Raw genomic sequence first — 144,179 nt, forward strand, 5'->3', positions numbered from 1 at the left:
ATTTATTTCATCTTGTTGTCCATATCTAACAACATATTCCCCGACTTTGGTCTTTTGAATCTGTTACTTGTTCTCAGGTAACGTGTTTTTGCTGAGCGCAAAGGTAAGTTAATAATTAATGTAACCACAAACAATCTGTATATTGACTGATTGCTTGACTTTATTTCCTATAATGTATAAACTTATTGTACGGTATACTTTTATAAGGGCCATTATTGATTATTAAAACTGGTATTCAGCAAAAGAGAGGGTATGTTTCATATTTTCAATGAAAAAGCTCAAAGACTCACAACGCTGCAACAAGACATCTTGCATATAAGAATCCAATGAGCTATCTCACATCTTTCCCTTAAAGACCCAACTCAGACCAAACAGCCATAAATTCAAGACAACAAAGCTTCACAAAGACCCTTGCCTGGTAGTGAGTTTGAGGTGTGAACCGTGAAGCCGAAACTAAATCAACATATACAAGTGAAATTGTGAAATATTACAGTGAAACTGAGACAATTTTACCAATCACACAGAGACATTTAAAATGATACCAAACATGAATATAGAGCTACAAGATACACCACATTAAAAACTTAGACATTTTGTTTGGAATTTAAGGGAGCTGCTCTTGTGGAGAAAGTAAGTAAAGGTCAGGAAGGGGGGCTCAGGATGATTTAAATAAAACAGCTGTTTTCCTGATCTTCTACTCCGATCAGAAAGTTTATTGTTTTAGCACCTGACACTTCTCGTGGTCTTGCCTCGTCGAATCTTCACCACAGTTCTCAGGGTTTGATAATATGGAGCGCTAAAATTGTTAAAAAGTGTAGAATCTACAATAACTTACTGGTGGCTGTTTGCCAGTAACTAACTGTAAGTCAATTACAGCAAAAGTACTGTATTTACATTTACAGTAACCTTTTTTTCATGTATTTACAGTATTGTGTATATTTACTGTAAAATATATAGTAATTTTTGCAATACAACTTTTAAATACAGTAACATACCGCATAACTGTCCTATAGTACAATACAGTTCATATTACTGTTAAATACTGAGTAATTTACAAAAATTGTTAACAATGTTGATAAAAATACATGAACAAATAAACACCAACTTGCTTTTCTGGTTTGTAGTACCTTATTAGTTACACCTTAATTAGCTTGTTCAGGTTTGTTTGATTTATGTTTGGAGTGAAATTCTGCAAGACTGTATAGCTTACATTTGTACATTTACACCTACGCATTTAGCAGATGCTTTTATCCAAAGAGACTTACGCCCGTGAACACACACCTGGAGCAGTGGGCTGCCAGGGGAGCAGTTGGGGGTTCAGTACCTTGCTCAAGGACTCATTGAAGGTGGAAGAGAATGCTGCTTATTCACTCCCACCACCTACCTACTGCTGGAACAGGGATTCGAACCTGCAACCTTTCGATCACAAGAGCAGTTCATTAAACGTTAGCCTACAGGTACCTATGGGTAGCTCTCAAGACCAAATTTAACCACCCCTGCCCTTTCCATTATTGATATTACTGTAGGTTTTTTTTATTTTTTTATGTTTTGCTTTGACTGTGTTCTTCAATTTTACCCCTCCATTTTGACTATGACAAGTTCAGCTTACTGTAATTTAGTAGTTAGTGTATTAGTACTGTATATTTTGTTTGGTTAAAATTAAAGGGGTCATGAACTGCTGTATATTTTCTTTTTCTTTGAAGGGGACCTAATATGCAAAAGTCACCTTTAGAAAGGGTTTAACCACAGTTGTGTGTCAACAGTATGTGAATATAGCCAGCCTTTAATGGCAAAAATTTATTTATTATATTTATTAGGTAACACTTTATTTTGATGGTTCATTTGAGTATTAGTAATGTAATGTAATGTAATGTAATGTAATGTGTATTTATATAGCGCATTTATTGTGTATGGCCATACACCCAAAGCGCTTCTTAATCATGAGGGGGGGGTCTCTCCACACCACCACCAGTGTGCAGCATCCACTTGGATGATGCGACGGCTGCCACAGGACAACGACGCCAGTGCGCTCACCACACACCAGCTATTGGTGGAGAGAAGAGACAGTGATAGAGCCATCTCGGTGGAAGGGGATGATTGGGAGGCCATGATCGTAAGGGCCGATAGAGGGACTTTGGCCAGGACACCGGGGTTACACCCCTGCTCTTTCGCGAGAAGTGCCATGGGATTTTTAATGACCACAGAGAGTCAGGACTTCAGTTTAACGTCTCATCCGAAAGACGGCGCCCACTGACAGTGTAGTGTCCCCTTCACTTTTACTGGGGCATTAGGACTCACACAGACCACAGGTTGAGCGCTCCCTGCTGGCCTCACTAACACCACTTCCAACAGCAACCAAGTGTTCCCTAGTGGTCTCCCATCCAGGTACTGACCAGGCTCAGCCCTGCTTAGCTTCAGTGAGTAACCGGTCTTGGGGTGCAGGGTGACATGGCTTTGGCATGACTGACTGACTGACTGCTTAATATCTGCTGATACTGTTCCTTCAACAGACATTTAACTGACAATAAGAGACTTTGCAAGTACATGTGAACTTACACTAACCCAAACCTCAACCCCAACCTAACAGTCTACTTATAGTCTAATGAGAATTAGTTGGCATGCAGATGCAGTGTAACTAAAATGTAACAAACAGACCATCAAAGTAAAGTGTGACCTTTTTTTTATAATCACAAGTCAATAAAACAGTCAGAAGAAACAATTTGATTGATTAAGAGGATTATAAATGTGGAGTTATTGACCTTATTCTTTAATGCGGAAGTGCACTCATTTTTGCAATTGTTTTAGAACTTCCGATTCAGACTACTTGCTCCACAAACAAGTGTTTGCATGATTATACAGACAAAGCAGAATCATCCACAGTAATAAGATGTCAGTTTACAACATTAATCAGCAGAACGAGCTATTTTTAACATCTAAAAATGAATGGAAATAAATAAGACCAGACCAGAAGACCAGAAGTCTCGAGCCAAAAAGATTCAAATATTTGTATGTATTTCACAGAGTTAACATTAATCCTGTTTTGAATCTGCTACTATGCTGATGCGCTGGCATTTGTAGGGTTTTGAAAAAAGCACAATGTGATTTGAATTTAAAGTGATAGTAATTAAAATGGCACAATTTGCATCAAAGCCTAAAAGGGGCAGTTTTAAAGAGATAAAATAAATAAATAATATTTGTTGGGTATTTTGTGCTGAAACCTCATATACACACTTGGAATGATAGGTCCCCTTTAATGTTATTAAGATTTGTTAATTAAAAACAAACTTCATACAAGCATATGCTACTGTTTGCTCTGTTTTGATTCCATCAAAGAACAAACCGTTTAATTATATGTCTCAGTGTTATTCAGTGAGTACATTTACATGGACATCAATAATCCATTTTTAATACGATTATACAATACTCTAATTAGGGATCTACCATGTAAACAGTGATTTTTGAATATTTTAATTTGATTAAGGTCATAATGGAACTAAACAGAAAAGAAGTTAAGACATGTGGAGTATGCTGATTTTACTGCTATTATTGAAGATCAATAAAGACATGTAAACACGGCAATCAAACTATTACTGTCATGTAGGACTTTTGCCACATTTTGTGACAAGATATTCCATACACACACGGCTGTTTGACACTATTCTCTGCTTAAGTGAAGCACCACAGAAACCTGCATCACAAATTGCGGATGTTTTTCCCCATACGGCGTGCAGTATCAAATTCCATTAAAACAACACCCTTCCAGCAGTTCATACTCACATTCAATACCTCATTTGCCATGGAGGGGGCATGCATGAAATGTTTGTGAATGAAAGTGAAAGTGTCAAACTGCAGCTAAAGTCGACCAATTAAAAATGAAAGTCCCAAAATAACATGAAACTCTGGAAAAAAACGGGGATAGAGTGGTGACGCAATGACGTTAGTTGAATTATGTGATGTCTTTATAAACAAATTTCGGGAGGAGCATGATCAGTCTTTGGCGAGGCTAATTCATCACAGACAATCATTCTATTATCCAATCAGCTCAAGACCAAACCCCTATAAATAGCCAAACGCATCATACCTCAGTTTTCCCTCAACTTCAGCATCCCTCCACCACCTCGACTCCACACATTATTAAACCCGATACCTACTTAAATCTCATCTCAGACCCTATCTCGATAAGAGGAATAACAAAAGTTAGGGTCTCTTTCTGAGCTCAGAGCCCTCTCCCCGAACAGCAAACCAAATACAAAGAGTCTATTCAGCCAAATATCTGTGAGTGCGAACTCGTGAAGTGCTATAACATGTAAAACGGGATCATGAAAGAAACATTCAAAAAGCAACTCGCGTAAACCCCTTCAACATATTATTGTCTTATTCAGATTAAGGCAAAGGATTCGATTACTGATGTCCATGTGATCGTAGTCAGTGTTATCTATAGTGTTAGTTATTGAAAACTGAATGATCAACCTATTTAGTGTTCTTCTTTGAATTATAATCAGAAGGATGTGCTAAAGGTATTTAATCAGAAATATTGTGTCGAAGCAAGCCCTATATAGTTTTGTCAAGGTGAAAAATTGAATAGCCATACAAGGAGTGTTAAAATAAAAACAAATTGTCTGTTAATTTAAAAAAGAAGCACATTTTTTAGGCTCAGTGGTTCTGGATGCTCCCTCATCTGAGGGTTCATGAAATCCAGTGGGCTAATTAGCACCTACAGTATGTGCCATCTGTAGTATAAAAATAGACTATGTGTGCTAAATTGGGCACCTCACATCATTTTTTTTTTTTTTTTTTTTTTTTTTTTTTTTGGAATCTGCTTAACAAAACAAAAAAAGTCTAAATATCCTAATTCAATTTTATTTGCAAATAGGCTAAAAGATTATTTTACTGACATAATGCAAGATGGCTGGAAGAAAAGAAGTCTTGGTTGTTTTTGAGACATATGGGCCACAGATCTGATTTGTAGTCTAGACTGTCCCCTCGTGTCCTCCCATGTTCTTGAGTCAGAGCGAGAGCGAGAGCCACAGACAGAGATAGAAAGGGGCTGATGGAGACGTTTGGAAATTTGGGGCAGAAATGCAATGCTGCGCTGTGTCATTTATCTGTGAAGTGATTCTCAGAGAGCTGTGGCTTTCTATAGTGTCGCAGGGCTCAGGTAACTTCATCCCAAAGACTGGACTATATTCCATGGATCAGTTTGCTAGGTTTCTTTCTTTCACATCTCATTTTTTTCTCTTCGCATGCTCAAATGGGAATATCTTATGACAAGCGTAATTCTGAGTAGCAGCAGCTCTTGTTATCTTGAGTTGTAAGGCTGTGTCACCAGAGGACTGGCTTTTTTTCTCTTTTTCTTTTTTTTTGGAGAAGTGTTCTTTGATTCTAGTCACCATCTGGTATGCCTTCATAGCCTGGGGACACGACTGATAAAAGGCACCATCCCAGATGAAAGTTTCATGGGCTACTGTACCTGTATGGCTGAGACGGAGAAAGAAAGAGAGAAGAGTCCGAAGAATGATCCATGCCCTGAGGTAAAGATTTGAATGATTTATTTTGCCAGTCTATTTAGTGGGCCGGAGAAGCCTTGTGGATTTCTTCAAGGGCTTTGTTGTGTTATTGTATGTCCTTTGCTGATGAAATTGTATTTGAAGGAAACCCACATGTTCAGGACTAGATAACTTCTGTTCTTCAACACAGAAAATGCTATTGATTTGAAAAACAAAGTAGAACTCGCCCAACTCCACCACAGGTTTTCTTTCTCTTTTGTTTTAGTTCAAAGCTACACATCGGTTACTAGCAGTTACTTGTGGAAGAACTTTGTTTAGTATTCAGTGCGGGGGAATCTGATGGCTCGAGGTGCTCGACAAGTAAACCACCATACCAGTACAAATCTCACTAACAACTGCAAAACTCCCCCAAACACTGTACCACAGAATATGTGTTTCATGCTGGTAGGTACAGTAGCTTATATGGCACCATTTTTGGTCTCGAGGATCTCACAAGCTCAGGGCTCTCTCCCATGTCAAACACGCTTCAAAATCAATCATCATTGCTAAGGGTGAACTCTTGAATGTAAGGTTTAACTCTTTCTAAAGATAATAGTTGAACTAAAATATGTCATTATTATACCATTACTAATATATAACCAATAAAATGTTCATTCATTAATTTTTCTTCGGCTTAGTCCCTTATTTATCAAGGATTGCCACAGCGGAATGAACCGCCAACTATTCCAGATTTTGTTTTACACAGTGGATGCCCTTCATAAATTCATTCATTCATTCATTCATTTTCTTTTCGGCTTGGTCTCTTTATTAATCTGGGGTCTCCACAGCGGAATGAACTGCGAACTTATCCAGCATATGTTTTTTATGCTGTGGATGCCCTTCCAACTGCAACCCATCCCTGGAAAACATCCATTCACACTCATTCACATTCATTCATTCACATGTCTTTGGACAGTCCAAATACATGCGGTACAGGTTAATTGGGTAGGCTAAATTTTCCAAAGTGTATGAGTGTGTATGGATGTTTCCCAGTGATGGGTTGCAGCTGGAAGGGCATCGACTGCGCAAAACGTATGCTAGATAAGTTGGCAGTTCATTCCGCTGTGGCGACCCCAGATTAATAAAGGGACTAAGCCGAAAATAAAATAAATGAATGGATAAAAAAAATAATTCTGCAAAATTTTGCAAACAATTTATATGGGTTGAATTTAAACATTCACTCATTTTCTTTTCAGCTTAGTCTCTTTATTAATCAGGGGTCACCACAATGGAATGAACCACCACTTTATCCAGAAAATGTTTTACACAGCAGATGCCCTTCCATTACTGGAAAACACCCATATACACTCTTTTTCACACATACACTATGGCAAATTCAATTCACAACACTATTTATTCAATTTACCTATACTGCATGTCTTTAGATTTGTGGGGGAAAACGGAGCACCCAGAGGAAACCCACGTCAACAAGAGGAAAGCATGCAAACTTCATAGAGAAATGCCAACTGACCCAGCCGTGGCATTACCCACTGTGCCACCGTGCCACCTGAATTTAAACAAACAAATTTGTTTGTTTACAAAATTGTTTACAACCACTTAGCTTAAAAAAATCTTTGAATTTTTTTTCAGTGATATGCAATAATAAGTAAATGCTAAGTAGTTAGGGCCCTACATTTTAACCATGTTTTTTTTATTTTATTTTTTTTATTACTGATTATTACTTTATTATTATTATTATTATCAAATATATAAATATGTAAAATTATTAAACTATTTAAATAGTTATTACTTTTTTTAGCATTTTAGCATTGCAAGCTTTGTGTATTTGTGTGAATATATGCTTTATTCTTTATTTACAGCTATGACATTAACAATTACTGATTCACAATTTACATGGTTTCATACTAAAATATTTACAATAATGATTTTCAGTCGAGCAAAACAAAATATATATATATATATATATATATATATATATATATATATATATATATATATATATATATATATATATATTATATTATTAAATTAATTCATATTCAACAAAAAAAATAAACATAAAACCTCAAAAAAATGAAATAAACCTCTTTCTTTGTGAGTAAAATAAAGAACATCAAATATACAGATACTTTCATCCTTACTGTCTCTGAATTCTTTAATACCATATAGGTTTGTTTTTTTAATTTGCCTTTCACTTGAATAATTGTGTTAAATATTATTTTTTTTAACTATATCAGGAAGTTAAAGCTAAACATAATGTTTTGAACAGTCCTATCTCACAGCAATTTATATCTTTTTTTTAATTTAGTGTCTCATTTGTTTGAATTTGTACAATGTCATACATACAGTACAATTCCGATGATTTGCTCCAACCCAATGATAGCTGCACTCAAAAAATAATTTTTGCTGCTTGTTTAATGTACTTATTTAAAATGAGTTGAAAACACAATTCTTAAATTTTAGTAGGACAGCATAATTTGTTCTGTGTTCAATCCACTTTAATTTGAAAAAAATATTAAGAAAACTTAACTTGATTTGTGTTGGGACAACATGAAATAGTTGTGTGGAGCTTAGAGTTTTTTACAGTTTGGATTCAGGGATGGGTTTGGTGCCATGCCTGCTTTTAAAAATTGTACGTTTTCATATTAGTGAACTTGTATGGGTGGCATGGTGGCTCAGTAGGTAGCACTGTTGCCTTACAGCAAGAAGGTCACTGGTTCGAGTCCCGGCTAGTGTTTGTGCTCTCCTTGTGTTAGCGTATGTTTCCACTGGGGGTTTCCCCCACAGTCCAAAGACATTTGCTATAGGTGAATTGAATAAGCAAAATTGACCATGATGTGTGGGAGTGCATGGATGTTTCCCAGTACTAGGTTGTAGCTGGAAGGGCATCCGCTGTGTGAAACATATGCTGGAATAGTTAGTGGTTCATTCTGCTGTGGCGACCCCTGATTAATAAAGGGAATTAGCTGAAGGAAAATGAATGAAGAAATTAATGAACTCGTATAAGTTCATGCGAATTCGCCAATGAACTGATAAATGTAAAACATGTACACTTCCTCGTGAGATCAAGCTGGCTCATATACATACAGTAAAAGAAGCAATTAAGCATTAGAAATCCTAAGATAAAAACATCTCTCTATGTTAAGATCAAAAAACACAATTTTCCCTGTATAAAAAACAGACTAGAATAATTTAAAAAGATGACCAGAGAGCTGTTCCCATGTGTGAAACATCAGTTTCACAGCCCACTTGTTCAGTAATACACTGGCTACCCATTTGAATAGAAAGGGGTTTGTGAAGTCTATTACTTTTCAAATCAAACAGAACAAATCAAGTATTGGAATAAAGAGATAGAATGTTTGCTTTTTTCTTTAAAGTTGCTTTAATTTCACAAGAGTCTCTAAGGAAAGCAAGACGAGCATTATTGCAATAGAGAGCCTGCTGACTGTAGACAAAAGCTACAGTAAATACTGCTTTCTTTGCTTCTTTTCTTGTCATTTCATTTAGTTCATTTCATCTTCATGCTCCAGTAGAGAGGTCACCAATGCTTAAATTCAGAAGAACTGATTGGACAGAACAATCAAAAAAAGTACAACTAACCGCTTCAGTTTGGTTCAACATAATTTGGATGTGGTTATTGTAAAGTCACAAAGAAATTTACTGTAACTTTCTCTGATTAGGATTAGATGCCAAAATTGCAACATTTCAGTTAACATCAAACACTGTTATGTTCTATACCGTAAATTCAATTAAATTCAGCCAACCCAATGAGATTAAGTATAATACAAACACCAAAACCTTACATTTGAACTTTACTATACACATTATCAAATATAGTTAAATCTAAAAATAACATTTGTTTTTAGTTTTATTTTTCAGAAATCCACCAAACGCAAGATGGAGAAAAATTCTGAAATGAGCAACTTCAAAATCAGACTTCAAAATGTCCTGAAGTTCATTACACAATGTAGGCAGTGAATATGCAAAACACTCTGGTTCAGCAAAATGAACAGAAAGGCCCTCTAGGGTCCACAGTGTGTTAGATCCAGCAATCCATGAGGATAAGATTACAGCAATAAGCCCTGCGCTTAAAATTCTGCACTGGTTTATTTAAAAAAAAACATTTTGAAATTCTTTTTAGGTTTTAATCAAGCTGCTAAATATTTGCACTGTTTTGATGAACCACAACGGATTGGCATTCCTCTTCCACCTCAGCGCAACTTTACCCTAAACTTTTTTGAGAAGGATGTACTTCGCCTTTGTATGAATTATAGATGAAGTGTTTGGTTCTTTTGATTTGCTGCATCGCTCAGTGCTAATATGCTGAACGTGGCTGCTGTTTTCATGCTGTTCAGGGCTGCTGTAAACCTGAAGTAGACACTTCAATACCAGTATATTTTAGGTTGGGCTTTGATTTCGGGACATTTTAATAATTATAAGTAACTTTGCATTTACTACAGATACCATGGTTAAACTGTTACTAGTCTAGTGTACCAGAAATTCTGTAGTACCATAATTATATGTCAAATGGTGTGCTATTATACTGTTTAGTTACTAATAGGTACCTTTAAGATATTATAATGGACCCTTTAGGCACAAATGTGTACCTTTTTGAAAAGACACCACCAGTGACAGCTTATGTTTCTGAGAGTGTGGCTAATTTGGTTACATTGTTTTCCACAATAACTATGGTAGGGCGAGGCAGTGGCGCAGTAGGTAGTGCTGTCGCCTTACAGCAAGAAGGTCGCTGGGTCGCTGGTTCGAACCTCGGCTCAGTTGGTGTTTCTGTGTGGAGTTTGCATGTTCTCCCTGCCTTTGCGTGGGTTTCCTTTGGGTGCTCCGGTTTCCCCCACAGTCCAAAGACATACGGTACAGGTGAATTGGGTAGGCTTAATTGTCTGTAGTGTATGAGTGTGTGTGTGGATGTTTCCCAGAGATGGGTTGCGGCTGGAGGGGCATCCGCTGCGTAAAAACTTGCTGGATAAGTTGGCGGTTCATTCCACTGTGGCGACCCCGGATTAATAAAGGGACTAAGCCGACAAGAAAATGAATGAATAACTATGGTGTTTTGGTTTTATTTGGATGATGGTTAACCATGGTTAATTTTCATAAAAGATTGGTTGCAGACTGTGCTTTTGAAGTGTTGCCAATCACACTTAAGCATCTTTGGGCTTGTTGTTTTGTTCATAAATCATTTAATGGAGTTAATGATGGTAATGGATAGTTAGCTATGGATAGTACAGTTGACATATACACTTATAAGGATCTTTGGGCTTGTTGTTTAGGCTTTGTTCATAAATCACTTAATGTGGATAATAATGGTAATGATAGTAAGCAATGGATAGTTAATGGATAGCAAGTAATACATTATTTTGCTATTACATTTGGTAAACTAGGATCTTGTTTGCTATATATATGGTCAGGGTCATGCGTCAAGTTTCGCAGGTTTCTGCGGTGCAAAGTTCAACCCTGGTGAACTCTGACCTGCGAAATCACATCACTTGACTGCATGAGATCAATCGAGGATCAAAACATGACATCTCTGGACAGAACATTAATACTTGGAGCAATCGCTCGCTTTTAATAATGTCTAACAAGCTTGTTTAATCCCGCCCCTTTTCGCTGCTCCGCACGACAGAATTTCGCATGCTCAAACTCTAATGTGACCGCTTTCAATGTGACCATTTCAACGTTGTCATGTCATTGGCCCATGAATATTTCCTGCTTGTTATCAAACTATTTCATAACTGGAATAACACACACCTGGCCATAGAACATCTTAGAAGCCAATTGTCCAATAACTTTTGGAAAATTTTATACAAAAGCACGCACATCCCTCTTAACTGGGTGCTCAGCCAAAAAACGCATAAGGTGCAAGTTATATACTCATCAAAGGTGGCAACACCAAAGCTCCAAATATACAAATTTTATAAATTAAAAAAGCTGACACAAAACGTGTAACATTTCTAGCCACTCTTCATCAGAAAGTATTCATCACAATCAGGTGCTTCTTTTTGTACACTTCTGGATCACATGATATCCATATATGTCCACATAGACATACATACATTTGTATACATACATACACAATCATTCATATACACATATACATATATACATATGAATACATACATACATACACACTCATTCATAAATTTAGCTTAGATATTTCAACTGATAATCCAAAAACATAAAAAATAAACCATAATATTACATCACAAATTTTAATAAAGAACAGAATGAACCAGGATACACCAAACTATACAACAAAATATAGCCAAAAAACCTTAAAGTTTTTTTGGTTATATTTTATTGTATAGTCTGGTGTATCCTGATACATTCTTAAAGGTTTTTTGCATATATACAGAGCATTTGAATCTCTCTCTCTCTCTCTCTCTCTCTCGCTTTTTTAATATTAAAAGGACTAATAAAATCTCGCATTAATGTAGAGTATGGGTTTTACAAAATGGTAAATGATGTGGCAAAGTTTAATTACAAATGGGGTATAAATCAGTGTATCTGTCATGCTGACTCTGAAAATGTTCTAAATATTTATTTGTAAGTATCATGTAATTGTACATTCTTAAAGGTTTTTTGCATATATACATAGCATTTGAATCTCTCTCTCTCTCTCTCTCTCTCTCTCTCTCTCTCTCTCTCTCTCTCTCATGTATTTTGGGGAACCAGAAAAATATTAAGCAAACAGTCTACCCACACTCAGATGGATTGCAGTTGACAAGTAGCTAAGGCAAAATAGTCAATTTAATGTCTAAAGAGGAACACCATCATGCAAAGTGATTTCCTCAGCTATTGAAAAATCAATCACTCTTCATCATCATTAGAGAACAGAGTTACCTTTTTTTCTAAACGCCAAAAATGGCTAACATGTTAATTTTACATAATCATGAGCGCTCATCTGACGAGTTAATAGCTCATTATAAGAGGAGACGTATAAAGGGAAGAGGGTTTCATTCGCCACTGAAAAAGTCAGCCAAGTCTAGTAGGGAATATAATTAATTTCAGACTTATCCACTTCAACCAACTTCAGCTTAGCATGGGTCATAGCTAATTTCCAAAGTAATTCCTACGAGGCATCACATCAGAAGTTTTGTTTCAAAAGAAAAAAGAAACAAAGCTGAAACTCTTTACTCAGCATATATGATTTTAAGTTAAATGAGCGCAGTACTAGAGTTCTCAGGATTTTGCCGTCGATTGAGACCTCTCTCTTTTACCCAGGTGATTATTTTTAATGTCAGGGCCAGTGGCCAATCTTTCATTGCACTATTACTGTAAGTGAAATGCCTATGCCAGTGCTGCAGTATTACTTTTATGTGGCATATTTTCCATGCCAATTTTTATGTTACTTATAAACTGATGTGATTATGATAAATGAATTAGAGAATATATAGATTGGATTTTTTTCTTCTTATTTTAGAGGTGAATAGTATACTTTAACAACAGATTAATGCAAAAAGAAATTGTATTGATGGAACTGAATCAGTATTAAAGGGGCCTATCATGCAAAATCAACTTTTGGAAACTGTTTGGACAGAAATGTGTACAATATTGTGTACACAACCATATTAGAATGACATAAACACAACAACCTTTTTAAATAATTTTAAAAAAAATATTCTAAAACTAAATCTGGATAAAAAAATTAAAAAAACAAGTGCATGTTTAATAAAAGAAAAGACAGCAAAATTGCTAATCACAGCTGCATGTTAGTAGACAACTATAAACGAGGATGCTTCAATCACACAACAGGAGTTTGGAATTTAAGATGTTAAATGTCCTTTTTTTTGTACAATAGCTATAATATGTGTCAATACAGCAGCATATAGTTACCTGCTTTCTTGGGAGTAGAAGGATAAAAACTGTGCAATGTGTTAAGCGTTATAGTGTGCATGTGTGTGCAGTGAATTTGTAAGGGCATTTGTGTGTGGCTCATTTATTGTTGCAGAAAGGCTGAATAAACTTCACAACAAATACATCATATAACCATTCGCAAACTTCCTGGTTTAGTCTTAGGCCCTGTTTACACTAACATATTTTTGTTTTAAAATGGCATTTTAGAATTAAAAAATTATCCACGTCCACACTTGTGTTTTATCAGGTGTTTCTGAAAAAATCTCCGTCCACACTACATTGCTAAAAACACAAATCATGTGACCACACAAACTCTGCCATGTGCTGCAGCATATGCGCAGGTCTGAGTTCCAGGCAGTCAGCACGTGCTTTGAGCACACATCCCCAGGTGAGAGCAGCGCATGTCAGACAGTTCATCAAAGATATACCACTGTATCTAATCTCACTATGGTTGTTAAACGTGATATTTAATTCATCTTGTCTCTATCTAACAACTTTTTGGTATTTTGAATTTATTACTTATTATTTTCTCAGGGTAATGTGTTTTGGCTGAGTGCAAAGATAAGTTAATATGATAATTAATGCAACCACATACACTGATTCTGCATATTTGACTGATTGAATGCCTTCGTTTCCTATATTGTGTAAACTTATTGTACATTATATTTTTATAATGGCTAATATTGATTATGAAAACTAATATTCAGCAAAAAAAAATAGGGTAGGTTTTTGTTTTTAATGAAAATGAAAGGAGCCAGTAATGTTATAGGCTCCGCTTTGTAATAAATATGCATCCAGTGAAGATGACAGTCAAATAAATATGCGGCTACATGATGCGCCAGCAATTTTGGTGTCTGTTAAATTTTTAATATCAAAATGAAAATAGGCAGTTCCTACTATTTTTTTTTTTTTTTTAAGATATTGAAACATTGTAGCCAGGGTGATGTGAATGACGTTATAAAGTACACTGTTCCCTTTGTAGATTTACCTGACATGTCTCTGGAGTTTGTTTTCCATATCAAACTTGTGAAGTCTGAACTTTAGGAAAGGGTGCAAGAATGAACTTTGTGCATGTAATATTGAGGAAAAAAAAAAACAATCAGAAAGGCAAATGTCTTCAGCCCTCCCTCCATTTTCATATGTCTCAGTTTTCCCCCATCCACACTGAGACGGAGCTGCAGCATTTTAAAACAAAAACGACCTTTTCGACATTTTCAAAAAGCTCAGTTTTCAAAGCTCGAAAACTCCAGCGTAGTGGGATTGGAAGGCGTAATCGTAGCAAAACCTATGCGTTTTAAATCGAAAACATATAGTGTAAACTGGGCTTTACTGTTTTGTGACTGTGGCTCTCTGCTTCAGCAGTGTTTGACTTGATGTCTGTGTCTGTTATTGTGTGTGACGCTGAAGAAGCTGTCATTCCCAAACTTTATGTTGTGAAAACCAGCTCATTTGCATTTAAAGGCACAGGCTGAAGAAAAAGCTACAATTTCCACTGACCTAAAAAGGAGCTGGACTCTGCAAGTGACATCACTGAGGCTTGGGATAGATGTAGGCATTAACAAAATAACTGATTGGGGCTGCCCACTCCTGTTCCTGGATACTTTCTTTCCTGCAGAGTTCAGCTCCAACTCTTATCAAACACTACAGCTGCGTCCCAAATCGCATACTTATGCACTATTTTACGCCATTTTGTAGTATAAATAGTGTAAGTAGTGTGTTCACATTGAAAACTCTCAAAATAATAAGTGCACTTTACTTTACCCGGATGATGCACTCATTCAGACGCTAAAATGAAGTGTGGAATGATGGACACTTCACGCACTCAACGACCGCAGGTTTGGTCACGTAGCGGAAAGGGCGGAGCTATCGGACGCACATGTTGAATAACTTTATTTATTTTGGATGGTGAAAGCAAAATTCTCCTACGAGAGTGATTATAGCGCCTCCGGATGGTAAATACGGCAATACTCACGGCAGGTATTACTTGATAATTCAGTCGTTAATTTCACTGATTTGGCAACAGTCAAACGTCATCAGGGAAACGGTTTGAATTTCCGCTTAGTAAAAAAACATTAGTGTGCCATTTGGGACAACACTACATACATATACTATCCTGTTGAGTGTGTAAGTGCATAAGTACATAGTGCATGAGTGCATAGTGTATAGTGTGCCATTTCGGACGCAGCTTACTAAACCAAATAGGATCTGAAGGATCACCTGGTAATTAAAGACAGGTGTGTTTAATCAAAGTTGTAGCTGAACGCTGCAGGAGGGCAGATCTCCAGAAACAGGACTGAGCACCCCTGGTGTGGACATTAATAAAACACAACAGGTTACTGTAAGGGGTTGGTTTGGGGTTGTGGCAGGTGTAGACATTAATAAAGCACAGTAAGTTGGACTCTGTGTCCTAGTGAGGGAAAGCTGGAGCTCCATCTCTGCCTGTGTGTCTCTGCACTGAGCACCCTCTTAAAATTGACATTTTCAACACAGTTTTAATAAATTATCTGATGAGTATTTTAAACTGAAATTTCGGAGACACATTCTGGAGACACCAAATACTTATTTTACATCTTGTAAAACAACAAAAGAACTTAAACAAAAGAGGGGCAAAATAGGAGTCCTTTAAACTCAAAGAGGTGTTATAGTTTGATGTTTGTTCATTTATTTAAGTCAATGAGCACACTAGAATTAAATCCACATGGGTAACACTTTATTTTGATGGTCCATGTGAGTATTAGTAGACTGTATGCTTAATATATATTGATACTGCTCCTACAACAGACATGTAACTGAGTTACTTACACTAACCCTAACCCCAACCCTAACCTTACGGTCTACTTATAATCCAATGAGAATTAGTTGGCATGTAAATGCAATGTAGCATAAATTCAACAAACGCACCATCAACATAAAGTGTGACCATTACATTTCAAATAATTAAATTGATAAATTTATCTTATTAGGGAAAATATATACTTTAAATTGAATTATGTCCTTACACATATTATAATATAATGAAACATCAAATTTAATTCCTTGTCCTTTTTTGGATTATAAACTTGCTGTTGGTGGAATAAGGAATTGCACAATTTTACTAAACTAGACAGTCTGAGGCATAATCTGTTGAATTCTTTCAGCTTCACTAAAGAGTCCGAAACATTGCTTCAGGTGATAAATCACTGCTAGCGTTAATAAGAGCATGCAGAGAAAGCTAAGCAAGCATGAGAGCTATATACAGTAGAAGGCATCAAAGCAATTATTCCTCATGGTTAAATTATACTCTTTAACAAAAACATTTTAGTTTTAATTGATTTTTTTATATATAATATTATACAATTGTCCACATTATTTGTCTGAAGCCCAGTTTTGTAATAGTTATAATAGGATTTATAATGGTTTTAATGAAAAAAATCTATTGGTCACAATGGTTCTCTACTGGTATTTAAATCCCTTCTTTTTGTAGTTATGTTAAAACTTTTACATTCTATTTAGATATGTCCCAAAGCAATCTAGAAACTATTAAAATGTACTGGTCTTAATGGTGAATAGTAATGTTTTAATTAAATTTGTAATAGAAATCATTAGAAGTTTTGTGATAAATGCATTCATGATTAAAACGATTTAATTTTTCACTATGCTTACAGCAAGGTGCAGTCAAATTGGAAGGTTTGACAAGAGAATAAATTCAAATGTTGGCTTGAGCAAGTTTGAAGTAGTTTTAGAAAGCTTGACATTTAAAGATTTCCAATTTGTAGCAGTGTGAAATTTCAAGCTGGTTTACAACTTGAAAGTTGCAAGATTTTGAAGGTCTTACAGTCTATCAGAGAACAGAATTAGCACATTACTCGCACATTTTAATAAGCTGCTAACATAATTTAGCATATCAGTTGCATACCTGATTCCATATGTACAGTGCATCATCTGGGGCGACACGGTGGCGCAGAAGGTAGCGCTGTCGCCTCACAGCAAGAAGGTCACTGGTTTGAGCCCCGGCTGGGTCAGTTGGGTGCTCCCGTTTCTCCCATAGTGCTGTAGGTAAATTGGGTAACCTAAATTGTCTGTAGTGTGAGTGTGTGTGTCCTGGTCCTCCAGGTTGAGGGTTGAGTGTTGTGTTAAGAACTCACTTCATAAAAACTAGATGTTACGAAAACCAATAGGGTGCGGCCAAATATCAACTTCAAACAGCCCTGGAAGTTAGCAAGTTTACATCTGAAGTTTGTTTGGATATTATTAGAGTGTTTGCTCATCCGATATATGTCTATGAAACACCTAACGGATAAGAGAACTTGTACACTAACCGATGGTATAAAGACCAAATATACCTGTCATACTGTATGTGTACTATCCTACCTAGAATGTTCAATCACTTTGCTACCACATTGTTACCATTTACTGTGCACAATATGCTAATAGAAAGTTGCTAGCATGTTTAGCATCACGTTTTTGCAAAGTTGCTATTATGTTATTAATGTCAATCACATACAAGATTTCGTTTTACAGTAGTGACAGTGAAAATCTGAAACGAACTTAACATTGCTCACTCACAAATTCCTACTGGTTTGGGTTAGTTATGACTCATTATTTGACCTGCTCATTATTCGGTCTTTCCAGCTCCTGGCCAAAATGGCACAGCGTCGTTAAGCATTAGATGAAGTCCTATCATTTGCCACACTTCATTCTGGAGAAAGGTTTCTCTTATATAACCCTAAGAATTATTACACTAATGGTAATTTTATGGAGTCCGATTCAGAATAAAACTAAATACTTCATCCTTTAATGGTCTCTTCCTCTGATTCCAATTTTATGCATTCGTTTAGAGGGGAAAAAGGCGCTCTTCACAAAGTTAATCTTTAAGTTGTATCTTTCAATGATATGTTTTGGTATCATAATTCAGTGCTAGCTGCCACATCTCTGCTCACTGTATGGTCTTTATTATATGGATATTCTACATTGAGGTATAAGTCATTTAATATTAAAGTGAGACAGGAAAAAAACAATAGCGGTGGGACAGCAGGATTAAAAATTTAAAGCTATAGCCATAGCTCCTTTTTTTTTTTTTTCTTTTGTCTTCTTGAAGTCTGTCCAAGAAAGCTGACAGGTTTCTGGATGCAGGCTTGCTGATGCTGAGCTGCAGATGTGTGAGGTGTAGTGTAAAAATCCCAAGAATTAATGGTACAAGAATGCTGGAGAGTTTACTACCAAACACGCAACTGCTGAAAAACAGGACAGGTTTTAGAACAAATTTTACAATCTATCCACCCATAACTGCTTGTCCACATCTGACCAACTGCATTGCACCATATAAGAAATTAAAATCACAACACAGTGTACCCGCTGTAGCATTTTCTCACCCCATACAATTTTATCAGAAAATAAATTCATGCGTCCTGTCAACCTCTGCATAAACTGCTGAGCTTCAGAAAATGGATTCAAAGAAAGCAAAATAACTCAGCGTTTTGAATATGAAGGTGTTATCAATTTAAAGCACAATCTTATTGATAAATTTCATTTGAGCTTTCTTTATGCGGCATAGTCTTTTCCCTTACTTTAGGTATTAGAGAGCCCATCTCCCACCTCCACAAAAAAAAAGGTTATTTGCAAAGCAGATGAACCATAGTAGTCGAGGCAGCATTTTTCCCCACAGTCTTCACTGGCAGCAGAACCAGCAAAAACATCCTACCTATAGCTAGCCCTGTCTATGAAATATTATCAGCAAATGAAAAAGCAACAGGAGCATAAGAGGTGATGAGGTTTGCTGTAAACCGACAGTCACCCACTGGTTTCACTGGGTGCGAATGCTGGGATGGAAAACTATTTAACTCAATCCTCAAGAAAACATTGCTACAAACACACTACTCAGTTGTTTGTTTTAATAGAAGCTGTGTTATTAACTGAAGAAAATGGAAAAACACCAGGGTAGGTTGTAAACTAAATTGCAAAAACTACTAGGAAAAAAAACTATAAGAATTATATTTTTACGAAAAGAAAAGTTTGACAAACAATGAAGATGTTATGATCACCAACGATGTAGCCGTTATTAATTGCTGGACGAAACTCCCTGTCATTCTACTGAACTACATCACTCCCTGCATTCACACACCTGGTCCAGGTCAACCTCTGATTACACACACAGCCAAAGCTCGTCATGACTGATTATTGGGACTATATATACTACACACGCTCACTCATCTAAGACTGAGTCTTGTTTCCAGAGTGTACATTTTAAAATGTTTACTTGTCATGCCTTACCGTGTTTTTGACCCTGTGTTTCTTTACTGTTTGCATTGTTTTGCCATCTTCCTTGATCTCTTTGCCTGTTTTAACGACTACTCTTTTGGATTACCTGTATGCTTCAGTTTGCTCCTTTATTTACCTGTCTGATTCATCTTAATTAAACAACATAGGCTCATTCTAAAAATATAGCCCTGTATATGTTTCTGGAGATTGGAAATTGGAAGTATGTATGGCTGCATTTTGTTTTTAAAATCAACGTTACGGGGCGAAATGACGCCGTTCCTTTTCGCGGTTTCCAGCTGACTGCTTACCATCAAATGGACAGCTTTCCCGCTGTAACCGGATTGTCCTGTTAGCTCACCATGTACGTTGGTGGAATTGAGACACAGTGAGGAGTTGACCACGATGGCGGGGTTCCAGTCCGGTGAAGAACAATTCCAGAAAGTAGGTAAGACAAAAACAGAAGACAAAAAAATTAAATAAACAAGTAAATACCTGGGTGAGAATGTGGTAAAATTCAGACCAGGGCTTTTCTTTTTCTGGATTGCTTTTGAAAATTGTTAGTTAGGTTTAGGTAAGTGGGTGGGCGGGTCAATCAATACAGTTGATTGGGGTTAAGAAGGGAGGAGGGTGGGTCAGTCGATTAGTCAGTCAGTCAACAGTGGCCTCTGGTGAGTTTACACGAACTCAACAGGCGCGAATGGCACTCGTGAGAGAAATTTGAGATCCCGGAAAGCAAACACAGCGGCCTCTGGTGGATTCGCAAAAACAAAAACTGCAAAAAAATAAATAAATTTGCTATTGGGAAGTAATTGGTGATCTCCGGAAATGTATATAGAGGTTTTCAGAATGAGCCTGGATTGTAATTAACATTCAAGTCATCATTACAGAAGACTCAGCCCTGGATGAGTGATTGTGTGTAGTATATATAGTCCTAATAATCAGTCATGATGATGAGCTTCAGCTGTCTGTGTGTACCCAGAGGGTGACCTGGGCCTGGTGTGTGAGTGTGGTGCATGATGTTATATGTAGTTTTAAAATGAGAAATAAGTTAAATGGTTTAAAGTTGGAAGAAATCTGCTATGTACATGTACAGTATAGTACAGGTGTCATTAAGTTTTGAAAAAAGCTGTTTATGATGATCTTTGATTCATCATGTGGCCTTTTTCCTCACTACCTGTACAAAACAGATTATAATCCTTCTTTTGTTGATGTATTATCATTGTGTTATTGATTTTATTATTATTTTTTTTTATGTAAATCCTAAATCTGTAAACATAAAATCTGCTACCAATCAGTTCAATGTAGTGCAGAGAGAACAGTTGTCAGATATGCCGTGCCGGCAGCTAGCTCTCTGCAACTCTCACATGGTCGCCCACTGAAGCTAAGCAGGGCTGCGCCTGGTCAGTACCTGGATGGGAGACCACATGGGAAAGCTAGGTTGCTGCCGGAAGTGGTGTTAGTGAGGCCAGCAGGGGGCGCCCAACCTGCGGTCTGTGTGGGTCCTAATGCCCCAGACGGGGACGCTATACTGCTCAGTGAGCGCCGTCTTTTGGATAAGACGTTAAACCGAGGTCCCGACTCTCTGTGGTCGTTAAAAAATCCCAGGATGTCCTTCGAAAAGAGTAGGGGTTTAACCCCGGCATCCAGGCCAAATCTGCCCACTGGCCTTTGTCCATCATGGCCTCCTAACCATCCCCATATTCCAATTGGCTTCATCGCTGTCTCCTCTCCACCAATCAGCTGGTGTGTGGTGTGCGGTCTGGCGCAAAATGGCTGCCGTCGCGCCATCCAGGTGGATGCTGCACACTGGTGGTGGATGAGGAGATTCCCCCCATTGTGTCTAAAGCGCTTTGAGTGCCCAGAAAAGCGCTATATAAATGTAAGGAATTATTATTATTAATTATTATTATATCTGGTGGTAAGTCTTCAGGTGCCTTTCTGCTTTTTTCCCCTTACCAATAGACCCAAACCCTTTAACAGCATTCTTTGGGATTTTGCCAGAATTTGTAAAGTCATTACACATTGATGGTGTAGACTTTCCGATCAGATGTAGGCCAAATTGGATTTGGAAGTCAGCAGCTATAACAGCACTGGCCATTTTTTGTTGTTGTTGGTGGTGGTGGTGTTGTTTCAGATGCTCTCATTTAAAAGCTTTCAGTTCACCCTAAAACAGGATTAAAATGCATGTTTGTAACATAAATTACATTTTAAAACATTAGTAGAATTACCATAGTTTTAAATATACTGTTTACCTGGTACACTTTCAGAAATAAAGGTATGCAAGCTGTCACTGGGGTGGTACCTTTTTTAACATTTTTAGGTACTAATTTATACTTTTGAGGTACCAATATGGACCCTTTACAAATTCGTACCTTTTGAAAAGGTACCACCCCAGTGAGAGTTCATGTACCTTTATTTCTGAGAGTGTATGGTATAATTCTTATTTTGTTTACAATATAGTTTGGTGGTTTCCTTTATACATTGTTGACTTGTCAGCTAACTCAATAAATCATTAACGTATTAAGTTGCAACTGTAGTCAACAAAATGTTGAGTTTCAACAGAATGATCATCAAAAAAAAAAACATTACCTTTATTTTTCATCATTGATTTTGTTCTGTGTATTTGAGTTTGCTGTAAGCTGATGCGTTAAATCTCTTTATAGTTTAACATCAGCGTTGGGTTGCATCATGGAAAAAGAAAATATGCCATTGGGATTTTACAACATACCTGGATGAAAAAGTTACCCCTTCTACTGAAAACTTAAAGAGATCGTTCATCCAAAAACTGAAATTTCACTTACTATTTTCTCACCCTCAAGTTTCCAGCTTTAAAATCTCGTATTTTCTGTTTAGCAAAAGAAAGAAATTTAAGCAAGTTTGGAACAAGAGCAGGAGTAAACGATGGCCAAATTTTCAGCTATCATTTTAAAGCACAACAGTAGACAAAACCCAACAACAGCAAAAGGTTATTCAACCTTATTCAATCTCGCAGGGTCATATTGTATAAACCTACAGCGTGTGCTGCATATGCAACTGTGTTTTCTGTGTTGTAAAAGTTTGGAGTGGCGGTATAGTGGTTTTTCTATTTACATTAATTGCAGTGACAGTCACCCCCAGTTAGCTATGGCTGAGTGCTTTACTCTAAGCCATAATGGTGATAAAGAGAGTGCTATCAGTAACTCTCCTTTCATTAGATCACAGAATAGTGGATTAGGGTGAACAGTATATTGCACTGATTAAACTGAAGGCTGATGTACAGACCATAGCACAATAAAATACAGCTTTTAGTGTATGGTGAGGTATATGATGGACTTTTGCTGTATTTGTAATAGAGTAATAAAAACAATGTCAAAAGTAGTTGTATTGAAGCAATGGTTAATAAAAATATCATCTCATTATGTATTCTCCATGATGGGGATTTAAACATTTATGAGTTTCTGTCTTCTCATGAAAACACTCAAGAAGATATTTTGAAGAATGCTAGTTGCATAAGACCCATTGACTTCCATAGTAGGAAAAGAAAATACAAAGTCAAATGGTTCCTGTCGGCCTGGTGGTGCAGTGGACAGCGATGTCATCTCACAGCAAGAAGGTCGCTAGTTAAAGGGTTTCTGTGCTATAGGTGAACTGTCTACGCTAAATTGTCTGTAATGTATGGGTAAATGAGAGTGTATGGGTGTTTTCCATGTGATGGGTTTCAGCTGGAAGGGCGTTCGCTGCGTAGAACATGTGCTGGATAAGTTGGCGCTTCATTCCGCAGTAGCAACCCCTGATTAATAAAGGGACTAAGCCGAAAAGAAAATGAATGAATAAATGAATGAATGAATGAATGAATAAATAAATTAATTAATTAATTAATTAATTAATTGGTCCCAGCAACCAGCATTTTCCAAACTTATTGTGTATTCAACTGAAGAAAGACACTCAAATAAGTTTTGAACAAGTGAAAGGTAAATGATTTGGGTGAACTATCCCTTTAAATTAAGTTTGGTTTTTTAAACAATGCAAAATTCTTTTGCTGTAAATTTGCTGATCTAAATGATTGAGCATTGGGACATGCTGATATGCTGACTCTGCTAGACTCTTTCAGACGAGGGTGATGTCAGCCTTACTAATCAATCAGTCGATCAGTCATCTGGACCAGTGGATTACTATAAATGAACCACTTGGTCAAAGTTAAACCAGGATTTTCCACAATGGTGATATAAGCATGGTTTAGCACTACTACAACTAGGCTATTACAACATATTTGGAGAGCATCCATGCTCTATGACTGCTGCAGTATATCTCATATTAGCATAAAAATAATTTTCATAATATATCACAACAATACAAAGCGTTCTAGATCATTCTTAAGAGCATTTGCCTTTGCCATTGAATCTGTCATCAATGTAAAAATACTAAACACTGGTCATTTTCATGATGTCAGGTAAATTAAAGTGTTAAAAAAAAATTACAATAGCTTACAGCTTCATCAAAACACATCCCTTTAATCCATTATGTAATTTCTTTCAATGTCTTGGATTTTATAAGCACTTCATTCTGAATTATTATGAATTCAGTTATAAAAACAATTTCAGTGTTTTTCACAAATAAATGGACCCTCTTTGTACATCCGATGCAAATCTCTTCCTTATAGAAAGCAATTTCCAACCGCTAGGCTACACAGAACTGATTAGGAAAGATTAGTTTTTTGTTGCCAGGTAGTGTTTCAGGAGGAAAATTGCATCTAAGCAACCTTTTATTCCAGCCTTTAGCCTCGTTCTACTCAGTCACAAAGGTTAGGCTGCAAGGTGACATAGTGGGTAGCACAATCGCCTCACAGCAAGAAGGTTGCTGGTTCGAACCCCGGCTGGGTCAGTTGGCATTTCCGTGCAGAGTTTGCATGTTCTCTCTGTGTTGGCATGGGTTTCCTCCGGGTGCTCCGGTTTACCCCACAAGTCTAAACACATGCGGTACAGGTGAACTGGGTAACCTAAATTGTCCGTAGTGTTTGTGTGTGAGAGAGTGTATGGATGTTTCCCAGTGTTGGGCTGCGGCTGGAAGGGCATCCGCTGCGTAAATAACATGCTGGATAAGTTGGCGGTTCATTCCACTGTGGCCACCACGGATTAATAAAGGGACTAGGCCGAAAAGAAAACGAATGAATGAATGATAATAATAATGATTATTATTATTGTTATTATCATCATTATAAATTCTGAATTAATCAGCATACAGTAGTAGGCTACCTTGTCCAAAAAGATGACATAAAGACAAAAAAGACTAAATCTGCTATTTTTAAAGACAGGAAAGAAAGAATAAAAAAAATCACTACAATGCTTTCCACACGTGTAAAATTTTGAGATGTACTGTTATCCTGGTGATGGTTGGCAGAAAACAGGAATATCGAGAGGGCGATGCATGCCGGTAGGTGGCAATCCCACATCAATTTGTGCCAAAAGAGGGAGCGAGGGAGAATGGGAGAGAGTCCATACTTATTAATACAGCCAAGATTAAATAAAGCTTTCACTCTGTTCTTTGCCTTGTTTTTACTTTAGTAAGACTGCGCGCGCGCGCACGGTGATGCGCATCATTCAGCAACAGATGCGTTTCAAACGCGCAGTGTCAGGTGTAATACAGCATCCGTCAGTCGCTGCAAATATTCCCTTCTCCTCAGCCACATTTTCACAGACGGAGCCTCTTTTAGTGTGCTTACACTTTCTATTTACATTTTCTGACGAAACACAGAGCTGCCCGGCGCAACAGCGATTTGTAAGCACAACGAAGAAGCAGAAAACTGCAGCGCCAAACAAACGTCGCTGTAAATGAGCCCAGACGGTGGTGAGCTGAGATTCACCAAGGGAACGAGTTAAGTTAAATACGCTAACATTAAACGCCAGAAGACACCTTAGCAACAACAATTAAAACCTTATAATTGGTTGTTGAGGCTCAAGTATTCAGTCGAGGCGACGGTTCAACTTTGAGGAGGCTCTGCAGTGGACATCGCTCACGAGTAATGATCAAGGCGAGAGGAAGCAGACTCAAGGTGATGCTGCTGTAACACATTCAACAGCATTCGGCGGAGTCAGCACGTTATGGCACATCTATGGACTGCGGTGCTGGATGTGGGCAAGATTTGAAGAGCACGGCGGTTTATGGCAGTGCCTTTTAAGGGCGCATCTCGATCAGTGAAGCCTACCAAGTACTACTAACTCTCCTGGATTTTACCCAAAGGGAGGCTGATGAAAACCCATGTGGTTTAGACATTTCCTTCCCGGATGTGGATCTTAGACTTTTGTGCGTCCATCAAAATATATCAGCGGTGTTAGATTTATTCTTTTTTTTTTTCTTACAGATTTTGTAAAAGATTTGTTCTCTTCCAGCCCCCCTCCCCCTTTTTTTGCACCTGCTTTGCTTTGTCAAAGCTCACCGAGCGCTTTAGAGCGCGCTGCTCTTACTTGCATCTCCGTACATCGTGCATGGATTCTACATGAACTGGGTTTTGTAAGGGCTGCAGTGATGCTCCCATTTACTGATTTCGCCTCACAGCATGCGTTTCCTGACAGAAATGGGTAAGGAACCGTAGCCTAATCTAACCGTTCTGTGCAAATCTGTTTCAAAGCGAATCTATTTTCTCAGCAAGTTAGCGCTGAATTGATGCATTTGATGTATATGTTTTTAAATATCTATCTATCTATCTATCTATCTATCTATCTATCTATCTATCTATCTATCTATCTATCTATCTATCTATCTATCTATCTATCTATCTATCTATCTCTGCCTGCTTGCCTGTCTGTGCTGCAGAGGGATATTTGCATTATTTCTATAGCTGTGGTGTGGTAGATTGTCGTTTATTTATTCAGCTGTCTTTTTGCTTTCCCTGCTGCTCTACTTACCATTACTTTTGCTAGAATATGGCGTTGGGTCATTCATATTCTGTTCACATGTGCATTGCTATGCTCTAAAGAGACAAGGGGAAAGAGGCAGTGTATCCATGATGGTCGACACAACTGTTTCTCATTGCTTCTAATAGACCCCGGTGACTTTTAAAGCTTCCTGAATACTGCACAAGGAAAGGTTATTAGTTAACACATTGCATCATAACTCGTTTTATAATTAATTTGCGATTAGGAAAAGAACTCCCGGTGGCTTGGGAAGGCTGGCAGTTCACCCGGGTGCTAATCTGCATTTAACATTCAACCCTCACAAGATTTCAGAAGTTCCCTAGGTAGAGAGGTGCTGTAATGGACACTATAAGAAGTCTGATTCATTGGAAAAGCTTCTGAGCCATGTATTGGTTTTTGAGGGAGCTTACGTAATTTATGATGGATGATTCATGGGTTCGTGGGCTGTTGCTTCACCAGTGGTGGTTGAGGATTGAGGAGCTGTCTTTTTTGGGAAGGTGCTGAAAACCAGTCCTGTTTATGGCTGAAAAAACATCATGAATGCTATAAAAATAGATTTAGTGGGTATCAGTAGCAATAAACTGTGTAATTATGATATTCTAAGTGAAACAAATGATCTACTATAAATCTACACTCTTAAAATGCATAGTTGTTTTAAACCCAATTTTGGGACAAATCCAAAAGCTGGGTTAAAATTTAAGGTCACGCTTTATTTCGATGGCCCGTTTGTTGAATTTAAGTTACATTGCATCTGCATGCCAACTAATTCTCATTAGACTATAAGTAGACTATTAGGTTGGGGTTAAGGGTTAGGGTTACTGTAAGTTGACATGTACTTGCAAACTTTCTTATAGTCAGTTAAATGTCTATTGAAGGAGCAGCATCAACAGATATTAAGCAGACAGTCTACTAATACTCAAATGGACCATCAAATTAAAGTGTTACCAAATTTAATTCCAAAAAAAAAAAATGTTACTGTTCATATTTGACACAAAGTTGAGTTAAAACAGAGTTTCTAGTGTGTACATTTGTGACAAAAATCACAGATCATTTTGGTCAATAAAATTAGAAAGGACACTGCAGTAAAGTTCCAACTTAAAATAACTTGGTGTTGTTGTTTTGTTGACCAAAACTAATTTAGTAATTATGTAAAATATAAACTTTTTTTAAAATTTACTATTAGGTTTTTAACCTAAAACATGGGTTTATTATATTTTCAAACAACCCAGTATTTTTATAGCAAAGTATTAGCTAATATTGTAGTATAATGTAGTTGTGTTCAGTCAAAGTAGTCGTCAATAAAAGGGCTAATACATGTTTTATGTTTTAATGGATGCCTTCAATACACATTTTCCTCCAAGCACTGCTTGGCTTAAGTTCTTAAGAAGAAAGAATTACAATAATAACAAAACAGCAATAATATTTGACAAGCTAATGCCTGTAGATATAATAAAGATTCTCTGCGTTAGATACATATACTAGATGGATTTAACTTGCCTTTCACTGCAAATAATCCATGACAGATGTTCTGAGCATTTTCAGTCCACTGTGGACCATAATCATCTTAGCCAGCTTAAATGAAAGCATCAAATAGCTCAATTACAGTGTTTTAGAGAAAATGAATTCTCTAAAATTAAAAGTGTGATTAAAATCAAACATCCATTGGGGTCACTGTTTGAAAAAAAAAATCATATTAATTTGCAGTTTGCAATAATGGAGTAAGACCAGTAAAATATCGCCATGAACAAACCTTCCTTTTGAGAAACCTTACTCTTTTCTAAGACCGTGACTTGAAATTAATTCTTAGGCTGGACATTCTTAATCCCCAAGCTCTGTTTTGATTGATGATACATCACAAGTAGTTCAAAGAAACAAGGTTCAGTGTGTAATGCAGGCACTGGTGTGCTGTCATGAGGATGAGTGTTAATGTATTGAATGTGTGTGCTGAGCCAAAAAAATGCCAGATACCATTCAGTTCCCCCAAGGCACGAAGATGCCTGTAAACGAGAGCATTTAGCCAATATCACACCCATTAACCTCAGTAATCTCTGCCATTTAGAGAAAAATGAAGCAGTTGAAATGCTTCTGCTCAACCTGATGCTTCATAAAGACCATCTCTAATGTGGGTCAGGCTGTGCAAAATTAAAAAGTTTAATGACATAGACTGAAGGGATCGTGCGGACTTGCTTCTTCTAAAACTGCAGAAGTTGCTAAAACGAGAAGGATTGTGCTCCAGCACATTTGCAAATGCAATTTATTCTCTTATTGCCTCAGTGTTAATGCAGTGAGGCGAATGAATGACCGCACTGCTGGTGTACTGTTCTCGGGTCAGAGGAAGTGCTGTTAGACAAGACATAATCCAGCCAGCAGCGTGTGCCAAACACACAGCCACACTGGCGTTCTCTTTAAAAATGGTGTTTTATTAATCGTGCGGCGTTCCTGTTGCTTTGTCCCAGCTGAATTTCAAGTAACAATAGTACAATGATGGAATTTTAAGTGGGATAATGTCGTACATCCTCTTTAGCTAAAATGTTTGACCTTTGGACCATTACTGTAGAATCGATAGCTCTTGTTAGATGCGTTCATGCTTGTGTCAACCATGGCTAAATCTACAAGAACAAACGTCTCATTCCCATTTTGTGGTTACTGATCATATGTGCTTTGTCTTTTAAAAACAAAATCTGTACACCATCATAAATTAAGAAAAGCATCAAATATTCAGAAAAAAAACACTTTTAATAATATGCAGATAGCATTTTAACCCTAATTTTAGCAACTTAGCTTCATATGGTGCTATTTATTTTATATGAAATTAGGATTTTTATCTATGACTTGTGAGACTTGTTGGACATTTTCATTAAAAAGTGGTGTCACACAAAGGGTGATACTTAACAATTTTAAAGTGGTTCCAAAAAAAGAGACTTAACTGGTGCACATTATGGGCATCGAAGTTCAGTCAAATGGTCTTGAATGGAGTCTTTTAACTAATTCAAGTTTTTTTGTTGAATTGGCAATTTAAAATTTGCATTTACTTTACCACAGAACATGGCTTTCAGTAACAAAAAGGCATGGGCGTAAGTCCCGAGGGATGTATATTGATTTATTATTTATTTATTTTAAATCTATTGTGAAAATATAAGTATGTATACTTAAAATAGTTGTGTAAGTAGAACAAAAACAAATGCAAAAATGCATTTCGAAACAACTGTGTTCCCCCTCCCCTTCCTCACAGTGCTTTGGCCAACTGCCTGCTTTCCTAGTAAAGTCTGGTCCGGATACATGGCCGGCCGGAAGTGCCATATGCACATTAATATAGCAGCATATTTTATGACACTTTATAACAATAATTAATAAACGTCTTTCGGATGAGACGTTAAACTGAGATCCTGACTCTCTGTGGTCATTAAAAATCCCATGGCACTTCTTGTAAAGAGTAGGGGTGTATCCCTGGTGTCCTGGCCAGATTCCCTCTCCGCCCTTATCCATCATGGCCTCCCAATCATCCCCATCTACTGAATTGGCTTTATCACTGTCTCTCCACTCCACCTAGAGCTGGTGTGTGGTGAGCACTCTGGCGCTGTTGTCCTGTGGCTGCCGTCGCATAATCCAAGTGAATGCTGCACACTGGTGGTGTGGAGAGACACCCCCCCCCCCCCCCCCCCCAAAGATTGAGAAGCACTTTGGGTGTGTGGCCATACATGATAAATGTGCTATATAAATACCCACATTATGCTACATGAAATAAAGTGTATCTTTTATGTAGTAATAATATAATAATAATAATATAATAATAATATCTTTTATGTAGATCATGCAGACTCCTTCATAAATTAGTTGTGGCAAAAATGTTGATTACCGATGTCATAAATCTGCTATATTAGCAATTAAAATATCACTCATCTAGTTAACGTTAGCTTGTTTACAATAGCTTGTTGAGTATTGCACTGGAACTAAACACGCCAAAGCCATTTCCCATCCATTATTTTATTTCTGACAACTGGCATAATGTTAACTTAGCATTAATGGCCACAGTTACCATATTGTTCAGCATTTACCAAAAGTCCACTGTGCTAAAAAAAAAAAATAAATAAATAAAATAACCCCTCTGTATTTTTTGTATAATAAAATCTTCTGTTTTTAAAAGTCAATTGAAGCTGCATTTGTTTTTGTTTTTCATATTGTGACGCAGTTCCTAGAGAAGCAGAATATTAAATGAGCAAACAGTAGGCATGGTTTGTTTTATTTACCATTGGCTAAATGGATGTAGTGAAGTAGGCATTTCATTCAGAAAGACCAGGAAAAGGGGTTTTAGAAGAGTTATTACAACCTAACAGATGATGCTCACCATTCCTGTTTTTTGTCAAAACTGTGGTTAAATATGTTAGCTACGATCAATACCTCAAAATCCCATAATCTGAGAATAAAACTAAAAAACAATCAGGAACTGCATTTTCAGATTTCAATTAAAGATTAAAGGGGCAAACTATTTATTTTTCTTAAGGACATGCACGGATAAATTGTTTACTACAAAACTAGCAATGTGAGCTAACAAAACCATATGGTTAGTTTGGATTCTTAAGGGACTTTAATTAGGGTCATAATTTTAAATAAAATGTTAAAAACTTTTTGGAATTCCTTGTTTTTATTGTATATGACAAGCATGTCAAATCAAGCGAAACATTAATGAGAAAAGACCCATCTCTCACCAGCTTTCTTTGCTGTCTCTGACTGACCAACTGACCCACAGATCCCTTCCCTAAACAATAATAATGATAGAAGCGAAGTTTTTCACTGTGGGGACATATCGTTTAGTAAAATGTTACTTTATTATTTGTGTCCCCTTTAAAATTGCTCAAGAGAAATGTTATATTTATTGTCCTCTCCTACCAGTAAATTAAATTACACCTATGCAAACAGGTATCAAGTTCCTATGTTTTTAAAAATATATGGATGAAAAAAAAAGATTGTCATTTAGTAAAATAACCACTTGTAAAAAGACTTTACAGTTTATATATATATATATATATATATATATATATATATATATATATATTAGGGCAATGTGGGGGCGAAGTAGGTAGCCATTCGGTAGGCCATTCGCTGCAAACAAAAAAAAAAAAACGTGCTGGATAAGTTGGTGGTTCATTCCACTGTGGCGACCCTAGATTAATAAAAGGACTAAGCCGAAAAGGAAATAAATTAATATAGTTTTTTAACCCATAAGCATAATTTATTGAACTATGCCTGAGACAGTCACAATATAGGACAGTATAACTTTTTAAAAAATCTACACACACCCTTACAGCTGCTTTCTATAACAAGAGGTGCATGAAAGACAAAATAAATGTTTAACCATTTACTGGATTTTTAAATGATGTTAATACTACTTTTGTGCTGAAAAAATGAAATAATAGGCATCACGATGAGGCAGTGGGTAGCGTGATCAGCTCACGATCGTCAGTTGGCATTTCTGTGTGAAGTTTGCATGTTCTCCCCATATTCACGTGGGTTTCTTCCGGGTGCTCCAGTTTCCCCCACAGTCCATACACATGTGGTACAGGTGAATTAAATAAACTAAATTAGCTGTAGTGTATGTGTGTGAATGCAAGAGTGGGTGTTTCCCAGTGTTGGCATCCGCTGCGTAAAACATATGCTGGATATGTTGGCAGTTCATTCTGCTGTGGCAACCCCAGACTAATAATGGAACTAAGGCAAAACGAAAATGAATGAATGAATAAATAAAACAATCACTGTTGTAGAAATATTGCAAACAAGACTAAGGCACAAGCTTGTAAAGCTTTGCTTATCCTGTAACTTTTAACAATCCTCGTATCTGATCTAGTGCCCAGGAAGACTGAGCTGCGAAAAACCCTCTGGTTTTATGTGTTTTATTCAGGCTTTATGTTTATGTTTAATAAGGTCTCTTGTGGCAGATTCTTGCTGATGATAATTCTGGAATCACCAAGGGCTGTTGCTGGGTCATGTGGCCTCTGTGAACGCCTGTTCACATTACTCTTCTGCGAATTTGTACTGGAGCGAAGATACCGTGGTTTATTACCTGCAGTATGTTGGTTGTCACAGTAGATCTCCCTTAACAATTTAGACCGCGCCGAGGTGAATGTGCTCCTGGAATGGCCTAACCTGGTTTCCTTGCTCATTGCCTACTTGCCTGCAGAGCAATATTGGGGTCACGGGTTCAAATCCCTCTCGGAGCCATAGCAAAATTCATCAAGCGTGAACATAATGAGCTACCCTGCATAGTGACACAAGCTAACAATTAGATCCATCCAAAACAGCTTCATTTATAGACCCGCGGAGCTGTGTGAACTGATATTGATGTTTTTAGCTTGAACACATTTGAGATTCTTTACCGTCTGTGACGGTGCAATGAATCAGTTGTTGATGTGGATATCAGTCAGTGATTTATAATTAGTCTGCCTGTGGCCATCGCAACGTGAAAGCGAATTACGTAAGCAAAAGATAGGTCTTGGGGAACAGGATGCAGCCCAAATGGCTTCAGATGAATGATGGAACGAACAAGCTGCACTGGTTTTAGTTCTGCAGCAGATGTCTAATGCCATACGCGGATGAAAAAAGGAGACATTTGGTGCACTGGAGAGAAGCCAGGGTGTTGCATGGGAATGGAGAGGTTAGGGTTTGTGCGCATCAACTCATATGGAGATATGTGCATTGAGCAGCTTATTAAGCAAACCTCTCATTTCAATGAAAATTGACTCTCGTGCCCTCAGGCCTCGCTAACTGTAATAAATGTCTATGCATTCGAAATACTCAGCCTTCAGTCGTAGAGATTGTGCCGTCACACAATAGTGACAGCCTCCGTGTGTTGGTTGTTAATTCAGAAATCCTATGTCAACACTATATCCTACAGACGAGCCAAATGGCATAAATTGTACTGTTGAGTGAGATTAGTCATTGGAGACAGAGAGGGAGGTGTTCTCAGCTCAGCTCAGCTTATAAATATCACGTTGCCTTGATTGCACTGTATGTTTGTCATCACCGCCGTGAAAGGCGCAGTACAAATCTGGGTTGCTCATTATATCGGAACCCCTTTTTCAAACAGCCACCCTCCCCTCCCCCTAGAGGTTGTCTTCTCCCACTCTCAGCATATTTCGGATATGGGAGAGGAACTTGAAGGCAGTTGGCTTTTTCAAGCCTCTCAGATCTGTTGGCCTGGATTCACAAACAGAAGTGTGTCAAAGAGATCCATGTCTTTGAGGCTGATAAATCACAGACTTCCTAGAGTACACAGTGTTGTGACAGGGTCCGGGGTCGAAACTGTTCCACAATAAAAACATTTGCCAACCAACATACTTTCCTAATATGATGGCAGTGGCAGATATAGATCAAAACAGCTTGGCATCTCAGCAGACACTTCATTGAGCCAGTGTCTGTTGAGAAATGAGTGCCGTAAAAAAATTAAATAAAAGCATTCTGTGTCAGTGTGACACATTTGATTTAGGTGATAATATTGCCATTTCAGCATCCTATAAATTTGCCCGAAGGATTATAAATCTTTAAACTTCAAAGCCTTTAAATTGTGTTTTAAAAGGTTCAAACTATTTTTTTGGCAAATGAAAATGATTTTAGTTTTATTTCATTTTCATGGGCTCAATACCCAGTGGAGGTTTTTCTCTCCTCAAAATACAAAGATCTCTGAATCATTAGTTTCATGTCTGCACTGTAAAACCCAACAGTCAATTTTATCAAATCAAATGAGTGTAGTTAACTCAAAATACTCATTTGAAAAGAGTTTTGAACTCAATGTTGGTTTTCTCAAACAGTTTGAGTTTCAAAGTACTCGGTTGGTTTGAGTTCTCTTCTTTTATTAGGATTTACTTTATTGCTCAAATTGTTTCGTTTACTCAAATGTATTAAGTTCACAGTACTCATTAGGATTAGTTTTTGAACTTAAATGGTTTGTAGCTATCAGTTTCCTCAAATGGTTTGGGTTACCTTAACTTATTGGGTTTTACAGTGTGCCAGATTCATTTATTTTCATATTTAAGAATGGGAAATCTCACTCACTTTCCATCGACTTAGTATTTGCTTTATAATTCTTCCTGAGAGATACTAAGCCCTGAGAGTGCATTAACACGTGAATCCTTTTTTGCTGGGAAACACCCCCCACACATTTTTTCATTCATACACAAACTCATACACTACAGGCAATTTAGTTTCACCTGTACTGCATGTCTTCGAACTGTGTGGAAAAACCAAAGCACAGGAAGAACATGCAAAATACACGCAGAAATTCCTCCTGGATTCCAAATATTTCCAAAATTAAATACACACATCAAAAAGCAAATAAAAACACTAAATATTTAGACCAGTAAGGCGCAGTGGGTAGCAATGTCGCCTCACAGCAAGAAGGTCACTGGTTCGAGCCCTCGCTGGGTCAGTTGGTATTTTTGTGTGAAGTTTGCAAGTTCTCCCTGGGTTTGCATGGGTTTCCTCCAGGTGCTCCAGTTTCCCCCACAGTCCAAAGACTTGCACTATAGGTAAATTGAGTAAGCTAAATTGGCTGTAGTGTGTGTGTGCGCATGTGAGAATGAAAGGTGTTTCCCAGTACTGGGCTGCGGCTGAAAGGGCATCTGCTGTGTAATAACATATGCTGGATAAGTAGGCGGTATTTGGGCTTACCGATGGCCGGTAGCATCACAATGCTGAGCCAGCATCGCGATCCTCCACCCCGTCTCCTTCAAAGCAGCAACCCACTCACAAAAAATTCACACTTAGGCCGTTTACACTTGTACGTCTTAGTTTTAAAATGAAAATTAAAACCTCAGAAACTGTTGGTTGGTTCCTGTTGGTTGTGCACCTTTTTACCAACCAAGTTTGTCAACGCCATTATAACAACACAGATCTCTCTGCCTATTCATGCCAGAGTCCCGTGGAAAAAATGATTGACATGCTAAATTGTGTATAACTTATCTTTATTTATTTAGGATTTGGTTATGGGTTATAAAGCAAAGACGATGCGGGTCAGTTAGTTGAAACAGTAGGCTACAAATAATTAATTCTTTATGAATTAATGAATAATTCCTAAATAATTCACCGCCGCCACCTACAATGACGATACTATCGTCCATTGCAATGTTTCACATTAGACATCGTACGATGCCAAATTGGTCGACTTCACCCAACCCTAGTTGGTGGTTCATTCCGCTGTGATGACTCCTGATTAATAAAAAGACTAAGCCAAAAAGAAAATAAATTAATTAATTTAGACAAGTATGGCCCTGGCCAATTTACTGACATACTTGTTTAAGAGCATCAATGAATTGATTTAGGGGAGTTACTGCGTTTTGCTAACAAGCAATAGATTATAATTGCAGCTTAGACTATGTTAAGGCTATTGAGCTGAACTATAATTGAGAATGTAGTTAGTTTGTAGTCATTTGGTAGATTTTAAAGGTGTGCCTTTATTGTTTTGTCTTTTAATGAAAGCAGCTTAAGATCTAGCATCTTATTTGGACGAGGATCCATTTTATAATTGTTCTTCTAAAATACTGCAAGAGCATCCTTGCATCAGAATCTACTTTATCCCAAGCTGCTCTAATGTGCAGTTTCTGTCACTAACTGTACAAATATTCCAGTTGTTTTATAAAAATTGGAAAATGGAAAGAATGGAGGTAATGTGCCGGGTCTCCTCCTAGAGCCACTCAGGGCCTTGAAACACACTGGATTTATGTGTGCCGGCATGCTTGCAGCTGAGTGCTTCAATTGGCCAGGCTTCATGCAGAGTCAATACTAATGACGGAGGAGACTACACGGCCACAGTCAGATTATAGCTTGGAGGCCCTCAGCTGCTTCTATTGTCATCTCAAGCAGGGAAAGTAATGGTTACCACTGTTTGCCTCCCCTGGTCTCTTTTGCATTGTCTGTGTTGTGCAGTCATTAAGGTTAATGACTAGGCGGATATATTTGTTTTGAGCAGTGAAAAGCATAGCTCACGGGAACATGTAGGTGTGCTGAATGAGTGTGTTTTCACACCGCGTTCCTCCACCAGAAGCTATTGCACGTCCCCTTCACTCGGGTTGCTGCTCGAATGCGCATGCAGCAGAAGCTCGCATTGTAATTCATGTTTTTTGTATGTGACAGCAGCGTGTCGGTGATGGATACCTCAGCAGAGGCGGCGCCTCAGACACATCTCATTCCCGTAAATGGATGCTGAGTGTCCAGCCGGATAATCCCCCTGCTGACAGAGGTGCAAACAAATGAGGGCGTTCCATACGTCGCTAAATTAATCAAGTAGATTGTCATCATCCAGCAGCCCATCTCATTTGAAGCCTTAAATACAGGCTTGGCTTCATCCACCACCAGTCAATAGAAGAAGAGATGTTTTCAGAGAGGAACAGTAGAAGGTGTGATAATGACAGTGGTTAGCGTTTCGCTAACGGAGCCTTCATCAATATTGAGCATGGTGGTTGATGAGTAAAACAGTCTCCCTTGTATTAATCGACCACGAGGGACCACTTAACTGAGCAAAACTGCCCACTTCCACACACTAAGGCATGTCAGTGCATTAGAGGAGCAAAGGCTCTTTGAGTGGATTGGCTGTGTAATGCAATCTGTATGCATGGGATGAGCACCATGCTAGCTGTGGCTCCTTCATTTATGCCCAACCAGGAGGGTCAGGCCGGTGCTGCCTTTTTCCTCAGTCTTTTTGTTTGCTCTATTTTTTGCCTTCTTGCATTCACCAAGTTTAATTTAAGCAGATGCACCAAGTTCTCATGGCAACACTGTATCTAGCAGATTCGCTGTGTCTGTATAGTGACACACATCAACATCGATTGATTCCTTTGAATGCAGCTAAAACTCAGATGCACATTCAGGCAACCTATGAATCTAATGCCAGTAATGATTTTTTTTTTTTTTAGAGTAGAATCGTCTGCTAAATTGATTTCTTTTGATTTCTTTTATTTTGTATTTTAATTACTACGCATGGAAACTTAGCTAATGAATAATGAATGTGGTTCTGCACTGTATGTGCTCTGCCTTTTAATGCACCACTATCACTCTTTCCCTCAGTCTCCTGACTCTCTATTCGGCTTTATCTTCATCTGTCTCTTGAGCTCAGTTTAAGAGGAAGACAGAATGGATATGTCACATTAGCTTCCCGGAAAAATGTGGATTTAGGAGATATTGAAAGGATAGTGAAGTAAGGCTAATGACTCTTTTTGACTAACATAGGGTGTGTTCACACTTGGCAGGTTTGGTTCGATTAAAACAGACTCTGTTCATCCAACCCTGGGGTGCACCAAACAAGGGCTTCCAAAAGAAACCCTTGTGTGACTGAAACATGAATGCAACATACATGAACCAAAAGCATCTAAACGAAGCAAACCCAGGATTATATATCATTAGTTGCAACCATCATATGCAACGTAATATTGTTTTCATACAGGACTACTGTATCTTTTTACTAATATTTGTAATATTAAGGGTGAAGCAGTGGGTAGCGATGTCGCCTTACAGCAAGAAGGTGGCTTGTTCATGCCTCGGCAAGGTTAGTTGTCATTTCTATGTGGAGTTTGCATGTCCCCCCTGTGTTGGCATGGGTTTTCTCCGGGTGCTCTGGTTTCCCCCACAGTCCAAACCAACACATGCTCATTCTGAAAACGAAGTCCGATGGACGTTTTTGGAGACTCCGAATTATGTAACTGGAGGTGCGTATGGCTGCATTTTATTTATTTAAGTGAAAGCTACGGGGCGGTATGTTGCCGTTCCTTTTCGCGCTTACCAGCTGACCACTTACCTTAGTGTGGAGGGGTTTCCCGCTGCAACCAGTTTGTCCAGTTGGCTCGTCATGTACGCCGGCTGACTTAAGACGCAGAGAGGAGATGACCATGACGTTGACAACCACGTTTGAGTCCGGGGAAGAGCAGTTCCAGTGAGAATGTGATAAAATCCTAAAACATGGTAAAAATCAGACGAGGGCTTTCCTTTTTCTGGAATTGCTGGTTGGGTTTAGGGAGGTAAGCGGGTTGGTGGGTTAATCGATAAAATTGGCTGGGTTTAGGGAAGGAGGAGGGTGGGTCAGTCAATTGGCTGGTCGCCCAGTCTGCCATTCAGTCAGTCAGACGTTCGGTTGACATCAGCCTCTGCTGGGTTTACGCAAGAACATTGTGGGCGCGAAACGCACACGCGAGAGAAATTTGAGATGCGAAAGAGCACACACAGAGACCTCTCGTGGATTTTCAAAAACAAAAACTGCACAAATATGTACCCCCGGGACGTATTTCACTGTCTCCAGAAACGTCCACGTGACTACGGTTTCAGAATGAGCCTGGGTTGGTCCAAACACATGCGCTATATGCTTGTGAATGAGAGTGTATGGTTGTTTTCTCAGTTATGAGTTGCAGCTGGAAGGGCATCTGCTGTGCAGAACATTTGCTGTTGGCAGTTCATTCCGCTGTGGCGACCCCTGTGTAATAAAGGGACTAAGCCGAAAAGAAGATTAATGAACAAATGGAGTATTTAGCTTTTTGTTTCTCTGTAATTTTTTACAAGCTGTATTGTGTAAAGCACTATAGATTTGAAGGTGACTTGACTTAACTTGACAAGTGTGAACACATTCTTAGATTCATTAGGAAGTGTCACTCTAGGGAACTTTATGCTCCACTACTGAAACATCACACTTGTATTTCAAATCTATCACCTTTGAAAAAATTAGGCTTGATATAATTGGAGTAATGCCCATGGAACGCACTCATGCTCATCAAGGCCACATTTAAGTGATTAAAATACAGTCAAAACTGTAATATTGGTAAATGCTACATTGTACATTTAACCCCTCTAACACGTAGTAAAAGTGGTAACACGCTACTTTTAAAAATAAGTATTATTATTTGAGTTACTTTAACAAAAAATGTAATGAGAGTTACTTTTTACCTTGCTGAATTGGCTTTTTAAAAAATATGTTTCTGAATAAAAATGACCTTAGTCAGGTTGAATCGTTATTATAGTTTTATATATATATATATATATATATATATATATATATATATATATATATATATATATATATATATATATAACGATATTGGTTATATTCGAGTCAGGGGGGGTATCCAGATTCTTGTTATTTTGAACTCATCGAAGCAAAGAAGTGGATTGTTGTAAAGTATAGATTATGTGTAAGTAAAAATCTTGTCAACTGCAAGAAATACCACATTGAATAAATAATAATAAAAAAATAAAACGGATGCAAATCACTACACCTGCACTCTACCTCCAGCTTAACAACAAATGATTGACATCAGTTCATGTTCTCTAGGTAAAACGGTTATTTCGACTAAACAAAAAAAATGGTTACTGATTTTATTATTGAGGAGATGCAGCCACTGCCCACTGTAAAAAGGTTTTGTAATATAGTAAGATTTTTTTTCTCTATTTGGAAACGATTTACACATTTGGTAAGGCCACGTGAAGAATATATATAGCTCAAAGATTTATTTTGATTTGGGAAATTTTTATCGTCTTACTGTTCCTTTTGTTACTAAACATTTTAAAGGTTTAAAATCTATATTAAGAATACATTAAAGCCTTAATATGCATTATTTCATGTTAATACTTTTCATGCTTTCATTAATCTGTATATACAGCCTGAATAGCTCTGGGCTCAGAAAGTTCTCAAAATATAATTTTATCCTACATTTCTTAAAGGTAAATGAAGGTGTAGGTTATATACTGTAGGTGGTTGTTAAATGCAGAACTTCTCTATGAAAAAGTTAAAAAAAAAAAAAAACACCTTCAAGTTCTGAATGAGATCAAAGTTCAAACCTCAGCCAAGTAAGGAAAAGTAATGCAAAAGTAACTGAAAAATAATGTAACTCTAATATTTTATTTATGTTGGTTTTGGAGGGGGAGTAACTCAATATTGTAATGCAGTACTTTCAAAAGTAACTTTCCCCAACACTGATCATGACAAAGCAGATTTTTTTATTACTTATTTACTCCAGTCTTCTTCAGTGACATTTTTTTTAAAGTTATCAATCAAAAATGCTTGATTTTCTGCTCAAGAATCTTATCTACTATCAAAAGTTAAAAACAGTTTAAAAAACAGCATTAATTTGAAAAAATAACATTTTTCAGTCTTAATTGTCACTGTTCATCAATGCAATGCATCCTTGAAAAATATAATTTATTTCCTTGACAAAAAAAGTTAAATTATATTCTGTTTTGTACATATAATAACATTTGTATTTCTTTTGCAGAACACAAAATAAGATATTTTGAAAGTCTGTGCCATCTAAATCAACACTGGGCTGCAAAAACTTTTGTTGTATAAAGCAAAATAGGCCCTAAAAATATAAGTTCTATCAGTTATCTTTCATTGAATAAGGTCAGATAACCAATTGGGTTTAAAAATGAGTAAGATGACAGCATTTTTATTTTGAAAAACCCTTCTTCCCCCACAACTTTCAAATCTTGCACTCTTTTAAAGATTCAGAAGTTGCATCCTCAAGAAACGTTACAGCAGATTTGTTTAAATGTAACTAGAGTGACATTTCACTTATGAGACGCACTAGACAGCGGTAGTGAACATGTTGAAGCTCAGTCCTAATGACAGCTAAGTTTTTGGGACTCTCAAGGTCTTTGCACCTGCTCTCATCTCCTCAGAGTCAGGAAAGGGAGAAAGGGATGAACCACTTATCGAAACATACCGACTACAGGGATAAAAAATCAGGCATTTTAGGTAAAAGAGACTATTTTTATAGTCTAGCATGCATATTAACTGGTTTTCGTGTGATTTCAGCTATAACATTTATGGTAGCAGTGTTGTGAGATTTTATACCTGATTAGCAGTTTTTCGAGATTTTAGTCTTTTACCAGTCGAGTACAAAACTGCTCATGATAAATACTTTTTGTTGTTTAATCAATAATGTCCCAGAAGTATTTGTGGTTAATGATATTGTTGTCCTATCAAGCCAGTTAAGCCAGTTTACAAAGAGGGATTAAGACATTTTGTAAATGATTTTTGACCACTATGAAGCACCATACAATACTTTTTAGTACTCTAATTTGCATGCATTGTACATTTACAGCGTTTACAATACAATTATGTACAATTATATATTAACAAAGTAACCAAGTCAAATGCAGTTGCAGATTCAACTCACTGAGGGTGTTTCTGATATTAGTGTGTAAGTGTGTTGCTTTGACATTTTATGTTTCACGCATTGTTATCATTAAATATCACATCAACTGTATACCAGAATCAGAAAGAGCTTTATTGCCAGGTATGTTCACACATACGAGGACTTTGTTTTCATGACAGAAGCTTCTTCAGTGCAGCAGATTTACAGTGACAGGACAAAAAACAGATAATATATATATCTTTTAAAATTAAAAGTAAATAGTGAATGCAAATATACAAATTGACAAGTGTAAGTACAGGTGTATTACTATACACAAAGTTATATGGAGATGTCACTCCCGAAACACAGCAATCTGTACATGGATGTATTCTTCTAGCAGCATGAAAAACAAAGCTTATTCAAATTCAGAATGAATTACATACAGCAACGTTTACAAATTGAGCTTCCTTTATAATAAGAGCCCATTTCAGTTCATCACAACCTCACAAACTTCTGATACAATCTAACCATTAATGAATCTTCATCAGAATTCATAAGTTTTATTACCAAGGGGCCATGCAGACACAATTACTGTCCAAATAGGGCTTTAGCCAAAAAATAACACATGATTAGGTTTGATTATGAAAATATGCAAAACCATTGACAAAGAATGTTTATTGCTAAAAGTCAGCAGCCGTTTAAAGACTTTTTGCTCTGTATGAATAAACTTTTCCAGTTAACTATTGGAAAAAGTACATTTGGCAAAGTTAAATGAATAGTTCACCCATAATAATAATTTTGTTTTGTCATTATTTACACTCCCTTGTTGGAAAGCAGGAAACCTGTTTCCATTAACTTACATAGTATTTGTTTTTTCCGACTATATTGTCACCTTAGAATTATAACGTTCTATCTGCCATTTTTGTCAAAATTAAGGTATTGACATATTCTTATTAAATGACAACCTATTTACATTTTGGGATTTTTTTATTATAGGAAGTTGTTTACATTTTAAGACTTTTTATTTAAAAACAAATGTTACACACATATTGTTTGCTATGGAATGCAAAAACTTTGAAGCTCAATATCTCAAAATCATTCACTACGCAGATAGAATCTTATAATTCCAAGGTGACGAAATATCAGTTGTTAGTGGTTTCCAACATTGTTCAAAATATGTCCTTCTTTGTTTAAAAAATAAATAAATAAAAATTTAAACTGGTTTGGAACAATTCAACAGTGAGTAAATGATGGCAGAATATACATTTTGGTGAAAACTGCCCCTTTAGGGCCCTACCATACACCCGGCGCAAGGTGCGACTCGATTGTTGTTTGCTAGTTTCAGCTTGGTGCAAGAGTCGTTTTGATGTTTTCCGCCACGCTGTTTAAATAGCAAATGCATTTGCGCTCATATGTGCGCCCATATGTGTTCTAGTCTAAAAAAAGAAGGCGTCCTGAGGCACATTGCTAGCGCGTTGCCATTTTGAGGAACTATAATAGATTTTTCTATAGACCAGAACAAAACTGTTCTATTGTCCAGCGCAGAACGCGCTAGTTGTGCGCCTCGCTTACACACTGCTTAATACAGACAGGATGCAGAGCAATACGCAAATATCTTTACATATGAAAACAAATTTAAATATTAGGGACATATGTTAAGGATGTTAAGAATGTTAAGAATGTTAAGGACATAAATATAAAGGATTAAAGTATTACAAAACATATTGTTTTCTAGCCTACATAAATTTAAAAAAACAAACTTTCATGCCTTCATCTCGGGGGGCTTTTTTAGTTTATTCATAACAATTTACTTTTGCATAATGTTATTATTATTAGCAGTATTATTTATTATATGCATATTTATATTTGTTTTATTGAAAACAAGCTTAGATTTGCCCACCTGTCAGGTTTCAGACTATATGGGGCACGGCATGTGTATTTGGATATAACTCAGGTTTTTGAACACACTTCGTTGTTATTGTTCATTTATTTGCTGGAAATTAGAACTGAATTAAAAAATAGTTTTGAAACAAATCATTTATAGGATAATTGATTTCTTGTCACGTTAGCGTGATCAAAACAGGAACAAAAACGGGGAAAAAAGGGTGTGGATCCAAGTGCAGATTTTAATATTAATTAGTGCAGCAACAGTGAACAAAAATACAAAATCCAAAGAGCAAAGTAACAAAATAACAAACAAATAACAAAACAAGAAACTAAGACAGATTAAACATGACTAGACTTTAACAAGATACAAAAGCGAGATCAAGAACAACATACCAGAGATGACAAGATAGACAAACGACACCATGACAAACAGAGATGGAATGGTTGTATAAATAGTCCAGGAAATCAACGGTAAACAGACACAGCTGTGATGGCAGATCAGTATACATGGACCGGATGTAATGCGCGTGGTATGTATGGACTTGTAGTTTTTTTGGGCGCTGTAGTTTCTACTCAGTGTTCGTTGAACTACAGGTGGTCACTGACAGTCATGACATGTCTGTGCGTACAAGGTTTCCCTATCCACGAGAGCGAAAGTGAAAGTAGATATTGAGAGGCCTTATCTGTCATTCTTGCGCGGTAGATGCTCTGTTTAACTGTTTTCTTACTAGTAAAACACTCAGTTTTTCCATTTACAAAGTTGTCATGTAAATAGCAAATGGCGCGACGCAACTGGCTCTTAAATGGAATGGGAGATGAGACTCTGTTTGGTTTATTCTCAAAACACACCTAAAACTCATTAAGAAAATAAACTCAACCCTTTTAGACCACCCGCAAAAAGCGGATTTTGCAATCCTTATATTAGCAAAAGTGGATTCTGACATGCCCTGAAAGCGTTTGTGCCCTGCACTTTATGCATAGTTCGTCAAAATAGAGCCCTTAAACTGAAAGGATTATTTCTCTTAGCCCTCCTGTTAGATTTTTTCATTCATATGAATCATCAATATTTACAAATTATTACAAAACCCACAACACAACAGAACCACAACTAGGGTTGTGTTATATTGGAATTCGTACCAATTGCGGCTTTAAAACGCCTGTATCTGTACTGTAGTTACATGCAGTAAATAGCGGTGAGTTCGATGTCCGGATGATCTGTATGGCCAATCACAGTCATTTCTGTTGAGCATGTGAACACAAGAGTAAATCAGCTCTGTTTAAGAACGTGCTCAACAGTGCTCAAATGTTAGTGGAAAATATATGTTTTTTTTAAATTCCAGTATCGATTGGTACCAAACTCCATTATCGTGACAACCCTAACCACAACTCGATCACAGCATCCTCCATCTTCCAGTTGTCAATTTTCTTCACAATCTTCATATTGCAGTTCAGATCGTGTGAATGCAACCATGGAAAATTACCAACAGGGAATTATTATTTCTCAGGGACTGGCTTTATTTACATGACTGTATTTATTCAAGTAAATACCTGGCACCAAAGGTGTGGATTTTAGATTGTGGATTTATTTGAAAACTTTTTTTAAATTCATTCATGCAGGGTTTGCTAATCTCCCAATGATGGTTGGGTTTAGGGGTTGGGTTTGGGGACACAACTCCTTTTAGAAATAATTATATAGTCTCTTTTCTTGCAATATGTAAACTAGTTCCATTTCAAGGTGAGATCAAGCTGATATGAAATGCATATCATTTTAATAGGAAAAGTATTTGTTTTCTAGTAGATGGCAGTAATGCTGACCATAAATTAATTATCCTTCGGTTATGCTCTTATTTATTAATGGAAGCCACAGCAGAAAGAACAGCCAACTATTCCAGCATATGTTTTACATAGTGGATGACCTGCCAACTGCAACCCAGTACTGGGAAACACCCATACACTCTCACATTCACACACAGTCACACACGCACTCATACATTAAGGCCAATTTTGTTTACCCAGTTCACTTATAGCACATGTCTTTGGACTGTGGGGGAAACCAGAGCACCTGGAGGAAACCCAAACATGGGGAGAACATGCAAACTCACACAAAAACACTAACTGACGCAACCGGGACTCGAACCAGAGACTTTCTTGCTGTGAGGCAACAGTGCTAACCACTGAGCCACCATGCCACCATCTAACCATACACACCTCTACTATATACTACTCTATGTACACTACAAACAGGCTGTAGTCATAGCAAAACATTAAAATAACTTGCTTTGTCTGACGGAGCAATGCCACAATAAGACATTGTAAATATTCTGAGTTGTTTCAACCAAAATTAGTTTGGGTTACTCTTGGGTTAAAAATGTAATTAAAAAAGCATCACCCTGCTGGTTTTGAATACATTTGACCCAAATTTTAAAGTATATCGTGATAAGTCTATATAACAGTCGTGACATGCCTAAAAGCAAGGCACTGAATATGTATCAAGTGTAGGAGAAGGACTCCAGGTGTTTACATAAGTTACTGTGCCATGCAGCATTGTAATACACATTCCTTTTGATGCGAGATGAAAACAGTCATGCTGTATACTCTTGACGCTATCTCTCTCTCATTGCCAGAGAGATGCTTTATGGACTGGCTGTGCAATAGATTTAGCAGCAAACTATGACAAGCACTTCGAAGGCGAATTGAACTTGGTTGATCTCAGCCATTATTAAAACCCCCATTTGGAAGACACAGGCCATAAAAAACTGTAAACAACTGTATCAATTTGCTTTCACAATTGTTCAGTAGTAACTGTAGAGGCTCTAATGCAAAGCTATGAATTATTCCTAAGCAGGCTGTCTGCGTGAGAGAAAGAGAGACAGCAATGAGCAGAGAGACAGACAGAGAGAGACGGAGTGAGCGTAAGCTCTGACTCACAACTGCTGTGCAACAGTCTGGACACAATGTGGGGTCCAGTCGTTGAATTAAAATCACAGCAACTTGAAAGAGGAAAGTCTGCATTCACTGCAGCAAAACATGGCACGGTTCTCTGAAAAACCTTAATACATACTGTGTTTTGCTCCACCCGCCCCCTTGTTCTTAAAGCATACAAGCATCAAACAGGGGCCACAGCAGAGCAGAGCGGATCATACATTTTAGCCCTGGCTTTAGATGTCTTTGAATTTTTTTTTTTTTTTGGCTTGTCTTTTTAGTTGGGTGATTAATAATTAATCGTTTTTATTTTAGCCGTTACAAAAGAAAGTCAAAGGCACATTTTTGCATATCATGATCTGAAACTGGCTAGTTTATATCTATACTGAATGTTGGGTTGATTTTTGTGTAACCCACTGCTAGGTTGAGTTTCACTTGGTGTGTATTAGTGCTGGCTGAACACTTTGAGGTTTTAAAATGTAATTTTTCTATAATTAAAGATTTTAACTGATGAATTCAGCCGTGTGTAGGGATATGTCTGTGACAATGGAGTGTCAGTATAAAAGAAACTGTGCATGTTTGCCCATTATAGGTCTGAGATGCATGGGCATTCAGAATTTTCTTATACTCAATATTTAGTGATAGCAATATAATTAATATAATATAATATAATATAATATAATATAATATAATATAATATAATATAATATAATATAATATAATATAATCTTTTCCTTCACTATTACAAGTGTCATTTTCAGTTACCATGGCAACGATTTGCACTTCCACACTGAACGTTTCATGTGTAAAACGTACCTGTACACATGTAAGGCAGCAAGACTGGGGGGAAAAAGCTTTTACATGAATCCATGCATCCACTATGTGAATTGTATGATAGCATACAACTGTTATAGTAAGCTTACTAAATAGTAAGCTTGGAGGTCCATTTCTAATCCTAAACTTAACCATTATATAAACAAACCTACACCATCTCATGGCAGTTTGTATGATGGCAGTTCTGACTTTATAAAATCAGCTTAAGTCATTGATACATCAATTCTATGTTTTTGTGTGAATGAAATTATACAATTTCATCCAAATTAGCCTATACATAAGCGTTATTGTGCAGATTGTACAAATGAGATTGCACTTATTCAATTGAATTAACCACCAACTCAGCAAAATGTTGTTCCCTTATTATTAATCATATATATTCTGGAAATATATTCCAGCCTTTGTCATTAACAACATAAAGGGACCTATCATACACCCGGCGCAAGGAGGTGTGTTAAGGCGCATTGTTGGTGTCTTGCTATTTTGAGAAACTGAAAGAGACTGCGCAAATGAAAGCTGGTCTAAAGTCCAGCGCAATGCACAACAGTTATGCACCTATACAGGTCTAAACACTTACACATTGCTTAATACACACAGGGTGAACAGCAACACACAAATATATTTACATATGAAAACAATTAAAAGATTTGAATGTTACAAAAATTATCATTTACTAAATAAATATAAAAAACACAGCCTCCATGCCTTCTTCACCCCAGGGGGCTTTTTCAGTTTATTCATGACAATTTGTATTTTGTTGTTATTATTATTAAAAGTATTATTTACTATATGCATATTTATATTTGTTTTCATAAAAACAAGCTAATATTTGTCCATCTGTCAGGTTTTGGAGACGTATATCACCATATGGGGCATAAAAATAGGACGCGAGTTTTGATATAACTTCATAAAAACACTTCATTATTATTGTTCATTTATTTATTTCCTGGAAATTAGAGCTGAATCTTTGCACTTAAAAAAACTAAATTAAATATGTAGGCTGATGGATGTCTTCAGTGGAGTAAGTTTCCACCATTTCCTCCTCTACGAAAGTAAAGGAGTGAAGTAAAGAGTTAAAGTAAAATAAAGAGAAAGTAAAGTGGCCGAATGGAGGAGGCTTATTCTTTATCCTTGCGCTGCAGATAATCTGTTTAACTGTTTTCTCACTAGTGAAGCATTCAGTTTTTACACAAGGTCTGCCATATAAATAGCAAATGTGCCATGGCACGATCCAACTGACTCTTAAATGGAATTAACGATGAGAGTCTGATTGGTAGAATGCACGTTATGCTCAAAACACACCAATAACTCATTGAAACAATAAGCACAACCCTGTTAGACCATGCACTAGGGCGCAGACCGTATATTACATCTTTAAAATAGAAAAAGTGGATTCGGTCATGCTCTTAATGCTTTTGCACCCTGCGCTTTAGACTTTGCACCTAGATCATTAAAATTGAGCCCCTAGTGAATTAAACATTACATTACACAGTGTTTTCTCAAACTTATGAAGGAGATAACTGTAAAAATAAAACAAATAATTTCTGTCAAAATAGAACATTAGATATAAAAAATAAAAATAAAAACATTATAAGAACACAGTTTTGTAAATATAAAACGATGTACAGGCATGCTATCAATAAGTAACCATGATCTGATTAGGAGTATTTTGAATATTATATAATATAATTACAAGTGTTTATTTATTTTGCTTATTTGATTACATAATGTAGATCAGTGGTTCCCAAAGTGGGGGTAGGAGTAGGTAATGAGAAGGGGTGGCTAGGTGATTTCTAAAAATCTATAAATTGTATTAAACAATTAAAATGACCTTATTTTATTCATAACTCATAAAAGAGAAAAAATAGATAATAGTTACTATTGAAAAACAAAATGCAAGTATAAATATCAGTCTTTCACTTTTTTGGGATTACATTAGATACATGACACAGCATCAGTTATTGATTTTACAACACCACTTGCCAACACCATTTTGGGACTCTTGTACATTCAAGTACAGATTATGACTGAACAAGGAGGGTAATCTCAGAGTGGTGGAATCCAAAATTAAACCAACAATGAGCTTGATGTGCTCCAACCTGCGAGGCACTATTCATCTCATGAGGTGAGGGTAATGTTGAAATTAAACTAATGAATCAATTACTCTAAAAATTGGTTGATATATATATTGTGAATTCATTGTCATGTTTAAGAAACCAGTCTGTGATGATTCGCGCTTTATGACATTGTGCGTTATCCTGCTGGTAGCCATCAAAAGATCTGTACAATGTGGTCATAAAGGGATGGACATGGTCAGCAACAGTACTCAGGTAGGCTGTGGCGTAGACACAGTGCTCAATTGGTACTAATGGGCCCAAAGTGTGCGAAGAAAATATCCGCACACCATTACACCGCCACCAACAGCCTGAGCCATTGATACAAGGCAGGATGGATCCATGCTTTCATGTTTTTTACGCCAAATTCTGACCCTATCATCCAAATGTGGCAGCAGAAATTGAAACTCATCAGACAATCAGGCAATGTTTTTCCAATCTTCTATTGTCCAATTTTGGTCAGCCTGTGTAAACTGTAGCCTCAGTTTCCTGTTCTTAGCTGACAGGAGTGGCACCCAGTTTAGTCTTCTGCTGCTGTAGCCTATCTGCCTCAAAGTTGGACGTGTTGTACGTTCAGAGATGCTCTTTTGCAGACCTCAGTTTTAACGAGTGGTTATTTGAGTTACTGTTGCCTTTCTATCAGTGGGAACCAGTCTGGCCATTTTCCTCTGACCTCTGGCATCAACAAGGCATTTGCGCCCACAGAACTGCTGCTCACTGGATATTTTCTCTTTTTCAGACCATTCTCTGTAAGCCCTATAGAGGGCTGTGCGTGAAAATCCCAGTAGATCAGCAGTTTCTGAAAGTCACTTAAATCTTCACTTAAATGACTTCAAAGTCACTTAAATCACCTTTGTTCCCCATTCTGATGCTCGGTTTAAACTGCAGCAGATCGTCTTGACCATGTCTACATGACCAAACGCATTGTGTCGTATGATTGGCTAATTAGAAATGTGCCTTATTGAGCAGTGCCTATTAAAGTGGCCGGTGAGTGTACATATGTCAATATGCTCATGTTTATATGCATGTAGGCCTATTTGTGGGTGGGTGACATTGTGCACAACGTTTTGTATATTCATAACCACCTCTGAGGATAGTGGGTCGCGAGTCACTGGCATTGTATTCAGGGGGTCTTGGCATGAAACGTTTGAGAACTTCTGATCTACAGTAGATTACATGTAACCAGTTACTACCCAGTACTAGGTTAAGCTAGTGGTACTAAAAGTCTATCTTTTTTCTTTTCTTTTTTGTTTACATAATCCTTATTTTATTTTAAAAATATTTAAAAAACTTTAATTAGTGAAAAAAAGTATGTTTTTCAATGTCTTTATATTGGCTTAATAAATACTAAAAGCGTAGAAGATTGCTTTTTTGCTTTTTTTTTAAATAGCATTCATACTTGAACTGTCTGACCTCCTCATAAAGAGCATCTTGAGCTATAGATAACTTAATCCATTAGTGACCTAGAATTGTGTGAAATCATTGAAATTTTAGTAATTTTTAACTTTTTCCAGTGCAAAAATCTTTTAGGTTTAAATAAAGACACATACACACACACACGCATATATAGAGTATAGGTGATTCTCATTGTACAGCATATTTAGTGTTCACAGGCACATTGTGAGGTTTAGAATACTGTAGGTGCTCTTGCTGAAAGGTGACTCTTGATTTTACATTTCATATTTCATGAGGTACAGTCCCTGTGATTCTGGATTCGTTTATATTGCATCGAGGGGTCAGTGCAGTGCGCTTTTAAAGATTGCTGTCTGCTGTGTTTTAGCACGGTCAGCACTCTGCCTCCCTGATTTTCAATTTGAACACTGAAGTAAACTGAAGGGCCGCGAGCAGCAGCGATCGCTCTACTTGCACAGTCTGGAAGAAGAGCTCTGTCACTACAGATATCACAAGTGCTTTGAATTAACAGCGGGGGGAAACAAAGCGGGTGTAAGTGTAACTAATTTCCCCTCAACCTTTCTCTGCGCTTTTATACATTGTTTTAACTTTTTGGGTTGGTACACAGAGAAAGGCAAGCTGTGAATGGTTCACTAAGAAAAAAAATGTTCAAAACGCACTGAGAATATGCAAGATCCCCGTCCCTCCAGCTGTGTATTTCCAGCACTCCTGCCAAGACTCTCTTTGTCTTGTAATTGTATTCTTACTCAACAACTTAGCCCATTACAATATGGATTTTCTCCCAGGGATGTGGTTGAAGAGCCACATACAAGTCGCTCAAACACTTCCTCTCTGAAAGATTATCTGCTAGGGTCTATTGTGATGAAGATGACTAATGTCATTATATGAGCAAATCTGATCAAAGTCCTGATGTTTCCCACATAGTGTGCTCAGAATAGCTAGATAGAGATTTTCGGAGCGACATCAATTTGTGGAGAGCTGCTTTCTGTAACTGTGTTAACTGGCGCAACAGTGCTATACGTGCTTCGGCTTCATTTTTTATAATGCCGTTACGTTTTGAGTGCATGAAAATGATCGAGCTGGAGATTTAGCTCTTCCCTAACCAGCGTTGTTTTTTTCTCTAACCTGCTGCAGAGCTGTGGGATGCGGTTTTGGCAGAAATCCTGACAGTTTAAAAGTGCAACAATATTTTTGCTAACAAGGCCCTCACGACGTCAGAAAACACGGGGGTGCACATCCCACAGGCCATGAATTACCCCCACAGATCCCTGCCTCTGCTTCAATTTTGCACTCACATGCTTAATACAGCACTGCATCTGTTCTCCTGCAAATCCAAATAGCTTTTGGTAGGACGGTACATGCCATATCTCATGGTTAAAATATTTCGGTCAATATTTAATGCCATCGCAGGACCATAAAACTGACTATCGGCATGAGGTCCTTTAATGATTTAGCAACCGGCCATAAATATGGACAGTGGATTTGATTTAAGTCAATATCTGTAACTCATCTATAACTCTGAGTTTCCCTGTAATGTTGCACGGTCGAGTGTTTTTCATTAGAAGATCTGAGTTCTCTTTTGCTGTGAATATAAATAGGTGACTAAATTAACTGCGGAAGGTCATAATTTCCCTAGTGAGAGTTGCTAACATGCTTACAAGTAATGATTGCAATTTCATTTTCTTGATTTAATAGGCCAGAGGAAAAACAATTAAATTGCGAGCGATTCTCCGTGTGTTTGTGGCTGTGTTTATTTCTGTAGATTCCAAACTCTTGAAAGTTGCTCTCAGCTGAAGGCCCGAGGGAATCTGGACTGAGCTAATAGCAATTCTGTGGTAGTTCCTTTAACAAGTTCATCAGGCTGGTACTATTACTAGTGATATTAAAAGACTAATGGAATGAGCAAATATCAGTAGTAATTACATTAACATATTATTAGGAGCTTGATAATTGTAGATCAGTGTAAGCAAAATGCTTTAAAGGATTAGCTCATCCCAATCTAAAATGTTCTTTGCAGAAAAAAGAGAAAATTGTCTGTGTAAGGGCTGTGATTAATGACCAGGCCATAGAAATCTCTTTTCTGGGTGATTCGACTTGAACTGTCATCAGATCTGGACTTTGAAGCCTGGGGGTTTATGAGTTTATGTTTGGACGCTGTTTACATCACAAATGACCTCAAAGTCGAAGTTTTGAAGTAACATTAAATCATCATTATAAAACAATGAATCAGAGGAAATTCTCTTTCAGTTAAAGATGAAACTGAAATAACATTAAGCCATAATGCCAGAGATTAAAGGGCTTTTTTTACAGACCTTTTAAGGGGCAGGTGCACACTGAACTGAAAAAAAGGATCTCCTCTGTTAATTGATCACTGAATATTGACACATAAATAGCAGAAAATAATAGTCTCGAAAGCTTTTGATTTATTTTCTATAAATTCTATCAATAATACATAGATTTACACACTGTAAACCTCAATTTCATTAATAATAAAGAGAATTAAAGCTGCAAGCAGCGATGATAGGGACCTCGCACCCGGGCTCACCGCCGCCCGGTGTTCTCAGGATGACAGAGAACAGCGAACAATATTAATTTAAGCCAATATATATTTAAAAAACCTGAGAAAATCACAGATTTATGCCAAACTTCCTCCTGTCAGCAGGTTGCGCTTGGACTGTGTGTCAATATTGGCATGTAGATGTATTTAGGAGATACATTTTATCAACCATGTAATTTTTCAGGCAGATCGAACATTGCTTGCCTGAGTTATAAGTAACTTCCTATTGTCAGCAGGTGGCGCTATGACTGTGACTTGATATTGGCTTGTAGATGTCTTCAGGAGAGGATTTTATTCAACCATGTGAATTTTCAGGCAGGTCAGACATTGTGTGGCTGAGTTATCAGCCAAACTTCTGGTTGCCAGCAGGTGGCGCTATGAATGACTCAATATTGTTATGTGGATGTGTTCAGAAGAGGACTTTTATCAACCATGTGAAGCTTCAGGCAGATCGGACATTGTGTGGTTGAGTTATAAGGACTTCCTGGTCAATAGCGAAGCGTTGAGGTTTGTCATGCCACCACGGACACACCCCTCTGCGAAAACTCTAAAGCTTCGCATTTTAACATCGCCAAGGCCTTTAGATGACAAAACCAAATTTTGGTGTTGATCGGATAAAATCCCTAGGAGGAGTTCGTTAAAATACAACGTCTGGAAATGGCAAAAACGCCACTTTTTTTCAGCAGGAAGTTAAAAATATCCGACTTCCTGTTGAGTTTGAGATATGGCACCAAGAGACTTTTTCGTATGTTTTGGCATGTTTGAGGTGTGTGCCAATTTTCGTGCATGTGCGTGATTCGTATATCAGGGGCTCATCCAATTAATTTTTTTAGGTGGCGCTGTCGAGTTGATTTGCCACGCCCACTTCAATATTGTTATGTGGATGTGTTCAGGAGAAGACTTTTACCAACCATGTGAAGTTTCAGGCTGATCAGACATTGTGGGGTTGAGTTATGAAGCCTTCCTGGTCAATGGCGAAGCATTGAGGTTTGTCATGCTGCCATGGACACGCCCCTCTCCGAAAACTCTAGATCTTCACAATATATCATCACTAGAGCTTTTAGATAACACTACCCAATTTTGGTGCTGATACGATAAAATTTGTGGGAGGAGTTTGTTACTCTGTAAAACATGTCATTTCCTGTGGCCAGCAGGTGGCGCTGTAACTGTATCTGGATATTGGCATGTAAACGTGTTCAGGTCAGGACTGTTATTAAACGTGTGAATTTTGAGGCAGATCGGATAATGCATGTCTGAGTTATAACGACTTCCTGTTTTGTGGCGAATCGTCAAACTTTGCGAGGCCGCCACGGACACGCCCATCGACGAAAACTCTAAAGCTTCGCAATTTAACATCGCCAAGGCTTTAAGATGACAAAACCCAATTTTGGTGTCGATCGGATAAAATCCCTAGGAGGAGTTCGTTAAAATACAACGCCTGGAAATGGCAAAAACGCCACTTTTTCGCCGCGGGAAATCAAAAATATCCGACTTCCTGTTGGGTTTGAGATATGGCTCCAAGAGACTTTTTTGTATGTTTTGGCATGTTTGAGGTGTGTGCCAATTTTCGTGCATGTGCGTGATTCGTAGATCGGGGGCTCGTCCGTTTAATTTTTCTAGGTGGCGCTGTCGAGTCATTTTGCCACACCCACTTCCGAGACCCATAATAAACGTAAATTTTCGCCACTTCTGAGGCGTGTGCAAAGTTCTGTGAGTTTTCGGGCATGTTTAGCCCCTCAAAATCGCGATTCATTCCGGAAAAGAATAATAATAATTAAAGCTGCAAGCAGCGATGATAGGGACCTCGCACCCGGGCTCACCGCCGCCCGGTGGCCTCAGGATGACAGAGAACAGCGAACAATAATAATTTAAGCCAATATATATTTAAAAAACCTGAGAAAAATCACAGATTTATGCCAAACTTCCTCCTGTCAGCAAGTTGCGCTTAGACTGTGTGTCAATATTGGCATGTAGATGTCTTTAGGAGATAAATTTTTTTTCACCATGTAATTTTTCAGGCAGATCGAACATTGTTTGGCTGAGTTATAAGTAACTTCCTATTGCCAGCAGGTGGCGCTATGACTGTGACTCATTATTGGCTTGTAGATGTCTTCAGGAGCGGATTTTAATAAACCATGTGAATTTTCAGGCAGGTCAAACATTGTGTGGCTGAGTTATAAGCCAAACTTCCGGTTGCCAGCAGGTGGCGCTATGACTGACTCAATATTGTTATGTGGATGTGTTTAGGAGAGGACTTTTATCAACCATGTGTAGTTTCAGGCAGATCGGACATTGTGTGATTGAGTTATAAGGAATTCCTGGTCAATGGCAAAGCGTTGAGGTTTGTCATGCCGCCACGGACACGCCCCTCTCCGAAAACTCTAGATCTTCGCAATTTAACATCGCCAAGGCCTTTAGATGACAAAACCAAATTTTGGTGTTGATCGGATAAAATCCCTAGGAGGAGTTCGTTAAAATACAACGCCTGGAAATGGCAAAAACGCCACTTTTTCGCCGCAGGAAGTTAAAAATATCTGACTTCCTGTTGGGTTTGAGATATGGCTCCAAGAGACTTTTTCGTATGTTTTGGCATGTTTGAGGTGTGTGCCAATTTTCGTGCATGTGTGTGATACGTATATCAGAGGCTCGTCCGATTAATTTTGGTAGGTGGTGCTGTCGAGTCTATTTGCCACGCCCACTTCAATATTGTTATGTGGATGTGTTCAGGAGAAGACTTTTAACAACCATGTGAAGTTTCAGGCAGATCGGACATTGTGTGGTTGAGTTATAAAGCCTTCCTGGTCAATGGCGAAGCGTTGAGGTTTGTCATGCCGCCACGGACACGCCCCTCTCCGAAAACTCTAGATCTTCACAATATATCATCGCTAGAGCTTTTAGATAACACTACCCAATTTTGGTGCTGATGCGATAAAATTTGTGGGAGGAGTTTGTTACTCTGTAAAACATGTCATTTCCTGTGGCCAGCAGGTGGCGCTGTAACTGTATCTGGATATTGGCATGTAAACGTGTTCAGGTCAGGACTGTTATCAAACGTGTGAATTTTGAGGCAGATCGGATAATGCATGCCTGAGTTATAACGACTTCCTGTTTTGTGGCGAATTGTCAAATTTTGCGAAGCCGCCACGGACACACCCATTGACGAAAACTCTAAAGCTTCGCAATTTAACATCGCCAAGGCCTTTAGATGACAAAAGCCAATTTTGGTGTCGATCGGATAAAATCCCTAGGAGGAGTTCGTTAAAGTACAACGCCTGGAAATGGCAAAAACGCCACTTTTTCGCCGCAGGAAGTCAAAAATATCCGACTTCCTGTTGGGTTTGAGATATGGCTCCAAGAGACTTTTTCGTATGTTTTGCCATGTTTGAGGTGTGTGCCAATTTTCGTGCATGTGCGTGATTCGTAGATCGGGGGCTCGTCCGTTTAATTTTTCTAGGTGGCGCTGTCGAGTCATTTTGCCACACCCACTTCCGAGACCCATAATAAACGTAAATTTTCGCCACTTCTGAGGCGTGTGCAAAGTTGCGTGAGTTTTCGGGCATGTTTAGCCCCTCTAAATCGCGATTCATTGGAGAGAAGAATAATAATAATAATAATAATAATAATAATTAAAGCTGCAAGCAGCGATGATAGGGACCTCGCACCCGGGCTCACCGCCGTCCGGTGACCACAGGATGACAGAGAACAGCGAACAGTAATAATTTAAGCCGATATATTAAAAAAAATCTGAGAAAATCACAGATTTATGCCAAATTTCCTCCTGTCAGCAGGTGGCGCTATAACTGTGACTCATGATTGGCATGTAGATGTCTTCAGGAGAGGCAACTTATCAACCATGTGAAGTTTTAGGCAGATCGGACATTGTTTGGCTGAGTTATAAGCCAAACTGCCTTTTGTCAGCAGGTGGCGCTATGACAGACTCAATGTTGTTATGTAGATGTGTTCAGGAGAGGACTTTTATCAACCTTGTGAAGTTTCAGCCAGATCAGACTTTGTGTGGTTGAGTTATACTGCAAACTACCATCTGCCAGCAGGTGGCACTATAACTGTGACTTAAGATTGGCATGTAGATGCCTTCAGTAATGGAATTTAATCAACCATGTGAAGTTTCAGGCAGATCAGACATTGTGTGGTTGAGTTATAATAACTTCCTGATCCATGGCGAAGCGTTGAGGTTTGTCATGCCGCCACGGACACGCCCCTCTGCAAAAACTCTAGATCTTGACAATATATCATCACTAGAGCTTTAAGATGACACCACTCTTTTTTTGGTGCTGATACAGGAAAGTTTGTGGAAGGAATTTGTTACAGTGTCAAACATGTCATTTCCTGTGCCCAGCAGGTGGCGCTATAACTGTAACTGGATATCGGCACGTAAACCTGTTCAGGTCAGGACTGTTATTAAATGTGTGAATTTTGAGGCAGATCGAATATTGCATGCCTGAGTTATAACGACTTCCTGTTTTGTGGCGAATCATCATTGTTTGTGAGCCCGCCACGGACACGCCCATCAATGAAAACTCTAAAGCTTCGCAATTTAACATCACCAAGGCTTTAAGATGACAAAAGCCAATTTTGGTGTCAATCAGATAAAATCCCTAGGAGGAGTTCATTAAAATACAACGCCTGAAAATGGCAAAAACGCCACTTTTTCGCCACAGGAAGTTAAAAATATCCGACTTCCTGTTGGGTTTGAGATATGGCTCCAAGAGACTTTTTCGTATGTTTTGGCGTGTTTGAGGTGTGTGCCAATTTTCGTGCATGTGCGTGATTCGTAGATCAGGGGCTTGTCCGTTTAATTTTTATAGGTGGCGCTGTCGAGTCATTTTGCCACGCCCACTTCAATATTGTTATGAGTATGTGTTCAGGAGAGGAATTTTATCAACCATGTGAAGTTTCAGGCTGATCGGACTTTGTGTGGTTGAGTTATGAGGACTTCCTGTTCCATGGCGAAGCGTTGAAGTTTGTCATGCCGCCACGGACACGCCCCTTTGCAAAAACTCTAGATCTTCACAATATATGATCGCTAGAGCTTTCAGATAACACCGCTCAAATTTGGTGCTGATACGAAAAAATTTGTGGGAGGAGTTTGTTACACTCTAAAACATGTCATTTCCTGTGGCCAGCAGGTGGCGCTATAACTGTATCTGGATATTGCCATGTAAACGTGTTCAGGTCTGGACTGTTATTAAACGTGTGAATTTTGAGGCAGATCGGATAATGCATGCCTGAGTTATAACAACTTCCTGTTTTGTGGCGAATTGTCAAAGTTTGCGAGGCCGCCAAGGACACGCCCATCGACGAAAACTCTAAAGCTTCGCAATTTAACATCGCCAAGGCCTTTAGATGACAAAACCCAGTTTTGGTGTCGATCGGATAAAATCCCTAGGAGGAGTTCGTTAAAATACAACGCCTGGAAATGGCAAAAACGCCACTTTTTCGCAGCAGGAAGTCAAAAATATCCGACTTCCTGTTGGGTTTGAGATATGGCTCCAAGAGACTTTTTCGTATGTTTTGGCATGTTTGAGGTGTGTGCCAATTTCCGTGCATGTGCGTCATTCGTGGATCGGGGGCTCGTCCGTTTAATTTTTCTAGGTGGCGCTGTCGAGTCATTTTGCCACGCCCATTTCCGAAACCCCTAAAACCCAGCCATTTACACCGCGTTTGGTGTGTGTGCAAATTTTCGTGAGTTTTCGGGCATGTTTAGACCCTCAAAAGTGCCCCGGTTGGGGGCGGAATAATAATAATAATTAAAGCTGCAAGCAGCGATGATAGGGACCTCGCACCCGGGCTCACCGCCACCCGGCTGAGTTATAAGCCTATCTACCTTCTGCCAGCAGGTGGCGTTATGACTGACTCATTACTGTTTTGGGGATATGTTCAGAAGAGGACTTTTATGAGCCATGTGAAGTTTCAGGCTGATCTGACTTTGTGTGGTTGAGATATAAGGACTTCCTGTTCCACGGCGAAGTGTTGAGGTTTGTCATGCCGCCACGGACACGCCCCTCTGCAAAAACTCTAGATCTTGACAATATATCATCACTTAAGCTTTCAGATAACAACCCACCAAACTTGGTGCTGATACAAAAAAAAATAGTGGGAGGAGTTTATTACTCTGTAAATCATGACATTTCCTGTGGCCAGCAGGTGGCGCTATAACTGTATCTGGATATTGGCATGTAAACGTGTTCTGGTCTGGACTCTTATTAAACATGTGAATTTTGAGGCAGATCGGATAATGCATGCCTAAGTTATAATGACTTCCGGTTTTGTGGCGAATCGTCAAAGTTTGCGGGGCCGCCATGGACACGCCCATCGACAAAAACTATAAAGCTCCGCAATTTAACATCGCCAAGGCCTTTAGATGACAAAACCCAATTTTGGTGTCGATAGCATAAAATCCCTAGGAGGAGTTCGTTAAGATACAACGCCTGGAAATTGCAAAAATGCCACTTATTTGCAGCAGGAAGTTAAAAATATCCGACTTCCTGTTAGGTTTGAGATATGGCTCCAAGAGACTTTTTCGTATGTTTTGGCGTGTTTGAGGTGTGTGCCAATTTTTGTGCATGTGCGTGATTCGTAGATCAGGGGCTCGTCCGTTTAATTTTTCTAGGTGGCGCTGTCGAGTCATTTTGCCACGCCCACTTCAATATTGTTATGTGGATGTGTTCAAGAGATGACGTATATCAACCATATGAAGTTTCAGGCTGATCAGACTTTGTGTGGTTGAGTTATGAGGACTTCCCGTTCCTTGGCGAAGCGTTGAGGTTTGTCATGCCGCCACGGACACGCCCCTCTGCAAAAACTCTAGATCTTTACAATATATCACCGATAGAGCTTTCAGATGACACCACTCAATTTTGGTGCTGATACCATAAAATTTGTGGGAGGAGTTTGTTACAGTGTAAAACATGTCATTTCCTGTGGCCAGTAGGTGGCGCTATTTCTGTATCTGGATATTGGCATGTAAACGTGTTCAGGTCAGGACTCTTATCAAACGTGTGAATTTTGAGGCAGATCGGGTAATGCATGCCTGAGTTATAACGACTTCCTGTTTTGTGGCGAATCGTCAAAGTTTGCGAGGCCGCCACGGACACGCCCATCGACGAAAACTCTAAAGCTTCGCAATTTAACATCGCCATGGCCTTTAGATGACAAAACCCAATTTTGGTGTCGATCGGATAAAATCCCTAGGAGGAGTTCGTTAAAATACAACGCCTGGAAATGGCAAAAACGCCACTTTTTCGCCGCAGGAAGTCAAAAATATCCGACTTCCTGTTGGGTTTGAGATATGGCTCCAAGAGACTTTTTCGTATGTTTTGGCGTGTTTGAGGTGTGTGCCAATTTTCGTGCATGTGTGTGATTCGTGGATCGGGGGCTCGTCCGTTTAATTTTTCTAGGTGGCGCTGTGGAGTCATTTTGCCACGCCCACTTCCGAGACCCATATCAACCTGCTATTTACACCGGGTTTGGTGTGTGTGCAAATTTTCATGAGTTTTCGGGCATGTTTAGACCCTCAAAAGTGCCCCGATAGGGGGCGGAATAATAATAATAATAATAATAATAATAATAATAATAAAAAACGGAGCAATTCCAATAGGGCCTACGCACCGTTTCGGTGCTCGGTCCCTAATAATAATAATAATAATAATAAAAAACGGAGCAATTCCAATAGGGCCTACGCACCGTTTCGGTGCTCGGTCCCTAATTAAAGCTGCAAGCAGCGATGATAGGGACCTCGCACCCGGGCTCACCGCCGCCCGGTGGCCTCAGTATGACAGAGAACAGCGAACAGTAATAATTTAAGCCAATATATAAAAAAAATCTGAGAAAATCACAGATTTATGGCAAACTTCCTCCTGTCAGCAGGTGGCGCTATAACTTTGACTCATGATTGGCATGTAGATGTCTTCGGGAGAGGAAACTTATCAACCATGTGAAGTTTTAGGCTGATCGGACATTGTTTGGCTGAGTTATAAGGACTTCCTGTTCCATGGCGAAGCGTTGAGGTTTGTCATACCGCCACGGACACACCCCTCTGCGAAAACTCTAGATCTTCACAATATATCATCGCTAGAGCTTTGAGATAACACCACCCAATTTTGGTGCTGATACGAAAAAATTTGTGGGAGGAGTTTATTACTCCGTAAATCATGTCTTTCCTGTGGCCAGCAGGTGGCGCTATAACTATATCTAGATATTGGCATGTAAACGTTTTCAGGTCAGGACGCTTATCAAGCGTGTGAATTTTGAGGCAGATCTGATAATGCATGCCTGAGTTATAACGACTTCCTGTTTTGTGGCGAATCATCAAAGTTTGCGAGGGCGCCACGGACACGCCCATCGACGAAAACTCTAAAGCTTCGCAATTTAACATCGCCAAGGCCTTTAGATGACAAAACCCAATTTTGGTGTCGATCGGATAAAATCCCTAGGAGGAGTTTGTTAAAATACAACGCCTGGAAATGGCAAAAAAGACACTTTTTCGCCGCAGGAAGTTAAAAATATCAGACTTCCTGTTTAGTTTGAGATATGGCTCCAAGAGACTTTTTCGTATATTTTGGCATGTTTGAGGTGTGTGCCAATTTTCGTGCATGTGCGTGATTCATAGATTAGGGGCTCGTCCGATTAATTTTTGTAGGTGGCGCTGTTGAGTCAATTTGCCACGCCCACTTCAATATTGTCATGTGGATGTGTTCAGGTGAGGACTTTTATCAACCATGTGAAGTTTCAGGCAGATCGGACATTGTGTGGTTAAGTTATAAGGACTTCCTGTTCCATGGCGAAGCGTTGAGGTTTGTCATGGCGCCACGGACACGCCCCTTTCCGAAAACTCTAGATCTTCACAATATATCATTGCTAGAGCTTTCAGATAACACAACCCAAATTTGGTGCTGATACGAAAAAATTTGTGGGAGGAGTTTATAACTCTGTAAATCATGTCATTTCCTGTGGCCAGCAGGTGGCGCTATAACTGTATCTGGATATTGGCATGTAAACGTGTTCAGGTCAGGACTCTTATCAAGCGTGTGAATTTTGAGGCAGATCGGATAATGCATGCCCGAGTTATAACGACTTCCTGTTTTGTGGCGAATTGTCAAAGTTTGCGAGGCCGCCACGGACACGCCCATCGACGAAAACTCTAAAGCTTCGCAATTTAACATCGCCAAGGCCTTTAGATGACAAAACCCAATTTTGGTGTCAATCGGATAAAATCCCTGGGAGGAGTTCGTTAAAATACAACGCTTGGAAATGGCAAAAACGCCACTTTTTCGCCGCAGGAAGTCAAAAATATCCGACTTCCTGTTGGGTTTGAGATATGACTCCAAGAGACTTTTTCGTATGTTTTGGCGTGTTTGAGGTGTGTGCCAATTTTCGTGCATGTGTGTGATTCGTGGATCGGGGGCTCGTCCGTTGAATTTTTCTAGGTGGCGCTGTCGAGTCGTTTTGCCACGCCCACTTCCGAGACCCATATCAACCTGCTATTTACACCGGGTTTGGTGTGTGTGCAAATTTTCATGAGTTTTCGGGCATGTTTAGACACTCAAAAGTGCCCCGATAGGGGGCGGAATAATAATAATAATAATAATTAAAGCTGCAAGCAGCGATGATAGGGACCTCGCACCCGGGCTCACCGCCGCCCGGTGACCTTACGATGACAGAGAACAGCGAACAATAATAATATAAGCCGATATATATATAAAAAACCTAAGAAAAATACAGATACTTCCTCCTGTCAGCAGGTGGCGCTATACCTGTGACTCAAGATTGGCATGTAGATGTCTTCAGGAGAGGAATTTAATCAACCATGTGAAGTTTCAGGCACATGGGACATTTTGTGGCTGAGTTATAAGCCAAACTACCTTTTGCCAGCAGGTGGCGTTATGACTGACTCAATATTGTTATGTGGATGTGTTCAGGAGTGGACTTTTTTCAACCATGTGAAGTTTCAGGCAGATCAGAGATTGTGTGGAGATTGTGTTATAAGACAATTTACATTCTGCCAGCAGGTGGCGCTATTAAAAACTCAATATTATTATGTAGATGTGCTCAGGAGAGGACTTTCATCAACCATGTGACATTTTAGACAGATCGGACATTGTGTGGCCGAGTTACAAGCCAAACTACCTTTTGCCAGCAGATGGCGCTATTACTGACTCAATATTGTTATGTAGATGTGTTCAGGAGAGGACTTTTATCAATCATGTGAAGTTTCAGGCAGATCAGACATTGTGTGGTTGAGTTATAAGGACTTCCTGTTCCATGGCGAAGCGTTGAGGTTTGTCATGCCGCCACGGACACACCCCTTTGCAAAAACTCTAGATCTTCACAATATATCATCGCTAGAGCTTTCAGATGACACCACTCAAATTTGGTGCTGATACGATAAAATTTGTGAAAGGAGTTTGTTACATTGTAAAACATGTCATTTCCTGTGGCCAGCAGGTGGCGCTATAACTGTATCTGGATATTGGCATGTAAACGTGTTCAGGTCAGGACTCTTATCAAACGTGTGAATTTTGAGGCAGATCGGATAATGCACGCCTGAGTTATAGTGACTTCCTGTTTTGTGGCGAATCGTCAAAGTTTGCGAGGCCGCCACGGACACGCCCATCGACGAAAACTCTAAAGCTTCGCAATTTAACATCGCCAAGGCCTTTAGATGACAAAACCCAATTTTGGTGTCGATCGGATAAAATCCCTAGGAGGAGTTCGTTAAAATACAACGCCTGGAAATGGCAAAAACGCCACTTTTTCGCTGCAGGAAGTTAAAAATATCCGACTTCCTGTTGGGTTTGAGATATGGCTCCTTGAGACTTTTTCGTATGTTTTGGCATGTTTGAGGTGTGTGCCAATTTTCATTCATGTGCGTGATTCGTGGATCGGGGGCTCGTCGATTTAATTTTTCTAGGTGGCGCTGTCGAGTCATTTTGCCACGCCCACATCCGAAGCCCATAACAAACGTAAATTTTCGCCACTTCTGAGGCGTGTGCAAAGTTTCGTGAGTTTTCGGGCATGTTTAGCCCCTCAAAACTGCGATTCATTCCGCGGAAGAAGTCGGAAGAATAATAATAATAAACGGAGCAATTCCAATAGGGCCTTGCACCGTTCGGTGCTCGGTCCCTAATAATAATAATAATAATTAAAGCTGCAAGCAGCGATGATAGGGACCTCGCACCCGGGCTCACCGCCGCCCGGTGACCTTACGATGACAGAGAACAGCGAACAATAATAATATAAGCCGATATATATATATAAAAACCTAAGAAAAATACAGATTTATGCCAAACTTCCTCCTGTCAGCAGGTGGCGCTATACCTGTGACTCAAGATTGGCATGTAGATGTCTTCAGGAGAGGAATTTAATCAACCATGTAAAGTTTCAGGCACATGGGACATTTTGTGGCTGAGTTATAAGCCAAACTACCTTTTGCCAGCAGGTGGCGCTATGACTGACTCTATATTGTTATGTGGATGTGTTCAGGAGTGGACTTTTATCAAACATGTGAAGTTTCAGGCAGATCAGAGATTGTGTGGAGAATGTGTTATAAGACAAACTACATTCTGCCAGCAGGTGGCGCTATGAAAGACTCAATATTATTATGTAGATGTGCTCAGGAGAGGACTTTTATCAACCATGTGACATTTTAGACAGATCGGACATTGTGTGGCCGAGTTACAAGCCAAACTACCTTCTGCCAGCAGATGGCGCTATTACTGACTCAATATTGTTATGTAGATGTGTTCAGGAGAGGACTTTTATCAATCATGTGAAGTTTTAGGCAGATCAGACATTGTGTGGTTCAGTTATAATAACTTCCTGTTCCATGGCGAAGCGTTGAGAATTGTCATGCCACCACAGACACGCCCCTCTGCGAAAACTCTAGATCTCCACAATATATCATCGCTAGAGCTTTCAGATGACACCACTTTATTTTGGTGCTGATACGGGAAAGTTTGTGGTAGGAGTTTGTTATAGTGTCAAACATGTCATTTCCTGTGGCCAGCAGGTGGCGCTATAACTGTAACTGGATATCGGCACGTAAACCTGTTCAGGTCAGGACTGTTATTAAATGTGTGAATTTTGAGGCAGATCTGATAATGCATGCCTGAGTTATAACGACTTCCTGTTTTGTGGCGAATCATCAACGTTTGCGAGGCTGCCACGGACACGCCCATCGACAAAAACTCTAAAGCTTCGCAATTTAACATCGCCAAGGCCTTTAGATGATAAAACCCAATTTTGGTGTCGATCGGATAAAATCCCTAGGAGGAGTTCGTTAAAATACAACGCCTGGAAATGGCAAAAAAGCCACTTTTTCGCCGCAGGAAGTTAATAATATCTAACTTCCTGTTAGGTTTGAGATATGGCTCCAAGAGACTTTTTCGTATGTTTTGGCATGTTTAAGGTGTGTGCCAATTTTCGTGCATGTGCGTGATTCGTAGCTCGGGGGCTCGTCCGTTTAATTTTTCTAGGTGGCGCTGTCGAGTCATTTTGCCACGCCCACTTCAATATTGTTATGTGGATGTGTTCAAGAGATGACGTTTATCAACCATGTGAAGTTTCAGGCAGATCGGACATTGTGTGGTTGAGTTATAAGGACTTCCTGTTCCATGGCGAAGCGTTGAGGTTTGTCATACCGCCACGGACACGCCCCTCTGCGAAAACTCTAGATCTTCACAATATATCATCGCTAGAGCTTTCAGATAACACCACCCAATTTTGGTGCTGATACGAAAAAATTTGTGAAAGGAGTTTATTACTCCGTAAATCATGTCATTTCCTGTGGCCAGCAGGTGGCGCTATAACTATATCTGGATATTGGCATGTAAACGTGTTCAGGTCAGGACTCTTATTAAACGTGTGAATTTTGAGGCAGATCGGGTGATGCATGCCTGAGTTATAACGACTTCCTGTTTTGTGGCGAATCATCAAAGTTTGCGAGGCCGCCATGGACACGCCCATCGATGAAAACTCTAAAGCTTCGCAATTTAACATCGCCAAGGCCTTTAGATGACAAAACCCAATTTTGGTGTCGATCGGATAAAATCCCTAGGAGGAGTTCGTTAAAATACAACGCCTGGAAATGGCAAAAACGCCACTTTTTCGCTGCAGGAAGTTAAAAATATCCGACTTCCTGTTGGGTTTGAGATATGGCTCCAAGAGACTTTTTCGTATGGTTTGGCATGTTTGAGGTGTGTGCCAATTTTCGTGCATGTGCGTGATTCGTGGATCGGGGGCTCCTCTGTTTAATTTTTCTAGGTGGCGCTGTCGAGTCATTTTGCCACGCCCACTTCCGAAGCCCATAATAAACGTAAATTTTTGCCACTTCTGAGGCGTGTGCAAAGTTGCGTGAGTTTTCGGGCATGTTTAGCCCCTCAAAACCGCGATTCATTCCGCAGGAGAATAATAATAATAATAATAATAATAATAATAATTAAAGCTGCAAGCAGCGATGATAGGGACCTCGCACCCGGGCTCACCGCCGCCCGTTGGCCTCAGGATGACAGAGAACAGCGAACAATATTAATTTAAGCCGATTTATATAAAGAACCTGAGAAAATCACTCATTCATGCCAAACTTTCTCTTGTCAGCAGGTGGCGTTATGACTCTGACTCAAGATTTGCATGTAGATGCCTTCAGTAGAGGAATCTTATCAACCATGTGAATTTTCAGCCAGATCGGACATTGTTTGGCTGAGTTATATGTAATTTCCTGTTGCCAGCAGGTGGCGCTATAACTGTGACTCGATATTGGCATGTAAATGTCTTCAGGAGAGGATTTTAATCAACCATGTAAATTTTCAGGCTGGTCAGACTTTGTGTGGCTGAGTTATAAGCCAAACTATCTTCTGCCAGCAGGTGGCGCTATGACTGACTCAATATTGCAATGTAGATGTCTTCAGGAGAGGAATTTAATCAACCATGTGAAGTTTCAGGCAGATCAGAGATCGTGTGGCTGAGTTATAAGCCAAAAGACCTTCTACCAGCAGGTGGCGCTATGACAGACTCAATATAATTATGTAGATGTGCTTAGGAGAGGACTTTCATCAACCATGTGAAGTTTCACGCAGATCGGACATTGTGTGGTTGAGTTACAAGCCAAACTACCTTCTGCCAGCAGGTGGCGCTATGACAGGCTCAATATTGTTATGTGGATGTGTTCAGGTTAGGAATATGATGAACCTTGTGAATTTTCAGGCAGATCAGACATTGTGTGGTTGAGTTATAAGCATTTCCTGTTCCATGGCGAAGCGTTGAGGTTTGTCATGCCGCCACGGACACGCCCCTCTGCAAAAACTCTAGATCTTCACAATATATCATCACTAGAACTTTCAGATGACACCACTCTATTTTGGTGCTGATATAATAAAGTTTGTGGAAGGAGTATATTACAATGTAAAACATGTCATTTCCTGTGGCCAGCAGGTGGCGCTATAACTCTATCTGGATATCAGTATATAAACGTATTCAGGTCAGGACTGTTATCAAATGTGTGAATTTTGAGGAAGATCGGATAATGCATGCCTGAGTTATAACGACTTCCTGTTTTGTGGCGAATCATCAAAGTTTGCGAGGCCGCCACGGACACGCCCATCGACAAAAACTCTAAAGCTTTGCAATTTAACATTGCCAAGGCCTTTAGATGATAAAACCCAATTTTGGTGTCGATCGGATAAAATCCCTAGGAGGAGTTTGTTAAAATACAACGCCTGGAAATGGCAAAAATGCCACTTTTTCGCCGCAGGAAGTTAATAATATCTGACTTCCTGTTAGGTTTGAGATATGGCTCCAAGAGACTTTTTCGTATGTTTTGCCATGTTTAAGGTGTGTGCCAATTTTCGTGCATGTGCGTGATTCATAGCTTGGGGGCTCGTCCGTTTAATTTTTCTAGGTGGCGCTGTCGAGTCATTTTGCCACGCCCACTTCAATATTGCTATGTGGATGTGTTCAGGAGAGGACTTTTATCAACCATGTGAAGTTTCAGGCAGATCGGACATTGTGTGGTTGAGTTATAAGGACTTCCTGTTCCATGGCGAAGCGTTGAGGTTTGTAATACCGCCACAGACACGCCCCTCTGCGAAAACTCTAGATCTTCACAATATATCATCGCTAGAGCTTTCAAACAACACCACCCAATTTTGGTGCTGATACGAAAAAATTTGTGGGAGGAGTTTATTACTCCGTAAATCATGTCATTTCCTGTGGCCAGCAGGTGGCGCTATAACTATATCTGGATATTGGCATGTAAACGTGTTCAGGTCAGGACGCTTATCAAGCGTGTGAATTTTGAGGCAGATCTGATAATGCATGCCTGAGTTATAACGACTTCCTGTTTTGTGGCGAATCGTCAAAGTTTGCGAGGGCGCCACGGACACGCCTATCGACAAAAACTCTAAAGCTTCGCAATTTAACATCGCCAAGGCCTTTAGATGACAAAACCCAATTTTGGTGTCGATCGGATAAAATCCCTAGGAGGAGTTCGTTAAAATACAATGCCTGGAAATGGCAAAAACGCCACTTTTTCGCCGCAGGAAGTTAAAAATATCCGACTTCCTGTTGGGTTTGAGATATAGCTCCAAGAGACTTTTTCGTATGGTTTGGCATGTTTGAGGTGTGTGCCAATTTTCGTGCATGTGCGTGATTCGTGTATCGGGGGCTCGTCCGTTTAATTTTTCTTGGTGGCGCTGTCGAGTCATTTTGCCACGCCCACTTCCGAGACCCATATCAACCTGCTATTTACACCGCGTTTGGTGTGTGTGCAAATTTTCATGAGTTTTCGGGCATGTTTAGACCCTCAAAAGTGCCCCGATAGGGGGCGGAATAATAATAATAATAATAATAAAAAACGGAGCAATTCCAATAGGGCCTACGCACCGTTTCGGTGCTCGGTCCCTAATAAAAAACGGAGCAATTCCAATAGGGCCTACGCACCGTTTCGGTGCTCGGTCCCTAATAATAATAATAAACGGAGCAATTCCAATAGGGCCTTGCACCGTTCGGTGCTCGGTCCCTAATAAAAAGGGCATGTACTGTTTTTATTATTAGTAGTTGTAGCAAAGAGCATAGAATCACCAAGAGGCGACACTCTAGTGCAATATGGGAAACAGCCACTAGATGGCGTGGTGGCCCTTTTGGATTGAAAACTCAGAAAGAACAATAGCTTATTATAAGTCTGTAAAATAAACTATTAAAAGTGCTAATGATTGTGATAGGAAGTGTTCTATTGTCGTCTTTCAGGTTGTATCTCAGCCTTAATGCACTTTTTAAATGAATAAATAAAAAACAAAGCGTCTGCTTGCCATCGCAACAGCAATAAGATCCAATGGACAGCTGATCGCTTTCCCTCCAAAATGGCGGAATCTGGGACTGTTGCTGGGCGCTGCTGTTGCAATGGAACGTTCTATTGAGTGTCGCCTCTTGGTCATTCTAAGCTCTTTGGTAGTAGTAGTAGTAGTAGTAGAAGTAGTAGTGGTAGTATTGTTGTTGTTGTATACTCTTGTCTGAAGTTTATTTTTTTCAAAAACATCTAAATCAAAGACACTACCTGACAAAAGACTTCTTGTCGATCCCAGTTGTAAGAGCAACAAATAATAACTTTACTTTTAGTTGATCATTTGGAAAACTGACATTTTTCCAATTAATCATTAGTTGAACTGCACCCCAATCATCACAAATACTACAGAAGACAAATTGGAACCTGCATGGACCCAAGATCCTCACAGAAATCAGTAAAAAAATCATGGTTTGGGGTTGCATTCAGTTTTGTGGCGTGCGAGAGATCTGCAGAGTGGATGGCAACATCACCAGCCTGAGGTATCAAGACATTTATGATGCCCATTACATTACAAACCACAGGAGAGGGCAAGTTCTTCAGCAGGATAGTGCTCATTGTCATACTTCAGTCTCAAAATCAAAGTTCCTGAAAGCAAAAGGCCAAGGTGCTCCCGGATTGGCCAGCCCAGCCACCAGAAATAAACATTTTTGAGCATGTCTGGGGTAAGATGAGGAAAGAGGTACTGAAAATATTTCACAAAGATAAACTCTGGGAATCCTGCAGAAACATTGTCTTTGCCATTCCAGATGACTTTGTAAATAAGTTACTTGAGTCATTGCAGAGATGTATGGATGCAGTCCTCCAAGCTTAAGGGAGGCAAGACTTTTGTCTACACAGAGTCGGACCTTACTGTCCTAATTAAATAATTAAAAATCAAGGCATGATCATATTTTATTTTGGTAAAATAAGCGTAATCTTGAGGTCTTTGCCTTTCATAAAAGCCACTTCTGATACCAGATGATCAACTAGACGTCAAGTTTTTATTTGTTGTTCCTAAAACTTGGATAGGCGACAAAACATTTGTCAGGTAGTGTAGATCATATTGTGCTACCAGTGTCATTTTGATGTGGAGCAGTGTGTGATGTGAGGCCATAATATTGCCCAAAAGCACCAAACCCCAGAGTGTACAAACATTAGAGTGTTGGCAGCACAGTGTGATGTTTTATCACCAAATTCCGAGAGGAGCATTCTCAGATCTTTTTGACAAGACCTATTCATTATTGACATTATTCATTCATTTTCTTTTCGGCTTAGTCCCTTTATTAATCCGGGGTTGCCACAGCGGAATTAACCGCCAACTTATGTTTTACGCAGCGGATGCCCTTCCAGCTGCAACCCATCTCTTGGAAACATCCATACACACTCATTCACACATACGGACAATTTAGCCTACTCAGTGCACCTATGCCACATGTCTTCGGACTGTGAGGGGAAACCGGAGCACCCAGAGGAAACCCACACGAACACGGGGAGAACATGCAAACTCCACACAGAAACGCCAACTGACCCAGCCGAGGCTCGAACCAGTGACCTTCTTGCTGTGAGGCGACAGCACTGCCTACTGCGCCACCACGTCGCTTCATTGTTGACAAAAATTCTACAATCCAATCAGTATAAGACCAAACCCCTAAAAATAGTCAAGCTTGTCTTACCATCATGTTTCTCTCAACTTTAAGTGTCTCAATGCCATCCCAACGTCACACATTCAAACCCAATCTGAGGTCAGACTAGACATTGCCTTTGGACCCCTTTCCCTCTCTCTCTGTCTTGCTCTCTCCTAGTTAGGGTGTTGAACTCAGAGTCCACTCCCTGGACAGAACGCCAAATACACATATTCCATTCAGTCAACTATCTGTAAGTGTGAACTTGTGAAATGATGGATAGCATGATTTATCACAACACTGGCCTCAAAACCAGGGTGGAAAAAAAGCATATAACTTATTGATTTTGATGTTTCTGAAAGTAAAAATCATACGATCGTTATAAGTGGACCTTATTTAACAGCTCATGACCGCTTAAAAAAGGCAGCATCACATTACATTTTCATCAACAGGTTACAAAGTTTGTATTCTCTACATGAGTATGAATACATTTGAAATCTCATTTTATAAAAAATGGAATGCTTGTCTTTGCACAAAGCTACCTTATTGGCTGTGGTGACTTACTTAGATGTCAAATGCTAGCTCATGCTTATGCTGCCTGTCCAGTCTCAGACCTCAAATGCTTAAAATATCAGACTTTATACACACACTAGTGTTTCTTACACAAAAGCAGTAATGTAGAGCATAGTCAGTCAGGAAAGGGGCGGAGTTATGAGATTGTTTGACTGACAGTTGGATCTAATTGGCTTTAGTCACATGCTCTTTTTTAGTACCTCTCATTGGCTAATTGTGTAAAACAGACAGACAGGCATAAAGGGTAAATAATAACATTGATTTTTTGAAGTAGAAATAAAGAATCCAAAAAAGGCTTTTTGGAGTTGCAAGGGCATATACTCTGCACAGGATGAGCTTTACCTTTACACATGCCTGACAGTATTTTTACATTTATTGTGACATCTGTGTCTTCATTTGCCAGATTATTAGATTACATTTTGTTTAAAAAAAAAAAAAAAAAGACATTGTACTTTTACTGATTAGATGACCCTGAGGAAGGCTTTCAAGGTGAAACACATTAGAATTATCTAATAAATCTTTTTTTTACAAGTTGTACATGAATCCCCCCTTTTTTTACATCTTTGTATAGTTTGTTTCAATGCACCTTGTGAGTTGGTAAAATTTCAGCAAATTCTACCATAGTAGTTTTACCTTTTAAATTAAATCAGTGTTGATGAATCTATATTTGAATGAAACATATTGCTTAATGCAGCTCGGATGTGGCATGAATGTAATTACAAAGTAATTATAAATGCATGGATTTTGTTTAGAAATTGCTGTTTTTTAATGTAGAATAATTAAATGATTCTAAAAGTTATTCATAAAAATTGCCTGGTTTTAAATCTGAAACTAAAAGTCAAAATGAATTACTTGAATTTTTCTTTTAACCAATTCTTTCAAAAAGCGGAATAACTTACTCATCTCATTCACTGAAATGTTATGATTCTTTGAGAAACAAAACACTTTGTTGCTTGTAGATGCAGCAGTTCTGCTGTTTGTTCTGTCTGCAGAAAACAAACAGTGTGTTGTGTCTGAAAGACAAAACATGTTTATGAGCTGTTGTATAAAATCAGCGTCAGATTTGTAATTAGGGAAAACAGTGAAAACTTTGGAAAAGTATGATTTTGTCACTCTATGATAATGGTCATACGTACATGCTAGAAATACAGAAAAAAAAACATTATATAGTCCTTTTTATTGTTTTGATAACTTTTTCAAATTGTGTAACTTAGTGTAAAATTATTGTTCTCTGTAAAGAATGTGAGCATGAATATTTTTACATGTGTGCTCTTTTGGAGGGAAGAAAACATAACTAAAACTGTATAATGAAAAATAAATGCAAGAAAATATACTGTATGTGCGTGTCCTTCTAGAATAATAAAAAAGATAAATACCAGATTAGGGCGACACAGAAAAGTCGCTATTTTGAGTTTTGGCTGGGTCAGTTGGAATTTCTGTGTGGAGTTTGCATGTTCTCCCTGTTTTGGTGTGGGTTTCCTCTGGGTGCTCCGGTTTCCCCCACAGTCCAAACACATAGACGCTATAGGTGTATTGAATAGGCTAAAATGGCTGTGTAGGCTAGTGTCTGTGTGTGAATGAGTGTGTGGATGTTTCCCAGTATTGGGTTGCTGCTGGAAGGGCATTCGCTGTGTAAAACATATGCTGGATAAATTGGCGGTTCATTCTGCTTCGATGACCCTGATAAATAAAGGGACTAAAGGCTGATTTATACTTCTGCATCAAGCACACGCGTATGCTATGGGGCAGCCTACATGTGGCGCGCACCTCTCAAAAACATAACTTCATGTCGCAACGATGCGGAGCGCAAGCTCTGTGATTAGTCGGCTTGGTAGCGCTGATGAGTGTAGGCGGAGGTGAGAGATGCACGAGTCCGATGCAGCGAGTGTTTACAATTGTGGAGTCCTGTGAAGGAGCTCTGGATCGAGACTATTGTTTTGTGTTTACCTTATGATTAAAGTTGTTGCACATCTGCCGATTGCAGCCTCAAAATGAACGAGTTTGAGCCACTTGTACATCAAGGTAGCATTCAGAAACAAAACAAAACACCAGGAACATAAACACCTACTGTCAGCTAGTGTTTCGGAAGTGTTATTGCGGACCAACAGAAACAGCGCGCTGAGCTATAAATGCACAGCTACGCGCATTGCTTGCGCAGTGGGTCACGCCGGTCACTCGACACAAAAGTATAAACCAGGCTTAAGCCGAAGGCAAATGAATGAATAACATACCAGATTGTGGCAACTGATTGTAGCCTTAAAGTTGGAGGCTCTGGCTGGTCTTGGCTGATCTTATTATAGCTTTCTAGCATTACAGTGGAAATGTGGCTAATGCTGTAGAACATGCACACTCCACACTGAAATGCCAACTGACCCAGCCAAGGCTCGAACCAGCAACCTTCTTGCTGTGAGGCGACAGCACTACCATCTGTGCCACCGCATCGCCTAAAATAAAACATAAAAGATAAAATAAAAAACAATGTAAACTGTCTGAACCTTTTGTTTGCCCATAGGCTGTAGCATACTCAATCCGATTGGTCGATCCAGGGTGAACTTTTGCATCTTTTATTCAACATCTAAATGCTGTCAATGCCATTATACAGACAATCGCAAAGAAAAGATTATGAAATGTAAGGATATTAAGGGCCAGATTTACAAACAGCTTGCACCAGCACAAGTCTCTTTGGCATTAAAACAGTACTGTCTGTATTTACTAAACCCATGCAGTGAACACTACCTCTGAAAAAGCATGGACAAAGCTACGTTGGTGCCTGATCTTGTTGAACATAAGGGAGGGTAGTATTTAAATGAATTAGCGATTTACTAATGTTTACACACCTCAAATTACAGGTATTTTTTATTGCTTGTAGCCTAAATTAATTGGTGATCCCAGAGGAAGACATCTTCTGAACATATTGTTTTCCAAGTTTCATTGGAAGTGTCCAAGTGTCATTATCCAAGTGTCATTATTCATTTGCTTCGGGAATTAAAAGTCAACTAGTGTGAGTCATGTAATACCAGTTCAACCAACATTTCTTTCAATTCCAATAGTATCTGGATGCAGCCTTGATGAAGCAAGCTGAGACTGCATATCTATGTAATGTAATGTCAGATACAATGTACTTAATAAAGCTAGTGATATCACTGTTAGGGGTGGGGTTAGATAAGCTTATTAAAAACCATTGGGTGCATCTCAGATTGCACCAAGTCTGCATCCAGACCCCTATCCATATTACAGCTCTTTTTATAGATTCCTGCACAATAACAGCCTAATCAAAGGTAACTAAACTTGCCATAGAACTAATTTACCAAGCATTCACATTGGTTATCTATTAACATCCAGTGAGAGGAGTCAGGAAATGTAAATCTTGTGGACTATCTTACATAAAAACAGTTGGATATGGCTTACTGTAAGTGAATGTAAAAAGGTGTGTCTTTGACTTTGCATGTAAACATTTTTGGTCATTGTTTTGTGGTTGTTTATATTTAGAATGAATGAATATGCCTAAATAAATAAATGAATATCAATTTTTTTAGCACCCTTAGCGCCAGACACCCCACCCATTCCCCTTTCCTCTTACTTAAATAGAGAAAAACATATATTGTGCTATACAATAAACAAAAATAAAAATTTACATTAAATGAGTAGCTCTAGGCGAGGCAGTGGCGCAGTAGGTAGTGCTGTTGCCTCACAGCAAGAAGGTCGCTGGTTCAAACCTCGGCTCAGTTGGCGTTTCTGTGTGGAGTTTGCATGTTCTCCCTGCCTTCGCGTGGGTTTCCTCCGGGTGCTCCGGTTTCCCTCACAGTCCAAAGACGTGGTACAGGTGAATTGGGTAGGGTAAATTGTCCATAGTGTATGAGTGTTTGTGTGAATGTGTGTGTGGATGTTTCCCAGAGATGGGTTGTGGCTGGAAGGGCATCCGCTGCGTAAAAACTTGCTGGATAAGTTGGCGGTTCATTCCGCTGTGGTGACCCCAGATTAATAAAGGGACTAAGCCGACAAGAAAATGAATTAATGAATGAATGAATGAGTAGCTCTAACTTAAAACAAGAAATATAATGCCAACTGGGTCAGAAAAAAATAACTCAAAAGGAAAACTAAATTTCTGTTGATTTTATTTTTTTTGATCAAAGCATAGTCTCCTTTACATTTCCATGAAATTTTCTCTCTCTCTCTCTCTCTCTCTCTTTTTTTTTATATAAACCTTAAATATAAAGACTTACTGTCTTATGCCATTTTGCTTCTCTGCTGAATCTCTCTCAGTTTAAAATGTTCCAGCTATACTAGAAAACAAGACAAATATGCATTGGTTATTAAATGAGAACATTGGATGTTGTCGTGTACAGCATTGGAATAGCACCAGGGTGTGTAAATAATGACTGAGTTTAACATTTTTTGCTTGAACTATCTTGAAAGGGATCCCTACTGCTAGCATCGAATTGGCTTTAGACATTTTTGGTTGAAACATTAGATCAATGGACAAGATCTCCCTGCTGCCTGATCCACCCACACAGCCAGAGAAGAGCGAGGGGGGGGGGGTGATTACGTTCATTTCATCTGATTATTCATCAGTGTCATTATGATAATGGAGGCAGCATAAGTTATTTTGGCACAATCCAGTGATTGTGGTGATTATACCTGGCCATAGACGCTTCTCTCTAAATGACAAAACAGACTAAGACTCCTACTAGATGCGCAGAGGAAGTTGAAGAGCTGAGGAAGATCTATGTGGGAGTAATTTGCGTTACTCCCTCATTTTGTATCTATTTTCTCTGCCTAAACTGCTTCAGAAACCCTTCTTAGAGGCAAGCAAGGTATTGATTTTTTTTACTTGTTTAAACACACCAGTTAGACAGGGCTTCGATCATTTGAAAGATGTCTATTGCTCTCTTTTTAATAGCTTGAATGCTAAATTGAATTGTATTATGCACATTATTGTTTAATGCAGTGAAGGATTTTGTGTTTATTTCCTTGAGCGAGAGCACTGCAATAATTTTAATGCATGTGAAATTAATTGCAGAGAGATCGTATTTGCGAAATGACTTTGAAATCCCACTCTTTCAGAATGAAACGTCACTTTTTACCCATTGTTTAATGTTATTGTCTACTCAAGGTGAACATGACATGTACTTATAGAGCACTTCAGTCTCTTTGTAAATTTAAATGGAGGGCTTCCATTTGTAAAGCCTCCTCCTTGGCTTCAACACAGTCTCCCCATTTAAGTAAAGACCTTGGCTGGCGTCCCATAAGCAAAATCCGTTCTGTAAGCCATTGTTTCCAGGTCCTGAGGAGCCAAGACAATGTCTCCTGAGAACTCACTTTACTGTGTTGTTTGGTTTGTCCTTTTATGCTTCTAGGGCAAATAAGCTAGGGCACATTCCATATTGTTTTGTGTTGTAATATTTAGATTTAGTTAATTACTTAAAGAATTTAGGTTGCCTCTATAACCTAAAGATAAAAATGCATAAGGGGAGTTGTGTATGCGCTGTTTACTTGACATACCAGCTGTAAATACTTAATGTACATTTTATGTTCAATTGAAGTCCTATTGGCCCACCTGTAGTATTTTTTATTCTTTTACAAATATTTACCAAATTTTGTTTAACAGAACAAGGAATTTTTCAAAGTATTTGCTATAATATTTTTTTCTTCTAGAGAAAGTCTCAAAGGTGCAGTATGTAAGTTTGACACCCAGTGGTTGATCTAGGTATTGCACACCTAGTTCAAAACACACACAAGCGTAGGTTGCCCGACTGACGGCAGTGTGTCTGACTGTTGAGCCTAAAGACTGATTTAAGTTGTGTTCTAAATAAAAGCAACGGCACGTGATAGAAGAAATATTTTCCATATTAAAAGAAGTTTTTGTCCTAACCAACACCTGAAAATTATATTTTAGAAACAGATACTATTTCTTGTAACTGAACAACAGAAAACTGACAATTAACCTCAGGTACACCTCATGTGCTTTATTTAGTGTTAAATGATTATAATGTGAGTTTGAATGCCATTTTACATGCCATTTATTGCCACACTAATGAAAGCAGCAGCAGATAGTTCAACTCAGATCTTGAAAATAAAATAAAACATTTGAAATTGAACTTTAGAACTGTGATTCAGCATCTTAATAATGTGAACGCAGTTTAATATTATTAATTAGTTTATAAACCTTACCATTTCGTTGGAGTGCAGTAAGTGTACTATTCTGTGCTTCTGAATGGCTGCATTTAAGTTTCTGTTGTGTTTCGCCTTGTGCAAACAGCCAAATTGCTTATCACTGCAAATCTCATCACATGGCGTGTTGTTAGGACACAGGGTCACAATGTGACATGCTTACCTAATGTTTGCGTTTATAATAATTATATTATTTGCTAATTAATAATTACCTCATGTGGAACTTTGAGGGTGCTTCCACACCTAGACTTTTATTTCAGAACCTGGTGTGTTTCCACAGTTAGCGCGGTTCGTTTGGCATATGTGAATCCAGCAATCAAGCTCGGATCCGTGCCAAAACAACCGAGATCACCCAAATGAGGTGGTTTCGGCTCGATTGAAACGAACTCTGGAGCAGATCAATTGTAGTAAGAAAGCAATACAATCCGAACCAGGCTATATCACAGTGTATTATGGATATGTAATAGGCAAACATGGCTATATGATGAGAGAATTATGAGTAGGGTGGGATGTTATTCCTACCGGTAAATGTGTGTGTCATGTTAAATACGAAAGTGAAAGCATGCTGAACTATTTACAAGAGCTGTTTATCCATTAGGTCAATTGGCCAAACTTCAGTCTTGGTTTATCTGTTATTTCTCTACAATGTAAAGCCTATAATGCATAAGCCAACTGCTATGTAAAGTCTTACCTCTGAATTGCATTTGGTAATGTTGTCTGTGGATGTCACCATTCAAATAAAGTGCAGCTTTTTGCTTATTGCTCTATGTCCTAAATTAAAATAAGGACGCTTGACAGCTGAGCAGGACTCACAAAATAAACTGTGAAACTCTAACCCATTCACTCTCACGTGTTTCAGCTCTTTTGGTCCGTTTAAAAACTTTGACGTGGGAAAGTGAACCACACCAACAATGTGCAACAATGTAACAATTTTAATCCCTGTTTTAGAACAAGAGAATTGATACACAGGTGTGAAAGCACCCTGATTCTGCGTCTTATTTAGGAGACTTCTACTGTCCTCCGTAGGCTGCATTTCAGTCATGTACGCACACTTTGAGAGCCTTCCTGACTAAAGTAATGAAATACACCATTTTCCACCAATATAATTGAAATGTAATTGGCTAAACTGGCAGGGTGGGTTAAATGATCAAAACAATGACAGGTGTTGCAGCACATTGCGCACATTTTTAATGCAGAATATTTGACTTCAGCATTTGTTTTTCAGATAAGCAAGAATATTCACTTAGCATGTTTCTGTAATATCAACATATTATGATATTTTTATGCTTTAGAGGAGTCAAAAACTTACAGCACTTTAATTATTTTAATTAGGCTAGAATGAAAGCATTTTTTATGGTCAAATGTTTTCAGGTCAACATTATTATCCCCTTTAACAGTTGGGTTTTTTTTTTCCTTGATTGTGCACAGAATAAACCATCCTTATAAAATGACTTGCCTAATTACCCTAAAATTTGCCTTTTTAACCCAATTAACTTAGTTAGGCCTTTAAATAAATACTAGTATCATGAAAAATATTATTTACTGCCATCATGACAAATATAAAATAAATCAATTATTAAAAATGTGTTATCAAAACTATTATGTTCAGAAATGTCTTGAAAAAAATCTTAGCGTTAAACAGAAACTGGGGAAAAAATATTCAGAGGGTCAATAATGCAGAAGGACTAATAATTCTGACTTCAGCTGTATACGTTATGAGCTGCGCATTTGTTTACAGTCTGAGGTGTTCACTGCTTTGTAGCCACAACGCAGCCATGACTTGACTGCATTTGGATGTGTATTCTTCCATAACACTGAATCGATTGTTGTCCTTGTGGAGACCCTTGGTGTCCTAAATGTAGGAAACAGAGATTTACTGAGAAAACAAACAGGGGAGCACAGAGTGTACCGAAGGACTGCATCCAAGGAGAAGCTATAAGATTCTCTGAATATTAATTGCCTGATTTACCACCAAATACATAACCCTGCTAGAAAAGTAAGTTAATCATTCAGATCATTTTTGCGGTGTATTTATTTTTTAAACTAAGGATAAATAACATAAAAAAGTAATGAGGAAGAGTGGACGTATATTCTGCAAGTGGTATAATGGCTTTAATCAGAGGAAAGACCTTCATCGTATGCAAATAAACATCTTTTTTCCGATGTTTTGAGGCCAAACAAACCACATCTAAACCGTTTTTTAAAATGACTTAAAGGGATAGTTCACCCAAAATAAAAAATTTCCATGATTTACTCTCTACCCTTAAGGTACCTGGGGTATTTGTGAGTTTCTTCTTTTAATTAAATCCAATCCAGTTATTTTAAAAATTATGTTGGGCTTTGCCAATGCTACAATGGCAATAGTTGACTGATTTTTATCAGCAGTATAAAAGTAGTCCAATAAAGCACATCCATCCATATAAAATGCGCCTCATGTGGCTCTGGGGGTAAATAAAGATATCCTTTAGAGAATCCACATGTTTTTGTTGGAAAAATACCCGCATATACAACTTAATAAACGTTTTGTGTAATGACCAATGAATGGTGTCTGTCATCTTCATTTTATTCTTTTTGAGGTGCGTTTTTTTATGTATAAGAGGCATGGAAAAGACAATGAACAGCATTTGCTGTGACTAAATCATTCTATAATTTTCATTTTTGGGAGAACTAAAGCTTCAGTGGCAATTTCACAGAATTGACTCTTGTGATCAAAAATGACTTCAAAAGGAAAAGACTGGAGAACGTCCAGTTGGCGAAGCTTACTTGCTCTCATTGCCTATTATGCAACCTTACCTCTAACAACCTATACAACCATATCAGCAGGGGTGTAGAAATTATTATATATATATATATATATATATATATATATATATATATATATATATATATATATATATATATATATATATATATATATATATATATATATATATATATATAAAAAAGGACTGATACAGAGAGACAATTGCACTCAACTGACCTTAAGCATGAGTACCTTTACTTTTAAATATGCCAGCCTAGGTGATTCTGTTGAATTTAACCTGCCTTTAAGATCTGGGGAGTATTTTCGAAAATAATTGTTGACCAACTTAACTTCCAAGTTACAACATTACAAACATAGTTCGTTGAATTGGTGTTTTCATCGTTCTAACGAACATTTGCAAACAGCGTTGCAAACTTGTATACCTCTACCTCTAGAGCTGTAGTTAGAAGTATAGTTCCTGGCTGTGTTTTATTTCTTTTGAACGCTCCAAGATTTAAACTCAGAATAATTAAAACAAACAATAAAATAATCTCTCTTAATTTGCTTTCAAAGTATTTATGCACTTAATTTTTAGCAATCTTCATCTTGACAATTGCGCTCCCTTCGCAGTGCACTTTGAAAACATTTATGCCATTTTAAATGCAGCCATGGCAAAAGTCATGACAAAAGCTATAAGTGACCTATTATTTAAATGCGGAATTTACAGTTCGTCTCCAAAGCTTGTGAAAACAAAATATATAGCATACGTTTATGGTTTCAGTTCATAATACATTATTTATTGAGAAATGTGTCAGTACTGTATATGACATGGGCCTGTTGGTTAGAACATTTCTGCAATGGCTTTACTTTGTCAAGTTGTAAAAGTAAAAATAAATAAACAATATCCTACATAAAAATAATACTAATAATTATAATAATAATAGCAATAATAATAAATTACCTCTAATAATAATAATTGTTGTTATAAAAATATGTATTTGTCTTTCCTTAATAAATAACCTACTGTAAATTACAACCATTAGCCTAACCTGATTTATATGATTTATACATGAAATTATAATACGTGTTATTAAGTGGTTATAGAATAAAATATGGAATATTCTCTATGACATTTGTAAAGGGCACATATACTGGTCCTATATGTGCATTTACATATATTTCAATTAATATGGAAAACGAGTGGATGTTTTTACCAAAACTAATATTAGATTTTTTTAAAAATATATATGTGCATGTAAAACAATAATTTGCACAAAAAAAGTTATGGGGTTCTTCTCTAAAGAAGTAGTTACTCCACTGTGTTTAGAGCGCCATTATAGACGTTTTAAATTATAACTAACATGGTTCAAACGATGGATCTGCGACAAAGCAGCTTCGGTTTTGGAAAACACTCATCACTACATCGTTCTTTTCCCAAACGATGCATCGTACTAAGGTAGTTCAACCACCAGTTAAACACACTCCTGTTTTGTTTAAAATCAATTATCTTCACTGCTTGATAAAGATACAATATGACGTGGGTCTGATAGCAGACAAGAAGCACTGTATTAAATTTCATAGTTATGTGCTATGTCTTTACAAAATGAACATTTATTTTACCACAGTTTTCACATTAGGTTTTCTGTGCTTTTCTTACACTTCAACAGCTATATGAATGCTTAAGTCTATTTAACTGACTATATTTTGATTAAATTACATTATCCATGCTGAAAATCGAACCTTATGACTTTGAGAATAGTCACATCAGTGTTTCAAGAGTTCACACTTAGACATTGCTTGACAGCTGTAAGCAGGTTTGGCATGCTGTCCCGGGAGAGAACCCTGAGCTCGGAGATAGTTGAGCCCAGGGCTCCCGCCAGGTCCATAGAGCATGTGAAGGGAGTACGAGATCAGGTGGTTCTCGAGAGCTCCCCTTTTTGTAAAGGAGAAAAGGAGGAGAAAGGGGTGGATGGGGGGTTTCTTCGGAAAACGAAGATAAGGGAGTAATGTCTAGCTAGGCTACTTATAGTGGGTTAGGATAGATCTGATTGGCTAACTAATGAGTGTAGATAGGTGGCCAGCTGCTGTCAATTATATCACGTGCTCCTCTCGAAATTAGTTTAAAAACTTCACTTCAGCGAAAGTGTAACGATGGCTAAAAAACACTTCTGTAAAAATAGCCCATTGAAAATGCAAGTATATCTGGTCAAAAGTACTTAAAAGTGTGTAAAGGGAAAATAGTACAGCTTTAAATGATGACTTAAAATGTTCAAATAACCTATCAAAATAATTTTGTGATGCAAAGTGATATACAAAAAAAAAAAAAAAACATTAAATACACTGTTTGTTTAAAAGGATTAAACAAAACAGACAAAAAAAAAACATCTCTCTGCCTTCAGAGTTAGTGATACACATTCCAGAAACATTCCACACACAAAACCAGAACATATGTTGAATTAATGATGAGGAATGACATTGAATTAAACCAATACTGACTTTTAAAGAGCCTTTTCTCAAGTCTTTCTTTTCAACTCCTCGTCCGCAATAATTAATATTTCGCTTAATCAAATTCTTTATTCGGGGAATTTATTTCAGTTTATTACAGTTGGTTTCTCAGCATCTACTAATAGGTAATTATTTGGAATTAAGTAGATTAATTATTGGAAAAGGAACTGTTGCCCTAACCATTACTCAACATATAATTATGCACTCCTGGTAAGAAGACTACCGAATGTTGGTTTTAAATTAATTAACATTCATTTCTTTGTTTATTTAGCTTGTAACTGTAATGTGGATTTTGTGTGCAAAATCAAGCAGTGTGTGTTCTATGTTCATATCAAGCATGCATGCATGGATGTATATCATTATGTGTATAATATGGAAGTAAATGAAAGGCAAAAATATTTGTTTTAAGGCCTAAATAAATTTGCTGTGAAAATATTAATATGCATATAGTATTTTGCTTCCCTTTTATCAGATAACTAATATGTGATTGATAAAATGGCATTATGTTACAACAATGCAGTAATAATGTTTAATCCCAATCAGCTCAAATGTGATAAAATGAGTATCTTGAATATCCCTAGTGCAGAGTTTGTTAAAGATGTTTGATATTTATGGGTAAAGAATATAGAGGCTCTAAAATCTGTCAGAAGCAGTAACATAATTATACGTTTTTCTTCTTTTTCATTGAACAAAAAGTAATTTGCAATAGTAAGGGTGGAAATTAGGCCCAAAATTTGGTTTAAACTCTAAAAATGTGCGGCCAGCCTTAGAAAGCACATTCTTATTTAACATTAGGTTTAATATTAAAGTTATCATATTACAGAAAAAGTTCTGATGCACTTTTTGATGGCAGATGAGCTTAGAATGAAGAACTCATGTGGAATATGATCATATTTGAGCAGTGGGTGTCTGTTTGAGATGTAACAAAAAAGCTGAGAAACCCTTATTTTCAAAGCTGAATTGAGAGAGTTAGGTTTTATTTTTCTTTAAACCTTATTGCTGTTGTGTTATCTTTACGCTTTTTTGTTTTTCATCATGTGTTAATGAAGTTTCTGCAGAACACCAAAGCAATTAATTGAATTGACATAGGAGACCTTAAAGAATATTCTGGCTTTGCAAAGAGTACTGAAGAAAAAATTCTATCTAAATGCATTAGATGAACAATTTACTTTCAAAGATCATGAACTCCAGCAAAGAGCAAGGACAAGCCTTGCATGTGTGTTTGAATAATTGTTAAATTGCTGTTGATTATTAAAATGCTGTCATTGATTAAGTGATTGAGTATCTGAAAAGAGCTCAATTCCTAAGTAATTGCCAACACTTTATATATTGAAAACTTTGTATTTCATTTTATAAAGATTTTTTATTCATATTGATTTCTTAATGATATTCTTTCCGCTGAATATTTGTCAGTTAATACCAGTATATAATGAGATTTTTCACAATCACACACACTGAAAAAAAAATCTGTTAAATTAAGAGGTAGAAAAAATGGCGACTGTTGTTGGCAGTATTTTACCATACAATACACACTGTAAAAAAAAATGTCTAATAGATATGGTAAGCTACCATATTTCCTTCATCTATAGTGTTAAGGTGCAGTATGTGACACCCAGTGATTGAACTAGGTATTGCACACTTGGTTTAAAACAAAGGCAAGCACAGGTTGCCAGATTGCCATCTTTAGAACTTTGACTGCATACAGTGATACAGCATGTGCATTTAATAATGTTAAAGAATAATGTGTATTAATCAATTATAAACCTTACCATTTCCACGGTTACAATGTAATCTGCTCATCTAATGTTTATGTTCGTAATATTCATATTATTTGCTAATTAATAACCATCTCATGTGGAACTCTGAATCTGCGTCTCATTTTGGAATCTGCTACTGTCCACCAGAGGTTGCATAGACGCACATATTGAGGGCCTTCCTGACTGAATGAATGAAAAACGCTGTTTTGTAGTAGTACTAGTATTGGGCGAGTTAAATGACCAAAACAAAGACAGATGTTCCAGCACGTAACGCTCATTTTCAAAAGCAGAATATCTAACTTTAGCATTGTTTTTTTCAGATAAACAAGAATGCTCACTTAGCATGTTTCTTAAATATCTGCAAACATACTATGGTATTTTTATGATCTAGAAGAGTCAAAAACTTACATATAGGAACTTTAATACACCAATGATTTGAAGTACTAAAACCTACACATCAGATGCTTTGTCAAAAAGGCCAAAACACAACCATAAGCATATGGTGATGAGAAAGCCCCATGATGAACCAATGTTCATCGCAATTAACATACATATATCTAGAAGGCACTCTGTGTTATTCACACAACTACAAAGCACCATCATAGTAACATAAATTGAAAGTAATGGTATAAACATCTGATGTCAACATTAGATGTAACATACTGTAAAACTATGACAGCAAATCTATGCCGGTGATGTTTATATAAAACTAATTACTAATGTACATAACTGATGAGGAAAAAATTTAATTTTGATAGAATTTTGAGCTGATAGGGTTATTTTCGTTGGTTATTTTACTATAGTAATGGCATTGTTAAAGGTTCAAGTAACTCTCAAACTGTTTTTTTTTTTTTTTTTTAAGATTTTAACAGATTTATGTTATGGATATTTTAGATTTTTAATTTTTGTATATATTTTTGTTTTAATATTTGTTTAAACATGATTATAATGATATAATGAAACATAAACTGTGGTTCTGCGTATAAATTATATGAAATTGTTAATAACCTATCATATACAGTTGAAGTCGAAATTATAAGCCCCCTTTGAGTTTTTATTTTTATTTTTTATTTTTCCCTAATTATGTTTAACAGAGCAAGGACATTTTCACAGGATGTCTAGAGATGAGTTCTTAAAACTATTATGTTTAGAAATGTGTTGAAAAAATCTTTCTGTCAAACAAAAATTGGGGAAAGACATAAACAAGGGGGCTAATAATTGAGGGGGGCTAATAATTCTGACTTTAACTGTATGTAATAGACCACTAAATTATTGTTTATTTCTTTGCATTGACAGTTGTTTCCCCCCTCTTTTTCCCCGGCTCTGACGGCCATGCCCACTCCACCCTTTGCTCGTATTTTTAAATTCTGAGATAGACTTGAAGTGTCATGAAGTGTCATCCTGAGAAAGTCAATTGATCAAATTATATATTAAGGAAACTTACTGTTTACCAGGTTACAGACTTTAACAGTAGCATTTTTACTGTTTTAATTATTATTATTATTTTTACCATTTAATTCACGGCCATGTTTTACAGTGCAGATATAGAGACTGGTTTGAAATCAAGTGCATAATAGTTTGTAAATTTCTTACACATGTATAATTAAACATGCAAGATGCCTTATGGTTTGCTCATTTGCAATTTATGTGGCAAAATGGTTTTTAAAGTCATTCTCGTGTCTCCAATATTTGATGCAGGCCTGTTGCTAATAACTCAATCAATACCCGAGAGATCAGTGAGCTTCCTCTGTAAATTCCTTGGTTATTTTTGGTAATGAAAAAGAGGCTCCTGCCAGGACATGCCCTGATTACCTCACGCATGCCATTAAATGTGCGTCCATTGGAAGTTCTCTCAGCTTCGCACAGTAAGGTGTCAATTATGCTGCTGCTAACTAACATTCATTGCCTACCGGTGAGATTAGCGTCTCACTGTGACTAAATCAATCACGGCCCTCAGTTTTAACAGTTTCATAAGCTGATCAGCCACACAGATGCACAGCGAGAACATCTGAGACATTTTACAGCAAAATAGAGCGTCCCTCACAAGACAGACAGATTATTCAAAATAAAATCATTACTTTTACTCTGTAAAGAAGGTGGTGTATAAAAGACAGAAATATTTGGAGTTGAAGATCACTAATACACTCAAAAAATGATTGCTGCTGCTTATTCAAACTACTTTAAAAATTAGCTGAAACAACAAGTCTTGAAACTTGTTTTACGACAACTTAATTGTTTTATGTTCAATCCATTTAAATTAAATGAGTTACAGTGTACATGGTAAAAAAGATGGGTTTCAAACTATCCCTTGATATTGTCTCAACACAAATCGATTATTCATTCATTCATTTATTTTCTTTTCAGCTTAGTCCCTTTATTAATCCGGGGTTGCCACAGTGGAATGAACCGCCAACTTATTTAGCACATGTTTTTTTTATGCAGCGGATACCCTTCTATCTGCAACCCATCTCTGGGAAAAATCCATACACACCCATTCACACTCATACACTACGGACAATTTAGCTCCAATTCACCTGTACCGCGTGTCTTTGAACTGTGGTGGAAACTGGAGCACCCAGAAGAAACCCATGAACGCAGAAAGAACATGCGAACTCTACAAAGAAACGCTACCCGACCCAACCGAGGCTCGAACCAGCGACCTTCTTGCTGTGCCACCGCATCGTCCCAAATCAATTAAGTTAACGTAATAGTTTTTACTTATTTAAGCAGATTGCACAAAACAATAAGTTTACCTAAATATTGTTGATTCATCTCATTTTAAATAAGTAATTTGAGAAAGCAGCAAAAAATTATTATTTTTTTGAGTGTAGAATATATATAATGGACATACCAGTTTTTATTCAGATATTTTTTTAACAACAGACTTTAAGCCAAGAACTGACAAAATCTCAAGTTTGTGTTGATTCAATTGTCCCGATTCAATTAGATCCTTATTAACAAGCTCTTAATTTGATTTAATTCAATTCCTTATCTGGCTCAGTGAATATAGATTTAACACAAATATTGATATAACTATTGATATTTCTAAACATGAATAATAAATGCTTAATTTCAGATGCATGTGTACATTAAAATAGAACCCATGGACATCTCTATTTCAGATAAATATAAAAGACACAAAATATAGCAGAATTTCTCAGTCAAAGCCGATGGCTAGGCCCACACTGAATCTGCGTGTGCAGAAATTCCGCAGATTTTTAGCCCATCATTGAGTCTGTTTATTTAGTTGTGTGTAAATATGTGTACATTTATATTTATTTATTTATCTTATTAATCACAGTAATATTATTGACTAATATGAAAATGTTTATATGATTTATTAACAATACAGTTTGTAAAGTAATGTTTTCTGTCTTTTAGTAGATGTATAATATGAGACACTTGCTTTATTTACCAAATAAATGGATACATTAAATAAAAGTTCTAAGTTTAATATTTGTTATTTAACATGTTAAGTTGGTCACACTTTATTTTGATGGTCCGTTTGATAAATTAGGTTACATTGCATCAACATGCCAACTAATTCTCATTAGATTATAAGTAGACTGTTACGGATGGGGTTAGGGTTAGGGTTAGTGTAAGTTGACATGTACTTGCAAAGTTTTTTTATAGTCAGTTAAATCAATGTCTGTTGAATGTATTTATCAGCAGACTACTAATATTCAAATGGACCATCAAAATAAAGTGTTAAGTTTTACGTTTCGATACACCCAAAATAATTCCACATAAATCCGCAGATTATTCAATATTCTGCACAGAAATAGCATATTCTGTCTACCCTTACCAATGGCATCCATATAACATTCAATAAGTTCAACATATATTAATGAGGCTGTGAAACACAATGAACAAGAGCAGACAACCATTTTATTTTTTATTCTTTTGCTATTTGACCAATATTAAAGTCCTAAACTGTGTATTATTAGGCTGCTGTTGTTAGCTCCAAATTGCTTTTACTTTGGATATGACATGCATTTGGAATAAAACACTAGAAGAGTCATGAACTACAGTAATTCATTACTTTTTGTTGTAAGGCAGTAGTGTAAGGCATTACTAGGCCCACACGGAATCTCTGCAGATTTTTAGCCCATTATCGAGTCTATTTATTTACTTGTGTAAATGTATCTTTATTGAAATAATTAAATTAATTTCAGTAAAATTATTGACTAATATGAAAATTTTCATTTGATTTGTGTACAACACAGTTTGTAAAGTATTTTTTTCTGTCTTTTATGTGAGAGACTTGCTTTGTTTACCAAATAAGTGCATCTAATTGGGATTGCATTGTAAACATTGATTAAAGGTTAAAAAGGTTTTTTTTTTTTTTTCATTTATTAAGTTTTTAGTTATAATACTCCTAAAATCATTCCGCATAGAGCTGCAAATTTTTTCCAAAATTCCTCGCTGAAACAGCAAAAAATTTCCACAGATTCTGTCTGGCCCTAGGCATTACTAATCAATGTTTTGTAAAATTTTACACTGTACATGTTCAGTAATACTTGCATTATGACACACTTTTCACCCAAAATTAAATATTGTAAAACAAAAAAAATCACAAGATATTAAACACAATATGATTTGAGTTTTTGTCATTAGAAGGCGCATATTAAAAACAGTCAAAGGCGTAGTGTTATGATGCCATGAATGAGTGCGGGAAATGTAGTCTTCACATCTGACAGGACTCAAGCAGAAATCATGTTCATGGATGAGCCAGTTTCTTAACTAGTAGGTCATGACCTAAATGTGAATTGACTAAATGAGTGGGTCATATAGAGTTCTTATGATGATTTTTAAAGTCATGATTGTGTGAAAGCAGCAAAGAGTGAGTGGTTTCAGTGGTAGTGTGAAGGCAATGCACATCTAATGCTCCAGCACATAAATTCCCACCGCTTTCACAATTAAGTGTCAGTGTAAACTGTGAGTCTGCTTGCAAGATAAAAATACAAATATATACTGTGTGTGAAATTCTGTGCCTGACATGAAAATCTTGCTTGACATGTTCATAATAGCAATAACACAGGCACAATTTTGTTATGTGTTATGAATTAATATGTCTCTCATTAAAAGAAAATAAACTTTTCCAAGCAGTGGGCTGTTATACTCTTAAAATAAGCATGCACAAAACATATTGTACATCACTTCATTACAAATAAAGGGGGGAAATATGACCAGCATTCAAACTATTTTTAAACAACTGTCGTGGCTCTTGATACTTTACTATTATCTTATTGTATGATCAAAAACTGTTTTGGTGGTGCTATTTACAGTGTTAGATAACAGAAAAGAAAAGAAAAAGAAAATTGGGTTATTGATTACTCACCCTTATGTTGTTTCAAACTTACGTTAGTACAAAAGTATTCTTGTAGATTTAAATATTTCTTAACCACGCCCCTCCAACTGTCAGAAATGGTGTGCAGGGGGAGTCTATGTGCAGGAATTCCCATCTTTCTAAATAAGATTCCTACTTTACTACATTCAACAAACATTAATTGATGGGGTGACTTTTTATCTTTGGGTTAGCTCTACCCTTTAATAACATAATAAAAAAAAAATTGGGTGGACCCTTTATTGTTTATTCATAGATAGGCAAGGCAAGTTTATTTATATAGCACATTTCATACACAGTGGCAATTCAAAGTGCTTTACATAAACAAGAATAAAAGAAACAAGTAAAATAAAAATAAAAACAAATAATAAAAATGCGTAAAAACAAAACAAAACATAAAAACAGGTAAAATGTGATATAAAAGAATGAAGAAGAAGAGAAAAACATGATAGTGCAATCTGTCGGACGCAGCACAGTGCTCATTCAGTAAAGGCACAGCTAAACAGATGTGTTTTCAGTCTTGATTTGAATGTGCCTAATGTTGGAGCACATCTGATCATTTCTGGAAGCTGATTCCAGCAGCGAGGGGCATAGAGGCTAAAAGCCGATTCACCCTGCTTTGACTGAACTCTTGGAACTTCTAGTTTATATGATCCTAAAGATCTGAGTGATCTGTTAGGTTTGTATTCAGTGAGCATATCTCTGATGTATTTAGGTCCTAGGCCATTTAGTGATTTATAGACCAGTAATAATACTTTAAAATCTATTCTGAATGTATAGATTTTCAGATACTGAAAAGGATGGATGGATGGATGGATGGATGGATGGATGGATGGATGGATGGATGGATGGATGGGTGGGTGGGTGGTTCGATGTTTTAAAATGTGGCCAATTGGTAAATATCAGATTTCCGTAGTCCTAAACTGACCTGTCCCACATAAGCAAAAGAACAGCTATACAGTGTAAACTTTCTGATTGTGCACACATTGTGTATAATGATTCTGCAGACAACCACAGTATATTTTCTGAAGTATAAATAGTTTTTTTGCTAGTACCGATGCTTCACAGGCTCATTCTGAAATTGCAACCCTATATACATTACTGGAGATCGCATATTATGTAGCCAGAGGTACGTATAACTGCATTTAATCTTTAAAATGGATGACTTTCCTGTTGTTACAGTACCAGTTTGTCCAGTAGGTGGACTTGAGAAACAGTTAGGGTTTGACTGGGTTTAAGTCCGGAGAAAAACGGTTTCAGAAAGCTGGTAAGACAAAAACAGAAAGCCAAAAAATAAAATAAACAAGTAAATAACAAGGTGAGAATGTGGTAAATTCTGAAAATCGGTCAGTCAGTCGATCAGTCAGTCATTCAGTCAGTCAACAGCGGCCTCTGGTGGATTTACGTGAGAAGAGCAGGTGCAAATGGCACTCGTGAGAAAAATTTGAGACCTCTAAAAGCATACACAGCTACTTTTGGTGGATTCGTGAAAACAAAAACTGCTTAAAAAATCTATACAGCGGTACATTTTTTAGAATGAGCCTGGGTTGTAATAATGTGAATCTCGAAGTCTGAAACCTTAAATTAGTGTTATGTGATTGAAAAAATGATACTGTAAGTAATCAAACAAGTGCAGATTTAATACCACATATGAAAGTGGCACACTTGGTATAAAAAATACTAGATGCCATGGACTTTCTGTTCACTCTGGGAAACAAAAACATATCAGAGGCAGTGTGAAATAACTCTAAATAACACTATTCTAGTGGTTTTGTTTGTTTTTTTTATACTTTAATAAATAAATCTTATGTATTGTGCCATCAAGTTTTCTTCTGCAGTAACTCAAAAGGAAAACAGCATCATGTAACACTACATTTCCAAGACAGTAATATTGTAAGATTCAATTGCGTATAACTTTTTTGTTTTTGCAAAAAGTCATGAACGTGAAGTGATTTCAGCTCTCGCATACTTTGATATCTCTTTCTGCGCAATGCTTTGGGTGTATCTGCCACAGAAAACCACTTGTCAGTTTATTTAAACCATTTTTAAAAGTCATTAAACGATTTTGCTTCTTCTTTGTGTTCATCCATGTAATGTACTCTAATGTAAATGAGCAACACTTTGCTGTTGATATATGGCCCAGCCAACCGCTCATCCCCTGATGTGCTCTCGAAAAACCCTTAGAAAATCCCTGGAATACATAATGTAGAAATTAATTTACTCATAGCCTTTAAGAATTGATTTCAAGATGTTTTTTTAAACAAAAAATAATATAATTTTTGCCAGTACTCCATCTAATACAATAGTTATATCAACCAACATTCACATCATGCATTGAGGTTTTTGTATTATTGAAGTCATGCAACTTAAACCAACCACGCTTGATGCCATACTAATCACAAAGCTCTCTATCTCATACTTTATTTACTTTTCAACTGTGCTAAAGACATTCTAAGAGTAAAGTCACGTAATTATGAGCTTGCTCTTGTAAATGAAAGCATCTCTGTAACACTTTGAACTAACAGTACTTGAATAATCGTGTAATAATACCTGAATAAACACTTGGTTCAACATGGACTAATGATTAGAAAAGGCAGGAACTAATCATGAACTGAACAAGAGAGAAACTTGAGTATTATCAAGGTCTAATGGAATCATACATAAATAACGGCCAATTTATCTACTTCTTCTCCATGTTGGATAGTTCATGCATTAATTAACTTGTGGGGAGAAAATAAAACATGCGTGAGAATAAATAAGAAGAACTATGACTTTGACTTTAACATGGATGATTTAAAACTGTTATATAAATGTTTATTTTTCCATGTGCAGTTATGTGACATACTGTGTAGTGACAGGATGATACAAGTGTGGTGTCTTACGTGCATTAAACTATTCAAATGTAGTCTCATTCATGTTGAGATTTTAGTAGTTGATTTAAAATGTTTAGTTATAGCTACTTTCCATGACTTTCCATCAATGGAATGCTTATTAGTATCCCACAATACCATGATGCTGACATTTTAATCTAATAAATATTCCTTATTTTGTAATTGTAAATTATCATTAAAGACAAGTTTGCATCTGTATACACTGTAAAAAACTGCTGGGTTCCACACAATCAATAAGTGTTGGGACATTCATTCATTCATTTTCCTTCGGCTTAGTCTCTGATTTATCAGAGGTCGCCACAGCGGAATGAACCGCCAACTATTCCAGCATATGTGTAACGCAGCGGATGCCCTTCCAGTCTTAACCCAGTACTGGGAAACACCTGTAATACACTCTCACATTCACACATGCACTTATACAATATGGCCAATTTTGTTCACCCAATTCACCTATACCTACACAAACTCGTAACTCCTCACAGAAATGCCAACTGGTACAGCTGGAACTTGAACCAGTGACCTTTCTGCTGTGAGATGACAGTGCTAACCACTGAGCCACCATTCGGCCTGTGTTGAGACATGAAAGAACTTATTACTTAATTATTACTTATTAACTTATTATTAATAAGTTAACAGGTAAATAAGTATTAGTTAATGTATTAGGGTATTTTTTTTTTCAAAATTTAAGTGTATTGAACATAAACAATTAAGTTGTCCCACCAAAATCGAAAATTGTGTTGTTTCAGTTTATTTTAAATAAAAAGTTTGAACAAACAGCAAACATAAATTTTTCATGATTGTTCATGTATTTTTCAATTGTATATTTTAGCTTTGATTAGCATTAGCATAGACAGCTTCTTTCACATTAAAACGTATCATAATATATTACTAGTATGTTTAGACTTTCTTTTGTGTCCATTTATTGTGAAAAAAAAAACATGATTTTAAGATTTAATTTTTGTGGTGGTGTATATGTGTGCTTAGTGCATGTTTATTTGAGGGGTTTGCTTTAATTCAATTTTTACACAACTACACACTACCTCACTTACCTATTTTTGCATATGTATTTATATATTGCTTGTTTGCACCGTAGGCTGAGAATACTGTAATTTCATCTGTGCTGTATATCTAGAATAATCAGCATATTTGACAATAAAACTGACTTGACTTTTAATCGGATCATCCAAAATCTAATGACTTTTTTTTTTAGTAGAAGAGTAAAGAACTTTTTTCCTGATACCTTGATATTCTTGACACATTAGAAGCATCTAAACCAGACCCCTTAGTTTTTCACGATTTTTACCGATAAAAATGATTGATTTAGTGATAATTTCCAGAAATTTGCTGAAAATTTTCTCATAAAAAAACTAAATATATATATATATTTATATATATATATATATATATATATATATATATATATATATATATATATATATATATATATATATATATATATATATATATATATATATATATATATATATATATATATACATATATATATATATATATATATATATATATATATATATACATACATATATATATATATATATATATATATATATATATATATATATATATATATATATATATATAAACATCTAACAAACGTGCAATGGAACTATATATATATATATATATATATATATATATATATATATATATATATATATAGTTCCATTGCACGTTTGTTAGATGTTTGCTCCCACTTTCTTTTGTAGTCTGAAGCACGTCATATGCACAAAATGTCCAATTCCCCCATGTTATTCACTCAACTTGCACTACAGTATGTGTAATCGCATCTTTGCATGTAAATCTCCAGCGCTTCATCGTTTTCGTCTTCTTACTGCACAGGCTACGAAACAATTCCTTTCATGTAATTAATTCCATGTAATGTTTGGATTGTGAGGACACAGGTGAGACGTCATTTTTCAAGAGACACTCAAATAGATCTCATGCGATGTGTCTATAAGTCATGTAAAATAATTAATTGAAACCTGATATAAATATAATTTGATTATATGGTCTGGAATTTGATATTTTATGAGACTGTTTGCGGTTATTTTGCGTTCAAATTTAGAATTTTGCAGGATCGCAAAAATGTGAGACTTTTTGTTGATTTTGCGTTGGATTCAGTGATCGCAAAATTACAAAAAAAAAAAAACTAGGGGGTCTGCTGCAGGCAAATTTGAATTAATAGCAGAGTATCATGGTACTACATTGAGGTGAAGTGAAAAGATTTATAATATTATTACTTTTAATCCACAGTGTCAAAACACAGTCCTGGGCACATTAACAACTCACTCTTCACTACATTTTTTGTGCATAAATCACAACATGAAGGCACTGAAGGAAAAATAAATAGCCAAAACTAGGTGATAACAGTTAGTATCAGGGCTGAACAAAAGTATATCCTTTGAGCATTGACATCACAATGTGTGTATCCACAATAGTCACATCTGAAAATGCGATTGTTTATTAAAGATAAAAACTTAAATGCATTTTTAAAAATTATTTATGTAATGATGACCATGTTGTTTTACATTTCATTTGTACTTAATTACTGAGAGATAACTGATAGATACTGGCAGATTTATTTTTGCTCCTTCGTATTTTTATATGCTTGTAATTTATTATATCTGTGCATAGAAATAGATTTAATTATCCCAGTTGGTCTAAATAAATGAAATCGCCTGAAATAGACTCATTCGAATCATCTGTTGTTATTATATTAATTTTGCTATGTATATTGCAGCAAAACAAAAGATAACGCCTTTATTTGAATGGTCCATTTGAGTATTAGTAGACTGTCTGCTTAATATGCTCCTTCAACAGACATTTAACTGACTATAAAAAAAACTTTGCAAGTACATGTCATCTTACACTACCCCTAAACAAACCTAACAGTCTACTTATAGTCTAATGAGAATTAGTTGGCATGTAGATGCAATGTAATATAAATTCAACAAATGGACCATCAAAATAAAGGGTGACCAAACAAAATATCGCAACGACAGATCTTTCCAATACCATGGAGCCCTAGATAGTATTTGTTTAACAGCAATGATACAAAAATAACGCTGAACTAATAGTGTGTGATTCAGTGATCGATTCTGCAGATTTCATATTAACCATGAAATTATTTACATTTAATTAAAACTCAACTTTGTTAAAAACTCTTTAAAAACTTCTTTAATAATTAATTAATGCATGGACTTGAATATTAATACAGAGCGCAAGCATGCACTAATATGTAGTAAAGGTTACTTCATATGTACAGTAACTCCATTTGCAGACGCAGCTAAGTTTAGCTCTTCATTAATCATATTTTTTTCCTGCCTTCACTAATTATCTCTATTAGTACATGGTTATTCATGTACCCTCGTTTTAAATTATCACAAGCAATTTTATGAGACACTGAAAGTTTGAAAGTGAGTTTGTAAATGATCTAGGTATCCAGATTTTCTCTCTCCTTATTTTCCTGTCATTATTTATAAGAATACTGATTATAGCAAACTATTTGCAAACAGCGCAGGTAATAAGACATTTTATTTTCCATAAGAACACTTCAGCAGGTAATGAGAGCTCTAGCAATGGCACTTTTCTTGAGAGCTTTGACAATTCGGTTTCCGTGTATCTTCATAGCATGTGCAAGCATATGGCGCCAAATATACAAGCCAAACACACGTCCTTATCTCCCAGATATGCCCTGCAACGGACCTGTCTGCAGCTTAATCCATCCCTCTGACAGCTTGCTGTGACAGGATTTCCATATATCTCATTTTAGTGCATCACATAAAAGAGCGGTTTTGAGACTTTCACACTCATGGCACTTAATAATATCATAATAAATACAAATATAATATTTTAAGCATTAGAATAAGAGTTTTCCACTGGAATTGTTTAACTTTTTTAATATAAAAATATGTTAGAATAATAAAGCAACTTTATCATTCTCTATTCAAATTAATGGTATTAATTCCCCTGTTAATTGCAAGATGTCTCGATTAAGCCAAGAAAGCAGGGACAGAAAATTAGGTTTTGCCGAAGAGATATACTTGACTAAGCTCTGTTAGATATAGTGCTACAAATATAGTGCTTTCAATCACTTGTTCCTATGAATTGTTGTTTGTGCTTCATTGTGCAGGCTCATTACACAGCATTAAATAGCAGTAATGAGGCTCAATTCATCAGTCAAATTGTAAAAGTATATTTTGCATGTAAATTGCCTAAACAGCAATACTTGTTTTTGTTCGGCATCATCAGAAATGTACGCCCAGCCCCATTTGACGGAAGGATTTGTTACTTTTTGTTATGATAAATTGCAGAAGATCAGCAGAATTTGATGTTCTGTTTGACTGCCATCATGCAACGCTGACACTTCAACATGACATATTTTGCTAACAGATGTATTTTTCTCTTCTTTTTTTTCAGACTGCCTGTAAATGTTTGGGGAGAGAAAATCAGCAGGCATTAAATTATGAATGTTGAACAAGATGACCTCTTTCCATCAGCGCCAGATGTTGAGAGGTCCTAGATGGAAAGGGGCTTGGTTTGACCCCCTGTTTCTCCTGCTTTTAGCCCTGCAGTTGCTTGTTGTCGCTGGACTGGTGCGAGCCCAAACCTGTCCATCCGTATGTTCCTGCAGTAATCAGTTTAGCAAGGTCATCTGCACACGCAGAGGGCTAAAAGATGTCCCCGATGGCGTTTCCACTAACACACGGTATCTAAACCTCCAGGACAATCAAATCCAGGTCATCAAAGTGGACAGTTTCAAGCATCTACGGCACCTTGAGATCCTGCAGCTTAGCAGAAACCACATCCGCAACATTGAGATTGGCGCCTTCAATGGGCTGACCAGCCTTAACACACTGGAGCTATTTGACAATCGTCTTACGACCATCCCCAATGGCGCCTTTGAGTACCTATCTAAACTAAAAGAGCTGTGGCTTAGGAATAACCCTATCGAGAGCATACCGTCTGATGCCTTCAGTCGCTTGCCCTCCCTTCGCCGGCTGGACTTGGGGGAGCTAAAGCGTCTCTCCTACATCTCAAGTGGAGCATTTCAGGGCTTGAGTAACCTTCGCTACCTAAATCTGGGCATGTGTAACCTCAAAGAGGTCCCAAACATACAGCCCTTGATTCGCCTGGATGAGCTGGAGATGTCCGGAAACCAACTCACCGTCATCCAGCCCAGCTCTTTTAAGGGTCTTGTTCATCTCCAGAAGCTGTGGATGATGCACGCCCAAGTCCAAACCATAGAGCGCAACTCCTTTGACGACCTGCACTCTTTGCGGGAGCTCAACCTGGCTCATAACAACCTTACCTTTTTACCCCATGATCTCTATACGCCTTTGCACCACCTGCAAAGAGTGCACTTGCATCACAATCCCTGGAACTGCAACTGTGATATTCTTTGGCTGAGCTGGTGGCTGAGAGAGACCGTACCGACCAACACCAGCTGCTGCGCCCGCTGTAATTCCCCTCCCAGCCTCAAGGGCCGCTACATCGGCGAGCTAGACCAGAGCTACTTTCAGTGCTACGCGCCTGTCATCATCGAGCCACCTGTCGACCTCAATTTGACTGAAGGAATGGCAGCAGAGCTCAAATGCCGGACGAATTCAGTGACTTCAGTCAGCTGGCTAACACCAAATGGCTCCATCATAACACATGGGACACTCAAGATGCGCATCAGCGTCCAAAATGACGGAACGCTAAACTTCACCAACGTTACTCTTCAGGACACAGGAACCTACACTTGCTATGTAAGCAACATGCTAGGCAACACTTCGGCCTCGGCAGTCCTCAATGTGACGTCAGTTGACAACAGCGGCTTTAGCTACTTCACAACAGTCACCGTAGAGACAATTGAAACCCCAATCGATGGGGAGAGCAGGACACCCGTCCAGCCTTCTTTTGGCTGGGCATCCTCCTCGACCACAAGGGGAACACCCATTGCCACAGAGAGAGCGTACACCATCCCCGTGACGGAAATAGACATTGATGGTGCTCTCAACGGTTTGGAGGAGGTGATGAAGACTACCAAGATCATCATCGGCTGCTTTGTGGCCATCACTCTCATGGCGGCCGTCATGCTCATAATATTCTACAAGATGCGCAAGCAGCACCACCAGCAGGATCACGACGGGCCGAGTCGCAGCATGGAGATCATCAGCGTACACGAGGACCTGACCAGGGTTCCTGCCATGGAGAGTCACCTGACTCTTCCACCTCTGGAGCATGACCATTACAACCACTATAACTCCTACAAAACTGCGTATAACCACGTGTCTGCTCTCAGCTCGCTGCATAGTTCAGTGCATGAACCTTTACTAATCCAAGCCAGCTCAAAGGATAACGTACAGGAGACGCAAATTTGACCACGTTGGGTGAAACGAACTCTACTAATGCTTTGTCAGTTTTGAAGATGACAGTGTGGATTAAGACATTCAGCAGCGTCATTGAGAGCCAGGGTGTATGTATCATTATTTTAACAAGTGTCTTTACAAATCTTATTTATTTAAAGATATGTGAAGTTATGAAATCATGAGAAAGGTTATCTCTTTTTATTATTTCTAAACTGGGGAATGAATGGTTTATTTCCATCTGCTGGTATAGAATTAAGTTCAACTGCCGTTCTTATCAATGAGATTTTATTTTTAGTCGTGGCATATTACATCCATTTCTCCAGTGTGTTTTCAATTTTGGAGACTGCAAACAAAACCCGGCCCCCGAAAACAGCAGGCGTTAAATCACATGGAGCTCTTAAGATGTGAATGGTGGGCCTGATGGATACGGCAACTCTAGAGAGGTGTATAAATGGTTACATTTCCCCATGAAAAATCCTGTTAGCCAACAAAAAAAGGAAAAGCTTTCATTGTCAGGGCCTGGATTATTCTCCAAATGCAGCTTGTGGGAAAGGAAATATTCCCTGTATTTATAGAAGCGACTGTTCTGAACACACGACTTCCATTCAGAAAATTGGTTTGCATAATTGCCTTGAATTACGGTTCTCGAGTCAAGTCATTATCTAAAATACTCTATGGCATTTCGGCATTCAGCATTATTCACAAAAATCTGTAAATCTATTTATAGCTGCAAATGCCAACATATTAGATGGATTTTATACATCAATGAGCATTAAGGTAGCACAATTACAGTCGGGGTGCCACATGTGTGTTGGATATAACTGGGGGGTTTTCATGACATGCAAGATACTGTTTGAAACAACCCAGAATGGCTGAGGGAATATGATTTCTAAGATTGCACGCTGTGCGGGTTTCTGACAAAAAATGACTATGAGGAAATGAATAATGAAATAAAAAAATAGCCTGCTAATGTCACCATGGAAACCAGTGACCTAGTGGAAAACACACCGAGCAAAATCAGAGTGCAACCCAGTGCTTAAAACATGCCTTTTTTATTTATTTTTTGTTTTTGTTTGTTTTTTAGAGCTGCATTTGTATCTCCAATAGAAGTGATTTGTAAACCACAGGTTCTTGCTGTGAACATGTGCTTTTGTATGTTTGAGTCATATCTACCACATAATACCAGTAATTATTTTACCATCATCATTGAGTGTTTTGTCGATTCTGTTGCGTATTTCTGAAATGGTTTCATTGGACCGGCAACTGCATACCTCACCTAACATGATTATGATGATGAATGTGCGTCCATGTGCGTGATGCATTGTGTGTTTCTATATGTTTATATGCTCTAGCAGGAAACTCTGTTTTTCACCTAGGCTTGTGTATTGCTTTCTCAAACTGTTTCTCAGAGTTGATAAAACCTGATGTGTGATGTCTCTCTCTCTCTCTCCTCCCCGTTTTAATCATTTCGGACAGCATGATAAGAAGATGTGATACTGGTCTCACCAGTCAACTGCTGAAGTAAACCTAATAGGTTCATATGTCAAAGGCATCAGAAAGGTACACGAAGAATATACCTCTAATTCATCACACGTGCTGACAAGCTTCATTTGAAATGGATGTGTTTGCCAGGAAGGAATTCATCAAACAGCATTTTGTACGTAAGCTTGTAATCTTAGATTTTCGCATTGAGTGAACCGAGTCGTCTACTGAATGTGACAAATTTCAAATCAAAGTCAGTCTCATGTGATTATTTTTACATTTAATTCAATGACCCCAGCCTTTTATGTTCGCCTCATTCATATATGGAAGATGAATTATAACCTTATGTTAAGCATTTCATAAATGATGAACTGTTGCTTCCCAGCATATGTGTTTTTTTTATTAATTATTTTTTGTATGCAATTAAAAAAAGAATCCTGCCCTTTTTATTGTACATATTAGGTGGGATAAATTGGGACGCTAGAAGAAAAAAAAACAGCATTGTGCTGTTAGGAAAAAAAAGAATGATGAAAATCTCTGTTTTCAGAGGAAGGTCTGTACTGTACATGAATGCTATAGCTTGTTCCAATCTGCTTCAGTGTTCCTGAGCACTGCACCGGTTACAGAGGCTAGATCATTGAATCCTAGAAAATCAGTGTTGGACTAAGCAGATTCTCGTTTCTTTTCTTCTTGTGATTTGTTTGTTACTGGTAACTCATTTTAGATTTCTATGCTGAACTGAAGTGATTTTTTGGCAAGAGAATGTCTCTTTATTGACATATTTCTACAAGAACTGTTACTGAAAATAACCAATAATATTTCTGTCAAACTACATATTTGCTGATCAATTCATAATGCTATGGGGATACAGCTAACTAAGCGTTAACCATGAAAAAAAAAAAAAACACCAGAGATTGTAGTTCATACGGTACATGCTGTAAATGTAAATAAAATGTTTTTTTTTTCTAAAGTGTGAAGTCTGGGACTTTTTTCCCCCCAAGTATTTTAAATGATCTGAATGAATGCTCATTTTTACAGTACAGAATGTGCAATTCCAGTATTCTCTATACAGAAAGCTATAAATAACAGCTGGTGAATCACACTGAGTACAGCCAAGCAGAGCCATTAGTTCTCAAGGTATATGTTAACCTCATTGGAAGCCTTACATTTTATACCCTATATGTTATTAGATATAATAACATGCTTCATCATTAAAATATATGTCTTCCTTGTGGCTCAAGCTTTTATAGAAAGTGTGAGATATACTGTAAAAATGGACCTGTGCTTCCTTTTCTTCAACTTAAAGTTTTCATTGTTTAAATATTACATTCATATGATGTATGAAACCCCCACAGACCAAACAAAGACATGTGCTATAGGTGAATTGAATAAGCTAAATTGTCCGTAGTGTGTACGTGTGAATGTGAGAGTGTATGAGTGTTTTCCAGTACAGGTTGCGGCTGGAAGGGCATCCGCAGTGTAAAACATGCTGGATAAGTTGTTGGTTCATTGCGCTTGGGCGACTCCTAATAAATAAAAGGACTAAGCCAATAAGAAAATGAATGAATGATGTATGAAACTTATTGTTTCCTTAGATTCAAATGTTTTTAAACCAGGGTGTAATTTACAGGAGGGTTAATTAATTATTCACACTTGATCTCCCCTAAAGGATGTTAAAACGAGATGTATGGAGAGGTAAGACCACCACATCTAAAGAGTGAAAAATTGTTTGTTCTGATTTGTATATTGCATAAAATTAAAAATCAATAAAACACTTCATATAAATATACATTTATAGTAGCATTCATATTTCTCGACACTCAAAGCGCTTTACACGTTTTTGGGGGGGATCTCCTCATCCACCACCAGTGTGCAGCATCAACCTGGATGATGTGACAGCAGCCATCTTGTGCCAGACCGCACACCAGCTGATTGGTGGAGAGAAGACAGAGTGGTGACGTCAGTTATGATGTGGGGATGGTTAAATGGACAGAGGCCAGTGGACAAATTTGGCCAGGATGCCGAGGTTAAACCTACTCTTTTTCGAAGAACATCCTGGGTTTTTTTAACAACCACACAGAGTCAGGACTTTAGTTAGGAGTTTTATCTGAAAATCGGAGCAGCATAGAGTCCTCATCAATGTACTGGAGCGTTAGAACCTACACAGACCGCAGGTTGAGCACCTCCTGGTGGCCTCACTAGCACCACTTTTATTAACACCACATTTGACCACCCCTATATTGGTTCATACCATTGTTAATGCAATCAGAGATTACTGTAGAGGAGAATACATTGCACTCAAAATCCTTCGAACACTGAAAACTCCAATGAGTTTGATTAATAATTTAGATGTAATTGAATTACGCAGTAGGTAGTGCTGTCACTTTACAGCAAGAAGGTCGCTGATATGAGCCTCGGCTGGGTCAGTGTGGAGTTTGTATGTTCTCATTGTGTTTGCATGGGATTCCTCCGGGATCTCCGGTTTCCCCCACAGTCCAAAGACAAGTGGTAAGCTAAATTGTCCGTTTTGTATGTGTGTCTATATACGTTTCCCAGAGATGGGTTGCAGCTGGAAGGGCATCTGCTGCGTAAAACATATGCTGGATAAGTTGGTGGTTCATTCCGCTGTGGCGACCCCAGATTAATAAAGGGACTAAACCGAAAAGAAAATGAATGAATTGTTTCACAGAAGCATGTATTACACAAATGTTATCAAATAAAGTTGAGCCTCCACCTCTATTTAAAATAATCCCTGACTAAAAAAAAAAAACACTTTTCATTTTTTCATTACTTCTGAAACCAGGGGAGGTGACACTGACAACAGAGGTGCGGATCCACATGCAAGTTTAATAGCAAGGTCAGGTAAGCAGTGTTCAATACAGGGGCAAACAGATGTATACAGGCAATCCATAAACAGTCAAAGTAACAGGCAATAGGTCAGATAGCTGGCGGCAGGCAGGGATGAACAGATTAAGAAGGCGAAAGTAAAACCACAGGAAAACAAGACAAAGTATATGCGTTGTAATGTCACTAAGTGTTAACAAAACTCAGTGACTGGAGTGAGTGTATGTGCTGCTTAAATAGTGTGTGTATTCAGTCCTTGACAATCCTCCGGTGGTGTGTGTGCAAGCAGACAGAATGTGGAACATGTGTGTGTGAGTGGAGTGCATGTATGAAGTTGTAGTCCATGAAATGGCTGTTTTGTAGTCCGATTGTGCATGTTTACAAGCGATCTGAGTAAAGACCGCTGGTGATTGTGACAACTGTGACACTCAACAAGTGTTGTATTATTCTCACGAGGGAACAAATAGATTTTTTATTGATAAGTGCTAATGTGCTAAATGTTTAAAATACATATATATGTTTCAAAATAGCAAATTAAATAATACCTAGAAGTATTCTATCTAGAATTCATTCATTTATTAATTTTCCTTCAGCTTAGTGTCTTATTTATCAGAGGTCGCCACAGCGGAATGAACCACCAACTTATCCAGCATATGTTTTATGCAGCAGATGCCCTTCCAGCTGCAACCCGGTACTGGGAAACACCCTTATACTCTCCATTCACACACTCATGCACTACGGACAATTTAGCCTATTCAATTCACCTATAGCGCATGTGTTTGGACTTTGGAGGAAACCGGAACGCCTGGAGGAAGCCCACACCAACACAGGGAGAACATGTAAACTCCACACTGAAATGACAGCTGGCCCAGCCAGGACTCGAACCAGTGACCTTCTTGCTGTGAGATGACAGCGCTAACCACTAAGCCACCATGCTGCTAATTCCAGATGAAATGTCTTCCACATAATGTCACTGTTGCATATATGTTTTTCTTTCCCCTTTAAAGCAAATATAAGCAAAACCTATATGGCTAGAAATAGCTGCTTGTGGGTGGTAGAAATATGACTGAACTTTTACTTGCCTTAAGACTGGTTAAGAAAGACCTACTGTAATTAAGACATGTTCGTGAAAACCTACAGTATTTAGAATAATGCTACTACTAATCATTTTTAGAAGTACTCTACTACATCTGCTATGACCTTTTGCTTTTATTTAAACAGATTTGTGAGTGCGGTGTCAGGGATTAAAATGAAAAAGAAAATCTCCTTTTGCCTATTTCTACTTGTCGGTATTTTCTGTGCAAAAATCTAATCATTCTTAAATCAAGATACATTTCCAGAAACTAATTGCCAGATCTACTAAAAGATTATGCCCATGCAACCCCTTCTTTAAGTACATTGACAGGTATTTTTATTACTAACATTTAATGCATAATGCATATTTCATTGTAGGAGTTTCTCTTTAAAAAGTATTTAAATAAATCTAGCAATGAGATTCATTAAGGTTTATACAGAAAAGAGCAAATTAAAGACATAAATTGTTAAGTTAGTGTATTTAGGTGGTTTGTTCTGCAGCGTCAGAAAAAAAATTAAGAGAGCTTATAATATTGACCTTAAAATTGTTTGGAAAAAATTAAAACTGCTTATACTCTAGCCAAACTAAAAGTAAGGTTGTGGGGTGGTACAGTGGCTCAGTGGATAGCATGTACTCCCTGTGTTAGTGTGCATTATCTCTAGGTGCTCCTGTTTCCCCTACAGTCCAAAGACGGTATAGAGGAATTAGAAAAACAAAACTTGTTGTGAGTAACACAGCAGTAGACAGTAGACAGTAAGTCTGATAATATTTTTTCTTCTGGAGAAAGTCTTATTTTGGCTTGAATAAAAGCAGTTTTAATAATAAAAAAAATATTAGCCCCTTTAAGCTATTTTTTTTTTTCGATAGCCTACAGAACAGACCATCATTATACAATAACTTGCCTAATTACCCTAACCTGCCTAGTTAACTTAATTAACCTAGTTACGCCTTTAAATGTCACTTTAAGCTGTATAGAAGTGTCTTGAAAAATATCTAGTCAAATATTATTTACTGTCATCATGGCAAATATAAAATAAATCAGTTATTAGAAAAAAGTTATTAAAACTATTATGTTTAGAAATGAGTTTAAAAAAACTGTTCTCCGTTAAACAGAAATTGGGGGAAAAAATAAACAAGGGGCTAATAATTCAGAAGAGGCTAATAATTCTGACTGACTGTGAAAAATTCTTAGAAAAGTTTTTTTTTTACAGAATTGTGAGATGTAAACTCACAATTGAAAGAAGAAATTGTGAAGAATATACGATTTTTTTAGAATCTCCCCGGTTGAAACAAATCTCTCATAACATAAAATAATAAATAATTCAATATATGAAATATTTATTGAAATTTTTATTATTTTATGTTATGAGAGATATGTTTCAATAAATAAATATGAGAATGTATGGGAGTTTCCCAGTACTGGGTTGTAGTATGAGAGAACTCAAACCAACCGAGTACTGTAAAACCCAATAAGTTAAGGCAACTCAAACCCTTGAGGAAACTTATTGCAGCAAACCATTTGAGTTAAAAAACAAACCTACGCATATGAGTACTGTGAACTTATTCCCGTTGAAAAGGTACTTAATTAACTCATTACCTTCAACACAGTTCAAAACTGTTTTCAAATGAGTAGAATTAACTTTCAGTAATTTTGAGTTAACTACATTAATTTCGTTTAATAAAGTTTTACAGTGTATTAATAGAGAGATATTCAAAGAGAGACGCACAGTATAGATATACCACATCTATTGACAAACATATGCACAAAAAATATGCATATTTGTAAATATATATATATATATATATATATATATATATATATATATATATATATATATATATATATATATATATATATTTACAAATATGCATATGTATATATATATATATTCTACACACAATAAATTAGTTTTTTTTTAATCACTAATGGATCCAAAAAACCTCTGAGTCATTGTTTCTGATGCCAAAAAGAGACCTTTGCAATGCATTAATTTATTGATATAAGTAAAGGTCTGCATTGAGCAAAGCCGCAGTCTCACACTGAACACTTTACAACCCTATGATATCAAATTGAGAGATGACTGACCCCCAGACATCCGGAGGCATATTTTGGTTTAAGACGGACGTGATTTTACAACACCTTCTGCTGAATTATGATCCACTTGACATCTAATACATAGGGTTGAGACTGAGGTCCTCGCAGCGCTTGAAACTTGTGAACCGAATTTATAGGCGCCCAGCATTGTCTCGTTTGCCACGTGATTAATTGTGCGGAGCCTCCTGACAGACGGAAGTACATCAGTTAATTAATTCTGCCAGGACAACGCCATTAAGCGCACAGGAAGAGGACGGGTATGAATACAGGTGCAGTCTGCGTGTCTGCCCACAGCGCCAACTGTAATAATTAATCTGTTCAGTGATTCACACAAGCTGTCGTCACATTTACAGGTAGTGGTATCTCCCATCACTGCAATTACTGCATGGATCAATTACAACAACATTTCATTTGAGCGATGGCTGGTTCTTCTGAAAAAGACACTGTGCAGACTTTGGCATCTTTATCTTTTAAATAGTGCTGAGATAGTTATCTGCGGTTATGATCTATTCTGGTGGATTGGCAGCAAAGAGGGGATGAAATACGGAGAGCTTAGCTTCTGCCAGAAAGTCCACTTACTCCTCCCTTAGCAAACACATTTAGACGTCAATTCATCTTCATCTTATATTCTTATGCTTATGCTAGGGGCGAACTGTTATGAATAGAGGAATCTGACAAAGCACTTTCCAAATGTAAAATAACAACTGAAACCTTATAGAGAACATTAACTGAATAAAGCATTCATTTAAAGAGTTAGTTCACCAAAAAATATTAATTACTCTCATGTTGTTCCAAACCCCCGAGACCTTCCTTTGTCTTCATAACACAAATAAAGATACTTAAATCTCGGAGCTCTCTCGTTCTCCATAGACAGCAAGATGCTCGACTTGTTCAGAAAGTCCAGAAAGGTACCAAAGAAGGGTACAATAAATCCTTAAAACAGGCCAACCGTATGCCTTCAGTTTTCTATTAAAAATATTATCAAGGTATGAGAATACTTTTGTCTGCACATAAAACAAAAAAACAATGGTGCCTTATTTTAACAATCTAAGCCCAAAGTCTAAAGCACATGGTGCACAAGCACTCAGGGAGGGTACAAATCTATCTTGCTATTTTAAGGACAGCAAAAACAGTTGTCATGCCAGGCGCATTCAGGTCTAACAGGGTTGTCCTTATTTGATGAGTTATGGTGTGATTTGAACATAAATGAAACATTAACAACATTAAACAAATCAGAGTCTCATTTCCCATTCCCTTTAGGAGTCCATTTTGTTGTGCCAGGGCGCATTTGCTTACATGACAGGTTTTGTAAATGGAAAAACTGAATGCTTTACTCACCAGAAAACGATTAAAGACTATTTGCACAAGGTTACATACTGTACAAACAAGCCTCTTTCGTTCAACTGATTCAGGAAATGGTGGTAGATGTATTTCACTAAAAAATGCAAATTTGCATTGGATATTGATTTGTATAATTTTGTATGTTAAGCGCAGAGATGTTTTAAAACTATTGCTGAATTCAGTTCTAATTTCCACCAAAGGAATATAATAACACTAACAACAAAGTGTGGTCAAAAACATTTAATTCGGATTGAAAGATTTTACCACAACAACTTTGGTCCACTGGTGTGGTTTCATCAACCTTAAAACACCAAGAACAATCTAGGAAATTAAAATACTTTTAAAAAAGATTTATAGAATAAAATAAATGCAAAAATGTTGTTTTTGTTTTTTGTTTTGTTTTTTAAAGATTTTTATTTTTTTAAATCCCATTCTGGATTTGAAATTATTTCATAATTAATCATAGGGGTGGGGGGTTGACAAAATCGCAGCTTCAGTTTATATCATAGTTCTGTTGTCATGATTTTTGATTTGATTCTGCATTATTGTTTATATAATAAAGAAAATCAAACACGGAGAGTCTAAAACCCTTCTGTATTAGGAACTACTTTCTTCCGCCATTCATGCATCTGCAGCTAACGTCAGAACAACAAAAACAGTTACTAATTCACAAACGTCACTTTAGAGTGAGTATTTAAATGATTCGCCAGCTGTAATGTCTAAAGTAATGACATAACAGGTGATTTTGCTCACATTTTAAGATTTTAAGGCTTAACGGCATCAAATGCCATCAGTCTAGAGACATTTCCCAGTATTTCTCTTTTGCAATCAGGATATCACGATAATTAACCCAGAAAAAGCCAAAGCAGCGCAATCACTACCAGATTACTGTTGTGTTTACAATAAGGAAAAACACTGAACACATGCAGGCATTTTTTCTTTTTTTTTTTTTTTCTAGTCTACAGTAATAAGCACAGGAGAAATTATAAACAAAACCTGTGGCCAACCAAAAAGTAACTCAGGGTTATACAAAAAGTTACCAACACAAAATACATACATTACTGATACAGTATGTGAGTAACATCTTACACTTAATACACTACAATTACTATGATGTAAATACAGCACTGCAACATGCAAAAGAGAAAGGTTAACTTAGAAAGTAACTGACCAAATTTGATCAGCTGTACTGTAGTTGGAAATTACACTGAGTTTTTTTTTTCTTTTAAGTTCTTATTATGTGGTCTCTGTCGCCATCTTCTGGCGGAAAGTCAACTGTTTTTGCTCTGCCCAATGACAGGCTAATGCCTGCCGATGTGCTGTATCTTTGAAATTATAAATATTTAAAATAGGCACTGTCCTCATAAATAAACTGCATAGTTGCAATCTAAACAACTAGATTCTCACCTAAAAAAAAGTCTCAAAAGTACACGATGTTGTCCAATAGCTGCAATAATTGTAAAACCGTAGGGAATTTATTGATCTGCTGTCACTGTATTTGGGTAATACACCAGAGTGAATATAAGTTCTCATATTGCAGAATATCGCACTGCTATCAGCCAATCAGATTCGAGAACCAGACAGAATTGTTTTATAAATATAAATATACTTATAAATAAATTGTAACCATTTAGAAATATCCGCATAAAATATCATTAATCAACAAAAGTTAGATACATGGCCTTGAGAATAACTTGTTTTTTTAAATACTGTAAATGACGTAAATAAGACATCACATTACCTTTAGGTACTGTCACTTAAGTAATTCTTCCGCACTTGTGTACTTTCACTTTAGACTCAAACTAAGCTGTATGTTAAAATATAGGCATTCTGGTGTTGTTACATGTATTCCGCCTACATTGCAGAGAGAAAGAGACCACTGCACCCAGCAGATGTCCATACTGTGTGGTCATATATTCCAGTCAGATACCAAAAGACTCCAAACCTTCGCTTTCCCAACAAATGACTTTAAAAAAAAAAAACAACTAAAGAGAAAGAGAAACTAAGGTTTTTTTTTTTTTTTAATGAACCGTCTCATCCCCAATTAATGAAGTAATCTATATACTATTTTGAAATAACATTATAGATAATTTCAAAAACTTGAGCAATAAGGTATGATAAGTAGTGCGATAATTTGAATACAATCACAGCTGAATGCTTTATTACGCAAAATACAAAAAAAACAGTCAGAATTATTAACCCCCCCCCGTTTTTTACCCCCAATTTATGTTTAACTTGAAGTTATTTTCAGCACATTTCTAAACATAAAAGTTTTAATAACTAATTTCTAATAACTGATTTCTTTTATCTTTGCCATGATGACAGTAAATAATATTTGACAAGATATTTTTAAAGACACTTCTATACAGCCTAAAGTGACATTTAAAGGCTTAAATAGGTTAACTAGGTTGACTAGGCAGCTTAGGGTAATTAGGCAAGTTATTGTATAACGATGGTTTGTTCTGTAGACTATTGAAAAAAATTTAGCTTGAAGGGGCTAATAATTTTGACCATAAATGTTATGATATATGTTTATTCTAGCCAAAATACAACAAATAAGAATTTCTCCAGAAGAAAAAAATATTATCAGACATACTGTGAACATTTCCCTGCCCTGTTAAACATTATTTGGGAAATATTTTGAAAAGAAAAAAATCAAAGGGGGCTAATAATTCTGACTTGAACTGTATGCAATTGTTACCACAACACTGAAGCCTGCACTCTATTTGAAATAAAACAAAAATCCATAATCTCATACATCTGCCAGTATCAGTGCAAGACCATATAACTTATGTTCCTATGATGTCTCGTGTGACAGAACTTGAATGCAAACAGAGACTGGAGCTGTTCTCATGTGCTGTGGCATGTATTTTTAGCACAGTATATGATATATCCTCACACGCAGATATATACATGTCTTTTAATGAGAAAACATTTATTCTGTGCCATGAGAACATTTGCTTTTCTTGAAGGTGGAAGGATGTGTTCCCGTTTAAAGATCACACAAGCACATACTTCTTTATATAGCTAAGCTTCATATATACACATTGTATTCCTTCTCAAATAAGCAAATACATGGAAGATTTTCAAGGTTGCAAAAGATATTGTGTAGTGATACACAGTGAAGCAGTCATAGCCATGGTTTATCCTAAATAAAATATACTTACAGACCTATTTAAGCCTGTTGTATATGTTTATCTATTTATTCTGTTATAAGTAAGAAATAATTGGTGATGGGTTGTTGATCAAAAATTATTGTGCACCCAAGGTGGAGACTGAAAGACTGGGAGATACAATTAATGCAACTTAAACCATGTTTAATGATCTCACTAGTGCAAATGAAAATAGGCACATTTATCTTAACTTATAGACGAATTACCGGTTTTTAAACAATCAGGATAGGCGTGCAGCGAGGTTGTAGAAAAAAACAGGAGTGCTAGTATTTACAGCGAGGGAATGACATCCAATGCGGTATAGTTTGTTGTTGTCTTAGAAATAAGTTATATTGATTACATAATATATATTATTTACATATTGCTTTCAGCATATTATAACAGCTTGTCACTCAGTGATAAGCACAATTATTTGCCAAAATAATGTTAAAGTGAGCAGTGTTCGCCTGACAGGCCTATTTGCAATAGCACTTTACCAATGGATATTGGATAAAATTAAATAGCCAAGCATCCAGACGCAAATATACAACTCATTGTGATTTTACAAGAGAGAAGTTGAAGACCTACAAGTCTTTAGATGCCAACAATTTTGTTCTGTGTGGTCATGTGCAAGAAATGATTTAAAACCATGTAGTGCTAAAAACTGAGGTATGGACAAGGCCTGGGTAATACAAGGCCTGGGTAACCATCAACAAGCAAAACAACTGCATTCTGACAGCAAACTGCACCTGTAAGGCAGGGTAGGTGAACATTTTTACATTTCATTTTAAGCATTCAGTGTCTGCAGTTTAATTCACCATATTTAACTGTTTTTGCTGAAATCGTTGCTGCCATCAAAAACGAATTTGGCATCCTACTGCACAACACGATATGTTTGCTATTGCAACCGATCTTTTTTTTGCAAACAGTAACCCGTGTGATGTCATGTGTGATGTAGATTGGTAATTCCTCTATAAAGTTAAAGAGATAACTAAAAGTCTCGTGTTGCTTTGCATGTACAGTACTCAACTCAAATGTAGGTATACTTCAAAATACATCAATGTGTTCGACAACTTAATAAATGATAATTTTCTCTTTTTTGCAGTTCAATGGGACCAGGAACATACATGCTAAAGACAGGCAGATGGACAGACAGGCAAACAGACATGTCTTCTTATTTTTATATGTATAGTAATGCTTGTTATAAACAATGAATCTGTGCACTTCATTTATTCATACATTTTCCTTCGGCCTAGCCCATTGTTTATCAGTGTCGCCAAAGCAGAATGAACCACCAATTCTGGCATTTGTTTTACACAGCTGATGCTCTTCCAGCCACAACCCAGTACTGAGAAATATCCATACACACTCATTCAAACACTATGGCCAATTTCACCTGGTGGAAACCCAAAGCGAACAAAGGGAAAACATGCAAACTCCACACAGAAATGCCAAATGGCCTAGCAAGGACTCAAATAAGTGACCTTCTTGCAGAGAAGTGACAGTGCTAACCACTGAACCACCATGCCGCCTGTGCACGTCATTCATTCATTCATTTTCTTGTCGGCTTAGGCCATTTGTTAATCTGGGGCCGCCACAGCGGAATAAACCGCCAACCTATCCAGCTAATTTTTTTATGCAGTGGATGCCCTTTCAGCCGCAACTCATCTCTGGGAAACATCCACACACACACATTCACACTCATACACTACGGACAATTTAGCCTACCCACTTCATCTGTACCGCATGTCTTTAGACTGTGGGGGAAACCAAAACACCCGGAGGAAACCCACGCAAACGCAGGGAGAACATGCAAACTCCACACAGAAACGCCAACTGACCCAGCTGAGGCTCGAACCAGCGACCCAGCGACGTTCTTGCTGTGAGGCAACAGCACTACCTACTGTGCCACTTAATCTTTACTCTTTAAATCTTTAAATTTTAAATTTCTTCTTCAATTTCAAAATGACTTTTCTTCACTTCTTGTCACATGGAATACCTTTATGCTGAGGTTATCAGTATGCTTCTCCCCAGCAGGCACACAACATCATAAGACTTTAATATTAGATTAGGATTGGTTAGGTTAGGTTAGGTTATAGGTTAGGTTATAGGTTAGGTTAGGTTGTGACGTCAGGTGACCAAAATTCTATGTCTAGCATAAGGACAATGTTATTTTGAGGTCTAATAGCAACGTAAAATGACATTGATATTTGGTTGATTTTAGATTTTGTTGGACATCGAGTTCTGATGTCAACCCAATTTTCATCTTGAAACAAACTGCATCGTCCCAACAACGTTGGGTTACAACAGGGGTCACCAACCAGGTAGCCCGCCAGGTTCACATGAGTTGCCCATGGGCCTGTTCTAAACATAGCTCACTATAGCACCACATATGAGTAAGCTGCATCTTATATTTTTATAGGTATTCTTTTTAAATCACACTTGCATTGGTGTAAATTTGAAAATTACTTTAAGTTATATATTTTTTAAAAAAATTAAAAACTATTTTAGAAAAATGAAGTGTTGCATATTGATATTTATCTATCTTATTAAATCATTGTTGACAACTACTGTGAGAAATCATTAACATAATCAATGTCTTCACATAGATTAATATTATTAATTATTAATAATAACATATAATTAAAAGTAAATTAAGAAAAATGTGTTATTTAATAACTGGTAGCCCTTCACACTAATCGGTACCCAAGAAGTAGTTGGGTTTCCAAAAGGTTGGTGACCACTACAACATCAATCTGACGTTATGCTGACATCCTTTGCCTGCTGGGTCATTTGTGCCTTGCATTCACAGGAGACAATGGTTTAATTTTTATTTTTATTTTATTTATTTTTTCTCATTTGAGAAACCCTTTCAATCAGATGTACAGAATGTCACGATAAGGGGAAAAAAGGAAAACTTTAAAGGAAAAAAGGAAAACTTTAAGCTGACTTTAAGCCTTGCTTAAAAGATAACTGACAAACTACATTGGGCTGCAGAATGAATACTGTCTTTTATTATTTTAGCTGATGCTGATGATGGTTTAAAGCCAAAACTATGTCTAAAGACTTTAACTTAAAGAGCTGTTTTTTTTTACACTGTTAACACACGGGCTGCATTTTTTTTTTTTTTTTTTTTTTTTTTACATGTCCCAAGGGAAGAAACACCTATACTGTATATTACTTGCTGAGTATTTAAAGCACAATACAATGATGCTAGGGGCATTTTATTTATTTATTTATTTATTTATTTATTTATTTATTTATTTATTTATTTATTTATTTATTTATTTATTTATTTATTTATTTATTTATTTGATTATTATCTTTTAGTGCATCTTTTACATGCATTATCTTTTTATTGTATTCAAGTTTTTAGTGTAAAGGCACACTCTGCAGATTAAAAATGTTAGATATGATTATGACATTTAAAAAGGCATCATTTTATTTTGTTCTAAATCCTTAGAAGGTCCTTTGTAAACTGCAAAACTGCAGGGTTCCACACAATTCCTCAATGTTTTCCAACACAAATCAATTAAGTTAACTTTATTGTTTGGTTTAACTGGATTCAAATAAAACAATTTAGTTGTCCCCTAAAAAAACTTAAGAATTGGATTGTTTTAACTCATTTTAAGAAAGCAGTTAGCAGCAAGCAGCAACGTAATTTTTTGAGTGTAAATGGCAACCACTTTCCTGTTCTGCAGATACTGTAAGTGACTGTGATGTTAATATGTCATTTAAAACATCTCAAGCACTACTGTAAGTTATGTAAAATAATATAAAAAAAACTGGAAATTCTGCCATTTATTTCAAGCTCATTGCAAAATATGGATATACACACAATTGTAAAAGTACTTGGGTATAGGGAGATTGATTGTAGGGCAGGTGTTTCTCACTTTGAAATTTTCTGCACAGAATCAGGTTTAAAGTTATTCTGCTTAAATTATGCCATAAACAATGATTTTAAAACTAAGTTGAAGTCATGCAAACTGACGGCTACAATTGATAAACAACCTAAAAACTCACAACATGTCTGTCTTTAAAAAGTTATGCACCTATTGTTATTTCCCTACGGAAAAAAATAAGCAGTAAATATAATGTGGCTAAGCAATAAAAATCAAGCATTCCAAGGTAAATAAACAAATCAATTTACTGGATCCATTTTGTAGACAACTTCCTGAATGCTTTGTTTTACTTTATTTGGCATTATTATTTAATGAGAAAAGGCTGCCTTGATGCCAGAGAACCAAAGCAACTCGGAGTTGCAGCCGCATAAATTCCAAGCTCTGTTTTCCACCTCTTTCATTAAGGAACTGACATGCCAATTTGTGCATTATTTGATGTGAACAATTCTGTAGGTCTCCTGCTGAGCAGCTTGCTATGGAGCGCCTAGGGTTTTGTGGCCAGGGTCACCCTGGAACATCCACAGAGATTGCTCTGCGACCCCGGGGGGCAGACATTTTGGGCAACTGATGTTCCCAGCTCTCTGAAGTCACAACATCCTTCTTCAAACAGCGGCTATGATTATAATGCTTATCTTCAGTCTCTTCATCTTTAGCAGAGAGTAATTAACAGCTAGCACGAAGAGTCTGTCTGGTGCTAAACTGTAATTACAAGTCCCATTACTCCAAGGGGGCGTTCAAAGCAATTAGCATTTCTCATACAGCAGTCTGAAAAGTAAGATGAGAGCATTTCATTCAATTTGATGGCGTTACGTCCTCAAGATGTATGCAAAATACTGCAACCACTAAACTTTAAGGGGAGATTTGCTCCATGTTTACCCGCTTTGATCTAAACTGAATTACTCACTGATGCTGCCGCTACGTAAAATGATAGTTCTTTAGTCAAAATCGTTTCATTGATAGTGTTAGTTGCATCTTCAGTCTGCTAAAAGCCCTTTTTATTTCTCCTGGAGAGGATGATGGTCCATAAATACAAGTAACTACTATAAGAGATAAGTGCTTTAGTTTGAGAGAGATGAAGCCATCTTCAAAAAAAAAAAAAAAAGTATGCCTTTGAACACAGGAAATCATGCACATCAAGCAATAATTACCATAATTTGCAGCTTTTATACAAGCTGTGAAATTTCAGTATCCGTATCTGTTGTTATTATTAGTGTATTATTATGTAAAAGGTGTAATATTCCTTGCATTTTCTGTCAGGGTCAGATTGACCTGATTTTGATTTTCAAGTTGTTTCTTTTTCTTGAAATTTCTTGACCTTTTTTCTCATTTTGTGCCATGATCATGCATGCAAAGTATTAACTTGGTGATGTGTTTTGAAATGTAATATATATATATATATATATATATATATATATATATATATATATATATATATATATATATATATATATATATATATGGTCACACTTTATTTGAAACATCTGATTGTTGAATTGAAGTTACACTGCATCTACATGCCAACTATTTCTTATTAGCTTATAAGTATAATGTTAGGTTGGATGTAGATTAAGGGTTAGTGTAAGTTGACATGTACTTGCAAAGTTTCTTAGTCAGTTAAATGTCTGTTGAAGGAGCAGTATCAGCAGATATTAAGCAGACAGTCTACTAATACTCAAATGGACCATCAAAATAAAATGTTGCCAAATATATATATATATATATATATATATATATATATTTTTTTTTTTTTTTTTAATGTTCATTCATAATGTTCTACAGCAACTCTACGGACCCTAAATAGTAACATATCTTTGTTTCGAGTTGTTGTTTTACTTTTCACTAGAATATAAGACTAAAAAGTAGTTTTTCCCCATTTATTTCAATACAGAAATAAATTTTCTCATTCACAGATGATCATTTCTTTGTACAATCTATCTGAAATACAAATAAATGTATGTTTTTTTCTTGACATGTTGTGACCATCTCATTTAAGGTCATGAGCATGCATGCAAAGAATCAACACATCAATCTGTTGTGAAAAGCACACACAGAATTTTTTAGTCAATATTCAATTTGACCTACATAGCCTGCTATTCAAAAAGGAAATCTTACTTACTTACTTACTTACTTACTTACTTACTTACTTACTTTTACTTACTTACTTACTTACTTTTACTTACTTTTACTTACTTACTTACTTACTTACTTACTTACTTACTTACTTACTTACTTACTTACTTACTTACTTACTTACTTACTTACTTCTATGCTTGCACCTCTGGAGCTGGAGTTAGAAACATAGTTCCTGGCTGCGTTCTATTGCAGTTGCCCCTAGTATGCCTATCTGTTTAGAACATTCTAACATTTAAACTTGGAATTATTTAAAAAAAAAAACATCGAAGTCATCTCTCTTTGGTATAATTTGCTTGTCAAGTATTTTCATGTCTTCATGTTTACAATTGCACTCCCTTTGCAGTGCACTTTGAAAACATTGATGCCATTTTGAACACAGCCGTGGCTTATGATGAAACCAATATTACTTAAAAGCTGAATTTACATTACGTCTCCAAAGCTTGTGAAAACAAAAAACATAGCATACATTAATGCTTTTAATTTATAGAAGGTTATTTATTAATTATTTATACTGTATATTAAATGGGCCAAATGGTTAGAACATTTCTGCAGTGGTTTACATGTGTCAAATTGTAAAAGTAGACTTTTCAAAAAAATAAGCAATATCCTACTTAATAATAATAATAATAATATAATCATCATCATCATCTTCATCATAATTATTATTAATAATATTGTTAAAGTAGGATTTTTTAAATTTGCTAACAAATAACTTCATTATTTATTTATTTATATATGATATTAGATAAATGCACCATTTACATATATTTCAAATATGGAAAACGAGTGCATGGTTTTGTTTTTTGTTTTTAATGCGTGTAAGTATAAAAAACAATTTGCACAAATAAATTATCGGGTTCTTCTCTAAAGAAGCTGTTACCACCCCGTAGAGCATCATTATGGACATTTTACATCATAACTAACGTGGTTCAAGCGATGGATCTGCAACAGAGAAGCTACGGCTTTTGGGAAACACTCGTCACTACATGACACTCATGATGCATCATACTATAATAGTTCACCCGCAAGTTACGTTGTTGTTTGGGAAATGCACCCTTGGATGACCAGGACACACACTCATACACTATGGACAATTTAGCTTAACCAATTCACCTATATCGCATGTCTTTGGACTGTGGAGGAAACCGGAGCACGCAGAGGAAACCCACGCAAACATGGGGAGAAATGCAAACTCCACACAGAAATGTCAACTGACCCAGCTGGGGCTCGAACCAGCCACCTTCTTCCCACTGCACCACTGTGCCGCCCCCTTAAAAGAAATCATATAAAAGAATCACAATATCACAATATTTAGAGTTGCAAAATCGAGAATTTGTTTTTAAAAAGTCTATAAATGAACTTTTATTTACCACTTTTATTTACTTTTTTATTTACCAAAAATTCTTTGATGCAAGTTTTTGTTATGTCTGGTTTCACACCCATGTGATTTGTGCCCATTCAGACAAGACCAAAAAGCAGCACCATGTTTAGCAAAGTTGTATGTGGTAAACATGTTTCTGTTTGCTCATTTTTGCAGTAAGAATTTAGAACAAAGTATGAGATTTTCTGGAGAAAAAAAAATTAAGTAGTTCAATGATGAACAAAATGAAACAAAAGTGCAAAAACAAAAAAAGTCAAAGTACTGTTTTGTTTTCAATTACAGCTTTTGTAATTCATATGATCGCCAAATCTCTTGCGAGTGCCATTTGTGCTGCTCTTCTCGCGTAAATCCACCAAAGGCAACAGTCGACTGACTGAATGACTGACTGACTGACTGCCCATCAACCTACCTTGCCTCCTCCTTCCCTAAACCCAGAGCCGGCGCGTCCATAGAGGCGGCCTAGGGCGGCAGTATAGAGAGGGCGGTGTCCACAACACCCCCCTTACCACCCGCGTCCTCAGTTATGTCCGCGACACCTCTCTCACCACCCGCATCCTCAGATATATTTGCACATAGGCGACAGAATAGAGAGGGCAGCGTCAGCTCCATGAGCACCTGCGTGTCCTCAGTTAAATCCGCGCTTGGGGCGGCAGAATAGAGGTCCGCGACACCCGCGCGTCCTCAGTTATTTCCGCGCATAGGGCGGCAGAATAGAGAGGGCAGCATCCGAGACATCTCCCTACCTCCCTCCCTCAGCAACTGCGCGTCCTCAGTTATATCCGAGCATAGGGCGGCAGAATATAGGTCCACGACACTTCATTTTCATAACCGGTCACTTTCGTTTTCACATTGGGGTTGAGGGCTGCGTGATCGTCCCCTGCCTAGAGCGGCAGTTCAGCTTGCTCCGGCCCTGCCTAAACCCAAACAATAGTGTTTTCAAAAGCACCGATTGACCTGCCAACCCACTTCCTTAAACCCAACTGACCGTTTTAATAATCAATCCACAGAAGGAAAAGTCGTCGCCTGATTATTAACACATTTTCAGATTTTACCACATTCTCACCCTTTTTTTTACATAATTTAGTTTTTATTCTTTTGTTTTTGTCTTACCTGCTTTCAGGAACTGTTCTTTGCCGGAATCAAACCTCGTCATCATGGTTAACTCCTCTCTGTGTCTCCAGTCCGCCAATGTAGATGGTGAGCTACTGGACAAACTGGCAACAGTGGGAGGTAAGTGGTCAACTGGTAAGTGCGAAAAGGAACGGCATCATACGGCGCCAGTAGCATTTGTTTTAATCACAAAATGCAGCCATACGTACTTCTGGCTACATAATTTGCGATCTCCAGAAAAGTATATAGGGCTACGTTTTCAGAATGAGCCAATATGCATTTAAGTCTATTAGACTTAATCTGACCCGGTCAGTACAGGACGTCAGCATTTTTTTCAGAATTAATGTTGTTGGTGTTTAGAATAATAATGCAAATCCTATGTGATTCCTCTAATCCTAGGCCAAAATCTGCTATCTTTAGTCATGTTCAAAAACAGCTAATAATAATGACTATTATGCTGGTAAAATTGGACCTCCAGTGATATTTTGCCAGTGTCAGAAGTGTTTGGGGATGCAGTGGGGCTTCACCCAAAATGACAATCAATTGAATAAACAATAGGAGCATAGAACATGATGGTGCTAGTTTAAAAACAATGAAACTTTACACATGGTTGTTTTTAGTTTCTTTTTTGCTTCTTTTTCTAGACAAGCTATAATTAAAATTAACACTGTGATTGTCTAGTTCAATCAATTTCAATTTGACTTTTTTTTGTGTGTGCTTTTTACAATAATTATTGTTTCAAAGCAGCTTTACAAAATGTACAAGTTATTACATTGCAATCAAAATCAGAAAAAGTTAGAGTGTGAGTAGGGTGGACAGTACACTTGTCGAGTGTAGGCCCATATAATTAATTTACAGTTGTATGATATAACATACATTTTCAAAAGGGTGATATGTATTTTTTTTAGTTTGTTATCTCATTGAGTCTGGGCTTCACTGTGGGTAGCACAATTGCCTTACAGCAAGAAGGTCACTGGTTCGAGCCCCGGCTGGGTCAGTTGGCATTTCTGTGTGAAGTTTACATGTTCTACCAGTGTTTGTGTGGGTTTCCTCTGGGTACTCCGGTTTCCCCCACAGTCCAGCTAAACTGATTGTAGTGTGTGTGTGCGTGCATGTGAGAGTGTATGGGTGTTTCCTAGTATTGGGTTGCAGCTGGAAGGGCATCCACTGTGTAAAACAAATGCTAGATAAGTTGGTGGTTCATTCCGCTGAGGTGACCCCTGATTAATAAAGGGACTAAGCCGAAAAGAAAATAAGTGAATCTTGAGTCTTTGTTATATGCAGTGTTTATAAAAAAGTGTCAGATGGATATAGAGAGGAAAGAGTGTGTTTAGCTCACTTATCACAATGTTTCAATGTCCACAGTCACCATTTCTGTTTTACATATGAATGTACAGTATATAACATAGGTCTCAAACTCAATTCTTGGTGGGCCGTAGCTATACACAGTTTTGTTCCAACCTTAATCACAGCTGATCCAACTAATCAAGGTATTTAAGACTACTAGAGACTATTAAGCAGGTATGAGTTGGAGGTGATTGGTGCTAAAAACCTGCAGAGCTGTGGCCCTCCAGGAGTTTGAGACCACTGGTATATAATGTACAGCAGCTCTGTGAAAATGTTACTGGACGAGTCTGCTTGTGTACACTGAGTTATATTTATAAAACTGCTTTCTCATTTACTTGTTCACTCATTCACTAACCTCTCTCTATAATACTGTATATCCTGTTTGTCTGTATCTAAACTCAAATGTTTAGAAGGGAATAAATACCTGCTTATCTTGTTTATTTTTTTTATAAATAAAGAAAAACAGTAAAGCCCATTTATTATTATTATTAGTAGTAGTAGTAGTAGTAGTAGTAGTAGTAATGATTATAAATCATAAATACAATAATGCACAAAGTATTATTCAAATTCATAAAAATATACAGTTGAAGTCAGAATTATTAGCCCCCTTTTTGATTTTTCTTCTTTTATAAATATTTCTCAAATGATGTTTAACAGAGCAAGGACATTTTTCACAGTATGTCTGATAATATTTTTTTCTTCTGAAGAAAGTCTTATTTATTTTATTTCGGCTAGAATAAAAACAGTTTAAAAAAATGTAAACCATTTTAAGGTCAAAATTATTAGCCCCTTTCACTATTGTTTTTTTATTTATTTATTTATTTATTTATTTTTTATAATTGTCTACAGAACAAACCATTGTTATACAATAACTTGCCGTATTACCCTAACCTGTCTAGGTAATCTAAATACCTAGTTAGGCCTTTAAATGTCACTATAAGCTGTATAGAAGTGTCTTGAAAAACATCTAGTCAAATATTATATACTGTCATCATGGCAAAGATAAAATTATAATTATTAAAACTATTATGTTTAGAAATGTGTTGAAAAAAATCTTTTCTCCATTAAACAGAAATTGGGGAAAGAAATATACAGGGGGCTAATAATTCAGGGGGGCTAATAATTCTGACTTTACTGTATATATAACTTGATATATAGTGGATATAAGTGACAAAATCTTGTGAACATAATGTAGTTGACTTAGAATTTAGACCACTACAAATGACTGACACCTGATTTAGTGCACTATATAGTAGTTAGGAAGCAGTTTTACACACATTAAGTTTTTAATAAGTCTTGACTGATACAGTAGCTGAGATCCCACAATGTGATGTTTATACAGTTAATAAGAAACAGTATATACCAGGCTAAAAGTGTCCTTTTTTGCCCCATTTCCTGAATATTTAAATTAATGTTTATTTTTAATTTTGTGTTATTTATTATTATTATTATTATTATTATTATTATTATTATTATTATTATTATTATTATTATTATTATTATTTGTAATTTTAAATTACATTATGGGACCTTAATATTTCCTTTTGATATTGAAAAGATAGAAAAAAGTGTGTTTTATTGATATTTTTAATAGTTTGAAGTTATATATAGTCTGGGATGGTGTTGTAAAATAAACTGCCAGTACTTTTTCTATTATTTTACAGTGTTAATTCTCTATATATTGTTTCTTTTACATTATATAGTTTCAAATTACTATAATGTAAATGAAAGTCAAATTGCAGTTGTATTTTCAAAATTAAAAGTCAACAAAGCAGAGAAAATGTCCCACGTGTCACAAAATATCCAACCTTTTAATTAACAGATATTTTATTAGCAGCGTAAAATAGTATAAAAGGACACTTAAGTTTTATAAATGTCTTAAAAAACTGATCTAATGCCCCAGATTAGACACTCTATGCATTCCCATTTAAGATTTCCACTTCATATCTGTAAAACAGGTCGCTGTGTAGCTCTAACAATTGATTTGTATCAGTTTCAGTTTAGCAGTTTTGCATTCTGAATGGGCCCGTGTCCGTTGCTTAATTCATAGTTTCACTCCTCTAATTGCAACCCGAGTCCAATCACTTTTTCTGGGTCACAGATGGCAAACATCAGCATACAGCCACAGTACAGAATATATGCTTTTTTTCATGGTTGAAAACAGTTCACAAGGAACAACAAATATAGCAATGTGCCATATTTGAGACGTTTTAAGACAAAGAATTATGAAATAAAAAGAAGAAAGGAAAAGAAAAAGACAATCTTGTGACTACAGAAGGAGTTCCAGCACTACTGGGAGACTCTTTTGACTATCTGGCACATATTGTGTCTTTAAGGCTTCTTGATGATGTGTTGCCTCCGGAATTGGCATTCTTTGTGAGTGTTTTTGTTCCAGGCTTTACTACGGAGACAACAGTGGGTGTTTGCCATCTGTGTAGATAGAAACACCTGCTGTGCACTCCAGATTACAGAGGAACTTCTCCATTGCATTCATTTGTAAATGTCAGGTATGAATATAATATCATTTAAGCTTCCATTTCTGCCTCTGATTGCCTCATCCTCTTTGTTTGGGAGTATCATTCTGCGAACTTCTGAGTGCAGTAAAGACAATGGCGTTAGGAAAACTTACAGTATTTTGTTCAATGAAAGTGCGCTACGTGCTTTGGTACAAGTGTTTCCTGAGATAATGAAGTATTTATTATGAAACCATTTTGTGTGGGACAAATATTTAGCAAAGTGCACAGGCCTGAGTAATGAGTAAATGAGTAATGCTAACATACAGGAAGGCTGGGGGAAAAGGTAGAAATTCTGCATCCATGCAAATGCTGTTATAAAAGCATCTACTGTATTAACAATTATGTATTTATGCTGATCTTTTTAAGATGGCTCAGTGGTTAGCACTGTCATCTCATAGCAAGAAGGTTGCTGGTTTGAATCCTGACTAGGCCAGATGTCATTTCTGTTTGTAGTTTGCATGTTCAGTCATGTTCAAAGACATGCGCTATTGATGAACTGATTTTCGCAGCACTAAGGGTTGTACTCTCAGTCAGTTGAAGGGCATCTGCTGTGTAAAACATATGCCAGAGTAATTGGTGGTTCATTCCGCTGTAATGACTCCTAATAAATAAGGGAATAAGCCGAAGGAAAGCGAGTCAGTCAATACAAATCAAATTTGCCTTTTAAAATATACACTTGTCATGCATCTCACTTGGCCAAAGCAATGACATTTATAAGCATACGACTTGAAGTCATTTATAAAGTAAACATTGTTTTGTTTATTCACCACACTAGACCCAAACCCTGTCTCGTTAGTGTAAATTTTGATTTGAATTCTTTGAGAATTAGTACAATCTTAAATTAACACTCACTACCATTCATAAACACTCTTGAAATAGTTGTCATCAAAAGATCATAATAAGCAGTGTACTAGTTTTGACAGAACACTTCTGGACCAGATCTTGCTTCATTAGCTGCTTATTAGCTTGCATGTTTATTTCTATTACTGTAGCCTTTGTGTGTGTCTGTGTGTGTGCATGCATCAGTGCTTTGAACTGTACTTTACTGTAGATGAAAACCAAAATATTTTTGAGAAGGGTCTGGCTGCATACCAAACTTGCCTAGTTAACCTAATTATGACTTAAAGGCACCTATGATGAAAATCATCTTTTATAAGCTGTTTGGATAGAACTGTGTGTAGGTATAGTGTGCTCACTTACTGGGGTGATATAAAAACAATTAGTCTTTTTTAATTTCCTAACGTAAACTAGGATCCAAACTTCTCCCATTTTGAGGCTCACCGCAACGTGACATAGGAATGCAGTTTCCCCACACACCGAACTGCTCGACAGCTTCGTATTAACATGTCTCTGTAGTAACACATACAATCATATCAACAAGACAGGACGCGCATAAAGCAACTGGGATTAAAAGATCTGCTGAAATTACCATGTATCCCATTTGCCATGCAAAAGCAGTGCAAAGTTAAACAAGCGCTCTGTGTGTGTGTGTGTGTGTGTCCACTGTGTGTATGCCTGAAATTTGTAACAACATTGTGTGTGACTCATGGTTGCAGAAAGGCTTGAATTAACTCCACAACAAATACATCAAATAATCATTGGGAATGTTCTTACAGGAGTATTTCTCACAAATGTTACATGAGTTCTGCTTCTTTCATGTCTGTTACTGTGCTGTTTATCTGACGCTGCAGGAGATGGGGAAACACTTTATCAAGCACTTGGGAACAGTTGGTGGGAAGAACTAGCCCGTTTGCAATAAAGGCACAGGCAACAAAAAAACAGCTACATTGCGTTCAGAGAAGAAAATTCTATATTTTAAAAGGTCTAATAAATAATCTGATGGATGTTTTGAGCTGAAACTTTACAGACACATTCTGGAGAAACAAAATACTTAACGTAAATCTTGAAAAAGGTGCAAAATAGGTGCCCTTTTTTTATTACAATATAATGGCTGGTTTCCTCTGAGTGGTACGGTACGGTACGGTTATGCTCAGTACGCTTTTATGGCCGTTTCCACTGTCAAAAGGCTTACCGAACCGAACCATACCATACCACTTTTTCAGCACCCTTTTAAAAGTGTACCAAACATAAGAAAAGGTACAAAAAGGCAGAGCTAGACATGCAGCTGAACGCTATTGGTTTACAGAGATACGTCATTCGCTTACACAACAAGCCAGAATGAAAACAAAGGATCCGCCATTTTTAAAATACACAACCAACGAGCAGAGAAATTACAGAACAATTATATATACATATAATAACGAGCCATGGTCGACCCGAGCTCAAACAAACCTCATTGTCGTCTTAATGAACAGCCACAAAGCCAAAAAGAAAAGCAGATTTTTTTCTGTGACCCTCTGTGCATCTGTTTTATGAGAAGTGCTTCTCATATGATATGCGACCAGTACAGCTTTACTGTAGACATTTTCTTGCGCAAAAATGACGTCGACTGAAACTTTCTGTCAAACATCACGCCCACCAAAAGGGAACCCTTGGTAGTGGACATGCAAGCCTGATAACGGTGACCGACGCAAACCGTACCGTACTGTATCAGTCAGTGGAAACGAGCCATAAGCTGATTCCTATATACTGCAAAACAAGCTAAAATAATATGAACTGTCATTACATAATATACTGTATATAACCCAGTAGTGCACATGTTCTTAACATTAGCATAGCTAAATCAAAATCCTATGATTTTAGAATGACAACACCATTCTTGCTTATGATTGTTTATTGCTTAAACATACACAAATCCATTCTCTGTGTGACGTTTGAAAATGAACAGCTAAACACATGCGCTACATAGAATATGTATGAGGCCATAACTGTAAAGCTCCTTAAGCACTAAGTGCCCTGATACAGAACAGAAATGTATGTATCATGCAACAAAACAGCTTCCGTCATAAATCCTTGCAAATGACAGGGTGTAAAAGCTCCGCTGACAAGGAATTTATTTCAACAGCAGGCCTGAAATCTGACATCAACCCCTGCTGCTTAAATAGGAACAAAGTAGGGGTATACGAAATCCAATTTGTGGAGAGGAGTGGGACACAGATCCACCTTTGCACTAAGATTTGGCAGTTCAAAGAGAGGTGCCTGACATAGATACAATGGTGGCGCTGTCAACAATGACATCTCTCACAGTGGAAGAGATGGACATCTGATACTGTCGTGAGTAATGGAGGTTGGCGCTCGAAGCATTTATCACCTGTGCTTGTTCGGGGAGCACAGGGTGAGGCTGATATTATGTACTGCATGTCATTAATCTCTATGCAAACTGTTTTTTCACACTGCTAAGATTCTGGCACCTGCTACTGCCATTTACATTCACGTTGAGAGTCATAATGAATCACAACATAAATGCAAATGACAAAATCCACCCCTCCACAGCGGCTGTCATATCTCATTCACCCGTCTCCTGACACGCAAAAACCAATAATGTTTATCGTTGACATCCAAGCCGAATTACCCTATGCATTGCTGCGTCTTTTGTTAGGTCTTGTTATCATTTTCCGTCGCGTTTTGGATTTCATGCTGCGAGATCATTAATATCCATCTACACTTGGGATCACAGTTCAACTCGTCAGAGGCAAGAAAAGAGAATGTAAATAAGCCCTCAGAGACCTGAGAGAAAGGCCATTTCACTGAGTGAAACGATCCTCAAGCCCTAAGCACTGGTTTGCTGGATTGTATAGAAGTTCACTTACTCCCAGAGTTCATCATAGCAATCCTTATGATATTCAGTGAAGTATAAAGCAAGGTTACTTGCTCCCTATGAGAAATAATTAACTATTCATCAGGGGCTAATGAACGAGAATAAACAACAGCTGCCTTGAAACGCTTATATGGAAGAAGAAATGTCCATTTTTCTTTAATCTGCATTAAAAAATAGCTGCGCAATTAAGTTTTAGGATCCCCCTAACATAAGTTTAGTTAGCTCAGCCAATGTGTTTTTGCTTTATGACTGCAGACGAGAAAAAAAGATGCGCAGTGTGGAAAAATGCACTGTACCATGCAGTCAGACTGTCATTTATTTTTTGGAACAAATCTTAGATTTCCCTTCCATACAGTAATTTGTCAGTAGCTCATTGAGTGGGTGACTGTTCTGCTGTACCCAGCGAGAATAGCACTAGTAGAGAGCACTTGTACATCTGCACGTTGGTTTAATCTGCTCTGTTTATCACAGAAGCAATGCAAAATTGGGTGACATTCACACAGCACATTTTTCAGCTAAAAACATTTTATGCATTTTGGCGTTTCGGTTTAAAAACAATTTCTGAGTATCTGCCTGATGTACTGAGCTTGTTTCATGTTGATGAAACTTTGTACTTGATTTTCTGTTATTGCCAGTTTATCTTTGACACAATCGGTTTTATATGAAAAACGATAGAAATAAAGTTAACTTCTACACCACAGTGGCACTTTGAGAGCTTGGGAAAGCAAACTTTTAAAATCTCAAAGTGTTTTCGAAGTGCACGTTTTTGAAAATAGCACCAATTTTAGAAAATGATTCTATTTTGAAAACAATACTATTATTGTGCCAAAGATGCCATTTCCACATGTAAACTTTCAAAGAATGCATGAGTTCTTGACAGCCTGAACAACAACAACAGAGTTTCTGCTGATCAAGTTACTGAGACCAAAAAAAAAAACTGTCAAAATGACTTGCGTTAGCCATCTTGGCTGTTTGCATTCCCCATTCTGTAGAAGAATGTGTATGTGTGCAGGCATGTACTGTAGTGTCATCGTCATTAAAGAGATCACAGCTACTGTATGAGACACATGAGCTATTCGTCCAAGCCAGCCATGTGAGGATGCAAATGGCTCAATGTACAGTTTTTGGAAGAAGATGTGAGGTATAAGCTAAAAAGTACAGTATGTAATAGAATGATGTAACAAAAAAAATCGAGGAGAATTTCTACAAGTATTCATTCATTCAATAATTTTCTTTTCGGCTTAATCCCTTTATTAATCTGGGGTCGCCACAGCGGAATGAACCGCCAACTTATCCAGCTTATGTTTTACACAGCTGATACCCTTCCAGCTGCAACCCTCTCTGGGAAACATCCATACACACTCAGTCACACACACACACTATGGACATTTTAGCTTAACAAATTAACCTATACCACATGTCTTTGGACTTGTGATGGAAACCAGAGCACCCAGAAGAAACCCACAAGATCACGGGGAGAACATACAAACTCCACACAGAAATGCCAATTGACCCGGCTGAGGCTCAAACCAGCAATCTTTCAGACTACAGACTCAAAGCTTCTGTTATAGCTCCAGCACCTCCTGCCTCAGTGGCTATGGGTTCTTATCAAGGAGAGCTTGTCCTTGTAATAAAAGGACAGATACTCCTATCATAGATGAGGCTTGAGATCTTTGGTGTACTAGCATGTCTGTTCTCAGTGGTTCACAGATCAGCCTTTTCTTCTCTGGAATCTTGTCATTGATGACTTAAGCCCAGCTCACACTGCTATTTTTAATAATCCTATATGATTGGAGCTTATTAGACTGCATGAACATGACTCCCATGTCGCACTGTAAAATCTAAACTGTCATAGCGTCAGACTGAATGACAATCAAGACCCGCCAAACATCATCATTCATGCGTGACACTTTTATTATTCTGCATTCTGAAATTACTCCTCACAGCAAACATAAACAATCTGTAGCGTTGATTTTTCTCACAGCATGCTATAACAATAAAACCAGAAAAAAAGCTAGTTTTACATTTCCCCACAGTGGTTTGAAGTTGACTGTTTGCCTCATGGAATTTGGTGCTCTTATTGGTTCTTGGTTCGATTTTTGTCGTAGCTGAAGTCAGACAGCAGGAAAGACCTTCAATGTAGGAAAGATTTGATCGCAAAGGTCATTAAGCAGTCAGTGAATATGCCAACGCAACAATCAAAGACCACATATTTATCCTAGGATTGTAGGTGTTTTTTGCATATACAAATTCAGATGTCCAAATCAAGGTTGAAATCACACAATGAGTACATTTACATGGACACCAATAATACAATTTTAATAAGACAATCCTTTGATTAAGAGTCTTCCATGTAAACAGTGATTTCCGATTAATTTAATCAGATTAAGGTCATTATCGTACTAAACAGAAGTCAGATTAAGACATGTGGAGTACGCTAATTTTAGTGGCATTATTGAAGTGCAGTACAGACATGTAAACACCGCAATCAAACTATTACCATCATGTAGGATTTTCACGTTGTGTTTCATTTTGTGACAGAATAGTTTATACACACATGGCTCTTTGACAATATTCTCTGCACCTACCGAGTCAGTGACGAAGTTTTTTTCCCATATGGCATGTGGCATTAAATTCCATTAAAACGACACTTCCAGCAGTTCATACTCACATCCAATATCTCGTTTGTCATGGGAGCATGAATGAAATGTTCCTGAATGAAAGTTCCTGCAGTTAAAGTAGACAAATTAAGAATGAAACACCTGAAACTACATGAAACTCTGGAGGAAATGTGCATAGTGTGGTGAGGCAATGACGTTAATCAATCTATGTGCTAAAACATGTAAAAAAAGATCATGAAAGGAACACTCAAAAAGCAACTCATGTAAACACAATCAAATTATTGTCTAGTTCAGATTAAGGAAACCAATTTGATTACCAATGCCATGTAAATGTAGTCAATGTAAGCAGGGTTTTGGGAAGAGAAAGGTGCTCTTTTGACTATTCTACTGTATGTACTGCACTGTAGCTCCAGAACCTCCTACATCAACAGATCAGGGATCCTCACTCCATTTTCTTCTAGAATATGTGATTTTTAGCGCTAGTTCTACCAGGAAGACCTGATGTCTCGTTGCTCATCACAATCAGTTCCAACCAATAGCCAAGAGACACAAGAAATATATAAGCTGTCCATATATTTGGTTGCAGGTACCAATGCAGATGTTCACCCATTATCCTACCCACCACCACCAGGTTGGCCCTGTTCAGTTGTCAGGGTTCTGCCACTCTGGTCTGGTAAATTCTTGTTTTGGTGGTGGGCGCGTGGGCTCTGTGCGTGCCTGGGACACGTGGTCTTGTACTCGTGTTTGTGTTTTGTTCTGTCGGCATCACGCTGTTTCATTCTCAGCGTCTCCATCTAGTTGGTTTCGGTTTAGGTTCGTGCTGAGATAAAACATGCGCATTGCATATGTGTGAGCGGACGGAAAGGTGTTTTCATTTATTGTGTGCTTGTGTCTTGCGTCTGTTGTCCAAGCACGTGGCTCTGTGTTTACATTGTGGCTGCGTGCTTTTTTTGTGTGCTTCAGTGTTGTGTTTGTCTTGTTATACGAACATGCGGTTATTGTGTTCTCTCATTGGCTGCGTGTTCTAGTCTCGTTTTATGTGAGCACATGGCTTATGTTGTGTCTTTGTGTCATGTGCTCTCCCGTCTATTGTCTAGTCCCACCCTCCTTGTTAACCCATTATTAGTTAATTAAGTTTATTTGTTTGTGTGTGTGTTAATTTACTTCTGCTTATATTCTCCTCATGTCTGCTGTCCTGCGCTAGTTCGTCGTCTATACTTCCCCTGTGTTCATGCTCCAGTCTTGTCTCGCCAGCACAGCCAAGTTTGTTTGTCTGTTTGTGCTATAGTTATGTTTTTCCACCTCGGGTGGTTTTTGTTGTCCTTTTTGTTTTATTTTAATTAATAATCATCTTATGTTGCAATTGAGTCTTCGCTCCCTCATCCTTTCCGAACCCTGACACCAGTGGGGAAGGTTCTGCCCCTGCCTTTATCCTCGGCAGACATAGCTGGATCTAAAAGCTTCCGAATCAAGCTATAGATGGGGCCTCCACCAAAGAAACCCTATGTTTTGTTAAATGAAACATTTATCAAATAATACTTATTAATAAATGTAATTCAATAACATAACATGTCAGCTCCATATGCAACACATGCAGGAACATTTGAGTTAAACCTAATATGCGACTATGTTATTTAAAATTAACCTTTGTTGTTATAAAGCCGGGGTCACCAATCTCATTCCTGGAGGTCTAGTGCCCAGCAGGGTTTTGCTCCAACTTGCCTCAACACACCTGCCTGGGTGTTTCAAGTAATCAAGTAAGACCTTGATTAGCTTGTTCAGGTGTGTTTGATTAGGATTGGAGCTAAAATCTGCAGGACACCAGGGGCCTCTTGTACGAAGACTTGCGTTGAAATCACACTAAAACATTGTGTACGCAGTAAAAAATTTAGATGTATGAAACAATGTGTACGCCGAATCATACACATATTTTCTTTGTACATCCGGATGAACTTGAAACTGAGCGCAACATGTAAGAGCGCAAAACCCCTCCCTGCCTCCTCCCCAGTATGAATATGCTAATGACTCTACTTTGGCAAAACCCAACGAAAAAGCAATGGCAAAAGAGAAACTTTGAACAGAATGTAAATTAGAGGTGCTGCTTTTGGAGTTAGACCAGAGAAAAAAATTTTTCTATTTTTTTCTATTTTTAATCTATTTGCAAGTTTGTTCTCTGGAATTTACTAACAAAGGAAAAAAATAGAGTGGGAGAGTTTAGCTGATGCGTTAACACAGTTAGGTCTGAACATCGCACTGAGTAGAATAAAAAAAAAATTGTGATGTAAAGGTGAACATTTTTTAATCTTCATTGATAGCATGAGTGTCGTTGCGCGTAATGCCTAGTTCAGACTGCGTGATTTTAGCCCCGATTTCGGCTCGCCGACAGGTTTTGAGAAATCGCCGACAAATGCCTGAAATCACAGGCAAATCGGTGCTCGTGCACGTGAGTGACAATCACACAGTATAAACTATCAACGACGCGATCTGAGAGAATCGCCGATGAGTCGCCGATGCCTGCGAGAAATTTGGCGTACTGAATATCTGGAGCTGTCGGCGATTCAAATCATGCCGTGTGAATTGAGTTTTGACTGAAAATAACATCAGCCATCGCCTACAGCCAATGAGAGAGCGGCATTCACTTGTGTGTGTGTGTGTGTGTGTGTGTGTGTGTGTGTATAACTGCTGCAGGCCAGCGGGAGGCTGGGGGAGAAGTTAAAAGCGCTCTTTTTCGGTTTATTTGGACCCACGAAATGGAGGAAAAACCAGTGGAGATTTGACAGGACACAGGAGCAACCGTGTCTGTTTGACGTTTAATACAGAAAGAAATTAGTTTATTATCAACGTTAAGGAGAAATGGCTAATTCCCTTTAAACCCAGGCGAGCAAATATGTACATGTTCTACCCCATTAAAGGCTTCTTTCTCATTATGTAGTTAATAACAAAAGATATAATGCGTGTTTTTGGCAGTGAGACGTAGTTTGGACGACGTTGTCGGCGATTCTTCCTATAGTAAAGTCATGCAGTGTGAAACCCCCTGTCACCGATACATCTTGTAGTGTAAACAAAGCAGCGACGAAACGCTAGCCCAGATAGTCATGCAGTGTGAAAACATCTGTGACACGACTACTTTGAAAATCATGCAGTCTGAACTCAGCATTAGAAGCATGGCAACATGTTTTGACCATTCAAGCATGAACTCGCTGGTTCGAATCCAGCGTCTGATGAACTCATTCTTTTTTTTTCCCCGCTACATATCACATTTTGCCTATACTTTCATCACGAGGAAGACAAGTAGGAATCATTAATAAGTCTGTGCATCATATTTTATTTGCACATTTATTGAAAGGAAATGTTTCTGATTCACGTGTGCAAATTCGTCTTCAGATGGTGCCTTTATAGCACTGTGTGTGCAGTAGATTGCTCTGATTACATTGGGAAAAATGGCGACCTCTGCAAATTACGCTTTAATGTTTGGCTGGTCAACTGCATGGTATGGAAACCTTATATACCTGCTAGACATGCGGATAAACCAGTCTCATACAGCTGCCATTGCACGGCTCAAAGACGCTTTGTAGAGTGCAATTTAACACAACTGCCTCTAGGAGTTGTCAATGGAAATAAAACAGACACGCAAAAGAAATGTGCGTACGCCAGGCATGAGGTTAGTGTGGACCTGCGCACATTCCCATGTTAATTTCATCGTTAGTAAATCCAAATGTGAGCGTGAAAACTGGCGTATGCAAAGTTTTTGTGCGTACACAAAGTTTTTGTGCATATGCAGCGTTGATACATGAGGCCCCAGACCTCCAGGAACAAGTTTGGTGATCCCTGTTATAGAGGCTTGGTTGACAGAAATCAGCGACTGGAGATTAATATTTTAAATTTTGTAATTTTGTGAATACTGTTGTTAGAAAATGTAGAAATGAATTTTACTCAGACTTAAATGTGCTATGTAATAAAACAACAAAAACTCTGGAATGCAAAAAAAAAAAGCCATGGATATAGCCTTTGACACATTCCTGCCCTCTTGAACTTTACTTCCCCTCTATTATTGATAAATACTCAGGTGGGACTGGTAACAAGGTTTAATTAAATCTCAAGAGATGAGTAAATCTTTTAGTCACTGGTTAACTTTAACAAAAAAAAAAAACATTCATTGCTCTCATATGTCTCATGGTCTCAAGTCTGTATACAGACCGGCCCGTAGTGAAGAGCTCTCAAGCTCAACTGGTTTTTTATTGTTTGATTCTGTAATTGGCATGATACACTTTTATCTGGAAAACAAATGTTAACCTTTTTGATTACTACTGGAGTCCTCCGAATTCATTGTATCCAGGAGATTATGTAGAATCTGTGCTACCGCTATACACTATATTGTGACATGATTTTATAGATTTTTAAGGCGCATTTGACTGTACAAAGCAGAGTGGCATGACCGCATGAAGACCTTTTAATCATTTAATCACTGTTATTAGCAAGTTGTTTGGGAATTATTAAATTAACTACTCTTTTAGTACGAGTGAGCAGAGGGCAACCTGACTAATTGGATATTAGTTAACTCTACATCATCTGACTAAATTCAGAGTGTCAAGATAATGTCCGTAAGAAGAAATGCATCTCGGGGCATGGAACTCTAAGCAGCGTTTGGTCCCTAATGAACATACAATTGAGAATATCGGACAAAATTTGACTCAGATTGAACTCAGAGCTGGAAACTTATTTAAATAAATGTTAATAAATAACCAAATTCTTTTCAGAGCTCTAGAAAAAGGCTTACACACATTTAACCATCAACTATTGCATCGGAATCCTTCATTGAGCTGATAGAATAGAAATCACAACAAAAAAACACAACAATTTACTTCGTGATAATACACATCAACTGAAAATAGTCAACAGAACCAAGTCCTACACTTGCACCACCAGTTAGAATCTGCATACTATCATTGTGCCTTCAGCCATGATATGGCAGGAAAGTTTCTTGTTTATTACACCGTAATGAGAATGTAGTTTGTTACTGTATCGAACTAGAAAATAGCAACTACTTGATTTCCATTGGTCTCAATACACACTATAACCATCGAAGAGTCAAGCTTTAATTAGTAAAAGATGCAGATAGTCTAATCAGATTCATTGATTTATGCTGAGCTAAGCTAAAAGTGCTTCTGTCAGACCCAGAGATCGACTAAATGATTTTTAAAAACATGTTCCTTTAAGCATAGTAATGACTTTAAATTGTCCCACTCAAACTTAATATGTGATTAATTTGCAATTCATTATATTACTTAAATTAAATAAATTGTAAGATTATTAGATTGAATATTTGTAATTGATTGGCAGCCGTAATATATTTCTTTAGCATACACTAGGCTCAATACCAAAGTCATAAGGTGTGTGTGTGTTGCCTTTGTTTATCTAAACTCTTTGGTAGAGTCCAATAAAGGAGACAGAAGCTCAAATAATTAACATTCACTTCACGGACAGAGTAAATTATTGTATGGTGCAATCTTTAGCTTGTGCATCAACATGAGGACAGGACAATAATCCATTCCCTCCAGCAAACCTGTCACTTGAGGTTGTAGCAGTTAGCAAACAACAACAATCCAATCAATTCCCAGTGGTCAAAATCAAACTCTGTTCCCTACATTTTCTTGCTCTTGTTTCACTTGGATATATGAGGTTAGATGGGGAAAAACAGCAATTTCCTTTTTATGCTAACATTAAACACCTACAGTACAATTTTTTTATTTGGCTTACATATGGTGGTGAAAAGAGTACTGAAAAATCATACTTCAAAAGCAAACAATAAGTAAAAGTACCATTACTTGCTGAAACATCTAATGCAAACAAGGTAAACATATCTGTATGAGTAAAAAGTATTTATTCTAAAATAACAGTAGCCTACTGAGTTGTGAAAGATATTTCACCTTATACCTTGCAAATTCAAAATCTTGCTTACATCAGTGCCATTTTCTTTTAACCCTCTGGAGTATGAGGTGATTTTTGGGCCCCCTAGATGTTTTGACAAGCCCTGACATTTGTGCTTATTTCACCTACTTATTACATAGTATTGGCAAACATGTATTTTTTTGTATTCAGCACAAACTGCTGCAATTATATGTGAGAAATTTGGATGTACATGCTTACATTAGTAGAAAAAAAAGGATTATGCTTTTGCTATGCTCATAGTAAGTTTTGGGGGAAAATGTAGCTGTATTAAGACCCATAAAACACACTGAATGGGCCTGAATAAGACTTTTGATTAATCAGTCTTGAATAAATGGACTAAGCCAAATGAAAATTAATTAATTAATTGTAGGCTAGAATATTCATTTCACAATTATATGAAAATGATTCTGTACTCTGATTCAGAGGAAACATTACAATGATTTACATTTTGTAAATTCTGTTTTGGGTCAGCTCAGATTTATGCATGGCTGTGACGATGGTCATGAATAATTCTCACATGGAGAGACAAAAGACACTCCCCCATTGGCTAATGTTCACCCATCAAGATCATTGTAAAGCAATGTCCAGCAGTAAAAGCTAGCACAAACTGATTGGTTGTTGTATAAATTGCTGTACTTTGACCATGTAAACACTGGGTAAAGTTAAACCTTAGGGTTTAACTTAAAAAGTTAAACCTTAGGGTTTAACTTAAAAAGTTAAACCTTAGGGTTTAACTTTAAAGTTAAATCCCACTGGGTATTTAAACCTTAGGGTTAAAGATGTTTACATCCACTCTGGGGTCTTTTTTTTAGTTTTTTTTTTTTTTTTTTGGCCACAACTAGCCAAATTCCCTTCATCTACCCTTAACCATCATGGCCTAGCAATCATCCCCATCCACCACTTAGCTCGTGGCTAAGGGGTGGCCATACACAATAAATGTGCTATATAAATGCACACATTACATACTTTTTTCAGCAAATGGAATGATTTTTGGTCATAAATCTTATTTTGATTCATATTTTAGGAAAATGCCAAACCTCAACATTACACTCAATTGTACTACCTGTTCATCTGTTTGTGGCTGTTTTTGCCCAATTGACTTCCATTATATCTGGGCCTATCTAAAGCGTTAATGGTGCAAACTAATGATCAACAGTAAAAATTACTAATTTGACCCCTTCCCACAAAGGTAATTAATTTGATTATATTTTGTGATGGCTTTGCAATGTTGTTATAATGGAAGCCAACGGGGCAAAAACTTCCACAAAAATAAAAAAAAATAAAAGGTGCGAGGGGTCTGGATACAGATTTGGTTACAAGGTGAGCTGCATGCAATTCTTTTTAATGCCTACACCTAATCCCAAACCCTAAACCCTACCCTCATAGTGATGTCACTACCCCCATTGAGTACTATTGAAAAGAGTAGCAAGTTTTAACAGTGGACAAGCTTTAAGTTAAATTATTTGCCATTCATGGACTACAAATTTAAAATGTGAGTTTAAATTAATGTGAGAATATATTGCATACGACTGTCCAGAATTTGGCACCACAAATCTAGCGCAGCACTGATGGAATATATACAATCTGTGCATGTACTTAAAAATGTAACATTCTATAGTCATTTAGATACTGTTTAAGGCCATTTGGTGATTTCAGTCATCATACAGTCGGTATCTTTCATTGTCTCATCATGCTTTCTCATCAAAACAGTCTCTCTCCGTAATGATTTTGCATATTCATTGACATTTATAATACTTCCACACTGTTTCCTGCATTAATAAAGCATGTACATCCTGAGGTGTAAAAAAAAGCATAGTAAAAGTAAAAATGCACTCAAGTACAAGTTTTTAAACTACTTAGTAAAATACAATTCCTGAGAAAAAAAGAATTATTTACAGTACTTTGCATATTTTTAATGTGTTGGCTACTTTGGTTACAAGCAAACTATTCCAACACTATAAAAAAAAATCCTGGTTGCCCTAATTTTTTTAGCTGAATTAAATTAGCCTTGAGTTCATTGAACTCATATTATGTTAAACTGACTTAGAACTGCTTGCATAACTTATAAAATTAGGTTAGACAATGATTAACTTAATACGTTTTTAATAAACTACAATCAACCACAAACATATGTTATCATGACTAATTGTTCATATAAGTTTTTACAGTGTAACATTTACTCCATCAAGTGTGTACTGTACTGGTACAGTAAATACTCTACCCAGGTAATGCCAACAAAAAATATTCATGTAGTCACAAATTATTTTTTTAAACATTAATTTCACAAATCTGTGGAAAAATAAAAGAGTGGAATTAAGTAGTAAAATGTTCAAGAATTATACTGCATTAGCTTATTTTAATTAGCTAAATCGAACAGCTTTTTTATCGAATGATTAAAATTTTAAGCATAATTCTCTCTCTTTGCTCTATTTTTACGTCTCTCTTTGATTTACTGAGCAGGAGTCTTTTAGACTAACACTGAATGTCTTTGTAAACCTGCCAGGTGAGTGAGTGTTTAAGCGATTCATCCAATTTGCCACACAGCAGTCGTGATGGCAGTCAACTGACAAAGCTGCTCCACACTTCAGTAGTGGACATTTGATGATCAAACAGTAATAAGTGATGCCAGAACATAATTAGATGTTTGCAAAGTGTCAGATGCTGCTAGATGCAACAGCAGAGATTTATCGCATTAGTGCTTTTAGATAGAAAAGACTTGTAAAAGATATAGTTAGAGTTAAATGCATATAGGTTGTTGGCATGGCGCTGCATATTCAATCTCATACATGAAAAAACTTTAATGTAGTTAGTATGCCATCATTTTAAATGCATTAAATGGTTGAACAATTTTGTTTCTTCCACGGACCTCTTACTATAAAAACTGCTTTGTTAGTAATTGAATATATCTCATCTCATAAATGTCCTATGGTGTGTCTGTTTCATGCATAGTTTAGTAAATTAAAAAGAAAAATGCTAAATCATTAATTAATACCTATAGGTATAATTTTACAAAGGTTGTTTTAGCAATCTTTTATTCATCCATATATTTCTAAAAATAAAAAACATAGGAACTTAATATATTTTGCCACTAAAAGCCAATGTCTTTTTGTGTGACACTATATGCTAAATTTATTTAAGCAGTTCCTTTTTTGGAACCACTATAAAATAAAGCTTTGTTGTCCTTTGCTGTGACGCCTATTTACTGAGCAAGTACAACAAATCAGGGAGAAAATAGAATATTATTATTAATAACATACACAGTAATATGTTCATTTCATGCGGTTGCCTTTTAAAAAAACAAAACAAAGGGAGGGTGCGGTGGGAAGAAACATGAAAGTAGACAACTAGGGCTGTTTCTCAATATGCATTCTTCAGTGATCTTGCGTCCTCGTGTTCTCATTTAACTTCATTATCAACTGCCAAAGACCAGTTCCAAAATGCAAGACCACAAGAGCGGAGGATGCGTGAAAGTTCCCGGATGTGTTCTTGATATTGAGAATGCGTTTATGCAGAGCACATCACTCGCTGAAGAAGTCCCAGAAGTCATTGCAACTGACGGTGGGAAGTGCGGCATTTTATTTAGATTTATTATTAAAGATTCCCTAAATGAGATGCTGAAAGTAAACATTATCATAGAAATCTTAATAAAGGCATAAACACATTAAGGTTGTTTATTCATATTAAAATTTGTTTTATTTGTATTGTGGAAAGTATATTTGTAAAGTCTTTATGCATAATATATATTTTGAAAAGGGGAAAAACAATAAATCATTGTATGAACACTAATGTTTAAATACATTTTCCATTAAAAATGCTTGAAGGTCACGTGACCATCAGGAGGAACGCAGCATCTCATTTCTCACAGGACGGGTGCTCTGTTGTCGCGGTCTCCTTAGTTTGTTCTTCCGAGGTGATCTGGCAAGACCGGTCTCCACAAGAACGCAAGTCCGTTCTCTGAATTCTTGGAATTGAGAAACAGCCTAGCATTGTAAACATTGCAACAACATGCGGTGGACTACAAATCTCTAGCTGTCGTCGCAAAATAGAATTGACTGCGATTGGCCGTGAAAAACATCAGTTCACCACTTTTTACTGAGTGAAAACACAGATACACAGAAACTGGAGCGTTTTAAAGCTGTGAAGATCAGTCGATTCATCAGCAGATTGCTCGTCCATGTTTACACTCGGTAAACATCGGTGAAGTGCAGTGAACTCATGTTTAAGAACACGCTCAACATGCTTAAATGTTAACAACAAATAGTTTTTTATTCAGTATCATAAGTCTTATATAGTGAAAGAATGAGTTCATTAACTTAAGTTTGATAGATGACATCTAAAATGTATATTTGGGAAAGAAAACGTTAACTAGTGCCATTTCTCTTAACTTAGCTAAAAATGAGGTCTGATATCCCGTTTTATTTTCACTATCCATTCAGAACGAACCTTCAGGTCACTCGAAAGGTGGTAAAATTATAAATTTTTGTAACTTTCTCTTCACTGATAAGATATACAGCCATCAAAGTACACAACAACACACCATCGCGAATGCCGCTCCTTTGTGTCTCCAGGTACTAATTCTGGGCTTCTTAACGCTGCTTCGCTATCACTTTTAAAAAAGCAGCCACATGAAATCAGTCTATATAATACACAACAATAAAGATAAATCACTCTCACACTATTTGTGCATTATTAATTGTATTTTTAAATAATGCAATGCATTTTGTTATGAATTATATTGTAACGGTCTATCTATAAGTCCTATGACAGAACTAAAAGCACGGGTGAAGGTTAAATGCGTGTAAGCCTTCCCTCGCGCAGCTGTAAAGAGATTACTTAAATTCTTAAACTTTTGTTTCATGAATCTAATTTTGACTTCTTATTCTTATCTGACTCCAATTTATAATAATTTAAATTTAGATTCATCCAATTTAAGCTGATCACCTTATATGTTGGGATTAGGTCTAATTTAGATCGATTAACCTAATAAATCCTTTTTTTCAGTTAATGGTTCATTGTTTACCAGAAGTCGCTTAGAGTCAGTATACCAACCAGTTCCCTCTGCTCACAGACACATCCTCATCAGGTTTGGTTCTTAGATAGAGGATATAACTGCAAACTAATTTCCTTTAAGTAATATTAGGTTGCCCCAAGCCTGCTCATGCACAAAGAAAGTTTGATTTTGCCAATAGATTATCTCATACTATAGGCTTGTACACACCGGGACGTTTTTCGTAAGCGTTTATCGTTAGTGTTTTTCGAGATGTTTTTCTGGATTCAAACCCAAGCGATTCTTACTGCTGTTGAGTAGATGACGTTAGATGGTGCTACACAACTTTAAGTTTCTGACACACCCGTTTGTAACACAGAAGAAGAAGAAGAGAGAAGGTTGATACGCTTGTTGTTAAAGTTACTGGCGATTCGAAAAAGCATGGATGGTTCAAGTAGCAGCTCCACCTATAGCGATGAAGATGCCTCCAAGTGCTGTTTATTGTAACTTCAGCAGCTCCATGCACCTGATCAAAAGTGCCAATCTGATTGGTGGAGAAGGTTTAGAGGTGGCGCAACAAAACAAAAAAATGAGTGCGTGGCTTTCTAAAAAATTATGCTTTTGCGCCTGGCGTTTTGTGCGTTGGTGTGCACAATCATATTTGCGCCCTTTATTTAGTCAAGAGGTGTTAAACATTGACGGAAAACGTAAGCAAAAAGTGTCCCAGTGTGCACGGGCCTTAAGTCAGTGATTGTCAGAAATCAACAGGTCTTTAATGCTGTGCCTATGCTCCATCCATGAGGCCTGAATGTATAACTAATCCTGGTTGTAAGCTGTAGAAACATCAGCCTAAACAATCTACTAGATTTCAATAATTTTAGGACATATTAAAGTCAAACAAGAATTTTACATTGATTTGTCAGACAAAGATTTCCCATAGCAACATAATTAAACAAAATAAGCCAATTCAGATTGTACAACATCAATTAGTCAAACATTAACTTAAGAGTTAGAGATTATTACCTGACCATGTAGAAGTATGTTGCAGCATATAAATCTTGGTGCATAGCTCAGAGACTCACAGACTACAACGGGGAATCCTGGCGACAGGATCCCACTGACACGTTAGCACCTTTCCCTTAAATACTCAGATCAACATAAATTCAAGACAATAAAAGCTTCACAAAGGCCCTTGTCTGACTTGAGTTGATGTAAAGGACATTTTCCCTGGAGTGGAGCATCTGGCAAAGATCTTATCAAAGCCATAAACATATACAATTGAAATATTACAGTGAAATTGAGACCACTTTAACAATCACACAGAGACATTTAAAATAATACCAAACATGAAAATCGACCTACAAGATACATCATATTAAAAACTTGGACATTCTGTGTGGAATGTGTGTGATTTACTCTGGTGGAGAAGGTAAAGTCGAGGGCAGAGAGAGGGGCTTAAGCGGCATGATCGAGACAGTTGAACAACTAGTTTCCTAGCTGATCTTCTTCTCAGATTTGGAAAGTTTATTGTTTCAGTGCCTGACACGACTCATTGTTGTGTCTCATACAGTTCCATAACAGTTCTCAGGGTCTGGTATTATGGAGAGACTTAGCCATCCTTATATATTATTATTCATTCATTCATTCATTCATTTTCTTTTCGGCTTAGTCCCTTTATTAATCTAGAGTTGCCACAAGCCGAATGAACCGCCAACTTATTCAGCATATGTTTTACACAGCGGATGCCCTTCCAGCTGCAACCCATCTCTGGAAAACATCCATACACACTCATTCACACTACGGACAATTTAACTTACCCAATTCACCTGTACCGCATGTCTTTGGACTGTGGGGGAAACCAGAGCACCCGGAGGAAGCCCACGCGAGCGCAAAGAGAACATGCAAACTCCACACAGAAACACCAACTGACCCAGCCGAGGCTCAAACCTTTTGCTGTGAGGTGACAGCACTATCTACTGCGCCACCTTGCAGTCTACAATATTATTTTTTGTATATTATTATTTATTTATTTTTATTTTTTTGCTACACTAAAAAGATATTAATTGAGTTTACTAGATTTTTATAACTAAGTGGTTGTAAACAATTTATGTGGGCTGAATTTAAGCTAATAAATTAAGTTGAACATTACTAAATTCAATTTTTGCAACCACTTACCTTAAACATATTTAGTAAATCCAACGAATCATTTTTTCCACAGTTAAAAAAATAAATGAATAGATGAATGAATGAATGAATTAATTAATTAATTAATTAATCAATTAATTTATTAATTAATTCAAAGAATCAATAAAGGTACAGTAGTGACCTCTAACATTTTCTCAAACATCAGGCTTTAAACTACTTAAATAGATGAAACTAAGCTCATGTCAGCTACCTTCATGAATAAAATTGCAATTATATAATCTTAAAAAGAATTACAAAATGAAAAGCATCTGGATGAGTTGCAAATAAATGTGTTATTGGTAATCTGGACACCCGCACATGCAGCTCAAGCATATGCTGCTGTATTTCAATGCATTTTCTAAGACCTGTAGCTGATGTGGCTCAAATAGTGTTCAAGTTTGTGTAAAAAGCACAGAATTGGCAGGACTATTAGTCACACTAGAAAAGACCTACATCTGCCAGTGGCTTGGTGCTGTCCAAAAAAAAAAAGAAAAAGCAATAAACAAAAAACACAAAAAAGGTCTCAACATGACAGCCACTCAAGCAGGTCATGTCAAAAGAGCTCTGGAAATGGTCCCTTTAAATACATACGGCTATTTTCTCCTTTTGAACCCTTTGCTCCCTTGACAACCTCTCAAGAGTTTTTGGCATTAATGTGTGAACGTCCGCATGGCGAGCCAAGACACTCA

The 144,179-nt window shown here is 37.2% G+C and overlaps 1 protein-coding gene across 2 annotated transcripts; it reads left to right on the top strand.

The window, feature by feature from the left end:
• Positions 1 to 5,026: 5,026 nt before the first annotated feature.
• Positions 5,027 to 102,105, top strand: lrrc4cb (leucine rich repeat containing 4C, genome duplicate b). Of its 2 annotated transcripts, none has more exons than XM_087261836.1 (2): positions 5,027 to 5,531; positions 97,720 to 102,105. In XM_087261836.1, exon 2 carries the CDS (start codon positions 97,770 to 97,772, stop codon positions 99,663 to 99,665), a length of 1,896 nt encoding a protein of 631 aa, XP_087117962.1. In that variant the 5' UTR covers positions 5,027 to 5,531; positions 97,720 to 97,769; the 3' UTR covers positions 99,666 to 102,105. The 2 variants fall into 2 exon arrangements, with proteins under 2 accessions (XP_087117962.1, XP_087117961.1); XM_087261835.1 differs by lacking the exon at positions 5,027 to 5,531 and adding an exon at positions 26,017 to 26,167.
• The last annotated feature ends 42,074 nt before the right edge of the window (positions 102,106 to 144,179 follow it).

The sequence above is a fragment of the Danio rerio genome, chromosome 7 (genome assembly GCF_052040795.2).
Source record: "Danio rerio strain M-AB ecotype USA chromosome 7, GRCz13ab, whole genome shotgun sequence".
NCBI classification, from domain to species: domain Eukaryota; kingdom Metazoa; phylum Chordata; class Actinopteri; order Cypriniformes; family Danionidae; genus Danio; species Danio rerio.

Excerpts from the sequence above, each read along its gene's own strand:
- lrrc4cb (XM_087261836.1), top strand. The coding sequence starts at position 97,770 with ATGTTGAACAAGATGACCTCTTTCCATCAGCGCCAGATGTTGAGAGGT.